The sequence below is a fragment of the Grus americana genome, chromosome 11 (assembly GCF_028858705.1).
Source record: "Grus americana isolate bGruAme1 chromosome 11, bGruAme1.mat, whole genome shotgun sequence".
NCBI classification, from domain to species: Eukaryota; Metazoa; Chordata; class Aves; order Gruiformes; family Gruidae; genus Grus; species Grus americana.
The window spans coordinates 8093917-8215812 of record NC_072862.1 but is presented as its reverse complement, the minus strand read 5'-3'; the positions used below and the strand labels follow the sequence as shown (position 1 = coordinate 8215812).

The following is a 121896-nucleotide window of genomic DNA, read 5'->3' as shown; positions in this document are numbered from 1 at the left end:
AGTGAAATGCTTCTGTACATTTAGGCTCTTGAAAGGCCATTAGGAATGATCGAATGGTAAAATGCCGTTAGTGAAACCTGAATACAAGTCATATCTGGAAAGCTTCACGTACCGCTTGCATGACATGGAGGAAAGCTGATGAAGAGGAGGATATTATCAGATTATCTTGGGCACCTGAGGAAGGCAGCCTCTCCCGGGGCGGGCGTGCAGCTCTCAGGGGTTGTGCCAGGTGAGCTACACACCAGCACAAGGCACACCTGCTGCCTCGTCCACGTAGAGCGGGATGAAGATGTAGATGTTAACAAGAGCTGTTGGAAGGACTTTAAGACGCCCCACTTTATGAAATTCAGTCAGCAGAATCTAGCAATATCTCTAAGAAACGTATCTGAAGGGCAGCATCTCTCCATTTGCCCCACCTGGATGGGGACAGCAGCTCAAGCGAGAGACAGCAGAGCTGTCTGCTGTAATGCCCTTGGCTGAGGTCTCCTTAGATCACCTGTGCCACTGATCCCTGTGGGTTGTCCCCTGAGACACCTGGACTTGAAGATACCTGGTACACTCAGGGATGCCCCGGGAAGCGAGCAGTGAAGGAGAGAGGAAGACAGCAAAGTCTTCCAGCAGCTGAGCCCCAGTGCAGACGGGAAGAAAGGCCACGGGCTTTGCTCTCACAAGGCAAGGCTTAGACTCACCGTGTTGTTCCCTGCCGCTGCCAGGAAGCAAACCTCTGTGGCAACTGCTGAACCACACCTCCTTCCAGCAGCTTGGCCTGCGCCGTATGCGGTTTATTATTTCAGAGCTCAGTTATTTGCCAGTTCAGCTAACGTGGGTACGTTTTATCTGTAGCTGCATTTTCTCAAGCAGGGCTAGATTGCCACCAGCGGGTACGTGTTTGTTCTAGCTAAGCTCCGAAAAGATGCCAGCCTCAGGGGCTGCGTGCTCCCAACACCACCCATCTGGCCCCTGCTCCGAAGGGCTGGTCAAACCCGAGACCTGCAGTTGAGACAAATTCATCAGGGGAGCCCAAGCCATGCACGAGGCCAGAGCTCCAGCCTCTGGCAGCATCTGGTACCTGCTTCCATCCTTTGCCGTGGGCGGCTTCGCTCTCGCCTGCCGGGGGGATTAGAGAGCCATGGGAGCAAATAAGCCCCCGCTCGTATTTGCCAGTCACTAAGACCTTCATTGCAGGTTTGCCTGCGCAGCAGCTAACTTGGACACGTTTGTTCTTGCCAGTTTGCAGGGAGCCATCCCTGCTTCCCTGCTACCGTGAGTGGGAGCAATTAAAGCATTTCACAGCAAATACTCCTTTCTGCGTGGGGGTGAGGGAAGGCAGGCAGTAAGCAGTGAATAGCTTCAAAGAGAAAGGTCAGCAAGCCAGCGAGGATGGATTAGTAAAGGACAATGCAGCAAAGACCTGATTAATTTAATTGTTCATCTGAAATGTAGTCACAGATTAAAGAAGGATGAAGAAATTATAAGCATATGAATGGAGCCAAGTAATGATTTTAAGGGAGAAAATACACAGGGTTCTGCCTCCCCTGCACCCTCTGCCCTGCATACAAGGGGTTTGTATTCAGGGATTACTCCAGACTTCTGGCTCTTCTCCTTACACTGTCTTCTCAGAGATGGAGACACTGACTACCAACAAATGTTGAAGTAGCTGCAGCTTGGTATCGCTGCTGGCAGCTCAGACTGAGCAGGAGCATTAAAGCTCGGCATGTGCCTGAGCCTGTGAGGAGGTGTAATGTGGAAACCATTTGGGCTCTTATGCTCCCAGCAGAACTGGGGTTTTCCTGGTGGAAACGGCCTCAGCCTCTGCACTCCATACCCAGCCACTGCCTTGATGGACCCAAATCAGCTTCACAAAGGAGAAATGTATTTCCCTTGGCTTAAAATGGTACCTACATCAGATCTCCCTGTAGTTACAGTCAGCAGATCATGTCTACAAAGAGTTCAGGAGTAATATTTATAACTAGAGAGAGGCAGAAGTAATTTAATAGAAAATTTCACAAGCTTGTTGTTGGTTTATTTTTTTTTTAATTGGAGCAAACAAACCAACACCCCCCACCCCCACCCCTCCCAGGAAATAAAGTATAAAAAGCATATGGGTTAGGTCAAAACACTACTCTCATTTTGGTTTTTCAAAAATGGTGCCTTATGTTTGGTAATACAAAATAGCTGAAAAATTAAGCCAGCTTTGAAGTGGAAACTCAGACTTTTCTGTGAAGGCCAAAAATAACTTCTTAGCATTCTTCATCTCGCTATTGCAAAGAGAGGTCAGAAACTTGTCAACTAAATCTGCTTCTGGAAGGCTACAATTCCAATTGCCTGGATTACTCCAGCGCAGGCAAAAATACTTGGAAAATACTGGAGACTGACAGGCACCGCTTTTGGCCATTGGGTCCTTCCTCCTGCACCATCCAAGCTGGAGAGCTGCCTCCAGGAATTTGTACCACAACGGGTCTCATCCCCTCCCAATAAAAGACCAACAGCTACTAATGTTAGCAGCTTCTGGATAAACTCGAATGTATTTCTTAAATACATTAAACTCTTGAAGAGTTCAAGCGATGGGAGAACTTACTACGTGGGCTGAGCTGCTTCAACTGTTAATGACTCCTGGGTTGGGCTGAATGTCTGCGCCTGTGCCTGGTAGACGGGAGAACTGTCTCACCTCAATGCTGTTTCCCAGGCAGAAATGCTTTCTCTAAGTCAGCCCTCAATCTCTGTTTGGGAAGAGGAGTCATGTTGGAAAGACCCACTAGATCAGGTCTGGAAGTGCCTCACTGGAAAATTGTCTTTCAAACCCAGACTGCCCTCCTTGGTCTTTTCTGCCCCTCCCCATTTTTCAAGATGATTTTCAAAGCATGGCTGTGCAGGAGAAACAGCATTCTAGCAAATGTCCTGATTTAAGACTAGCTCCTTGAGATGTACGTTTCCAACAGCTTTCAACAAAATGCATTTTATTTTTCTATAGAGGAAAAAATGCCCATTATTGGGGCAGAAGAGAAGGTTGAAGAGATGAAGCAGTCACCTCTGTCTCTGGAGCAATTAGTCATGATATGCTGTACAATGAGGCTGAAGAAGAGCACTGTAATTTTCATAGAATAACCTGACTTGAGTATCAAAAGTGTTAAAATGACTCACTCATTATTCAGGGGCTGTGCGCAGACCCCCTGTTAGCTTAATTCCACAGCAGCCCACATTTAAAGTCTTTGTAATCATTTGTTAAGGATAAATGATAGAAAAGAAAGACATCTTTAAGATATTGGTCATTTAAACTAAGAATTAAGCTTTTGAAATACTGCGTATTCTGTTTCTGCATCTGACAGTTTCAGACAGCATGCAAAAGGTATCCTCTCTCCTTTTGGATTCAACACATAGAAGCTGAAAAAGGCTGGAGCTGCCAGCATTTTCTGAGACAAAGCATGAGGAACATACAAGGGAGGACAGAAAGATGCAATTTCTTCACTCTTACCTGCAGCCTCTGCAGCAGGGGTGATGTAAAACTGACTGCAGTTTGTCACTGGTTTGCCCTCCTGGGAGCCGGTCCCCACGTTTGCTTCCTTTTAACTCAAATTCCTTCTACCTGAATTTTCTTGTATATTTGATACTATTTTTTTCAAACCTAGAAATTTTTAATTTTTTTTTTTTAGATTTCTTTAAATACCACTGCTAGTGATGTGGACCAAGTCCAGTATCCCAGCTCATCCTTCAAAAACATTCGCAAAATGAATTTTTTGGCTCCCTTATTGTCCCATGGCAACGGATGACCCTGGTGCATGGATGGCAGCACCAGCCACGTCTGAGTAGTGCTTGTGTATGTGTTGTACCTCGGGGCACTCATATCCTGGACAGAAATTGGGGACCATCAGTCTATCCGACTGGCAGGACACGAATGGATGGCCGTGACCATTCTCCAAGATGGTCACTGGTCCACAGACCAACATGGCCTTGGGGCAGGGCTCCCTATAAACACCATTAATACCCTCCCTCGTACGTTTTGCATAGGACAATCAAACAAGGAACCCAAAGCTTGGAAATAAACACAGCACAGAAAGGAATGTTTACCATTCAATGTATTATTCCCTTGTGTACAAAGTATTTTGCCTCTATAATAGCACACAGGTATTGAAATACGATGGCAAATGCAGAAAGACCATACAGACGTGTCTGACGGGTCTTTTCATTTCCTTTTGAGTATAAGCAGAAAGAAAAGAAAAACTGTACAGGAAAGTGCTTGCAAAAAACCCCCCAGTTTGTAGAAAAATAATGGCATTGATATACAAACCCCAGAGCTGTTTCCTGAACAAGAAATGTCTAATGTCTCTGGTCTTCAAAGTCTCTTCCTATTTAATGAAGCCCATTAATGAACCACAGGATCAGTGCTCTATCATTTTTTTCCCTTATAGTTTATTTAATATTTTTTTAGGTTTCTCTTGCTCTGTTAATAGCTGCTATGAAACTATATGGTAGAAATGAATGTGTACAGGTCAAAATAATATTTCTTTTTATAAATAGCCATTCACTTCATTAGAGAAAATATAAGCCTGTACTTTCTAAGCACCACTGTTTCTTTCTAAAGTTCATAGTGCAATTTTCCCTTTTCCCCTACAGAAGTTACACATAAGCAATTATCATTAAAAAAAAATCACTATTCCATTACCACTCCTTTCCCTTTTTCCTCTTTCTCTTTCCCTTTTCCCCTTTCCCTTTCCCTTTTTCCCTTTCCCTTTTTTTCCCTTCTCCCTTTTCTTTCACCTTTGAAATGGTATTTTTGGCATTTTTCTCAGAAAGGTAGAATTTATTATTGTTACGCATAGACATACAACATAGGTGAAAAATCTTTCTAAGATATGATCATATCTACTTATGCCCTATTAATCCAAAACCCCCAAATTACGGCCAAGAGTCTCATTCTTTCCTCTAAATCTGACTATTAATAAGAGCAGCAGAGGCACACACAGAGTAAGTGTAGAGCACCAGTTCGTTAGCTGCTGGAGTGTAACGCAGCCCTGCTCGCCTGCGAGATGTCTCCCAGCTTACACGAACGCGTCGATCCCCGACTGTCAGGCTGACAGGTTTCACTCCGAAGGCTGAACACCACCTGGGTTACGAATCCGGGGATGGGATCTTTTATCACTATTGATCCAACTGTTCTGCAACAGACTGATTACACATCCTTTGGGGAGCTCTGCTAAAGATTCGCACGAGATCCCGAGGTTGCATTTGTTAACTATTTGCATCCAAAACTGAAAGAGTTATCTGAAGTAGCAGATAAGCCTCTTTGGTTTTCCAAACTGCTGGCAATTTTGTGCTGAAAAGCTTCCTTTCCTTGTACTTTGTGGTCCTGGCTGCCCCGACATATAAGGTGAAGGGGCAGCATCTTCCTATCGCTAAGTAAAATTGTGGAGTAAGAGATAAGGGACATAGTCATAGACTACAAAAATAATCTGGTCACATCACCCCCGTTCAATGTGCTACAAAGCTCTGCGAAAACGTGGCGTGCCACAAGCGGTGGGCTATGTACATGCGGGAGCCATCGCACGGCCGCGTTTGGCGCCTATGGGAGATGTCTCCTCATTTTATATATATTAGAAAGAAAAAAAAAAGCCAACACTAAAGGTCTGGTTGTACATGGGATGGCGGATAGGCAAGGAGCGCAGATGCCTTACCAGGAAGATCCAAAGCAACACAGAAGTAGGCGTAAAGCAGCTTGTTTTTGAAGGGGGGGGCAGAGTTATCTGTAAGTACAGAGTGATCTTGTTGAAATCAGGCAGAGCCGGCGCTGAAGCCTCCCTCTGCAGATGGTCTGTGAGTGAGTAGGAAGCTGGGGAAAGGCTGCAGGTGCCTGCAATGGAGTCCCCCAGCCAAGAGGAAGGGGCGGCTTGGCTGGGCACGCTGACCCCCATCCCCTGCCGCAAGACCCTGCGGTCCTCACCGGCCCCGCGGGGAGATAACACGGGAGGGATGCTTTCGGCTTCACGTTAGGATTCTGTGACAATGTCCGTAAGAAACTGCAGCGCTTCTCAGCACACAGCCCAGGGAAGCATATGGCTTGATCAGCCCGTCTGGGATGAGTTAATACCCCGCTTCCAGATGGAGCCAGGAAGCACAGTGGCACATGCAATTAGGAGACAAATAGATGTTTTTTTAAACAGCGAGTTCACTTCGGAGCCCTAGAAAAAAGAGGCTCGAGCTGAAGATCCATCTGCAGGAATTTTCCTAAACCTGGGGTAGATCTCAATTTATTTGAATCGCCTGACAATTTTTTCTGTTTTCCTCCTTTTTTCACTGATAAAGGCACTGGATTAACGAAAACTACAGAGCATTAATAAATACCATGTTAGCACCAAACCAGTGCTTTTAGCACTGGCCACAGAGGTCATGTGAAATTCAAAACATACCTAAAAGATAAAGATTGCTAATGCAACTAGCACTGTATTCATTGTCATGTTTTCCTTGAGTGCTGTTGGCCTAATCCCTAAAAATAAAATTTAAGCACATCTTGTCTATTTTCCTTACATAAAGACAGATTGAAATGCCAAAAATACCCCTATGCAGATTGTGTAGCACCGTGGAGGGCCAAAGCAGCCCATAACTGAAGGAAAATTACTGATTGAAAGTAAACAACTGAATACAGTGACAATAAAGTATCACTTGTCATAATGCTACATATAATGTAGAGTACACAAAATGCAGTGGTTTGACTGCAGGATTTAACAATAAAAAATAAAAATAGTAAAAGCAGCCTTAATATAATGATTTTACGTACAAAAATATTAAATCAAAATAAATAATTCCAAACATAAATATTATACTGTACATCAAGAATATGCGATCTATATACACACATAAACAGATAAAAAAGTGGAAGGCAGAGGTATTGCATCGCTATCCTTCATCCGTCTCATCTCCGCTGGCTGCTCTCAGAGAACCTAGAAAATACAGACAAGGTGCACATTAGGGTCAGATCATCATCTTCACCTCTGAGACCCGTAACTGGAGACCAGCACAAGAGCGGAGCCAAAGCGGGTGCCAGCGAGGCGGGAAGCGCGTTTCCAGTTGACAGCGTTATACCTGTAAGGGTTACTGGGGGAAGCGAGGACCGGGAGCACGGGATCCCATCGCTCCCTGGATGCTGCGTGGGGTGGGTGGCTGGCACCGATGCACTCGATGCATGGGTGCTTTTGCAAGCATGGGTGGCCTGATCTGCTCCTTCGGGACGTTTTTGGGAAGATTTCCCATCGTGCAGAAGCAGCTGGGAACTCACCATCGCTATAACACCTGAACATCGAGGCCTGTTCCAGATGATGGAGTACACTTCCCGCAGTAACCGCCACATTTTCCTACTACTTTGGTACCATCCTGCAGGCAAAATCAAAAATAACATCTTGCGTAAGGGCTCAGGAACTCCACGCTGTGAAAGGGCCAGATCCGGGTTATTCTAGCCAGGGTTTTTAATAGGAAATGTCTTGGAGGGAAAACAAATTATGCCTAAATCAATCTATGAAATCACCCTTGTATTTAAATATATGCAAATATAATTCTCTTTAGTGCTACCAGGTCAGATGGTGAACACAAATAAGAAAGGGTAGTTTTGATTTATTACATTGAAGGATGCCCAAGGAGAAGGCCATTTGGAGGCATATCTCAAGGGTATCTGCTTTCTCCAATTTGCCCCATAGTGAATAACTGTAACGAGCGGAAAACTTGGCTCTCGCAAGAGCAAAACCACATCTAGACAATAACAGCTCCTCAGCCGTGCCTGAGCACGTGAAAGGCACAGGAAGGATATTCACAGGCAATACCAAGAAACATCCATGTGGAAGGGAAAGGCCTGGAGTGGCTCCAGAGACAAGAAGAGAGAGAGGGGAAGCGATGGGGTGAGGCTCTGCCGCTTGCTAAGGTGCCATCTCCCCTCAGCTCTGCATTTCCACAGCCAGAAGAGACAGGGAAAACGTGGAGTGGTCCTGGGGTTAGCCTGGTCTCCAGGAGAGCCTAGCAAGCATAGTGCAACTCTGGTCTTGAGTCAGGAGATTAATACCTCCATCTGGCCTTCCTTATCCCACCTCTGCAGAGTCTTTCTCCTCTTGGTCATTACAATAGATGGTTCTTGAGGGGAATTCAACCCTCAATTACCAGAAAATTGGACTTAAGTGCAGGACAAGCTTGCACAAAGCATTTATTTTTAAACGAGCTCCATCCTGCCCTTGACACTATTGATCTGTGATTGCAGCAGGCTGCTATCATCTCTTCCCACTATGCCTTTCTTTCTTCTGCTCCTGCAGGCAATTACACCCTTGGAACAGCGCTTGACAGATGCCACCGGGTGATGGAGGTGAGAGTTGTCTCTTAGACCCCCTGTCCCTTAAAGTTTGTTTTAATTCTGCCAGCCGTGATGGTGTCTGCTCTCCACAACCCCAAAGTCAGCTGCCCAGGCTTCTCCTTTCTGAAGGGGAGAATAGCAAAGCACTTGCCGGAACTAACATACGGGGTCTGTGCTGGTCCTCTTCTACCTCCGCTGGAGGATGCTTTCTGTAGCATGCTCAGACCGGTAACATTTAATTCTCCTTTAAGAGCACCAGCACTGACGAGGCTCATGGGCTCAAGGGGCTCCCCAGAGCCAGGGAGACTGAAAGCAGTACAGGTGAGGATATTTTGCAAATTGGTTTTTGTTAAATGATTATGGTGACCTCCTTTGGAGAGTTTTAACAGGGGCAATCGGGATGACTCACATGAAGTAACAGCCAAAAAAGCAATCCCGGATTTCTCCAATTTCAGAACATGACACAGAAGCAACAGTGTGAAGGCAGTGACAGAAGCGCTAGCGGGCAGGAAAATTAAGCTGTACCAGTTCAGATTTGGCTGTGGATTGATTTTGAAGGCCTGCCTGGCTTGCCTCAGGTCAGCAGAGCCACGGGCAGCCACGGGCGACCATGCCCCAGGATGCAGCACACTGTGGGGCAGCCCCAGCCCACCGCAGCTCGGGTGACATGGGTCCCTCCCAAGGACATCAACCCAGATCAGCCCATTGGGAAGGTCCACGTCCTATGTACTTTATTAGCCACGTTTTGGGAACAATTCCTACTCAGGGCACCCACCTGGCACCCACACCCTGTCTGGCAGGTCAAGCTCCGCTCTGCAGCCCTGACCCCACGCACCCTGGTCCTGCCTGCCGCGGGATGCACGCTCCATGCCGGACACCTCAGACAACTAATTAAGGATATGTCTGTCCCACAGCATGCAGCATTTTAAGCTTCATGGTTAAGCAGGCTCACTAATTAACTGCAAAAACTCAAATGGAGTTAAACCCGCTAGGGTCCCCCCTTCTCACATACGATTACGGGCAACACTTCATTTCTGATGTCAGATGTTAGGTTTTTGTTAGTTTCTACTCGGAAAACATTGCCATTAAAGACAACAATTAGAAACTTCCCATGAGTGGGTATAACCATAATTAAAATTACAACTTACTGGAGATTTTTGAATTTCTGACACCGCGTAATTCCCTTGCGAGAGCCACTTTGCCGTTCCCATTAAGGACAGGCCTGTCCCATAAAGGTCTATGCTGAAGCGACCCTAAAAAACAAGCAGATGAGCCAGGTTATCCCGAAACGCCATGCTTTTGCCACGGTGTCGCTTTTCTAACAGGATCTTGCCGGCAATGTTTTCAATTTTTTCCATTGCTCTGATAGTGATTAGCACATATTGTACAAATCACAGCATGCCTCGGGTTAGGAATTTCCTTCTCGTGGGTGGCTGCAGGGAAGGAGGGGCTTTATCTTGGTTTTTCACAGCTTTTTCTCGGTTTTGCACTGCTTTCTCGCGGTTTGCCGGCTGAGGGCATTCTTGGCTTTTCCATGGCAAACTGCGGAGCCTGACGTGCTCCAGCAGCTGATGGAAAAGGTACCCCAGGGATGCGCTGCAGCCACTCTCGCTGCTCCCTCCTCAACTGGAGAGGGCACACTTGCCCTTACTTTCCTTATTTTCCACTGGGCTTCCCCCCCCGCCCCCGACTTCAGTAAAATCAAAACTCTTTCATTTATTTCTTAAAAATGTCCTTTGCTTCATTCCACCCTGTCTCAAAATGCACAAAATGGATGGAAAATTAAGGGCTATGTCTGCATCCAATGCAGAACCCCCCAGCCCTGCCCGTTTCTGGACCCAAGGAGGGATCCTGTGGCCACATCCCCAGGCTGACCCACAGCCCAGCATGGCCACGCGGTACCAGATGGCTGTTAGCTTTGCTTCCTGCACTTGCTACCTTGGGAACGTTGATTTTCTGCAAGGAGCACACTGTCTGGGTGAGGTGGATGGATATTAAAATTCATGAGCCTTCCTGAGGTAAGAAGTCAATCCCTAAGCCACTGAGCTGTGCAGAAAAGTGTCAGGTCCAAAAGTAGGGAGCGAAGGAGATGGAGAGGTTTGCCCTCTGCCATCTGTTGCTACAACTCCCTACTTAATGCCCTTTGCAGATACGGTCTACCCTTGGACTATCCAAACACACCACTTAACATCCCCCAGCACCACAAAAACTAGGTGTGCTGGGGACACAGAGCAAGCCACAAGTACCACAGTGTTAATTAGTCTCCTAAAGACTTTCAAGAAAGCATATTTCTTCCAAGCAACTGGGCTAGATGTCCTACATCACCTCCTGAAGCTACTGAGGAGGCAACTTAGCCCATGCCCAGCTCTGTGCTTTTGCGGCTGGGCACCTCGTGGTGCTGGGACAAGCTGGATTTGCCCTGATGTGCAGGCATCACCTTCATTTTGTCAGTGTTTTCCCAGCCCCAAAGCAGAGTGAGTGATGGCCCCGCTGGGCTGCTGTGAAAATAAGCAGCAGGGTGTGGGGGTGGTGGGGCAGCAGCTGGCAGGTACCACTGTGACTGGCTCTGTCTGTCCAGCAGCCGCAACCTGCCCTGGTCCTGCCCTGCAAAGGCCATCCCCTCTCCTTCTTGGGCATCTGCCCCCTGAGCTGGCATGGCCGGAGTCCCACTGTCTGTCTGCTGCCTTCTCCATCCAGAGGGGTTCTCTCACCCATCTTCTTGCACCCCTGCAAACAGCGGTTTCAGCAGACACGAGACCGTGGAGGCAGAGGCAGGGCACCCTGGGCATCCCGATGGCCTCGTTCAGTACTGCTCTTCTTGCCCAGCTCTTCCACCAGGCCCTGCCACGGACTGATCCCCCCCTACCTTCATGCAAAGCCCAGTCCTTCTCCCACAGCTTATTTCTTCTTCCTTTTCTCCTTTTCTGTTGACTGTCTGAGGCCCTGGGGAATGTCCCTTAGCCAGTCCCAGTGCCGGTCTGATAATAACCTGACATTTTCCCCTATGGAAAATGGAAAGTGCTCTCTGCACGAACAAAGGGAAAAGTTTCCGACTGCTGAGATGAGAATGTGACACTCACTGGAGTTGGGCTGATGTGATCAGTAGTAATTAACAGAGGGCCTGAACATAACAAATGGCACCAATTCCTATGAATACTATTGTCAAATACCTGCGGGCATTTGGCTGCACTGTAGCAGTCCCCAGCAGTGGCATAAGGAACAGGTCGTCCATCATGTGTCCGTGCAAACTGTAAATCGGTCGCTGTGGAGAATAGTTGGTGAATAACATGGAAAGAAAGATGCAGGGAGAGAGACAAAATAAACGTAAACATGCTCTTTGCTAACATTTAAACTCACTAAAGCTGGTTTCACGCATTAATCTTGAGAGTCAAGACCTCATCTGCTGGATTTTTAATATTAAATCCCCAATTCATCTCACATGTGACCCAGTATGTAAGCAATGAAGTTACCAGGATGCTCAACATTTACAGCTCAGTTTCAGTACATTGGTGATTCAGGGTCTAGGTATAAACAACAACAAAACTCGAACCCATGACTTGGGTTTTATTTGTCAGAAAATTCCCCACTTTCAACAAGGCCATGGGATCTCCTAAATCTGCTTTTTAAACAAAGGCAAACAACCATCTCTGTGCTCTCCTGGCTGCCCCAGCCCAGGGGTCGGGCTTTCAAAGGGAATTGGGGTATTTTGCTCTGGAGGGATCTGAAGTAACCCAGACTCATTTAGATGGGGATGTAAGATAGCTCCTGCTTGACAGAGGTAGGTGCCCAGCTCCTTTTGAAATTCAAAGGGAGCTGGTATCAAATTCCCCGAGGGTGGTTCCTTTGAGATTTTTACCTAGGAGATTTTACAGACTATTAGTAGCTTTTTACAGATTTATAGACTGGGAGGTCTCATGGCTTGAAAATTAAGTGATTAAAAAAACCTTATCAGATAAAGATTCATTTTACAAGGAAGGATTTTGATTTGCTAAAAAATCTCCACTGTTTACTAAGTGAACACCCAACAATATGTTGAATTTTTAAAACATTTGCTGGAAACTGATAGCATCCCTGGAGTCAGGGGGACTGAAACCGTAAACCGATGGGATGCTGCGGGCTCTCCAGCGACGGGATGGCTCTCAGCTCCCATGAATGACAAGACAGACAGGGTATCACTTATATTGCACAGCTATAGTCCCCTCCTCCCCTGCAAATCCACGGCCCCAGCTCCATCACTCTCAACACAAGTTATTTCCCCATGGTCTGGCTCTGCCAAGAGCCTCCTCTGCCCTGGCCCGGAGAGAGCAGCATCCCTACCCCAAGCCGAGTCCCCTGCACTGGGATCTCCTGACACGTCTGTGTGTTAAATGGGGGGCCAGCTCCTCCCTGGGTAAGCTTTCTGCTTTTCCAGTCTGAAAATAGGAGACCAAATAAAATAAAATCCTAAAAAAACCCCACTGCCCTGCTGGAAGCACGCAAATAAATATTCATTCTGCATAGCAGATGCACCAGCGACTGTCTTAATATTTTCCCGTATTACAGAGAAATAGCATGAACATCTCTGATGTACTCGTGCAGTCTCTAAGTGTAAAGCAGAAAAAAGGTGACCAAGTTTAAAACCAGCTTTTAACAGGACACCTGAGGAATATTGCTCACTAGAGTACTGCTTGCTTGTAGTTACAACTATATTTGTGTAAAATAAACATTTTTGGTTTAATGGCAAGGCCCTGTTTTTACTCACTTATTATTTGCATAGTGTTGAGGTCCAGCCTTACTTTGCTGAAGGTGGAAAACCCAGCTGCTGTGTAATCTTTCCTACACTGGCAGTCTTCTCGTCTGCTCCCGTTATACGGACATTCAGTCGGGTTATGCAATCTAAATCAAAAGAAAACCCTTTCTACTCATGACCGGAAAATATTGCCATGGAAAACAAAAATATTGTGAAGCTCAGGATTAAGGGATGTCTTACCTGTATCCATACACTTCTGAAAAGTTCTCTGCATCCCCGTTTACAAGGGTCACGTACTCCTTTGGGCTGTCAGTCTGCATCCCAGAGCAATACACCTGAGAGAGAGAGAAGCCAGAATTTTGTCAGGTATCACGTGCAAAGGGATGGCCGAGAAAACTGAGGGTAGAAAGTCCGAGAGTGGAAGTGAAGAGCACACGCAGGGTCCTCTTCACCTTTGGGAAAAGCATGAACTATCAATCTGTTGCTGAAATGCACCTTTAACATCTTTCCTGTGACTTGAAGGAAATATTCGCCATCTTCAGTGACACCTTTGAGATTTTTAACGTCTTTGCAACTCCTTGGTAATTCACCTGAAACAAAACAGCAATACTTGTAGCCACCAAGCAACTGTACATCAAAATTACTTTTCTAACACTGTGAGGCATCCAAAGCATCAAAACACCTTGTTTATTTTTAAGAGGTCTCCCTGAAGTGCCTTAGTGCTAAGTTGGATGGCTCCCAATGCCTGCAAATACTGTGCATCTCTAGGAGTTTGACGGGAACAGATGCTCAAGCCACGAGAAAGGCAAAGGAAGGTGCATATCTGCAGACTTACAGTCGTGGACGTTGTGGCACATCCTCCTCTCTTCGGGTTTCAGATCTGCGTGGCACAAGCTGCTGACCTGGTCATCGTTCGTCAAACACTGCACTGAGCGGTGCATGACTCCAACCCCACAGGTGACGGAGCACTGCAGGGCAGAAGACAGAGATCTGTATTTTATCTCAAGGGTTTCTGGGCTCCCGAAGAACGGAGAGAGCCCGTTTCCCTTCTATCAAGAGACAGCAGCAAAGGCCTCAATCCTGCAAAGTGTTCAAACACAGGCTTAATTTTAATCAAACAAGTAATCCCTTTTATTATTAATCCCTTCATTATTACCATCGTTGCTAATTATTTCAAGAGGACTACTGAACTTCGCTTAGCACTTAAAACACTTTACAGGATGAGGCAGTATTGGTCAAGGTGAACCATGCGCTCACGTGAAATTGTTTATTTTTCACGCTAGGATGTTCGTACAAGACAGGAATGTTCACCAGAAGGCCTGAACGGTAGAAATCCTCTCCTGGAGGCTGGAGACATTACTTGGGACTGACAGGGGCCTCTGAACAAACATGACGTAGTTCGTTGTTTTCTATCCAAATTGCACCAAAAAATCCACAGCCTCCAAACTCTCTCCTCCCCTCGCCCTCTGGAAAAACAGCTAAATCTGCACAAAAACTGGGTCACCCTCAAACAGCCCAAATCAAGGGCAATCTTAAAGCTGAAATCACACAAATTACTGGAGCGACCAAGAAGCAGCAGCTTGTCCATGCTGGCTGTCGCCGAGCACGGGCGATGGGAGGTGGGAGCATCTTGCTCCCCCTCCGCAACTTGTTATTTCAGTACCTGAGAACGGAAAATGAGCTCTTTCTACAGGTATCAGGTTAGGCTGCCAGGACAATGATGCAGCTCATCTATTTAGAAGTTATTAGTCTAATGGAGCACACCATGAAGGAGACAGATTTTAACAGCTTGCGGTATTCACAACTTAGCATTTACTCTTTATCAGGTCCAAATCCATAAAACTTAACTAAGGAGCTGAGCAGGACTCTCTTTGTCCATCAAAGGTGATGGTATTCTACATTAAATCCCTTTGAAAATCAGAGATGAGAAGGGTCGTGGCACTTGGTACTGACTGGGACGTTAAGCAGCCCAAAGTGAGGAGAAAGGTCTTGCTCTCTGGAATGGGTACTCTTTGCAGTGAAGTTGTATTAATGAGTTGGACGTTTTGCACTGAAATTCTAAGGAAAAATACCAATTAATTGAGGCTGAGCTCTTTGCTGTAACTCCTCTGCCCTGACTCGCAGGGAGGATCTGAGGCTTCCTGTGGGGCAGGAGGAACTTAGGCTTCAAATGGCTCTGCCATTTACTGTGACAACTTCCACTACGTTTTGCTTGACTTGACCCTCATTGCCTTGTAAAGGTTTGACAAATTCCTAACAAATGCCTGAGCTGGGTTAGTAAATCAAATTTATGGGAGAAACACCACATTTCAAAGAATGTCAGAAGCCCAAAGAAGTGAAATGTTATCACCTTAACTAAAACTTGACCTTGTAGTTCAGGCCCCAGAAAAGGCTTGACACAAATAACCAGCAGAAAGGCAAAGGTCTTTCCCCTGCCCTGTCCCAGCATTTGTAAGAGGGGGGGGGGGGGAAGAAAAAAAAAAAAATCCTTTTAAGGCTCCAATTACCAGTGTTTTGGCCTACTGGTGGTTCCCAAGTCTTGCTCACACACATGGGCAAGTGGGATCAAGCCCAGCTGCCAGCTAATCCATCATACCTTCTACTCTAGCACAAGGCTTTCAAACCCTTGTTTCTGGCAATGACCTCACCTTCTGACTGAGCATTCAGCATGACCCTCAACGCTGCCACAAAGTTTGGCTACAACCGAATTTTCAGGGAGATCCCGACCCCACTCGTGGCTGCTGGGACTCCCCCTTACGATGGGGTTCAGTCTGGAGCGTGGACACACCGGGGGTGCCGCTGCACGAGGGTATTCACTGCATTAATTTATGCAGCTCTTAAACATTTCCCTGCCAAACCTTGGGACTGTCCCCCCTGTGTAAAGAAAAATCAGTTTGTTCCAATTTTTTTTTCAGTTAAAAACCCAGAAGTTTGCCAAACTCACGCTTCCCCAGTTGCCGACGCGCCAGGACGCTGAGACGGGGCACTCCCCGAGGTAGCAGGGCTGGATGTTGGGCGGCTGCGTGCCGGGACAGTTGACTGTGTTCTGGTACCCGTACTCGTAGTGGTCCTTCCCGGTGTAAATCTCGCTGCAGGACACCAGGCGCTGCCTGTATCCCTTCCCACATGTGACGGAGCACTGCGGGCAGAGGAAGCACCTATCAGCACTGCACGCTTTGGGAAGGCTGCCTGAAACGGGGAGAAAAATCCCACTTGCCAGCTTTGAACACGGCAAGCTGCTTTGAGGGATCACTAGTAACTATTTAAGGCAACCACAGGTACTGTGAGCTGCTACAAGCAAGCTGGTGCACGACCCTGTCTTTGAGCATCCAGTTCCTCTCTGCGCTGCCCCTACAGCTACTCCAGGACCCCCTACTCCAGGTTGGCTCCTGGACACATGGTATCTCTCCCCAAGGGCAAAGAAAGGAGCACAAGATCCTTGGGAAAGCAGAATGCGCTTTTTTTTTTCTTTTTTTTTCTTTTTCTTTTCCTTTTTTTTTTTTTTACCATGGGATGCATTGAGAAAGAAAATGATCGAGATTGACCCTGAATGGCAGGTATTTGGCAGCAACTGGAAGAAAGGGAAGGCTTTCCTTGCAATTACAGGACAAACAGTGCTTCTGCCCTCCTCACCCAAAGGCTGAGCAGGAGCTGGGGAGAGCTGAGCTCCAGCTCCATGAGCCCTTGCCCACCTCCTTGTCTTCATGGGTCTGAGTGCTCCTGGGGGGTCACAGGCGGTGGGGGTGGGCAGAAGGTGTCTGGCCAAGAGGCAGCCAGGGCTCCAGCTTCACAGGCACCCTAATACTTCTCTTACGAAACCATTCAGGAGACCAGGCTGCTCTGAGAAATTCTCATCTCTCCACAGTTCTCCCTCCTGTGCTATCTCGGGTGGCTTGTCTCTCCTCCCCCTCAGTCCCGGCATGTTTTCTTTTTTTCCCTTCACTTGTTCTTTCTTTTTAATCAGTGCTGTGTCAGCAGCTGCCTTGTCATTTCCCTCTGCTGTTCCTCCAAGTGGAAAGTAATCCTTCACTTGCTGCAGAAGGAAAGAGGCTGAGATTGGCCCAGGTCCTCCCGCATGCAGCGCCTGCCGCAAAGAAAACTCATCTATTTTCCTCGCTGAGCCCTTTCCCAGCCACGAGGGTGAACCTGCCACCTTCACTCATGTCGGGTCCTCGCTCCTGCCAAAGACAGCACCGAGGAGGGACGTGTCCCCACGGTCCCATCCAGGCTCGCCTCTCCCCCAGGATGCTCACCTGGACCTTTGCACAGCTCACAGGGCCCTGGAGCTCTCTGGGAGGGGAGGGGAATAAAACCAAATAAATGAAATAAAAAGGCACAAAACCAAAGAGGGTGCCTGCTGAACATGATGTGCTCTGGAAGAAAATTGCCTCTAGATATTAGCTAGGACTCTGAGCACGCTGGCGTTTCGTCTTTAATATCCTGGTCTTCTCCCATAGCCCTGCTCCTTTCACTCCGGCAGGGAAATCGCACACAGAAACAAACCAAAAAATAATAATTAAACCACGCTGCATTGCCCTGCCACTGTTGATTCGGGTTGCAATATCTCAGCGAGGCCAGCGGCGAGAGGAGGAGAGCGTGGCCCGGTGCCAAGCAGCGCGGTCCCTGTGCGGGGATGGGGACTCACCTCCGACCACTCGCCAGTGATCCAGACGTACTCGCAGGGCGGCAGCCCGCAGCTCTCGATTTCGGGGGGACGTTTGCTGGCATCGCAGTAGCCGCTGTTCTGCACCCGCTTGTTTTCATCCACGCAGACCACCTTGCGGTACCGAGACGCCTCCCCACACGTCTTCATGCACTGTTTGCAAGAAACAACGGCTCATGCAACCCACAAGGGACTTCAGCAAATTAATCCGCACCTGCAAAGCAAGCGAGCCCTCCTCCCAGCAGCCCAAGTGCGCAGATGGCTCTGTGCCCCATGTTGGCATCTCTCATTGGTATCACTGGGTGACAAATTTAAGACCAGGGCCCCGCTGTGCCAGGCGCTGCGGGAGCATCCGGTAACAAGCTGCTCCCATCCTCTGGAGATACCAAGCCAAATCACAGGTGTAAGGAGAGAGGAGGAACCAAGGCAGCAGGAACTGGGATGGGGCAGATGTGGGGTCCAGCTGTGATGGGACTAAGAGATGCAGGGGTGAGCATGCCAGGACAGGAGATGGGGCAAGGGGGAAAGAAAGGGGCCAATCCCCATCATTTCAGCCCCTGGTAAATACAGGCACTTGGAGAACAACAACTCAGCCATCCTCCTTCCAAAATACACACCGTCACATCCTCGGCTGGGGCTGGCACAGGGGTGCCCCTTCCCTGGTCCCCGCCAGCGGGCGAGCAGCAGCGCTCTGCCCTGGCACGGCACGGGGCACATCTCTGCAACCACCGCAGCAGAGGCGGCCCTATGGGCTTATTCTCTTTTAAACACTGCCCTGCCCAGTGTTAAGAGCAACCCATGCTAGCCAAGCACAACTGCTCCCCAGGGGCTTCTGGAGACTTTAAGAACTCGTTTCTTTCTCTGCTCCTCTTGGAAAAAGCAGCCCGGCTGAAGGCTGTGCTCCTGGGAGTGGGTCTGTGCTTGGAGCGCATCTTACAAAACACATAAAACAAAATAAATCAGCGTAAGAGCAGCTGTCTGGATAAAACCCTATTTTCTTCAAGTTATTGCCTGTAATAGACTTCTAACACTTTCAACTAACTGGATTAAAAAGGAGAAAAATGCATGAAAATAATAATTTTATACAACGTGCGGGAAATGTCTTCCCCTAAGGAAAAGGGTAAAACATTCAATCAGACCATCCCTATCTGTGCAGAAATACCGTTTGAAGTCACCTAGGCTCGCAAGACCATGCCAGCTTAATCTAGTTAGAGTCTCACCCTCCAACATCGTTTCCAGCCTCCCCAAAGCAGCTCCCGCTCTGCTGGCTGGCCCACAATTAGCAAGATCTTAGTGGGTTCAGCTAATTGTGAAACGCAGGCGCTGTCAGACCCCCGTTTCTGTAACCAGCTGTCAGAATCAAGACTGCAAATTATGTGATAACTTTGAAAAATCAGATCAATCTGCGGCAGCAGCAGCAAACCAGAAGAGCCGCAGCGAGTGCAACATCACGTTGGTCATAAATATTTAGTAACCGAGTGAAGTGGAGGGGGACGGGGAAGAAGAGGCAGTCCCACAAAGCAGCATTTATTCCGAAGGAATAACTTAGGAGCTCTTAGGCAACAGTCAACATTGCAAAATCTGCAGTCTGCCAAAAGACCCCAAGGGCTTCGTGTGCTTTCAACCTTATTTACTCTCTTGCTTTAAGTTCTTGGAGTGGAAGGTCCTCCTGGGTCTGTGTGAAACACAGCGATCCTACGGGGGCTGGAGGAATTCGCTGGAGTGTGATTTCCCCAGAGAGCAAACAAACTGCGCTGTATTTGCCCTTCTCCGATATCTCCCTATCATACAAGTAACATCTGAAAGGGGGTTATTGCGTGTGAATAAGACACAGCTTCCCTGAGCGGCACCTTTCTGGGGCAGCGTGAACCCCGACCTTCCTGCTCCCTCCTAACGAGGGACTCTCCAGCGCAGCGGGAGTGGGGCTACAGGATGCTCAAAGCTCCCCTTGTCTCTGGCTTGGCGTACGTCAGCCCAGCACGGGGTCACCAGAGCAGGGTGAACCGTTCCAGCCCTCCGCCGCCCCCGGCCAAGGAGGCACCTTGCAAGAAGCGGGAAGAAACAAGGCTGATTTCGTCTCCTCCCCTTAATGTTTATTTAAGCCTAAATTTGCAAAGTGCATTGGCTCACGCTTCATTTTAGGAGGGCGAACAATCTCTATGCCATCAACGCATCTTCTGACGTTGGCCGTGAAGAGCTATCATATCAAAAGCCCATCCTCATTTAAAATCATTAGTTGCTGATGAAAGATTGACACTCTCAAGCACACGCCAGCCCGCTTTGGGTTTCTCTGCAAAAAACAGTTGTATGCCCAAATAAACCTGAGCCAGCTCTGTGTGCTTTGTCATTTTCAGTAAATTAAAGTTTGAATATTTGTATTTTTAGGGACAACTGGCAATTAAAATAATGCCACTGAGATATTAAATACAGTTCAAAGACAGCGAGACCATCATAAAACAAATCAGAGAGAAACACTGCAGAGGTTCCAATCAGCCACCCCAAGGTTATAAAACATTATTCACGTAGAAAGTGGACAGTTCAGCTAGCATGAAAAGGCTATTTTTCCTTTTAATATGATGATAGATTTTGTATGAAATCTCATGTTCATGACTGATCTAAATCTCACATAAAACAGCGGGGCCAGGGTATAAGAGCTATTGATAGCAAGAGCTGAAAAACAGGTCAGGCATTTGACAATATTTGTCTCTTTTGCCTCATTTCCCAAATTCTGAACTATTTTCCTGGCAGTTCAAATTAAGGACCGTATCAAGCACTTCTGCAGCTGTTTTAGAAGAGTAATAATAATAATAATTAAAAAAAAACCCAGAGGCATTGCTTTGCAATAGCATTCATTGTTTTCTTTTTTCTTTTTTTTTTTTTTTTTTGACTCAAAATCCAACATAGAGATGAAACAAACCCCCATGCCACAAGCACTTCAAACATGCCTTGGGTAACTCTGCAATCCAAATCAGGCAAGGATGGCACAATTTTCCCCCAAACAGCAAACGTCAAAGAGTCAAGAATTGCATTGTAGCTTCCAGAGCAATGCATCATCCTTCCACAGAGGTTCATATTGAAAAACCCACCACTCCTCTCTCTCACAATTTTCCCTTTTCCTTTGTGACCCTGGTCTGAGTTTTACTTTGACATTAGCAAGGCCCTTTCTGTTGACTTTCTTCTCCCTGGTGTGCGCACTGAGAACAGCTAATTAATGGTGATACACCAACAGAGCAACAAACGGTTTCCAATAAGTTCCCCATTCCTTTTCATTGGCAAGACCAACTTTTTTCTAAACAACAACAACAAAAAAGAACAATAAAAAAACCCCTCTTGACAGATTCCCTTTAAAGATAAGAAATCAAGAACAAGACAGCGCTGGGATGTTATTTTATATCCCGCCTTTCATGGCAATTAGGGTTCATTGCTGTTCCCTGCTCAGAGAATACTAATGCAATCTGTGCCTCCTCACTATAAATAACGTGCAGCCAGTAGTTATGGCTGGGGAGAAGGTGCTATTACTGTTTTTCACCAGGTATATTAGAACAAAATAAGAATTGCTCAGAGGAAGAACTGCTTGGAGCCAGCCAAAGGGGTGAGCTCACATTGGGCATCTCCTGCATGGTTATTTATGGGTGAGGAAACTTCCAGCCCACCCCTGTAGCAAAGCTCCCCTGGGGAAAAAAAAAAAAATCTCTGTAACACATTAAAAATTTCCCCAGTGCAATGGGGAGCCCTGGAAAAAACATAGGAAAACATCAGCATCCACCTCCCACCAAGGGCTTGGTAGGGCGGGGGCAGGCTGGAGCCTCTCACCACTGGTTTGAAAAGTTGCAAAAACAAGGGAAAGAGGGTGAAAGGAAGGGGTAGGAGCCATGGCTTTTCAGGGCTAATTACACTGTTGGGTAAGGACTGCAACTGCATGCTGTTTGGTGACCTACTTTGCCGCCTGTAAATTTCTTAGCTGAAGAAACATAACGGGCTCTGCAAAAGCAAAAGTTCATTGCAAGGAATTTGCTGGAGCCCTCTCAGCCATTTCGACGTTTCTTTTCCAGGCTGGATGTTCCTGTCGGGTACCACTGCGTGGTCAGATCGGCTTTGCCTCCCGCTGCTTCCCCCCACACCTCCGCTCCCTGGCAGGTGGGAACGGGGAACGGTCCCCCCCCGGCCTCTTGCACTCGTGGCCGCGTCACACAGGATTATAAACCCAACTTGCCAGCGCTGCCGAGACCGAGGAAATGAAGCTAAACTTGTCTGTGCCGTCCCCGTCAGGCTGACGTACCATGGGCAGGGGGATATTAGATAATGTCACACACCTGGCTGCCTGCACTCTGGGGTGCTCTGTACAATAACGAACCAAGAACGAGCTCGTGGGGAAGGAAAGGTGAGAGGAAAGCAGTTGCTGCCTTAACCTTGAAGTTTTTCTTGCTGCAGCGGAAAAGTTGCACAGCCTCTGCATGCATGAGATGCTTTTCCTCTCATCAGTAAATTTGCTTTTCCTATCCTCCTCCCTTTTTTTTTTTCTTTTTTTTTTAGTGACACAACAAAGGCAGGCTCTGGAAGTGTCTGTGAACACCAAGGCTTTGAGCAGGAAGCCGGCAGTGCCTCTCTATCTTTTGTTACTGGAGCAGGAGGCCCCGTTTTGCATTTACGCCACGGCCTCTTTACACTGTCTCGGCAGTGGAAGGGACCTCGACCGATTTTGTTCCCCTCCAAGACCCCCCCGGGCCATGCAGGAGCAACGTAGAAGCAGCCTGACTGCCAATGACAGCTGGCCCCCCTTTGATGCACGTTTATCCTGCTCCCTGGAGCTGCACGCTGCTGGCGTCAGGGTGCCCAGGATCAGGCTCTGATCATGTACCTGCAAAGTCAGCGAGACCTTTGCTGTTCAAAGGGTGCAGGATCGAGCCCCGGCTGTGCCGCCACTGGGGCCAGCAGTGGGTTTGCAGGGAGGCTGATGCACTTGGTGTGGGGGGGTCTTCTGCCCCTCTCCATCCCCTGCATCCCCATGCAGGGCCCACGATGGGCAATCCCCTTCTCCCTGTGTGACGAAGACATCCTCTCCATAGGAGTGGTGGCCTCTTCTGCGGGCTGTGTGACAGGAGTCACCTCCCCAGAGCGGGCAGCTCCATCGCCTTTCCCACTGCCAAGGCCGGCAGTCCCTGCACCGCAGGGAAGAGCCGGGGACAGTGGGACAGGGATGGAGGACAACTGGGGCAGGACTCTCTCACCCAGGGATGGCTAAGAATGGAATGAAACCAGAATGAAAACAATCATTTTGGTGCCTGGTATGAACTCTCTCTGCCACAACCTGTTGTGCACTCGAAACCTGCCACGGCACCCTGCGGGCAGCCACACGGGATGGTTCCTCCGGGGCCCCTTCCCCCTGCCCAGAGTCCCCTTGTCCCCCTGCCACCGAGCAGCCTCAGGCCCATCCATCGCCCGCACTGCAGGTGAGACGAAGTCATGTTATGAACCACCGGAGCAGTAGCTTTATCCCTCACTCCAGCCTAAGGGGCTGATTTTGCTGGGGCTGATCCCAGTCAGTCAGGAAAGCACCATCTCCTGTGGGAGACCTAATCTCAGCGGTGCTCGTGGCTTCGCAAAAAGCACGGACCAGGGGCTCAGCGAAAGGAGAGAGCTGTCAGAAGGAGCCGGGGTAACAGGGCAGGGAAGTGGAAATTACCAATGTTCCCCAGTTCCTTCAAACCCGCTCACTGCTGGAGCAACGCAGCAGGGCTCAGCCTCCGAGAACAGACCCAAATTCACCCTACCCAAAACCTGCTCCGTATTTGCATAGGTCCCAGCCAAACACAGGGCAGCACAGAGCAATAATTTAACCCTGCGGAGGTATTTCTCAGCTCCCTCTTCCAGGTGGCACGCACGAGCATTTCTTCTGCCTTTATTTTTTTTTTTTTTTTGGCAACCCCAGGTTGCAACCCCACACCCCCGGCCCTCCAGCAGCGATCTCCGATCTCAGCAGCCCCCCGTCTCCAGCATCATCCCATGCTGCACGCTTGAGAGCACAAGTGACGTGACCCCGGGGGAGGGCGGAGGGGGGGAACCCCGCTTACCGCTTGCCATTCGCCGGCTGCCCAGCGGTGCGTGGGGCACTCGGGGAGGTGGCAGTCCCGCTGCGGAGGGGGACGGCTGGCCGGGTCACACTCTGCCTCCTCGGCTGCCTTCGGGGTGCTGCTGTGGCAGTGCACGGCGCGCCGCTGGACGCCCCGGCCGCAGGACACCGAGCACTGGAGGAAGGGACAAAAGGTGAGTGGTGGTCCCCGTCACAGCTGTCACGGTAAGTTCCCGAGGTTCACCCTCTGCCCTGGGCTCAACGGCAGCGATGGCAATGCTCTAACGCCGGCGTTTAAACTTCCAGGTGAGGCTTTTCATTGCACGAGGGAAAAATTTTGCAAAGTGCAGAGCAGACAGGCTGAAATCCCTGCTCCGCTGGAGCCAGCGGGAATTTTTGCCGTTGGCTTCAGCGGGGTCAGGATTCCTCGGACAGGATTTATATTGCAAGAACCTCTGGAGATAGCGGCATTGCTAAACCATCGCAACACGCCAGAGGCGGCAAGGCTCTGCATATTACTTCTCCGACACTCGGCTCAAAAAAGTAATAGTTCAAAATATATCAAACGCCATAAGCGTCACTGGAGTGGACTTTAATGAAAAGCAAACTTGAATTTTATAGAAGAAAGTCTGTAGCAGTAGAGAGGTAAAGGTATGATACAGCTGGGATTTCTTTCAGCATGCACCTAAACATGCACATGCACACAAGCCGGGGCATTCCGTTAGTTTGTGAAAAGAAATGGCTTTTCAAAATTAACTGCATTCCACATTTCCTTTATTTTACAGTGGGCACATTTCTCCCCACTCCTAGGCACAGCAAGAAAAGCCTGAATTTCTCTGTTTCTCAGACATCTTCAAATTATTATCTACATTACAATGCTTTTAACAGCTTGTTTTTTCTTTCACGCAACATTTCTTATTGTTGTGACTGCACACTGTGATATCTTTAGCAGTACTTAATGTCCCTTGGGTATGGATTCTTTCTTGCTAGATCTTAAAGTATATGATATAGATTTGGAATAAAAGGAATTTGCATTTATAGACGAAAGCGTGTAAAAATCAAAGGCATGCATTTAAAACCCAGCTATTATGAGTAGCCATTTGCTGAATTAACAATTAATATAAGCAACCTTATTAATACATCGGGAACTAAGAAAACAAGTTTGCAGCCCGTTATTGCAATACCCATAAAAGCGAGCCCTCTTAAAGTAGGGAATTAAGCAGTGCCTAACGGGGAAGCAATTCTCTCTTCTGCAGAGTATTCCTCCGTAATGCTCCGTTTGCTTTACTATCCAAACGTCCCATAAAGCCAAGAGGACCAAAGAAAAGCTGACTGTGAATATTTGCCTGGCTTCAGATATTTGTAAGAGGGTGGGAGGTTTTTTTGTGTAACTTTTGAAAGTAGCAGTGAGATTTCTGTCACTGGTGATGCAAATGCTTCCCATATGCTGTGCTGCCTCCCTGTGATTAACAGCGCTGTTTGTCCTACGCATTCCATAGGGGACAGTTAAACTGAATAATGGCCACAAACTTGGAGAAACATATACACCAGGATGCATACCATGCTCTAAAACGCCTTTTGGCTTGCATTTATTACCGACCTAAAAGGCACACGCCCCGGAATGTTATGATAAGGGTGAGCAAGCTATGGCACGGCTCTTTCACGGGGAACTGTGCTGCGTGTGACAGCCGGGCAGAGCGGGTTTGGGGAGGAGGAGGAGGAGGATGATGGTCCCCGGCCGTGCTGGGCAAGGCAGGGCACCGGACAAAGCCGTAGACTCATGTCACTGTGTGCCTGGGGTGAAACTTTGCCCCTGCTGAAGCCCACCAGGATAAACGCTGCACCCCGACGAAATCCGTGGGGAACACTCACAGTCGGGGAGTGAGCCCCCCCCAGCACCCCAGGCCAGGGCTGCTGCGTTCTGGACCATCTCTTGAAGAGATTTGAACCCCCTCCCATGAGCAAGCAAGTGAAGAGCTTTTCCATGGGTTAATTACAGGGGTGTATGTAGGGGAGGCTTTTCCTAGCTGAACGGGTTTCTTCCTAAGTGTACTTATTGAGTTTTAACACCATTTTCATCCCGGCTATTTTAATCCAGAATACTGGTCAGCCAACCTGTGTCTATCTTGGGGAAATACAGCCGGCTTACACTGATATTCAGTTTGGGGGCAGCCAACCTGTGCTGTACTTATATATTCCCCTAAGGGATGCCACGAGCCAGGCAGCCTATCTGTCCTTTCTACGGGGTCTATACGTTCTCCCAGGAGTGGTCCTTTCTCCACTGAGAAAGTCCATCACCGAACTGCCGAGTGCCAGCTCGGCTATGGAGCAGCTCTACCTCATGCTCTACCTGTGTTTTTAGACAGGCCTGGATTTCAGCTTGTAGCTGAAATATGTAAATACCAGACAGCAGAATAAATATTGGTATTTTTGCTAAGTGAAAGGTAAATGGCCATAATTGATACCACTTAGGAGATGCAAACACATTAAATCTGACATTTCAGTGCAGACACAAGCACATTTAAATCTTGGAGAAAAAAATTTTTATCTTCCCTTCTAATTATTACAGATATATTAAAAATGCTTTGCTGCAGGAAAGTGGATTCATAACAATCTTGAAAAGAATTACCCAGCCTCTGAATACAAAACATCTGGAGAGAAAAAAACCTGGGAGCGGAGCACCAGCTTAGCGAGTTGCCGACTGGGATTAATTTTTAACCATTCCTGTATTTTTTAATCTTGATTTTTTGAATCATTCCTTTTCCCAAAAGGAAAAGAAATAAACCCCCCCACCCTAAAGGGACATGCAACGGGTCCTGTGCATATATGGCGACAAGGAGGATGCACTTTTATGGGAAAACCTTGCCTTATTTCTCACGCAGACTTTTGCTGGTTTACCCAGGACAAAAGGCAGCCAGCTCACAGCAGCTCAGCTTTGGGATTATCTTTTGGAGGCAATTAGACCTTCAGAAAGCTTTTTCTGATAGTATCTAAGTGCAAACTGATCACAGCTCCTATGTGCAACAGTGTCACCGGTGATGGGGAAGGTGACATGGCGTTTCTGTGCCCATTTAGGTCCTGATCTACTGGGGATTCAGAGTGCCAGACCCCTGCCTGTCTCACAGTCTTAATAAGAAGTTCAGCACCTAAATCCACCTGAGCTCTACGGCATTAAATCTTTCGCAAAGCCACGCAAGCCCTGCACACCTCGCACAAGGACGGCCGCGGCCAGCGCTCCAAACATCTGACAGCCCCGCTTTTCATCTGTAGCGGGCAAAGAAACGCTGCCAGGACGAGTGAGGAGCAGGACGCAAGGAAACCATGTCAGAGCATTTCACGTGGCTTCCAAAAGCCCGGTTTGATATTGCAGAATGAGTGTCTCTACCCCTCTATTCTTTCCCCAAGCAAGATGCCGGCTGGCTGAGCACATACAGCATCAGGGACCTGGGCTGAGCAGCTACCCCTGGAAATGTGCTGCCTATTCTTAGCCTTATCATTAGCATACAAATATTCCTTAATTGCCTAGTCACAAGAGATTACCTCAGGCCATAAATCACCTCATCCTCCTATTAACTTGGGTTTCTTTCTGCACTTGCATAAAATTAACTCCAATCATGCAGTGGAATGTTGAGATTTTTAAAACACTTTTATCAATTAACATCAGTTTATTTTAACACAATCAACAGACCATTACATTATTATGTTTACAATTATTAGCTGTAAAAAATTGCTTTCAGGAGCAGTCACTTTAAATAAGGCGCAAATCAGATTTGATAAGACTATCTAAATGGCCACATGTGTCTTTTCAGTCTAGCTTCCTGTATAAAATTGAAATTTCAGTCCTGCAGGTAATAATATTGATTTAATTTCCAATATGAGAGCAGTACTGTGTATTTCACAGGGCTATGCAGAGCTACCTGGGTGCTCCCAGCCATACCTTAGGTAAAGGACCCTGACCTCAGTAACTGGTGAACGCACACTTAGCCCTTTACACAGGTAGTGGGAACCATTCCTATCCTATGAATTCAAAGGTAAGCATTAAAAAAAAAAAAAAAAAGTCTGAAAACAATCATGCAGCATCAGTGGGTTTATTGTCTTTTTTTAATAGTCGACATTAAACCAGAGTACGGTGTCCTAGCCCTAACATTTGCATGTGTGCCTGCAGCAATGTTAATAGTTTATCTTTCAGGAAACTTGCATACAGTGAGAACAGGTATTTTGTACCTTAATTTGGAAGACAGACCGCAAGAGAACATGATGTTTTACAAGTTAACAGTTCATTTAGTTTGGGATTTTCAATAATTCTGCTGATTAGCACACTAATGAGGTAGAGGGAAAAGCAAGGTTCAGAGATAAAAATGTGATGCAGCAGTTTCAAGGTGATGACAAAGACATTATTTTCAGGAAAACAAGGATTCAAGGTATGCTTTCAGCAAGCAAGATGCTTAACGACTGCAAGCACTTTCACATTTCCAGCAGCCTCAGCTCTATGCATCAGTGTCTGACTTATTAATGAAGCAAAATCAAGTGATGAGCTTGTTAAGAAACAAAAGGTAGTGAAAAGCATTTTTAATGAACAGCTCTGATTATTCTTTAGGCTTTCCCAGGAAGCTCATAATAAAATTAATTTCGGATTTCTCAAAACTAAGGAAGATTTTGCTTGGGATGTGACATATTTAAATAACAATGATATTAAAGACATGAATAAATAGTAGATTCTCTTTACTATTATATACTAATGCCTATTCTAGCAGAAACTCAAAATATACAACAAGGAATTTGCTTTCAGATAGACACTACAAGCAAGTTGCCATGTTTTCAGCCGGTACAAATCAGTGCTGCTCCACTGCTGTCCATGAAGCTACACTGTTTTACACCACCTGAGGATTTGGCCCAAAAATTCAAGAGGACAGAAATGATGGGAAAACCAATTTCTAACCAATTTGATGGAGAAAGAATATCAAAAGGTGCAAAAGGGTATACAACACATCTCACCTGTCCCCAATCTCCTGCTTTCCACTTCGGACATCTGCCCCCTCTGCATTTCTTTTGCATGTTGGGCTTAGCAAGGTGCTTGCAATAATCTTCTTCTACATGCCTCCCTTCCTTTGACAAACAGTACACATTGCGGTGCTTTTGGCCCCTTCCACAGGAGACAGAACACTGTAAATATAAAGTAACAACAGATCAGCTTTCATGTGGGGCCATCTACGTGGTTATACACGGGCCATGGCTACATGGCTATCCAAGGCATTTTCTTTTACCTGGACCAAAAAGCCCATCCCCAGGTGCCCGGCAGCCTACACAAAGCTTGAGGGGAATATGGAAGGGCAGAATTTAACTGCTGGAAATGCTCCCATTTGGACTTAATATTGCATGATATTCTTGGTCAAAGCACCCCAAAATGCCAATATCAAAATCGAGAAAGCAGCTGACATTCAGCAGGGATAACAGGCTGGATTCCTGGCATTGCTCCAGTGGTTTCAAAGGAGCAGAGTCATCTTGCAGGGATCAAGGCAGGAGCCCTCAGTATCTACTCAGAAGAACTTGAAAGGAACCATTTCCATTTACCTTGGTACAAAGGGAGGTCAAATGTTGGTAAATCAGGAGAGTAAAGAGCAATATATACCTTCACAGAGGGAAATAACTGCACAAAGGACAAGGCAGAAGAGAAAAATACAGTCTTTCCATGTCCTTGGTATTAAAGCTCATGTTTGTTTTATCAGTGTAGACTGATTTGCCTTTTTTTTTTTTTTTTACTCAACAGACTGAAACCAGGACATGCTCATCCTTAAGATTTATGCATTTTGAAAACAACGCAGAAGGTGACAAGAAGGCAGAGCCTGAAGAATCAAAGAAAAAGCAAATCAGCAGGTATGTTAGCTGTAAGCTTTGTAGTGAAGCAACTAATTTCAACCTCCCTCTGCAGGTTCACTGAACTTTTTCAAATGTGACCACTTCTGGCATGCAAACCCCAAGCAACTTCACTTTGATTTCAGATTAGTCTCCTCCAAAAGATTTAGGAATCAAAGGGGTCTGGAATCACGACAAGAATTTAATATGACAGTTTCGTGTAGAACAAGCCTCTTACTCAGCATGATGCATCCAGAGACTCAGCTTCAATTTCTTCATTACGTGTTATGCAAGTCATTACATGCTATGTCATAAGCATCCTGGTTTAATCCTTGAGCACAAACACACTGTTTCAACCATCTCTCGATATAAAATGTTTTGCTTTCTTTTCAGAATGGAGCAAACATGCAACGATGAAGCTTCTACCTTCCTTTTAGAGCCACTCCATCAGTGTATTTCCTAAGAAATAAATTACAGCCCAAGTTCTTCCCAGACTACGAAGATGTTTGAAACCTAAAAACCTACAATTTATATAGGTAGCAGCTCTGGAAGATTCATTAGAATAGAAATTGGCTTATACATTGACAGCTGTGATTATTTTAAATTACAGCCCTACTTCCAACTCAGCCCCTATTGTGTTAAAAGGTACACAAAGAGCAGCGAGAGAGTAGTAACTTGCTCTGAAATGGAAAAAATCAGACCAATGTGGAGAGAGATAGATGTAACTCTTAAGATCAGATGTTGCTGCTTAAAAGCTTGTATAAGCGATGTCCTGAAAAAGACTGTTTTCCTGCTGCAAGACTGTTACAGATCGACAAAAGGTAGCTGACCTCCCTTGCCATCAATAGGGTTTAGGGGCCATTAATGATGCTCCTCTGCAAGAGGCGGGGAAGCCAGACAGCAGGGACAGCCAACTCTGAGTTTTCCTGAGCCCAGCTCCAATTTCAAGATAGGCCAAAAACCCCAAAGAGCCACGTTCAACCTTACACTAAGAAACAGAGGAAATGCCATCCCTTGTTCTAAAAGACGACTTTCATGAGTTACCCAGACTCATAAACTTCACTTTTTTTCTTTAGTGTCAACAGAAAAAAAGATCGAGTTAATGTTATCCTATTTTCATAAGCCTTCAAATTTCATCAGAAGTTCATTTTTTCATTCTTTCTACGTCTCTCGCCAGGGAATGAATGTCAGCAGCAAGAAGGAAATGTCAAGTCCTACCAAACCCAGTTGTAAACTTCTAATACTTTCATCCATTCACTCTCATTGGACTAAAGACCAATACTGATACTTTAGCAAAAATTCAAGTGCTCCTCAGTAAGTGCTCTCCATGCAGGTTGATGCCACTTTACTGGGACAGCAAAAGCTAAAGAGTAAATTCACAGACTTAATCAGGTCTCTCTCTTGCCCTGCATCCCGAGCCGGTACAGCAAAGTGCATCTTTTTTCTAATTTAAAAAATAGATTGGATCCGCTACTTATTCTAAAGGAAGAATAACCACATCATGCAACAATGCGAGCACGTTTCTGGGGACCTGAAGTTGGTTGATAAGTATCTGATCTCACAATTAACGTGGTGCTAGTCTTTTCCAAAATTGTTATCCCCCTTCTACAAATCGCTTAACTTTGGCACAGAGCCCGATTCTGACATTTGTCTCGCCATCCCACCGTCAAACAAGACTGCATGCATACCTTGGTGCACCCAGAGGTTGAGGCGTAATTTGCCTGATTTTGTTAATACTTAAATCTAATTCCCAAGATGCTGGAATTAATCATTTCTATGTCTGTCTTTAATATAAATCAAAGTTAGGCAGCTGTGCATTTTTAGATCTGAACCATCCATTTGCTTTCATGCACATGTGAGTTATGATCTCATTTGCACTGCCAGAAAAGAGGGGTTGAATAATCTAATGTAACCAAGTATCAGAGACTGAAAATTCCTTTGCAAAGAGTCTACTTCATAACTGCCTCCTAATTCATCTCAGGTATTTCCAACTTTTATTTGGCATGTAGATTTTAAGCATATGTGAGCCACATGCAGAAAATAATTTAATAGTGGGCTTTATCTCAACGCCACGTGACCTAGGGAAGCAATACACCTAGCTACTGCCATCAGCCTCATCATTCATTTCAGACCCTGGAGAAACTTTGCATTTCACTCTGAGGGCTCTTCATCGCTGCAAATGCTGCCACCCACTTACGATATCTATCAATAACAGCGCCACAGCGAGGTAAGCTTTGACCTTGCCTCCTTTAAAACATTTGAATAGCACAGACAAAACCACTCCTTTCATATTTCTCTTTCTTTTGCTTGATTTCTTTCCTATCCCCCACTGCCTGTAGAAAATACTTCAAAGTACTGGGGATGGACGGGTGGCTCTCTGTGGAACAGCAGCCTCATCCAAGGCTCTTTGAAGTCAACAGAAAGACTTCTACTGGTTTTAATCACCTCTGGATCCAGCCCTGAAGGTGTAGCCAAGGTACTGTATTGACTTTTTTCACTAATCAGCTTCCTAGAGTCAAGGATGACATGCACTTGAGCATGCCCATGGTCAACCTGCCTCTGCTTCCACTCAAGTACTGGAAAACATTGCTCTGAAATGCTGTTTCCAGCCTGTGATTGAGGCATGATAGTAAATAGCACCCCTGGGTGAACCCGGGAGGACAGCCCCGCATAGAGGATGGCGCAAAACCAGCACATTGTGTTGTTTCTTAAAAAAAAAAAATCCAAGATGACTGTGGCATTTAAAATAGTAGAGAAGTACTATTTCAAAAATCAGCTACAGCCATTGCAGTAAAGACTCTAGTAAACCTTCCTCTTGTTATTATCTTTATTATCTCCTAAAACCACTGCAGTCACACCTGGTGCTTTACATGGAGAAATAAGAACAAAAGGACTTTCCTAAGAGCATTACGATCAAAGCATTTGAGCACAGATTTAAGGGTATTACACTTATTGCATGATTAGTTTTGTTAACATGCCAAGAACCGGGGATCGGCATGCTGCTGATTTTTTCAAATAAATATACTGCCTAGTTTAAATAAATGCAAGAAAAAAAGTTTAAATAAATATGACAAAAATATTTCCATATCAACTGTTTCCAGAAAGGTCAGAACATGATGCTAAATCTCTCCTGCAATGCATCGCTCTGTTCCAGCGCAGCAGCAAGTCTGTGTTTTTGTTTCCACAGAGATTTGTTTTCTGTTTCAGAGTTCAGGAGCGACGAAGATTATTCTATTTTACCGAGTACGTGCAAATTGCTTTAAACTAACCCTTGCTGCATTTCCTATCCTGATATTTTGGAAGATGAGGGTACATCTTGTTCGTTAAGACCTCTCTAACATAGGAAGGCTATTACCCGATTCACCGGGCTGGTAGCAGAAAAAAACCAGAGTATGTACCCCAAAAACTCTGAAAAATTTGTACAAAATTCCTAGCTGGGTGAGCCCAGGTTCCAACCTTCCTGTGGGAAACCACGACCTGCTCGTCTGCACTGGGAGCTCATGCTGCGGCCGTGCTGCTGCCGGGCTGAGGACTGGGAGCAAGGTCGGTCTGGCACCAAAAGGACTCAGCAACCCTGGGCACAGATGAGCAAATCTTGGTGAAAAGAGGCAGCACAGAGCAATCAAGAGATACGGAGTCGTTCTGCTTCTCCTTAATTTCCTGCACTGAATTGGCAAGCTCAACACAGGGCAGAAAAGCAAACCACCAGCGAGAACCTGGGGATGTGCTCCCCGAAAAGTGAAAAGTTTCAGAAAATGCTGTCCGACCGCTTTTCCAGGCCCCTGTGCATCAGCCGACGATTTGGGAGGTATTTGAGATAATGAATGCAAGCTGCGGTGATCGCCAAATGAATTCCCAAAGATAGGTATGCTCCGAGAGCTCACCAAGGGCAGGGCTGGGGGCTGGGAAGAATTAGACTAAAACCGGCTTTATCAGATTCTGCCAGGAGCAACTTTTTGGAGGGAATTAAAATCAATCCTTGTAGGTTTAGATTTCCATGCATTAAGGATTATATGGAAAGTAAGCGCTTGTAAGTAAGCCCTCCTTCATCCTTTCCAACAATCTGAGCTGAAACATGTGCTAGATGAAATAAAACAGAAAAATGACAGAGCCCTGCAACACTTTACACCCCCTTCCACGAGGGGCCGTGCTCCTGGGTGTCAGCAAACTTCTCCAGCAAGCAGAGCCCAACCATGTACCCTCACAGTTACATTTCAGCATCCTGTTAGTCTACATCAGCTCTTACTATAACTCACGCTGCTGCTATCAGATGCTGAAATCCCAGCCGTATATCTGCACCACTGAAGTCCTCGAGCGTGAAGGACGTCAGAAGACACACCACCAAGGAAAGCCCGGATCATTCCTCGTCAGCTGAACCTTTACTAGAAGTCTTAAAATGCCTGAGCCTTGGTGCATTATCCAGCAACAGGGGCTCTGTGGCACCCAAACTAACTTAATTAGCTTCACAACAGCAAGGTATTTTAGCAGGTAACTCCCTTAGATTCAGTGAGACAAGCAACAGGCTTAAAACAAGGGTGCAGCTCCCTGCTATAGTTTCTCCAGTGGCTGTAGCACTTCAGGAGATGCTTAGGAAATATTTCTTCCAAGCTGCTTTGAAACCTCATTTCTTCCACCTTTAGTGCGATCTCACGCCTGGCTGCATCAGCACAGTGAGGAGACCATGCCTGCGGGGCGGGAATGTGGTGCACGGGCAGGATTCACCCAGCTGGGCTTTCCTTTCCTGCAGAACTGTAATGGGGAGCTACACCTTAACACACAGCTGCCGGGAGCATGTGGTCGTGGTGATCTTAGCTGGTACGAGGCCAGAAAAGACATCTGATTTTTGTACCTTTAAAAGGGAAGTGTGGTCCCTACACTCAAGGGCAGGCAACTAGACCAGAAACCTGAGCAAAACAAACCAAAGCATTGCACTGCAGCGTGGAAGAGGCTTCAGAAATGCTTAATCCATGCTGACTCCCCAGAGAAATGGGAGGACTGAAAAAGAGATGTGAACATTAGGGATTTATGGAGCGTGTAGTTCCAGTATGTCCGTAAGCATTGTCCAGAACCCCTCTGGAAACGTCCCGAGGAGCCCAAGGGCAGCCCTTGGTGTGCATGAGAGCAGGCTGAGCCCCAGCGTCCCCGAGCAGCGCTCCTCACCCCAGGCACGGGAGAGAGGGAACATCCACGCTGGCTCGCCCTGGCTCTGCAGCACACGTAGGGTCACTGTCCTCTGGCTGCCCTGCTCTCAGCTCTGTAGCAGAGGCACGGAGTTTCCCAGGTGATTATTTGCAAAAGGGAGAAATAAAACAACCCACTAAACCTTCACCTTCCCGCTGCCATACCGAGCTGCAGATACTGGTGAGTGACCTCAGATGATGCCTCATAACAGGTTAAAAAAAAAAAAAAAAGTGAAATTTTTCAAAGAAAAGTGTCCAAATCGACGTGTTGCTGCAGCAGATGGAAGAAGCTGGTGTGTCTGGAGCCTGTTGCTCCAGCAGCACAGACTGCTCAGAGGAAAGGATGCTCTTGGGCTCTTTAACTCCTGCAAGACTCAAGGCCCTGAGCACTGAATCAATACAATAATTTCTCTGAGCTAGGAAACCTCACAGGATATACGGGAGAAAAGCAGGTAACTGCAGCAGCAGAAGCCATGCATCTCCTCTTCTGTGGCATCCACCTACTAAGCAGCACCTTCTTCCCCTCCTCCACCTGCCCTGTTGTTACACCCCGTACAAAGACTTCACCGGGTGCAGAAATCAGCAGGGCCATGAACACACAAAGCTGCCTTAAAAGCTTCATCCCTGCCCCGCTCCACGCTATTTAACTTGAACAACAAACAAGCAAAAGCCCCCAAATAGCCACTGCAGGTCTCTCCAGGGAAGAAGGCATTAGATGGCATTTCCCCAAATTAGGAGGAGATGTGTGAGCTTCCCAAGGATGCTGGTATAATGGGATGTGGAAGGCGCTGATGAAACCTATTTTCCATGCTGTGGCACTTTTAAGAAAGCAGCAATTGAAGCAGCAAGCAGCCTAGGCTAACTGACACTTCATATTTTTAGTGAACAGTCGTATTATAATGGCATTTAGAAGTCCCATTCAAGAATAGGATTTCTCTGTGTTGGACAGAATGAAACACAAAGTAAAGAGCTCTCCAAGGAACGTCAGCCCTATTGCTCAGGTGTGCATCACACCAGGGGTTTACAGGAGCACTGGGCTGCTTCTTGCTCCCCAGTTTTATAAAGAAAAATCTTGGCTTAATGCAGTAAGGATCAAATACTGTCAGCCCGCATATGGTCTTGGGCGTCAGACTGATTTTCATCCATGCTGCTGGCTCACTCGCCTTCCCTGCAAGCTAGTAAAAATTAAAACATGAATAGAGCATTAAGTGCCTTTGGAACAAGATTGACTACATCACTTTTCCTTAATGACTGCACAAATCAGTCACCAGGAAAGTTAGAAACACCGTAAATGTCTTTGTGCTTAGTGACCCTCATCATCACACATCCTTGTTTCTAAATGCTACAATCCCTAGGATCTGAGCAACAGCAATTATTGCAGTTTGGAGTACACACTGTGAATATGAAACGTGGGCAAAACCACACCCAGACTTCCCAACACCCAGCCTTCCCAACACCCAGCTCAGGGATCTGCTTGAAGATGCTGAACTTCACAGCTCATCCTTGAAAGCGTGTTCCTGCTCTAACGTGTCTCCTGCAGTCCAACGTGTCGTTCAATTACTGCACTCAAAGCCAGTGCTTTGGGAGACAAATGTTCCCAGCAATTGCCCTTTTATTTATTGCTTTATTTCTCCTGTGTGCATGAGTGCCTGCACATGTGTGTGTACAGGAGGTCTGCAGACTTTACGAAGTCAGCAGCCATGGACAGGCCAACCATGACATGAAGACTGAAGCCAGTCATCGCTGAACAGCAGTCCCACCACTTGTTCAAGTTCAGGCCAGCTGTGCGCAGCCTAGCAAATAACCATCTCACTGAGAAAATGTGTAAGAGGGGAGGTGTGAAAAGGCAACCACAGAGGCACACCAAATGCAGCCAAACAGCCACTGTACTTCTTTGGGAGGAGAAAGGCAAGTATTTTACAGTAAGTTAGGACAGAAGCATGGGTTGGACTATACATGGTGAGGAACATCAGCGAATACTAATGGGGTTACCTGCTCTGACTGGGAAAGCGCACTGAGGAACTCGGGAAAAGACGCAGCGTCTGGGGGCAGGGGAAAGAGGAAAGTTTCAAGATACAAGAAAATAACCTTCCTGAGTCCAACCACTGGTCCAGCTCACTTCTGTCCTGGCGGCAGCAGCAAGAGGAGAGGCTATCGAAGGGGAACAGACAAGACCGGCCACTTTCTGCCACTCATTACCCTGGCACTTCCCCAGCATTCAGGCACTGGATTAGAGAGGTTAGATGGGACGGTCCTTTCACTTCTCCATCAGACTAAAAGACACCAGATTTGACCACCAGATCAGATCAGATCACAAGAGGCGCAAAGACTAAGGGGTGCCCACAAGGGAGGAGCGTGGATTGCAGCAGCTGAGCATTAAGTTGCAGGAAATCAGTCCTGCGGCGGAGCTGACCCACAAAGCACCGAAGTGCAGGCTCAGTGTTCAGCACGCAGTGCCGCGGGGTGCTCCCTCACCTGCAGTGTGGCAAACAGGCTTCGACGGCTGTTTTCCTGCTCACGGAGCAGCAATGCTAGCAAATAGGAGACAGCAGAACCAATAGCAAAAGTATACCTATATAGTTCTCCTTGTTCAAGGAGAAACAGAAGTGGCAATGGAAGATGTCTGGTGATTATAGGCAAACAACAAAAATGGAAAGGAAAATAAAAATTAGATGTTCTTAGAGTAGCAAGAGAGGGATAAAAGTGATGTTCCTCTACCAGGCAGCTGGGTATCACCCACCTGTAACCGGCTTAGAGCCACCAGCTGTGGCCGAGCCTCGGCAGGGACAGTGGGCAGTGAGCTGAGGAAAGAGCTGCAGGAGCATCCCCCACCTCTTTGTCTGAAACTCTTCAAACAAAAACCCCAACTGCATTTACCCTCTGGGACGAGCTCTGAGGCACGAGGCAGCGAATAGGTGGATGGTAAGACGGCTGGCACAGCTCTGCCCATCCCAGCTATCACCCAGGGACATGCAGTTTTGGAGGGTGGCTGAAGCTGGGCACCGGCAGTGGGATGCTCTGGATGGGTGACACAGCAGGGAGTACAGGGAAGGGCTGAAATGGGTCTGGTTTGCTTTTTTAAACAAAAGCAGAGGTCAGCACCAGAAAAGGTCAAAGGCCTTTTTCTGACTGGGGAACCACAGCAGACAACTTCTTGCCTTTCATCAGCACATCGAACCGGCAGTCCCTGGAGTCAGTCGGTCTGACTGATCCTAGAGGGGAGGCAGCCAAGAACCCAAGAGAGACATCAGCCTCGGTGGGCCAGCCTAAGTGTCGAGTCAACAGCTCTGAGACAGAGACAGCTTCAGACAGATGGCTGGAGATATCCAGAGGCTACCAAGTTCTCATTTTGATCTGGATCCGCTTTATTAAATCTTCACTAAGGCATCTATTTCTATCTGTTTTTCTAAAGGCATGCAAGCCACCCAGTGCATCTCTCTGCCTGGGTTGTGGGTGCTGGGACCGCGCGTGCAGCCGTCCTCTGCTGCGGCAACGTTTGTCCTTCCCCCACGGGCTCTCGGGGTAGGATTGTTTTTATTAGTTTTCAGATAATACCTAGCACTACAGAGAAAGAGACACTCGCTGTCGCAGTCTCAGAGCCTGAACCAACAACATATGAATGAAGGACAGAAAAGGCAACGTGAATCACTGAGTGACTGCGGAGTTCAGCGTGCCTATCCCTTCCTTTTCAAGGACAGCTTTGTTATTGCAAAAACATGTGTAAAGAATCATACAGCAGCTCAGTAATGCTGCTGTCACAGCAAATTCATTTGCTGCAGAAGAGAGGAAGAGAACACCAGAGTTATACACACTTGCAACCAAATCTGCCCCTGGTTATCGCTTCTGCCTTAGCAAGAGCTGACATCCTGCCTGCTAAGAATATTATCAGAACAACAACACGGAGAATATTGCTGTTCAACAGCCTATTTTCAGCCAGCTTCATGGGGAGGGCATTTTATAAACAACGTGTTGGGGCTTTGACAGAATTAAATACAAATAACCTGAATTTCCACTGACACCAATTTTAAGATTAAAATTCCTGAGTGCCAGCTCCCCGACACGGATGTTGGCCAGGCAGTCCTCCCATTTCCCACTGAGTCCAAAGCCCCTTCGCCGCTACCTGCATCCCCGCGCACAGCCGAAGAGCCCTGCAAAGCCATCAATGCCAGCAGCTTCCAGCTCTGGCTACGGGGATGCAGCATCATCCTCCTAACCCAAACCTGAATTCATATTGATAATAACAGAGTTTGGAGCTTAGCCAGATAATATTCTAATTATTTTAGGCTACGCTTTCAATTCTTCATTGTTAGAACAAAAGGTCTTCAAAGACTAAGACAGCAGCATTTCTGCCCATTTGATGAAGAGCTGGGAAGCACACACCACTGTTTTGCAGGCACTAAGAGCTACACAGCCATTGCATTAGCAGCTAGAACTTTTGATACCCAAGAGCGAAAAAGCATTTGGCAAAGCAGATTACTTGTAAAACTGTAATACTTTTTAGGGGGAAAAAAACACAACAAAAAAACCCCCGCAAAACACACATCCAAAAACCCACCCACCCATTTTCCACAGGTCAAAGTCAAATGATTACTGTCCCAGGGCAGTGAAGCCCAAATGACTCACCCGACTGAACCAGGACATGGTGCTGTGAGATATAATTGTTTTACCTTATCTGTGCCCGTTTCCTAACTCGGAAAGAATGAGAAGCCCACGACAAGCAAATTCAGCATTATTCATAAATTGCATCAGGATACAGCTGGATATTATGGATATTACAGCACCAAAATTTCATGGAGATTTTTGTAAGGAGTGGATCTGCTCCAAGAGAAGTGGGTTCAGCCTCGGGTTCTAAGCGAAGCAATAGATAATACTCTCTGTGAGCATCTCCCTCGTTCTGGAGAACATGGTGAGATTTCCTCTTGGTATTCGAGAGCATGTATGGAGATCTGTGTTCATACCATGAGGCATTCAGAGGAGAAAAAACACTCTCTGTATCCTGGTGACAGTCTCTGCATGTTTTGTAGAGCGTTATTTTAATGAAAAGGTCAGGTCTATTATATGGCGTACAATTCTGCAGTGTTTAAATACATGTTCTTAAATAAGCAAGGAAATAAAAGTGTCACGTCCTCTTAGTCCTCTTTGAACAGACATTATAATGACAAGGCATCTCACCAGTCTCCTGTTATAAAATTATCATTTACTTACAGAATCTGTTTATTCATGTAATTATCTCTTTAAAACCTGGATTTAACCAGTCAGATAGTCACTTGTTTACTGTATAAAATCCCAGTGGAATTTCACCTGAGGACTAAGGGTTGAACTCTTCAGACTCTCTCTGCTTTAAATTGTATGTATTTTATAGTACTAATCCCACTGAAACTTGAGTGAAGCTAAGCCAATCAGATGCTTTGCAAGAAATTAGTTATCCAAACTTTGTAATTCATACACTTTTAACTGTGTTTAATGATCAAGAATGACAGTTTCTGTTGGAGAACAAAGTAAAATAAAAGCAAGTCAAAAGATGGAACATTGCAGTACCATTTCAGAAAATTTAGTGAAAGTTACCAAAACTAAGTATATGATCTTAGTTTAGCAAAAGACTCAAGAAATCATTATACAAATTCATTTATGATTACATTCTACTTGTCTTTAATTTTCACTGTTCAACATTAACATTAAACATCGTAAATGTATGCAATATTTATATAAAATTAAATAACAATATTGGAAAAATAAATACACTTTTACATAAATACATAAATCCATACTGCTGAAAAGTTTCAGCTAATACTATACTCTTGTTTCAAAAGTGACCAAAAATATGGTAGTGACACTCCATCCCAAGAGATGAAGTATGTACAGCTACAGAATGGTGTTTGCAACCGATGACAGAGCTAAAGCAAATCCAGGTGATACCACACTAAAGAAAAAAAAAATTCGGACGTTACTACCTACAGTAGTAGCACGAGGTAGACATATATGGGGAGTATTTTGCAGGAGGGACACGAAGCCCTGTTGACCCCATAGATACAATTCAGTCTTCAAACAGCTCTGGGGTCCCCTACGTCAGAGCGAAAGGACACCTCAGTCAAAAGACTGAAAAATCAAGATGCTTTGTGGCGATGACTGGGGCTCAGCTCTGCAGCCCCTTCACCCGCGGGAGGCCAGGGGGCTGCGAGCCCCGCGGGCAGCCGGGAGGAGATGCTGCAGGCAGGGTGGGATGCCCCTGCCCTCTGCCTGTTTGCCCAACATCCCACCCGCTCCCAGGAGACCGAGCAAGGGACAACCCACCAAGGTTAATGCGACTTAGTAGAGTCAAAGAAATTTTTCCTGGGTGGGAAAAAAAACCCCCAAAACACTCAAAACCAAAATACAGGACTGCAACCTGCATTTCCAACACAGGAGCAGAACGCAGCCCTGGAGCCTGCTCCTGAACAGCCGTGAAGAGGCTGAACGCTGAGTGACACCAAAATGCAACACAACTCTGTCCACACCTTTGGTTCTTGCAAATGGTCCGGCACAGGTAGCAAAGGTTGGCAGCAACTCCCAGCCGTAATTCTGCGGGGAAGCCACCGCATGGGTTGCTAGCTCTGCTTAGCTCACCTCCCTCATTTTTAGCACCAACTATATCAGCGTACAAGTGATACATTAGCACCTCAAATGAAATATTTCATATCACTGTCCCTTGTACTGGTGAAGCACCGTATAAACACCAGTTCAGCAGTTTTATGGCTATTGCATAACTCACTGAGGTATGGTAAAAATATCGAGGAGCATTACTGAAGGCATCCTTGTTACTGAAAGCACCCACAGAAACAAGAGTGCGGTTACGGTTTAGCAAGACAACTTTTCAAACCATGACAATTAAAGAAGTCCAATACATTACAAACAGGCCTTTTTTTTCCCCCATAAAGTGCTTTTGAATCAAATTAAATTTTTTTTAAATCTTCTTCAAACGCTTTTATAACAAAATACACAATAACGGTCGACATTTGTTTGAAGGCCACTCCAAAACTGGCAGGTCCGTGGTTTCCAGCGTGCCAGAAGCGCCCCAGGCGGCACACGCCTTGGCTCAGGGCTCAGCCCCGTGCCACACACCGGGGCTCCGCGCCAAGCAGAAGGTGCTGCTCTGGCCAGGGGGAATTTCAAAGCTGTGGGACCCAAAATAGCATCCCCGCACCCTCTGGTTCAGGGCTGCTCTGCCATCGCAAGAGCATCTCTGTAGCAGAGTCCTCCAGCGGCAGAGGAGCAGTGTAAGACACCTCTGCTCCAAATACTATTTTGTTATTAGAAAACTCCAAGGGTTTTAAGCCTTCCACCATCTTGCTGATCCCTTGCTGACTTAATGATATCTAGAGCAGCAGCTGGAGATCAGGCCAGACAATAACTCTCCGGAACCAGAGAGATGCAGGAGAATAGCTCACAGGTGCCTTTGCACAGTACATCACACTCATATATACACAGGAACAGAAATAGAGCACAGGTGTGAATGCACACGTGTTTCTATATAGCTGTGTGTGGGGGCAGGTAGGGACACGCACACACACATCTATACACACTTGTACATGTTTGGGAGTTGATGCAATTTAGCACACATTTTCCTCTGTCATCTTGCTTTTGGCAGAGAACATCTGACTGGTAAACCAGTAGGTGCGCAGTGCAGTATTACCATTAAATATCAGAACAATTTAACTTCAATGGAAATGTACTGCTTAAATGCCAGGTTTAAATCCACATGCAAAGAACTCGCTCACAACCAAGGCTCATAATGCACAGCGCTCGCAGACAGTAATAAAACGGACAAAAGGTGGCTACTTAGCAGAAAGTGCCTTTTAAATTAAAGGACTCTAGCTCCCCTAATTGTAAGCCCTTCCTGAACAGGTGTTATTCTGAATATATTGTCAATAATCCTCTTTAAGTGCAGTTTTAAGACATGAAGCATTAGCACCTTGGTTTGAAGCAAATTAAATCTGTTGTTACGGGATATCCACAAAACGGTTCACAAAGAGAAAGAGTTTATGGTCGTACCGAGCTCCAAGGACCAGCGCTCCAGGCAGCATCTCTAGGACAGTCCTGCACATTGCACTGCTCTCTGTCCGGTGGCTTATCAAGGATTTCACAGCTCAGATCCGTAAACCTTTCTCCATTAGGGCGCTGGCACACCACCAGCCGTGTTCTTGTCCCTGCCCCGCATGGCTTCGTGCACTGGAAGTCAGCAGAGGACAGGAATCATCGTTTGGGCAGCAAAAATACTGCCGACCGGTCACTCAAAGCACTAGCACCTCTTGAGACCCGATGGCTGTTTCTGTTCCCAACCAACCCGCTCCAGCCAGATCCCTCCCCGCCAAACGCTGTATGAGATGGGGCATCAGCTGCTTCAGTTCTCTCTTCCCAAAGCCGTTTGTGCTGCTCCACAATGATACTGCCAGACTCAACACGATACTGGAGGTTAACATCCCTTAATTGTTTGTTTCAGATGAATTTTCAGAATGGAGCAGTGTTTTTATTAAGAAAAAAGGCCTTCAGTTAAACTAGACTGCGCTTAAAAAGCAAAAATAACAAAACTCAATTTTTGTCTTTGCCTGGCAAGAAAATTTTCCCATGACAAATGGAAAGGAAAACACCACCAAGCAGTTGCTAGGGTTCACCCATTTATCAAAGGGTGCCTTCCATGCTCCGATCTTTCTAATAAACGTCACCACAATATCCCACTCTTCTCCCATTTTTCAACCACCTGCTAACGAAAGCCTTGCCCTGCGCAGGGAGCCCAGGACGAACGGCGCACTCACCTCTCCCCAGTTGCCATAAGCCCACTGAGGACAGGGGCCAGATTCACACGATCTCTGTTCCATGGGTTTGCTTTTCTCATCACAGTTATTTGCGGTGTATCCGTTTTCATCCTGGCACACCACGACCCGCCGCTGGAACCCCCCCGCACACGTGCTAGAGCACTGGAAGACACAATTGCCCACGGCTTCGTTGAGTCCAGGAATAATTTTGCATTCCCAGCTCCTTCCCAGTGCCTCGCACCGTGGGAATGCACAGCTAAGAAATTTAATACAGCTAACAGGCATTATCAACTTCAAAACCCAGCTATTACTAATAGCAGTGCAATGACTTAGGTGCTGACTAAGCAAAGAAAATAAACACGAGCCCAGTTTTAAGCAGGTGAGTAATCCCCACTGTCTTTAATGAAGTGTTTGACATCCCATTTGTGCTTAATTCCCTTTAGGGACTTCCATGATAAAACTGGTTGGGGTGAGAGGAGCTGGCATTAAGGCTGGCTTTGGCAACAGCTCTGCACAGCTGTAAATGTCCCAGGAGATGGCCAAGAAGCAGAGATTGGCCTTTCCCTCACGGAAAATGATACCATCAGCTGTCTGCCTGGAGACCCTCGGAGACAGGAGGTGTGAGAGGCTGAGAAGCGATGCTACACCCCACTGCAACACTTGCTGGTGTGAGCAGAGAGCAGGGAGAAGGGAACCCTCCTTTCCCTGCGTGGTGACGTTAAGAAAAGCTGGCATTAGCCCAGGAAAAAAAAAAAAAATAAACAGCAATAAGAAAATCAGGGCACTTACAGCACCCCAGGGGCCAATCCTCCACTGATTGCCTCCTGGTATATGCGCACGGTTTCGGTTCGGGCTGCCTCCGGGGTGCAGTTTCAGGCGATGATCCGGATAGAGGAAAGGGTGGATGGGCCTGCCGTAGTCATGGCTGTTTGGATGACAAGGAGACATGGAGCAGTCTTGCTCGGTGGCAGGGAGGTCGTCTGGATCGCACTCACTCCTATCCACCAGCTGGTCACTGTAATTGATGCAGATCACTTGTCGCGTTGCCTTACCTTGACCACAAGTCACCGAGCACTGCGTTACAGTGGGAAAAGGAGACACAGTCACATTTCCAGCTTTGAAAATCAGAGACAGCTATCGCTAATAATGAACAGCAGAAAACCTTAATCTCCCCACTTATAAAAGGGCAAGCATGACAGATTAACGGAACACATTTCCAGCAACGAGGTCTATAAGACTCTTCTGCAAGAGACAGGATGTGATGCTTACAGAGCTCCACTCCAAGGCCTTCCACTGCCCGCATGGCATCACGGTGCACATTTCCGTGGCTGACGGCTTCGGGAGGTGGAAACAAGCTGACTCGTCAGCCACCGAGCCCTGATCATCCCGACAGCTGACATATCTCATCTGGGTACCCTTCCCGCACGTCGCGGAGCACTAGGGAAGAGCACAAGCACTCCACTAGAAAGTTTCCCAATATATATTACAAGGGTTTTAGAATAAAAAGCTGGTCAAATACATTTAAAAATACCACATTGTCTACTGTACAATAATCCTCAAAGTATTACGACACACACTTACTGGTGTCCAGGATCCAAATCTCCACTGCGTCCTGTGAATGCCTGATATGGATCTCTTGGCTTCGGGACTATTTGGATGGGGAGGACATGCTGCTATTTCACAGTCCTGTACATGAAATACATGAGGGAAATGAGGGAAATAAAGAATTTGCGGATGTTTCAGTTAAACCACCTCCTCCTCAGTGTAATTATCAGCCATGCACATCATCTTGAAAAAATCCATGACCTGCATGCTTGTGTGTTGGCAGGCTTTCTCCTTGCGTCCTCTTGGTGAATCAGCAAAATTTGGTATCGATACCCCGAGGGCTTCATATGCAGAACCTCGGTGGCCTTTTGACTTCTTCAGAACTCTACAATACGGACCCCCATAACCACGTGCCATCTCCATGCATTAAAACCAGATGTTTTTGAGGCAAAAGATGAAAGTTCATTAAGAGAGTTCTGGTATGAACACACATCTGCAAAGCAGCAACTTTATCACCCTTCAAAGCTCCCTTCCTTCAGTGCAAGACCTGCAGCCCACTTAATAAAGGTTACGGTGCTGAGCTGATCGCAGCCCTTTGATTCCCTGCAGCCCACCTATATCCATGTGCCGATCTTCACCACACGCTAAGCGTGCAAGGTTTTGGGGACAGGCACGTCACTCTGCTCAGCCTTGGCATGGTGCCTAACAGGAGGGCTCGGGTCCTGTCTGGACCTCCTGGGAGGTCTGGCAACAGAAATGATGAACAGCCATGACTTTACTCCATGAGCCTACGAGTGGTCATTGCCAAAAAGGAAATTAATACTGATCGTCACTGCAAGGGAGAGAGCGGCTCTTGACAAACGGCATAAATGATTTCCACATTGCTGTGACTTTACTTAGACTGGAGACGTGCATGCCAAGCGATGGCTGATGACAAGCGGGTTTGTTACCCCTTGACTATAGTGCAATTGGTCTCCATACATGGGAAAACCAGCCCTTTCCTAAACGTTGTGGCCTTAGTTAAACTCTGTGAAGTCATGCAGGACTGAAGCTGGGCATCAGCACTACAGCTTCCCTAGATGACAGATAGATGGTAACGTTCTGCTTTATTCAGCTCCTTCAGACACCATGGACGCATCCCCTGCTTGAAATGGGACTTTTCCTTCGAAGTACCAGTGAACACAGCATGGTAAGCCTCCTCAGCAAATTTGCGAAGGGTGTGCAACTCTTCTCAATTTATCCGGCCAAGTCGGATACGTCTGGAATTGTAGCTGGCACATACACTATATTGTCCAGTGCAGCACACAAGAAATGATGGCCCCTGGTTGCTGTTAGCATCACACACCAATGGTCCTGCAGCCAAGCGAGCCCAGACTGCAGCCAGGCATCCCAGCCCCCGTGCAAGCCAAAGGAGGCAGACCCCTTCTACTCTCTGGCTGTCTTCCCATTTTCATCGACTGCTGCTTCTTCACCTCCTGAGCTCTTAGAGGACCAAGATACTGCTCTGCACAGGCTGACATTCAGGACAAGCCTTTGCTGTAGCAAGACATCCCCTGAAGCTGCAGGCTGGAGGCCTCCGTACGCACGCTGCCAAAAGACGGAGACGGGACAGGAGGATTTACCTGGGTATCTGTTGGCCTGGTTGCAGCATTACACTCGTTATCATCCACCACTGACATGTAGGTGCCCACGACACACTTCACCGCTCTCATCTGGTAGCCTTGGCCACAGGTCATCGTGCACTGGGAGAGGACAGATGGGAGAAAGAAGTGCTTGGTCTGAGTAGCTGCTTCGGTTAGAAAGTATTAATCAGCCCAGCCTGTGTTTAGGCACGCAGCATGAGCAGCAAAAATAAAACCCAGCTTCCCTTCTGGTTTCTCTCCACTTCATGCATTTCAGCTTTAAATTAGGTCAAAGTTTTAATTCACTGCACCCACCAGAGCCTCACACGCTTCACTTGCTTCCTCGGGAATGAAGGTGCAAGCATCTAAATGATTTACTTTGCTGCACACAGTAAATCATAGTCTGGTAGAAGCTGCATCATATCCTCCTTTAAAACTGGTTGTTCAGCCCCATGGTAGCACAAGCATCTAATGAATAATTTTGCTGATGGGAAATAAGTCTGACTGGGACAACTGGTCTGGGTTTGCTGCCTTTTTTTTTTTTTTTTTTTTTTTAAGGCAAGAGCTAACAGCTTTGTGGAAAAGGAGACGCCAGAACACTCCAGGAGAAATGAGCAACTTGTATTTTAACAGAAAAAAAATCCCTCACCAACCCAGAAACTGGAAAACATTAAAAGCAACAACAGCTATTCAATGGGAGCAGCTTTTCTGTGAAAATTAGGCCATGTATTTACATGTCTAAATATGGATTTAGCAGCATAACCTTGGAAAACCTTTTTTTTTTTTTAAATCATGGCCAATTTAGTGTGACACAGATTAAATTTAGCACAAAGGGCAGGTACTGTTATTGCTGCCCATCTGCTGAACCCAAGCAAACAGAGGGCTGCTTTGGTGTGCAAATCAATTAACACAGTTATGTGGCTGAATTTGGATGAAAGGGCAGCGCCCAGCCTCGGCCACCAGCACCCAGGTCCCACCGGCCAGGAGCCCCGCGGCTCTGCGGTACCTGGCCCCACGGCCCCACTTGCCACGAAGCGCACTCCTGCTGCTGGCACGTCTGCACCGACTCCGGCTTCGTTTCGGGATCGCAAAACCTGTCGTTTAACCGATCTTCTCCAAACTGGCACCAGGTCTGGCGGTGTTTGTGCCCTTTTCCACAGGTGACCAGGCACTGTGAGGAGTAAAACACAAGCTCAGGCGGTGCCGGGGTCACGCTGCCAGCTCAGCACCTACCCCAGCGCTGAATAATAAACCTGGAGACCTGCTGCAACCACCGCTTAAAAGCTGGTGCCGAGAGGTGGCTCTTTAGCTAATGACCACGTGCGCTGGAGAACACACGAGTATGCTGCGACGAGACAGGATTGCTCTCAGGAGCTGGTCCAGAGCAGAGGATGGAGCAATGGAGAGCAAAGCCAGGCTAGGACCCTTCAGCACGGGCAAAGCGAGCCCACGAAGGCTCTTGACTTCCAGCAGCTGCGAGACACCAGGTAAAGCCGCAGCGCTGCCCGACATGGCTTCAGCTGTGCACAGCGGGGTGCCAAAGGCTTGCAAAAAACTTGTTTGGCTCCAAGTGCATGCAATAAGGGTTTCGGCTTCCACGGGCTGCGAACTCCTCTTCCGCTGCCCCGGTATGGCTTGGGCTGCCAGCAGCTCAACCCAGAAGACAGATATTTTGCAGAGAACAATCCCTGTTCCCACTTAATTGCTTTCACAATTTCCTAAAAAATGTGATTCACAGAAATGAGGGCTATTTGGCCAGAAAGGTGATAAGTAGCCTTTGAAGACTGCTCTCCAGCATCCCCAGTCCTGCTGCAGGGAAAAGCCTATCAAGATACGATTTTGTTGAATTGCAAAGGACACCAGCAGCAGTGGAAGAGGTAATGGTAATAAACAGCAGGGACAGGGCTGAGCAAGATATTAGTAGGGTGAAATCCTGCCCTCCAGCGACAGCCAGAGCTGTCAGGGCTCGTGAGGACAATCTCAAGGGAAAATGAGGGCAGAAGGGTTTTTTCTTCCCAAAGGTGCAGAGGAACCGTGGAAAAACTGGGAAGAAATTACTGCAGAATTGGAGATGAATTAACCTCCGGTAGCTTTGCAGGGAGGGAAACGACCACTTGACCAGCGGTGACGAGGTCAGTGACTTTGCTGCCTGTCTCAAGCCTCCTCGCGCACAGGCTCGGGGACACCTTCTGCAGGAGGCACAGTGCCACCATGGCCGGGGGCACAAACAAAACACAAGGCATAAGCAGGGACAGAGATTTCTCTTTGCAGGCACCAGCCCCTCAGGGTGGAGGACCTGCAGCATGAACCCACCCTGGTGACCAGCACCTACCTCGGACCAGTCACCAGTTTTCCACTGGGGGCACGAGAAGTCACTGCATCGCTGCACCGTCAGCTTCTCCTGCTGACTGCACTTGCTGTCATCCAGGACGTCATTGTAGGTGTTCACGCACATGGCTCGTCGCCGCCGCGTGCCCCCGCCACAGCTCTTGGAGCACTGCGAAGGAGAGACACTGAGTAAATACTTTCTGCCACGCTATTACGGACCAAGAGCCCTTCTCCCTCTTTGCAGTCAGGACTGTGAAGAGACTGCAGAAAACCTACGGAAGAACAATTTGTGCTTTAAGTAATAGGCTGTTACTTTATATATTCCTTTAAAAAGCCAATCTTGGTAAGCTTAATAAAATCTCGCAGCAATGAGTTTCACAAATTCATGTCGGGTTATAACCCCGTTATTACTCTTACAAGTGCTGCCTTTCAGTTCTCCCAAACGGCTGTTGCTCGTTCACATTTTAGGAGAGATTAGTTTCCTCTAACCAGCCAGCCCCTCTTCATGGTGCCCTCCCTGGAAAGTCCCAGGCTTGTCATTCTCTCTGTGCCCAGCCTGCAGTCAGGAATTTTCTTGTTCATGGAAAAGCTAAAAAGTGTAAAGGAAACAAGTTTCAGAAGTCCTCTGCTGATGGTAATATGTCCTCCCCAACTCCTGGCAGCGGTGCTGGCTTTGATGGGAGAAGACAGCGAGCAGGGCTTAGCCTAATGAAGACAAAACTTGGGATGCTTAAAAGCATAAATTAATTGCAGTGGAAAATAAGGAGTACCAGGCTGATTTGGACTACAGTGTCCTCCAGAAAAAGCAATGGCAGCAGAATAACTGTGGCCAACTTTTATACACATCCTGTTTGCAAACTAAACAGCCTGACGTACCCCTGTGCAAGGAGGAGACTTCGCCGTACCACCGAGCATCCCTTACCTCGGTCCAGGCCGAGTACCGCCACCCTCCCACGTTACAGTCTCCAGTGCATTTCTCCCTCGTGCTTGGCTTGGGCTGGCTGTTGCAGAAGCGGTCGTCGACCTTCTCTATCTTCCCCTCCAGCCTGCTGTACTTGGAGCAGTAGATCTCCAGGGTGCGGTACCCCAGCCCGCACTGGGCCGTGCACTCGCTCTTCCTCGCGATGTGCCACCTGAGCAGAGGACAGCAAACGTCAGCCCTGGTGCGGCATGAACACACGACCCCACGCGAAGGCGCCTGCCTTGGAGAGGCTTGGAAGAGGTGAAGGAGCTGCGGGGCTCTGGAACTCCGCAGGTAACGTGCTCGGGGATGTCTGATGTAAATAAGGAATATATGGTTTTGAGCTGAAAGTTTTGGTTCTTTACAGTAGTTCCCAATGCTTTGTGGTTTCCAAAAACATGAAGCAGTTAACGCTGGCATTGCTCCTTGTGGGGAAGGAACTGTCACCAGGTCCCTTCCAGGCAGCAAAGCCACGCTGCGACCCTGCGGGACCACGCGAGGCTGCGGGGACAGTCCGTGGCCAAGCCAGGAGCAGCGCTTTGAAGGCTCTCCGCCCCACGTTCTGCTGCAGGAGTGGCACCTCGGCCTCTCAAAATGAAAAGCTGAAAAATACATTGTCAGAAAATGATCCACACAGGCTTGAGAGATGTGACGAGGCACTCCACAGGGCTGGACACCTCTAAAACAGTTTCAGCTCTCCAAAATGCGAGCAAATTATTTGCTTCAAGACACAGGATCCTCAGAGGTGTCAGTGGGGATTAGGGATGTTCTCTCCGGACAGACAGACTCCCATCCTGGTGCCTCCTTCCTGAGATGGGCAGCGAGGGCCCGTGCTGGTGGTCCTCAAGGACCCACCTCAAGACACCCCTGCTTCACATCAGCCCCAGCCCCAGCTCTGGCAAGAGGTGCTGGACACGAGGTCTCATCCAGGGAGATGCCGGAGACCCTGGAGTCAACAGGAGCCGGTTGCCCCCTGCACCTCGCTGGGGTGGCCCTGGGGAAGGGGGCAGTGATGTCCCCGGCAGGTCCTGGGGACGCCGGGGCTGTTAGAAGCGCCTGTGCCGGGACCGCAGAGCCCTGCTCCTAAGCCGAGAGAGCAAACTTCAGCACTGCTCGGAGAAGAATAAGATCAAGGGGATTTGGAGTCAATAGCTGCTGAATGGTGGGAGCCCTCGCATCCCTGCCTGCTTTTCAAAGTCCTGCATTTGCCCTTCTCAAGTTTCCAACCTGTTGCAATGGCAACAGCTGTTACCGCGACAACCCGACCTACAGCCCCTATACAGCCCCTATACGGCCCCGCCAGAGAAACCCCTCGGGAAACACGGCCATCTGAATTGCTTCACCGGCAGCCGTTTAATTCTACCATATTTAAGCTCCAGAAAGGAAAACAGATTGCTTTTTAAAGGAAAATGGGTTGTGATTATTTAGGCCATGCTCCATCAATTCCAGCGCGCCAGGAGTTGTCTGGGGACAGCCCCAAACCCGCTCTACTCTTAAGCCTATTCTTTGCTCTAAGCAAATGATGATAAATCCAAGTCTTAGTTACTCTTTTGCTTTGAGCATATGGATTTTTTCTCTCTTTGCAGACTGTTTTTGGGATGGTGCTGAGCATTTCTGATCCGGGTAGATATGAATTTCAGGCACTGTATTGCACAGGTAGATTTTTTCAACATTAGATGAATTTTTTTTGTAGTCAGCACTAATTTAATCCAATAAGAGAAATGCAAAAATATAGAAAAGTGCCTCTCAAAACACAGCTGGTAGATGTCAATCCCTCTCAGTTGACAAAGAGGCAACTGCTAATTCTTTTCTTTTTTAAAATCTAATACAGGCTGGTGAGAAAAGGAATTATGGTGAGAGGTGAAAGGAAAGAGGAGTAAACAATAAGTATACAATGTAATGTATATACACGGCTGAGTAGAGTGCACCTTAATTCACATTCCGTGCTACAAGGCTCAGTGATGGGGTCAGGCTGGGGAATCCGGTCACATCGCTGGTCCGACACTGTGAGCTGATCCGACTCTCTCGTACACACGGGTTTCCTCTTTCGTTCCCCTACGCAGAAGAAAACAACCAACCACACATCGTTTGAGTCACACAGGAAATCAATCAAATCAGTTATTTCTCTAACTCCTTTTGTAGTAGCACTTAAGAGACATTTAATTATGCTTTTAAGTCTTTTTCAGAAGTAGGGAGGGGGTTAAGACTCTCCAAGAGGAGCAGAGGGGGTTTGACGCAGAGGAGATGGACACAGGCAGAGAGCTCCTGCACGCCTGCAAGGACGGGCTCTGCGTGTTTCGCAGGTGGGAACGACCCGACGCCAGACCCAAAACCAGACACCGATACCTTTTGCAGCCTTAGGAAATGCCACGTAACCTTTTCTGTGCTTGAGCTTCCCCACCTGCAAACCAGGTTGCAGGGCTTACCTGGCTCAGAGGGGCTGTAAAGGTGCCCTGCTCTGAAACCGAGAAGCAGCGGAGCAGCGCTACACCTCGTACGATCTGATCCGTTACTACAGCCCAGGGAAACAATCACACCCATAACGTGAGAATCTCAAAGAAATCAAATGGAGAGGGACTTGACAGCACTGCCCAGATCCCAGACGGATCCGGGACAGAACTAAGCCTTCCCAAGCACCCACCTTGACAGAGCTTACTGCAGGGCTGCCACGGGCCATACGCATTCCAGTAAAACTGCTGAGGTTTGTCCTCAATGGGGATATTAAATGTGTAACGAACGTCGGGATTGTACAAATTGCCCACTGATAAAACCTGAGGGAAAAAAAGATGAAGCAGAGTAAACCAACAGACTTCGCTGCCCACCGTTTTCAGTCCAACAATGCTGGGCAGACTTTTCCACACGCACAACATATACTTCACCTGAAGCGTTATTTCTTGCTCAATCCGATCTGTAGAATTAATCCTTTCAATAGTATTATCCGATCCGCTGTATTCGATCACAGCATTCCCAACTTTGATTTCCCTTTTAAACATACTGACGACAAAGTCTCCATTTAATATAAAGTCTCCTTGACTGTTAGATAAGGCTGCATAGGTGCAAAAAACAAGAACTAAAGACGCAGAATTAACTCATACGTACATAATAACGTGGGTCATGCGCTCTCAGTGCTCCTTTTCATTGGGGTGGGAGGAAAAGCCCACCGGCACTCTCAACCAGAAAGGATGTGAAGAGAGCAGCAGAGCTCTCACAGACATTGTGCCTTCTCCTTTTCCCACCGGAGAGCCTCATTAAAACGAAGGCTGAACGCCTGAAGTTGTTGTTCAGTAGTTCACCCATAACCCAGGGCAGAGAGATCCCCAGAAGGCATGGCGGGCCGGCTGCTGTACGCACAACACGCCACCTGTATCCCCTCACGTACCGCAGAAATAACCCTGCCCAAATCTTTTCGTTAGCCGTGCAGATAGGGTGGCTTCCCTGTTGTTTCCAGGTGTGTTGTTAGGGTAAACGCATGCACCCTAATTGCCCAAATGTCGTTTTCTAGTGGATAATTACAGGGAGTTTGGTCAGTATCTCCCCCCTCTCTCTCCCTTCCCCTCCTCCCCCCCATACTTTTTATTATTCCAAATCTTAAGGTATGTGAAAGCACTGAAGGCTTAAAGCCTAAATGCTTTATAAAAGGAACAGTTTCCTGAAAACAGCAGTCTGCTGCACAACTTCACACTAATGCGATTATGTAGCTAATTTCCTAAGTTAGTTTCCCCACCATTTCACCCATCACAGCTACGTTACTACAAAGCCTCTGTACTGAAAATTCTAAACTTAACACCAAAACACCGAAGGGAAGGTTTTTACACCGAATGAGGAGAGATAATGAAGCAAAACACTGCTCGGTAGCAAACAAGAAATAGATGGAGAAAAACTCACAAAGCAGACGCTATACTCAACCAAATTCCACACTTTGGAGGTTTTAATGTCATTAGGCAGTAGTAAAACTCATTAAAGGATTCCTTCCCGTTTACTGTATCTCCTACAACAGTAGGTACACATCTTGGACTTGATGACAACATCAAATTCCTCCTAAATTGTTAAGCAACTACAAGGTTCACAGTACCGAGGGCCCAAGATTTCACACTCAGTGAGCTGCAAAATAAGTGGACACATGCACGCTTCTCATTTGCTTCTAGTCAGGCCTAATGTGAAGAGATGCTTTCCCAGCAATATTAAAGCAACATTAAAGAAGATTTGACTTCATTGCTTCCCAAGAAGATTAAAGGCCCTCCAAGAAGAGCTGAGAAGTTCTTTGGGGCTTCTTCTGGGGTGAACCAGTTTGAATAGGCACAACACAGGGAGGATTGTTTTTCTAGAAAAGATGAATAATGAAACGTACCTCCCTCCCCCAGGATGGAAAACTCAGTAAGGTTTTCTTGGTATTGATGTGCATTCATGGAATGATAGAACGGTTTGGGTTGGAAGGGACCTTAAAGCCCATCTAGTTCCAACCCCCTGCCATGGGCAGGGACACCCTTCCACTAGACCAGGTTGCCCAAAGCCCCATCCAACCTGGCCTGGAACACTTCCAGGGATGGGGCATCCACAGCTTCTCTGGGCAACCTGTGCCAGGGTCTCACCACCCTCACGGGGAAGAATTTCTTCCTAACATCTAATCTAAATCTTCCCTCCTTCAGCTTAAGGCCATTACCCCTTGTCCTATCACCACATGCCCTTTTAAACAGTCTCTCTCCAGCTTTCTTGTAGGACCCTTTAGGCAGGCCTTCATGCTGCACCATCTCCTTTCATTGCTGTGAACGTGCAGAAACGATGCAAGGTGGCTGTAAGTGAACAGCCGTGTGCGTGCCGGGACAGCCAGCCTTGCACGACCCCAGTCTGGGAATGAGGACGGGGCAGGACCCGCTCAGCTTTTTGCCGGAATGAAGGGTCCAGCCACATGGGTGGCATTTCAGAGCGACAGCCAAAGCTGTCAGCACCATTTTCCTTTGGTGCACGATAGTCTCCTCTACTTGTTTCTCAAGTGAGTTCCTTTACATTTGATAGTGTAAGAGCCACCAGCCTAGTCCCATTTTTAACGTACCCGGTTACAGCAAGCACTTAGGCTAAGCCCCATATTTTGCAAAAACAGTAACTCAGGGATTTTTGTGAGATGAAACAAGACGAAGTGCCGTGCTCAGGGATGTAAATACAGGAACCCACGCTCCGGAGCGCGGCTGGCAGTTGCAGGCATGGGGTGTGCAGAGAGAAGGAACAGAGCCGGGAGAGCAGACATCTCCCTGGGACTGCAAGGGGCCACAGACTGACTCCCTGCTCCGTCAGCGGCCTGAGCAGACTCCAAGGGACACAAAGAGGGCTTAATGGCAAAACCAGCCTTCGACTGGCAGGTGTAACATCAGTCGTAACGTGCCGTTGGTTATCGCTGCTATCGAACCCAAACAGAACTCTCTGTGGGGTGAATTACTGATCAGCACGGTGGAAGAGAGACGCGTGGCCATGCTAAAAGCATACGTGCGTGCAGCAGACCAGTCTAACGCAGCACCGCAAGCATTTTCATCTGGCTCTGGAGACATGCCCACAGATTAGAAAAAACAGCGACTATGAATGTCCAACAGCCAAAGGCCAAGTTTTTGTTAGGTTTAAATCAAACCAGCATCTTTGGCACAGGGTATTTCATTAGAGTTACGTATGATTGTCAGGCAGGGACAAGACGGGCTCAGCCTAAGTGAAATCAGAATTTTTATTCTCAGGGGAATAGAATATAATTTCTCTTTGGATTTCTTTGTACCCACGTCTTTCAGGGTATGGCATATTTACTCTCCAGCCAAGGCACAGTGACAGCAGAGACGTGTTAAGTTGCAATGAGAAGACTCCAGCAGAATTCAGAAGCTTGTTTGGTTCCCAGCTTAGTACCTTAGCTCCCACCCACAGCCCGGGCTCGATAGTCCTTCCCAGCCCACAGATACTCTAAGGGGACATTTCTTGTAATCTAAGAGCCTCCCAAACTTTGCATCAAGGATGGCGTGAACAAAAAGAAGGAGCAAGATAATGTTTGGTAGACATACGAGAGAAATTCTCGATAAGAAAACACCTCCTTTAAACAAATTCTTCAACGTCCCTAGCAGAGAGCAGCCGGTAGATATATCACCACAACCAGACAATAAAGCAGAGTTCTGGGCTGAAACAAGGACTGCAACTCACCCAGGTAGTTGTCATCCTCTGGCTTCCCTGAGTAACTGTGCTGACGCACATCAATATTAGTTGCACCAGCTGGGATGCGGACCACAACGTTATAGCCTAGAAAAGATTGAATAGAAAGTCAAGGCTATTACACAGACATTTCATTTGCTTTTTACGGGGGGATGGGAAATGAGCAAAATTACCTCACATTACACAAGCCAATACTTTTCATTTAGGGATAGCATAAATAGTTATAAAATGGAATATGCTATAGCTAGAAGGATTTTGCATTTTACATCAGTGTTTTTGTAGATTAAGTGTGGTAATGGCTTTTATAGACCCACATTTTTCACTATAAAGTTTTTAGCAACAGATTCTTACCATAATGCACCGTGTTAAATGTGCCCGCAACAGTTTTGCATGAAGAATTATCCCCACCACAAACACCACATTTATCTCTTCTTGCTTTTGAATTCAGCACATGATCACATCCAGCTTGCTTTAAGAGAGAAATTGAAAAAAACTAGATTGAGCAAATACAGACTAGAACAGCATTTACAAACCTCCCAATTAAGGCACACAAAAGCTTTGTATGCAAAAGGCTGCCGTGAGACAAATTGTTTTGCTTCCCCACATTTTTCTGCTGATTTACAGTGTGGCCATCCCACACCATTTTCAAATAAAAGGCTTTTTTACAAAGTGAGAATCAGAACTGCCATTTGCACCGGGCGATGCCCTCACTAGAAAAAACTTCTTGCGTTGGTTGTTCCCATAGAGAAAAGCGTGAAAAATAATTGTGAATGGAAAAAGTAAAGGGTCTGACCGGGAAGAACTGGGGCAGAGCACCAAAGGAAGCATCTTTTGGATTCAGGCTCAGTAACCTCGGGCAGATGGACAACCACCCTCCACGCACGGCTCTTCTGCAAACCTGGAGGCTTCAGCCGTGGCTCGTGGAGCCTGTGGATGCTGCTGGCAGCCCCCGAGAGAAGAGGGCACGCCAACAACCCGGCAGAGCAAGGTGCAGGAGTGCCAACCTGCCGTGCGAAACTGCAATCACCCTCGCTAAAGGGAAGGGAAAATACTTACCCGACAAAGGCCCTGCACGCAGATGTCATTTGTGTCAGGGCCACAGGGTGTCCCGTCGATGACGCGATCCCGCAGCTGGTAATACGCCGTATTTCCCGCCACCCGGCAGAACAACTTGCACCGATCCTTCATCAGGACTGGGGAGGGAGGAAAACCAGAAGCACGTTATCCGAACGCCACCAGCCCGACATGGTGATGCAGTAGGCAGGATCTGCATCCCCCCCGCCACTTACTGCCGCTGTATTTGGGAACCCAGCGCACGTTCGTGGGCAGCCCGTTGATGTTAAAGTGCTTCCCGTCGAAGTCGGCGCACTGCTCATCCCGGAAATCCTTCTTCAGCTTCGAGCACGGTTCAGTGTTGCAGGATTTAAACTTCATGCGACGACCCACGCAGTATTTCCCACCGTTTTTAGGCCTGTAGGAACAAGGTCAGGCTGGAAATGAGACGCAATTGCAATTCTGCAACCTGTTCAGCACAGTCAGGATTTGTGACATCATTTTGTGGGCACTGTCTGTGTGCATGTCTTTAATTGATATCCTAGGCTCACAGCAGGAAAGTTTATGCAAATGTCTAATAAAAAAGACCATACATGTGATGCTAAAAAGGGATGAAAAAGGGAATATTTGCTCTCTGATGAATGCAGTTGTAGTGAGAGAAGCCAGAGAGGAAAGAAAACACTTTCCTCCCTAACTGAGGATTGAACATCACACTGAGGGATTCCATACAGGACCATCCCTCCACGATCCCATCAATCCTATGGATTTGGTGGCTGAGAGTTTCCATCTGATCTACTGGGTTGCAAATAACTAAACGTCACGGCAGAAAGGAGAAAGAGCTTCCCTATGGAGGCTGAAAGGCCAGGCAGCACTTAGTTCTTTGGGATTTATAGCCCGAAATGGTAGAAATGGTAGCGCTAGACACTTTTAAAGAACTTTATCTCCACATGTTCCAGAAAGCACCAAATGGCCAATAAATACTTTACCCCCATTTTATAATAGGATGACTCTGGTATAAACTGGGGAGAGCGATATCATCCAAACCACATCAAAGCCAGTGGATAAGCCTAGGAGAAATTGTCATTTTGAATTTCCCAACTCCCAGATTCAGGACTGTAGTCATAAAAATATTTTTGTCCTCGTATGTAGACGAAGCCTTTGCCAGACAACAGTTCACTTTGGGAACCAAAAAAGCCTCTCCCACTCCAGCCACTGTCAGCAGCGGTGCAGGAGCGAGCTGCTCGTAGATAGCATCGGAGGAGCCCAGCAGAAGGCACTTTTCTGGTGAGGACTCATTTTCAGCTTTGGTAATGCTGCGAGGGATACAAGCTATCCTATTTACTGTCTGTTCAACAGACATTTCTCCTGGGAACTCAGGTAAGGTTTCATATGCCCATCTATGTGCAGCCTTCTATGTATATAACAAATTGTAATAATAAAATAAAAAAGGATGCACCATGCTTTAAACGTTCCAAAACCCCCCACACCGTTTCTGCTGCTCTCTCTTGAAACTTCAAATGAAATTGGGAGGGCATGGTGGAGGCTTCTACAAGCTACCACCATTAATATTCATAATAAACACTGCAGTACCACCCAAGCAGCTTTGCTTTTCTCTGATGTTACCGAAGGAAAGGTATTGCAATCTGGATGAAATGTTGGCAGGGTCAACTTTGGGAAATCTGTAATTAACCAAAAAGGAAAAATTATACCAGCTAAGACCTGGACTCAAGGGAGATGAATTTAACGTGCATCCCAGCCATCAGCACGGGAAAGCCTCCAGCGGCTGAGGTCAGCCCCAGCCTCTCCCTTTAACAGGCTGCTTCAGAGGAGTCAGCGGAGGGCGAGAGCACCCCGAGCACCTGGAGCTGCTGTGTCCTGACCATGTCATGCTGGGGCGCGTGTACAGAGTCAGAGAATGGCCCTTGAAGCTCAAGACAATGTCTGTGCCCAGCTTCTGCTGCAAAATAACCACGAAACCTACACCTCCTACCCAACTTCTGAACAGAACGCCTGCACTAGCAAGGAGCACAGCTCAGAGGAGCGACTCGCCAGGCGTTGAAGTCCTGCACTCACACCTCCTGCCTTTCAGTGCTTGTCCTCAGGATGGGTTCTGTCCTGCCCCGGGACAGACGGCGCCCCAGGGGTGCTGGCAGAGAGCACCTTCCTCAGGACGGAAGCTGGTTTGCACACTCAGAGACCTCCCGAAACATGAACCGAGTGATGAACGGGAACCACCCCTGCCCTTAGCATGGAGATGGCCACCGTACGCCCTTCACGTTGCATGCAGTCAGCATCTCCTAACATAACAGAGACAGAAAACCCCTGCACACGTTTGAGCATCTCTACACAGAGTCAATAAGTTCCTACAGCTGAACACAATTTTTTTGGCATCTCTTGAAGCACAGGCACACGCCTATGAAGCCCAGCAGTGCTTGTTCTCCCACACATAACAATTCTTCACTCTCGCATTTGAAAACTATTTGTGACTCAAGTAGCAGAGTTCCTGTGAGATCAATGGGGAGACAGAGGCACAGAGAGGGGCTTGCACTTGCCTAAAGACTACCTGCAAAGTAGGGAAGGGCAGGCAGACTTCCCAGCACCGCACCAGCACCACGCTAGGGATGCTCACAGGTTTGGCAGAAGGAGTCGTCTCCTCCAGCAGCCGCGGGTGAGATGCAGAGCACCACCAGCTACACACATGGGATTTTTCCTGCCAGCATCCTCTCCTCGAGACACGCACTGCCATGGGGCAGACCCCTCAAATTCTATCCTAAATTCCGAGGGGTAAGATTTGTCTTCAGGCACAGCCTGGAGCCATAGCTGGTAACATCAGCTCTACCTGCTCAGAGGGCGACTCTCACATGCCATCTGGAAACTAAACGTGTCATTTACAAAGGTTTCTGGTGTTTGCAATTAAGCAAGTAACAGTGATAAAAAGCCCAAGCATTTGCACAGCGCCTGGTGCAGATTTCAGTTTATGGATTTATTTCATGTCAGTTCCTAGTGGAGCAAATCTAAATCCAGTTTCCACCAATTTGCTCTATTCTCCACCTTGGTGTGACAAACGACTTGAATTAATTTAACTGATTACACTTGTGACCGTTCCAGAGCAAACCCAGCGCAGCAGCCCCTGTGGACACATCCTGGACTCCTCCTGCCTCGCAGGGACAACGGTGATTTCTGGGGGTTCCCACCACCGGAGCCCTTCCTGCAGACTATTCCCATGCGGGCACATTATCTACCTCCAGCTACAAAGGGACGTCTCGACCACCTCACTACACAGCACATGGGGAAACTTCTTCGCTGTGACAGCAGCACAGTCCAGACCTCGGTGAGCGCAAATCATTCACGGGGGAGTTAACAGGATTCATCATTTTCACTTTGAAAGCATTTATACTGCAGCAGGACTGTTGCAGTTTGACAAAGGCTCTAAATTATGCAAACCTCTAGCAAGGCATTTCTTTAAAAAAAAAAAAAGCAATTACAACAGTTTTATCCCATTGCTTCCAATATAAATCAATTTAATTAAAATGAGACTTTTAAATATTAAGTTAGTTAAGAACAACAGGCAGGAGCCTTTTTTGTTTTAAGGATACGCCTAACAAAATCCAAAGATCCCAAGCTACCGTATAGTTTCCTTTTCTCTAGACATGGCCCATGAGATTGAGAGAACATTGAACACATGGACACACCACAAACTCGAGGATCCTAAAACTTGCCGTCATGTTGCAAACGGTCAGCTTCGTAACTGTGACAGTAAATCTCTTCTCGGGGCTAAAGCACACTCACACATCTGACGTTTCAAAATAGCCCCAAACCACCCTGACAGTTTTAGGGTGTTTTTAAACCAGCAGTGCTTTTCACAGAGTCTGAGTAAACAGAAAGAGCTGACCCCGGGAAATAAGTCAGCCTCCTATAACGTCGATTTTCAGTGTCACAAAGAAATAGGGGATACTTCACACTACGTAATATTTTTATGGATAATCACCAATGACGTACCACAGAGACAGAAGGGAATGCAGTGAATGCACAGAAACCTCCTTGCTCTCTATTCCCCTTCTCTCTGAATCATCTGTTTGATCAACTAATGGCCGGCGTGGATCCACTTTCAATCTAGCATAACTCCCCACACAAGCTCCTGCGCACACCCTGGCTTCACTGCATTTCTCCCAGCACGTCAGAAACGCTCAGGACACAGCAGACACGCCTGGAGAACAGTGGGGTCTTACCCCCACTCCCATCCCAACAGGTCTCAAATATACAAAGCTTAATGCATCATCTGCAATTACTAACCTTGAACGTTATCGCTTGCAGACCTTAAGGCAGCGCCCAACCCTCAGCGGTCCAGGAGCACCAGGTACAGGCACCTCACTGAGAAGCGCTGTTCTGGGGGTGCTTTGCATGTGCTCAGCCCTGGGGACGCGCAGGCTGCCACAAGGAAAGGCCCCTGGAGAATTAACTACGGGGTACGTGTGTTCATCTGCACGTCTGCCTATGTGCCTCTGCTCATGCAAAATCTGTGAAGCTCTAGCGTGTGCAGATCAGTTTGAGATCTCCTTCGCAGCATCCCGGGAGGCCCTGGGAGCCGGAATCGGTACATGTGCTGCCAGTGGCCAGCACAGTTATCTCCAGATGTGTTTAGATGTCAAGCTCAGACAGCTTTCAGCACAGGTGGATACTTTTGTGATGGACTAAAACACAGACGTGATCAGACTTGCATCCAGAGATAACACTCCCCCATCCAGAAAGCCATTCCCGAAAACAGGGCTCCTGGTATTGACATCTTATGAAATATGCCTTTTCCCCACAATTCTGAAGCTATGCCTTGCTTTGAAAACCAGGGCTTGCACCACAGAACCTTTACGTGATGCGCTGCAGCCATGGGCTTTGTCTGTACCAGCCAGCCTCAAATTCCCAAGTGGGCAATCTTGGTGGGAAGGGTCTGGTCTGGTTAGCTAATACATTCCTTCAGCGTATGTCAAAACACAGCCTGCTGCCAGTGCAGAGGCTTACAGCTTCCTGCAGCCCTGCAGAATACTCATCCACGTAAGCGTCAGAGCACATTACAAACAGAGACAGGAGCTGCAGCGTTATATTCTGTACCGTGGCACGGGGGGGTCATTTTCAATGCCAGAATTAACACAATATTTTATTGGCGTGCGAGATACCACCCCAGATCTTCATGCACACAAAAAAAAAATCTTAAATAAGCTAAACCGTCTTTGAATATAAAAGACTTAATAAAAACTATTTCAGGTGTTACTCAAGGTATCTGGGTTGGTTTTGCTGCCTTCTACAACAGAGGAGAAACAGACGCTACACCTATTCTGTATAGTTTTGAAGTACTTTAAAAGCAGGAGAGGCAGGAGAGCACCCAGCAGCGTCTCATCCACCTGCATCGTCTTGCAGCCCCGTGATAACGGGGACGCAGATGGTGGGAGCCCATGCTACAATGTCAAATTATGGGGACAGAACAACAGAGTGGGTGTAAAGCTCTGTGGACGGTGCTAGGACAGACGACTCGCTGCGGAGACTTCACGAGGGGCTGGGGAAGAGGCCAGTGCCAGCTACACGGCCGTTGAAGGGGGGCCTGGAAAATAACCACTGTTAGTGATAAACGCAGGGGATTTCACAGGCAGCTTGGTGCCTAGCATATTTAGGTGCTTTTGCAAATCCCAGCCAAAACAATACGCCTCATGAAACATCAAGATACAAAACACAAGCTGTGAGAGAAGATGGAATTTAAAATCCCTCGACTAGCCTTTAGGGTAAAGGAGATTTTCTGTCACAAAAAGTTATCAGTCCAAACAGACACCTCTCCAGAAGATGGGAATACTTCTCACTGACAGCATCCCAAGGTTCAGCAGCATAGCTATTTTTGCATGCGGAAAAATATTTTATTTTTGTGTCTCCATGGCTACTGGAAGACCATATAGCATGTGCTGACTCAGCACAGTGAGACGAGAACTCTTTTGCACCTGTGTGCTTCTCAGCATCATTTTAATTAACATGCTGGTGTCCAACTCCCTTAGCCTCAACCCTTCTCTCCTCTATCGACACTTGCCCAGCCGCGCTGAGCCAGCCTCTCCGGTCCCTCCACCACCAGCGCCGCAGGTACAAGCTCTCCCTTCTCCCATTAGCAGTGATGAAACTGTCACTGGTGCATCGCTAATGGCAATTTCCTTGGCAATAAGCTGTCCAACACCAATGATGAGAAAGTGGAACGAGCCTGCTCAAACTTTTTAAGACCCCTTGGTCCAAGGAGCTCTGCAGACCCCTCTCCTCTCCATGTCTCAGTCCCAAATGAGAGCCTGGAAAGCATCCTGTCCGCCCCCTTCTTGCTCTCGTGGGCTGAAAGGAGACAGTTAAACAGAAACCAGCACAGTTTGCAATTTATGTAGATGGGCTGTTTTCATACCAGTTGCTCAACCTATTACTAATATTTTGCCGGCCACACATTCGTCTCATGGAAGCCCACAGCAAAATTCCCTGCCATTTCAAAGGGTGAAGAATTTTGCATTCCAGGCTGACGGCAAACATTTTTGAGTGCCACTTTTTAATGGGACACAGATTTCTGCTGAGGTTTGGCTAGTCTGCACCAGCTGACATGTAACTGTCTAAAGGATCAGCTGCAAAACCAGCCAGAAGCTGCAAAACCAGCCAAAGCAGGAGTAAAATGGTAGAAAACCATTTTTATGGTATAAAGAATCTGTAGGAACAGCTGCAAAAGCAGCCAAAGCAGGGGTAAAATGGCAGAAAATGGATAAAATCATGGCTTCTTCCCTTCTCTCCTTTCTGATGCACAGTTCTGAAGGAAGAAAAACACCTTTGAAAGTGGAACCCCAGCTGTGCCCCCCCCCACCAAAAAACAGGAGGCAATAAACCCAGGCAGATATTAGCTTTTTCCTTCTCTTTCTGTTGAACAGAACCCTTTTCAGCTCTCTTTACCCACAAACCAAACCTGCAATGAGCTCCTCCTGGGTTGCCACGCTGCCTCATGCATGCCTGGCAAAGCCACCGGTCCCCGGAGCGCACACAGGCTGGGGACAGCCGAAGGGGATTTTCAGCCCATTTGGGCAACCCAGCTGCTTTTCCCCATTTCACCCACCAGCGCTTCCCGTCCATCCACTTACTCGGGCCTGTTGCACTCTCGTATCGCCGTCTTTATGCCGCCGCCACAGGTTCTCGAGCAGGTCCCGAAAGGGCTCCACGTCCCCCACGCTCCGTCTATCACCGGCGCCTCTCGCTCTTTCGGCACGCACATCCCAAACCGGCAGTGCTGCGCGCGGAGGAGAGAGACGGGAAAGGTGGGTTTGCATTGCTTTTCCATCACGAGCTGACCGCCAGCGACCAGCCCGGGTGCCAAGACTTGTGCTTGTTTCTCAACCACTCACAAAATGCAGCAGAAATTTTGCAATTAAATAAAACTTTTCTTCTTTTCTTTCTGTCTGTCACCCCCATATTTTTTTCTCTCTGCACCATTAAATGAACAAGCAAAGGCAAGCTGCAGAGTCCACGGGAGTGATTTATGGGAAGAAGACTGAGGACAACAGCAACCACTGAATATTCCCTGTTTACTGGTGCCGAACCAGCACGGCAATTCTCGGGTGCTGGCTTTTCAAAAAGCTGCTTATCTGATTTCTTGGAGAGCAGCAGGAACCGCACCGTGTCAGGCGAGGAGACAGACAGAAGGGAAAAAACCCAGGGACAACTCAAACCTCCCCACAGCTGTACAAAGCCTCAGAACAGAAGAGGGAAAGGAAACTTCCAAAACCAAAGGGCAAATAAAATAGAAAAATGAATTCCTCAATCCAAAGTATTTTTTTTTTTCACCCAGCCATAACATGGGACTTGCCAAGGCCTGGCCTACACTTTTGTTTTCCAGCTGTAACTCTTGTTTTCTTTTGTTTAGAAAACTGATTTAAATTATCTTGGCAAGCCCCTGTCCTCCATTTTTATGGTATAAATCCTGTCCCTTTGGGGTATGTGTCCTAGTTTGACTACACAGACTTCTGGGGAGGTGAGGTTTAGGGTAGAGTCACCTTCTGGCCCCACCAGAGTGGATGGAAAAGTGCCCCAAGCCCCGTGAGAGCAGGGCTCCCCTCTCACTGAATGGTGCTTGCTAAAGCAGATTTAAACCCAGAGATACGCTCAATCCGCTGGCGGATGCCTAAATCTTTGCAATTATAGGAAGCCCAAACATTGCTGATTGCTCACAAATTAGAAGAGGTTACAGACTTAAAGAAGAAAACATGTAGTGCATCATTAAAATATTCCCTTACAGTATTTTTCTGCACCAGATGCTGTTCAGGCAGGGAAACACCTGACGATCTTTATGGCAACAGGGTTCAATTTACTGATGTGCTGCGTTTTCCCAGTGCTTTCACTAATAGCGGGACAAGGTTGTATCAAGACACACCATGAGCTCATTCCCCTTTTTAGACATCCTTATGAACCACCTTAGAGAAAGCTATCTAGGAAAACAGAGCAAAATCAAGCTATCCCGGGGGTTGTGCATCCAAGCTCGCAGGACACTGGCTCTGCAGCCCGTTTAACGCCTTTTGCCCATGATGGCCAGCTTGTCGCATTGCTTTGCTGATGGAGAAAGCAGATCTCAGGTGCATTTGGGCACGGTTTGACCTCATAGCTCGGGCCCTAAATGTTTGCTCAGAGATGTGCGTGGTCTCTAGGCTACAACGTGCCCTGGATTCACTTTCATCTGAAGATTTGATTCCCCAGAGAGAAACTGACTGAAAAATATCAGCTACAGCAAAGGGCAGGAATAAAATAAGCTGAAACACCTGTTTCTTTGCTGCAGGACAAAGGCTTATGATGTACAACGCCTCCTGGCATTTAGACAGTTGCAAAACTGCAGGATGGGGACCCCTCTGCCAGTCCTGTATGGGGACAAAGAGGTCCGACAGCTATCATCAACGTACAAAAATACATGACACCAATCCAACAGCACTGTCCCGGTGGAGAACTTCTCGCAGCAATGTTGATGCTCACAGCTAAATATATAACCACAGTCATGCTTGGCACCACTGACCCAGAGAAGACGATTGAATAGCTAACTAGTGAATGTACACAGCTAACAGACCGTGACATGACCTATGTGTCTCCCATCTGATGGTTGAGAATTAACCAGGAAATCACCTACATCCCTTGATTTTATTAAAAATTGAGGTTTGGAGTTGATGGTAAATCAAAGTGGGGAGAAAAAAAAAGAGCAGCTGTTTTAAATAAACAGCAAGATTATCTTATGGAAACGCAATGGTGTTTCTTGGAACCACACTGAATAGTCTGGCTGCGCAACCTTCGTGCCTTTTGTATTTTAAAAATAATTTCTATGTTGAGTTACAACAGAAAAACTAAAAAGCCTGCCAAGGTTCTCTTTCCTATGAGCTTACAGATCAGAGAGTGGAGAGAATAAAAGAGGTTTTGTCTGGAGCAAATTCAAAATAACTTAGACACACAGTTGAGCAGGAGAGCAATGGCAGGGACGGGAGACACTACAACAGACTTTCCTTTCCTTTGTCTTGCCACTGGAGTCCCAGATAATTCACCAAATCCAGCTCCCATCCTTGGGCTGACTTTGGCTGAATAGATTAGCAGGGGGCAGACAAGTGCTGTGAAGCTTCATGCATGCATAACATATACGCTACCTGCTGCCATACGGCAGGAGACAGAAACGATTACTTATTCGTCTACTCTTTTTTTACCATTCTTTAAACAACCCTGAAAACCACAAGAGATAGAGGCCCAAGTTTATGACCCTCTTTATTTTCTTTCGGTGATTTATTTCCACCCGACAATGCACTGGTGCTGTGAAACACTGTAAACCATCACGACTGGTGCTTACCCAGCAAAGGCCAAACTCTGGGCTGGGCTTGTTACTTGATTTAGCGATATTAAATTCAGTGTCCTCACATGCAAAATATGCATAAACTAATACCCCCATGTTGGTTTAGCCTCCTTGATTTAAGAATAAATTTAGAGCTCAGTTAAATCTACACCCCAGCAGTTTTAGCTAGATTTTCCTTAGGTGTTCAGGCTCCCTCGTTTCCAAAGGTATCTCCATAAAAAATGGCACGGTATTTTCTCCATCCGCCAGCCCATATATCACAGGCTTTAAACCTACAAACTTGAGGCAAGGCATTAGTCAGCAAGCGGCAGTTTTGATGGGGTTCCTGACCACAGTGGAGTACCAAAATAGCGATTTATTCCAATGAACAGCACTCCAAACTCGCACCTCAGCACTTCACAAGCCCAAGTAAACACTGAGGAGGAGAGAGTTTATGATGATCCAAACCTTAAGCTTGAATTAGACCAACACACCGATAGAAGAATTACGCCGTAAAGCATTTCTTTTAGAATACCCTCAAAATGCCTGAACACAAGCGGACTGCATTAGCTTTTCTTAAGTGCCCATCTGCTCTCAGCTGAGAAGTTCAGGCCACACTTGTCTAATTTTTCTAAACCTGTCAAATTGTCTAAATTTGCGGACTGAAATGTTTTTGCTCACATGGTCGTTATTAAGAGCCATGCAGCTGGAGGCCACCTCTCGGCTGACACAGGGTAACTTTGAGGAGGTGCTCACTTGCTGTTCTTTGTGCATCCCTCTGGTCGTATTCAAGGGTAACTACAGGTTTGTCAAAACAAAATTGCAGCCCAGATTTTTGGCATTTCAAGAAAATAGTTATTTCTGAGCTTCCAGTGGCGAGCAGACCTCACGCTCACCAACGGAGAAGTTGAAGACACAAGGTCTCAAGTCACAGGGAATCACAGATGCCTAAGCTTTATCCTGAGTCTGAAAAAAGGGGGGATTTTACATAAAAACATTAAATATTGGTGCACCACTGGCTCCAAGGAGTAGCACAGAAATAGGATTTCCAACCACATCTCTAATGCACATTCTCAACAATAAAAACAAACATCTTGACTGTGCTTTTCCCTAGGAAAGGAAGGCAAATTGACACATTATGCCCATTGTCTTGAAGGAAATCAGCCAAGTGTCGTTGAACAATTCACTTCTCAGACATATGCAACAGAAGATTAATTACCAAGGAGATCCACAGCCTGTATGGAAAATTATATCTAAAATAGCATCCAGATATTTTTATTAAAATACATTTGAAAGACTATGAATTAAAATGTTGACTCTTTCTAAAGAAAACTTTAACTGGTGATCATTAATAGCCAGAAAAGCAAACTTTTAAGCTATACCTTGTAGAGTAACATCACACTTTTTTTACTAGACCCAGATGGAGATTACTTTTGTTCGGACACAAATGATGAAAACTAGTTCGCATTTTTCTTCAAAAGCTTCAGTATCTCAATAAAAGAAATAATTCCTCTCAACTATTTTTCTCCATATCTGGACAACTAAAAACTAAATACTTACTCTAGAAACCACAACGCTAGCTGGAAACTAACATTGCATGTTAGAAAATTTCTATGAATTACTGCCAAAACTGTTCCACACAGAAAATGTCAACCAGTTCTATACTTTACACTGAAATTGTCAGGATGAGAAGCCAGTTGGCAAGTTTATGTTACACAAAATTACTAATTGCTTGCATCACAAAGGAAATTGCTAATAAAAGCCTAGGAAAGCTTTGCGAAAGTTTTGCTCAGGAGTTCACGTAAGGGCATTTTAATTTAAAAACATAAGCACTCCAGAAGGAATACCTGCTTTAAACAATGCTATACCAAGCAATTGATTTTAATCACACTATCTAGGGTAGAGTTGACCCATGCATACCAGGCTTGAAACACACAGAGCTGCTTTGGGCTTCCACCCTTGCAGTCAGCAGCTGTACCCCATACAACTGGCCATTGGGATAGGATAATTTTGACTGAAATGCTTAGCCTGAGCCCTGGGAAACACAGCTGTGAGGCATGAACTAGGTATTACAGACCTTTCCAGGTTCACATTCTGTCCCATCAGCCCAAGGCGTGTGTTGAGTACGACATCCCTTGTGCGCACCATCGATGTTAATACACCAAAGTCGCCGACACTGCATCTGCTTAAGTTATTGAAAAGACAAAAATATTAAATAAATACAGGCCACATGCCTTACCAGATAGATGATCCTTTATGAAATTATCCCCCCAGGTTTCAGCATTAACTCACAAGCTCGACAATAATTTCATGGCTTAAGAGCCTCCCGTTATGTTACCCAACCCCAGGAGGCCTTATTTTGCTCTGGCAACACCAGGAAAACCAAGGTGTGGAATTTCACTTACCATATACGGGCACACTTGGGATCCGGGGCCAAAAATTAACTCACATTGTTTGTTGACATCATAAATCAGCCCCGGGAGCTGCTGAGGCAACGTGTAAGTTCTTGATGAAGGTTCATCAAGCAAACACTCCCCATAACCAGTGCTACAACACAAAGCAGAAAAATGGTGTCAAACAGGAGGCGATGAGACTAGAACCCATTGGTGTTTACCCGAGCCAGCCTTAGGGCAGCCGTGCACCACATTTGCCGTATTTAACAAGCACAGGGGGGTAGGAGGCTGCATTACCCATGTGTCACCACCCTTGTGCTGTGCTAACAACTGTCAGCTGCCCTGGCAAAAGCATTTCTGAGCATGCACGACCTGCATTTAGTTGCTGAGCAAGCACTGGTATATATTTAGGAAAAAAAAAAAAAATCACTGATGATTAGAACCACCATTGTCTTAGTTTCAGCTGAGATAGAGTTAATTTTCTTTCTAATAGCTGGTATAGAGCTGTGGTTTGGATTTAGTATGAGAATAATGTTGACAACACACTGATGGTTTTAGTCGTTGCTAGGTAGTTGTAGTATCTATACAAAGGCAGTTGTAGTATCTATACAAATTCCAGGACTTTTCAGCTTCTCATGCCCTGCCAGGTGCAGAAGAAGCTGGGAGAGCACTGGGCATCAGGTTGTTTTTATCTGCACGTGGTGAGCAATTGCATTTGTGCATCACTTGGTTTATTGTTGTTATTCTCTTCCTTTGTTACCCTATTAAACTGTCTTTATCTCAACCCACAAGTTTGGTGTTTTCCACTCTCCTCCCCACCCCCAGGCGGGAGGAGAGGTGAGTGAGCGGCTGCACGGTGCTTAGTTACCGGCCAGGGTTAAACCACGACAACTGCCCAAGGGACCACGCTCCTGGATTTGCCAGGACACCTGTGGGTCTCGTTCTGCTCCCTGTCACGTGGGAAGGCATCATGGCAAAATGGGTGATCACTGTGCATCAAACTGACCCACAAGCTCCTGGAACAGTGTTCCCACCATGGACTAGTGCCAGGGCTTTATCTTGACCTGTGGAGCAGAAAGGCAGATTCAATCTGCCTCCTAAAATACAGCTCTGTATCTGGGCCAGAGGGCTTGGAAAACTCACTCTTCAGGTTCGAGGAGAACGCACATTCCTTAAAAGCAATATCCATGGGGGAAGACTTATTCTTTCCCATAGAGAGGCTGGTCCTTGCCAGCTTATCACGAGGCTGAACTGGCAGGGACCAGATGCCAGGGGTGCATTCCCACTCTATGTAAAGGATGCGTGCACACAAATATCCCTCCAATTTCCTCCTAACGCTGCACACTAAGATTTCAGATTAACTGATGAACCCCGTGGGACGCATGCACACATAAAACCAGCCGAACACATGCATATGCAAGGCCTTACTCCAGAAATTCAGTGATGTATTTCCTACTGCATTTTGACCACATCCAGGGATTGGTGTAGAAGTTCAGTGTTGGCGCCATGACATGCTGTTGATTTTTACCTCCATCTTCTTTACACTTATGATTGTCATCATGTGGCATGTTAAATCTAAGAGAAACACAGCAGCGAGAAGTGCAGTCAGTTAAGTGGCAAACATCAAGTACTTAGCACAGCAAGAGCAACAGGGTGAACTAAACGGAAGCAAACCCAAGAATTTTTCCTAGATATGCCATTGACAGATGTTACAGAATAAAAGCATTCATATGCACATATTCATAAGCATCAACAAGCATTGCTCAAATTGGGTTCCTCGAACTTGTCTGCAAAAAGCTACACAGCACACCCGTAAGCTCTCCCCACCGTGACTGTACATATTTAGCCAGACAAGTCCTCGAGGGAGCCTGGAGTAAGATGCAATTTCAGCTGACGGTTGCAATCCTGCAGGCAGGCTGGAGTTCGGCCCCACCTTCATAAAAATGGCAAGTTCTTGGGAACTGAGCCAAAGAGCCAAGTTTCTGAAGGAGATGAATGACTTGAGCCCACCGACCACCAGTGCCCGAAGTCCGTCATCTACGTTGGCAGCAAACCGTTTTCTAATGCAGTTGAATACCTTGGGCCATGCTGATGCCTCATGCTGTTGCCTAACTAGGGCTGCACCAGGGATAGACTTGGCTCCTATACTTTATGTGGCAGGTTTACAAAATGCCATCAAGCATCAATATCAGCAGAAACCCACGCGAAGTTTGCAGCACATGACACATTGAAGAATGCGGCAAATACGCTAACGGAGACAGAACAGCTTAAAGCGCTTTGCTGTTTGAAGTGGAGAAGGGGAAATGACCCGGTGTGATCCTGCGTTCGAAGGCTGGGGAGTTGATATCCCATTAAGATTACCTCCAATAAACCACCTTTTCACTCTGCTCCCTGTAAAAGAGCAAAGAGGCGTTTCCTGCTCAGGAGCACCGCTAACCCCTCCAGCAGCTCCGTGGCAGCATTAGCGAAGGAATTAGCCACAGGTTAGGTGTGGGGAACGCCAAACCTTCGGGGACTTTCTGTCAGGAAATCTCATTTAAACAAATATTGCTGTGGTTAAAAATAGACCATCTCAGCCAGCCTTCCATGCAGAAAAGGGGAGTTTAAAACAATGAGAGATCTGTTCCCAAGTATTAACATCATCCCACACCTACAGACTTCCACTGCAAACCAGGCGTGAGATGGTTTGGGACTGAACAAGCTGCCTAAGAGCTGTAGCTGGCAGATAAAGGACCATGTGACCCAAGACAATTTTTCTCATTACTACTCTCAAAAAGAGTCAAAATCAGTTAAAAGAATTTTCCATTGGAGAAGGTGCATCTTGAGTAACAGCATCTCTTCTGGGGATGTCCAATAGCATGAGATTTTCCTTCATGAAACGGTTCAGCAGGGGGGTCAGGCTCACTTACACATCCTGATCACCTCCCAGACGCCCTGGGTCAATTCCTCCCTTTACACACAGCTGCTGCGGTGCCTTCGGTACCACCACGCATGGTGGTGGGACGAGCCATGGCAGGCTGAGGAGGTGACTTCAGTCCCAAAGGCCAGGTGAGACGTGCCCATGCCCCTCGCCCTGGTCCTCCCTCTGAGGCATCCAGCACCTCCGAGCTCTGGCCAAAATCCTGGCTAGTCCCAGCAGCTTGGCCAGGACCTCATGCCTGCTGGGGCAGATCCTGCTGACATCTGCACGTAGATGTGAGACGATGCAGTAATAAGGGATGTTTTGTTAGCTCTCCTCCCTTGCTTAGTGCTGCTTGGGGTACCCTCTCACTCACCCTCACCAAAATGTGCATCTGCTGTTTCTGCTGCTCTCAGCTAGGCTCCTGAGCACCCCACCACCTCCCAGAGTCACACCACAGCTTAATCTTCCTCAGTGGTGCATCTTCTACCCAAGCACATTTATCTCTTCTCAAATAATAAGGCTCAGCAGGTACCAAGTCTTAGCCTGGCTGGCAAGCCCTAGCTAGCATAAATCTTGGGCTATTTAAATGTAAATGTATTTACATAAAACATACACATGGCCAAGTTCATGTGCTATTGTGAAAGCAGTGCTCAGACCGTTATCTTCACTAATTGAACAGCTCCTGTATGGGTCACAGACTGTGCCCAGCTCCGCCAGACCTAGGAGAGAACAAAGAGATTTATAATAGAAAAAGAAGCGTTGCCCATGGTTCAGCAGAGACAACTAACATTGTCACTACAAAAAAGTTATTAAAAGACAAAGAAAAGGTTTTCCTTACCCAGAGTATCACATTTGTCGTGCGCTCTACAAATATCCTGTCTGAAAGCAGAACAGACCCGACACATTAATATTTTCAATGCAGCAGTGAATAAGGTACAAGCACAGTAATAACAACATCCAAAAGCAATTCTTGGTCCTCCACCAGACCTTCTCATGCTGGTTTGCTACATCATCCAGTGAGAGTCTGCACCACCTCCCTACCACAGTCAGAGTTTTTCATCACATGTTGAACCCATGAGCAGACCTCAGACAGTCCTGAGCCTCTCAAAGTCCTCTAGTGCTATGGCGGACACATTATCCCAATTCTGCTGACAGCTCCATTGTTCCCACAATTGCACATGTCATTACACCCACATCAAAACCCAAATATTTCCCACAGCTGGATATATTACATGCTCACAGTCTCCGGCACATGACAGGCCACAGTTTTCATGAAAATATTCACCGTACCTGGTAACGAGCACGGCTGTATCGTGTTGAAGGTGACTTCCTTCAGGGTGGTTCTGGGATTGCTGCCATTGGCAGAAGTTTTTTAACGTTGTCTGGGCATTGTAAGATATTGCAGGGCCATCCTAATAAGCAACACACACAAAGCAGGTATTTTAATTATTCATCGCAATGCTCACTACAAATGCCACTGTCAAACAGAAGGAGAAGAAAAATCCCTTTCGTTACCTGTTCGTTATGTATCACGACCAATTTCACGATAACGATATTAATTAAATTTCCAATGCTTGGATCTTTGTAGATAGAAGCCACCTGTTTCATAAAGAAGTATTCAGAATTATTGCTAACATTCAAGGAAACAAACAATTAAGACAACACATGCATGTTTTCCATATTGCAACTGGTTTTCTCCTGAGCTGCTCTTCACAGCCCCACTCAGTGCTCTGATGCTCCTTGGAGAGACCTCCTGCCAGAAGCACGATTTTAGAATGAAACAAAGCTGCTGGTATCGCAGAAACCCAACATTTCCTTTTGCTTTAGCACACATTTCACCAAATTATAGGACGATTTTGCTCTGAGATACAATGACCACTGACCGAGATTGTCAAAAAGCAACTTACTCTCTCAAGGGCCTCATTGTGACACGGACAGTTTTAGACCACGTATTCACTGCACTTCTACCCTCGAACAGGATGAAACTCCCTGCAGTGACACAGCTATGCTGGATACTGACTTCCAGTCACTGTGCATCTACAGAGCTGCCTTTTTAGGGACTCTGCTACTGCATCCTAGTACCAGCAGCTACTAAAATGTTTGTTCTCAGCCTGGAAAGCCAACCCTAGCACTATGCTATGGTTCAAGGTGACCACAAGCTCCTTCTCCTTGTAAGAAGAAGGGAAGTCAGGCAACTGCATAACCTACTATCATCGGTCCCTTGGAAGGCACGCAGTCCCTGAAGTACCTTTTTAATTCAGCTGCTATTTTACATAGGCTTAAATAAAAAGAAGCGTACAGCGTGTGGACTACAGGGCCAGTGATATTTCTCGTGCTGCTTGGGGTTCAGGAGGCTGGAAGGGAGAGGTGTGGGAAGGGCTAGGAAACGTGATGGCTCTGGGAAGGAAGACGACTCCAACCAGTGCTCCCCAGCTAAGTTTTACCAAGCTTTACTCTAATCCCAGCGTTATATCCATGCCTGGCCGAGGAAAACTGATGGTATTGCATGTGAACGCAGCAGAAAGGGTACTCAGCGACCAGTAGAAAATGAATCTACTCCATGTAGTTGAATACTCACAATTGACATTAACGTTAAGACATAGTGCTGTAGATTAGCTCCGTGGTAGGCGACCATCCTGCTGTCAGCCACCACCATCACTTCCACAAACCGAGGGTAGGACAGAAACCGCTTTGTTCGTTTGTGGCTCTTCTTTTCACTGATGTTCCCAGTCTTGTTGCTATCCGCAGAAAGTGAGTTCACTTCCACGCTGTGTTTCAACATCTCCACGTCAGATAATAGGCTGCCTTCTGCCCACTGCCTTCTCCAGTGTTTCCGCTTGTTCTTTTTGTGACTGTGTTCATGATCTATGATTAAAAAGCAGACAAAAACATAAAGTACATTCTGGAGTGAACAAAGTTAATACCACATGCACGTTACGGCCATATACCTATTCACTTCAATGAAGAGTTAGCAGGCTTGTTCCAAACAGCTAACTAAAACAGAAGCACTATGTGGAAGCCCACCATGTAATCCAACGTCTAAGGCTTTTCTTAATTTTTAAAGTACTGTTACGGAAGCCGATGGCACTTGAAGGCAGACATTCACGTAAAGGCTTTCCTGCAGCAGAGCCGTCTCCTTGCCCACGCAGGAGGGATGGAGCCTGGGCTGCGGTTCAGTTTACCGTGATGCGAGCCCGGTGATGGTAATTAGCCACCGCAGCAGCAGCGTGAGGATTCTGGGCACGTCCAAGGTGGCCAGGAAACCACAGGAAACAAAGGTCCAAATCCTGTATTTCTAACTCAGGCATGAAGGACGGCAGGATTTGGCCTTCATAGCGAAGCAATTATATATGATTTATTTCTGTCTCTAACAATAACATGGCTGGGCTTCAACTCCCCCCCTCCCTTTACTCCCCCTGTGCTATGGGAATGGTAAAGGTCATCTAATAGCACAGCTGCCACTGGCTAAAGAATAGAATTCAGGAAGTTTCACATATACTGCTTTTGATATTCAATTAGGCCAAACATAAAAGCAGCCTGAAAATATACTCCATGCTGATACAAAGACGACAAAGTGAAGAGGGAGAACAGGCAAATAAAACATATGGAACATGTACAATTAAGATTTACCATCTGATTAGTATGTAATTATAGCATTATTTAAATGTAAGAGCAAAATCAGTCTTATTTGATGCCACTTAATTTTTAATCAGTTCATCATAGGAAGTAGCTAATTGAATGTGATTCATCCATGAGAGACTGTTCGCTTCGGCATTTAATATAAAGCCAGATCTGAACTACTCATCTAAGACTCCAGGCTACAACCCTCACGCTCTTTGTAGCTTAAGTTTAATTTCGTCATGGTGGTGAAAAATACCACATTTCCTTATCTGACCCACTGAGTAGGTTAGAGGAAGCATAATATTAGGGAACAAAGGAATATTCAATGCTCAAACAAGATTGAAATGATAGGAAACCTCTCAGCTGTTTTTCCTGTGTAGTTTCCTTTTAGGATATTTTGTAATCATTTCCAAAAAAAGAAATATAAAATACATTCTCTAATATCAAGGAAAGCAAAGGGGGTTTGTACCCAACTGAAAAATACTCTTTTGCCCTATTTCTAAACTGGCAAGAGAGTATTTAAGAATTGAATTCTGTTTACTCTGCACTGCCCAAGTCCTACACGAATTCCCCTTTCTTGATATAGTCCAGACCACCTTAATACAGCAGAGAGTCCGCAGTTATTTGAGTAAGAATTCGAGAACGCCAATGGCATTTGTGGTTATAATTGGATTGCCCTAGTTCCTCTGCACTAATCAATGCCCTTGTGTTGGCAAGGTTGTGCTCTCATGCTGGCACGGCTTCGTGGGCAACCGTGACATTATCCCGACTCGCTCAGTGCCAATCAGCGTGGGAAGCCAACTACGCATACAAATAACTTAAAGGTGAGAAGACGACCAGACCGAGGCGAAAGCACTAACCTCAGCCCTTCAGCCAGTTCCCCTCCTCTCTGCACCCTCAGCCAGTCACTTGATTTCCCTTTTAAATAACTAAACTTCCAAAAGAAGCAGATGCCCAAGGGAAAACACGTTAAGGATGGGGAGATGCTCCACGGGGCTCGAGCGAGGCTGAAGGCATGGCTGCAGTGTGAAGGCAGAGCTCCGCACCGCCCTGGCTCCGCAGAGCCCCACACAGCACCACGGGGCTCAGGCGTCTTCTCCTCTGGCCAGCCTCACAGAGGGAGGGTAGATGGCAAAAGAAGAAGGAAATGCAAAGGATTCTTTGAAGAGACACGTGTTATACAGGAGGTGTTTAAAAGAAATTAATTGACATTCACCAGGCTTGCACTGAAATCCTGCAGCTAGTGTTGTCACACACTCAAAAAAAACCCAAACCAACAACTCACAAACACCCAAAAACCAGAGAGGCCCACATGAAATGCCAGATCTGGTTCGGAGAGCCCCGACCTGACCCACCACACAGGAGAACCAGTCCCCAACACAGCCAGGTATGCCCAGCGCAGAGGAAAAACTGACTTTCCTTCTGTTGCAGAGATCTGGCACAGTGTCATAGAATCATTTAGGTTGGAAAAGACCTTTAAGATCTTCGAGTCCAGTCGTTAACCTAACACTGCCATGTGTCAGTACAGTATAAGTGTTCTTCCCCTGTCCAACGCACAAATCAAGTCATCCACATCATCCCTTCAAAAACCAACATATTTTTTTCCAGGTATGAAGTCACTCCAAAACTTACAGCACGGTATTTGCATAAGTCATGTATAGTATGTTTGCCAGTCTAGTTACTGTGAAACCAAGCACAAGCGAGCGGGGATGCATTGCATGTAAAGCCACTGTTGGACTTCGATAGTAGCGAACTGTTATCGTCACCCATCTTTCTTGCATATAACTACACTCAGAGATGGTGCACATTCACCTGTAAAAAATTAAACACTAATGGCAGTGCACTGCTCTCAACCCACCCATAAACCCCCCGCCAGCACTAATGGGAGATGCAAACAGGGACTGCCAGTACTCCTTGTGCCTGATGCTGTTGATATCTCACTTGCTCCGTTACGACGGACACAACAGAAATGGTCCTATTGAACAGTGCAGCGTACTGCCGTTTCATCAAGCAGAAGTGGAAATCTCTCACGTTACGCAAGAAAACTGCAATTTTACAGCGACAGCTTCCTACTGCCACACACAACACCAAAAAAGGGTGTGATATTTTTCCACCTGGTTTTGCTTCCCCCCCCCCCCCGCCATTGTGTTAATATATTAACAGAAATCAGGAAGGAAAATGGTTTGCTTGGCAAGCTCTCAATCTTTGCAAATGACCTGAAAAACATCTACCTACACATGGCAGTAATTGGATGGGTTTAAGTAACAAAGCAGTTTCTTTAATTTGCAGAAAAAACCCCAAACTCCAACGAGGACACAAACACTTTAAACCCATGCAAACTACAGATCAATAATTCAAGTAATAGGCGACGCTACGCACTGATTCAACAGTTAATATTAATTTAAGAGGTGGCTAAAAGGCTGCTGGAATAACGTCCATTTTAGTGCTTGCTCTACTGAGACAGTCTATGGTGTTTGCACTGTCTTTAGACAGACCTGGAGGCATATGTTCATTTTTTCCCCGCTTGGCTGCTTCTTTGTTATGTGGGACTTAAAAAAAGACACCCAGTCCCGTTACAGGGATATTCCTTCCTGATGGCATCTTCCCACCCGTGCCATTTATTTTTGCTTGCACAAGAAGCCTCAGCCCAGAGCCCATTGAGCTGATTTATGGATGATTCCTGCTGATTAATGGACTTTGGATCTATCCTAAGGGAGAGCGCAGGGGAGATTCAGGCCCTACGCAAGTACTTTGCCTGCATGAAAGGATGACAGGGCAGAGCCAGGGACTGCTTTTGAAATAGTAGCTATTGTTATGCTAAAACCAAAAATTAAAAGAAAGAGCGATCGCGTATCCCAACAGTTCTAATCCTTTCCATTTCTACATTAACTTGTCCTTGGAATAGAAAGCAATTTGCACAATTAAATAAGACATGTGACAATGCCAGCAGTTCCAGTTCAGCTCCAAGTTCATGAGAGCTGCACATAGCAGGGGGAAAAAAAAAATAGTAAAAAAGAGAGAGCAAGAGAGGGGAAAAAATAATCTATTTCTCAAGCTAATAACATTAACAACATCTCCCTGCTACAAAAGGGGCATGGTCCTTTCAAATCAACTTACTATCATACATTTTCTGAATGTGACACCTAGGATTTTTAACACAAAGTTTGCTGCTCAGCGGTGGGTCCGTAACACTCCTAGACCCGCTCTGATCCAGCTGCGCAGATGATAAAACTATCGTTTGGAAGTTAATTATTTATTGCACACCTCCATAAAGCAGATCAAAATGCAGCTGAGCTCCCTCCAGGCAGTCAGTCGGTGTGTGACCTGGCTCCCTTGACTCGAGCAGCAAACCCTGCCCAAACCGTTCGGTACAAGCTCTGGCTACAGTCGGCTGGCCTGAATTTGCTGCCTGTAGCTGGTACAACAGTGGCCACTGAAGTGACTGTCATCACTTGGAAAAGAGAGGCAAGAGGCAAAATGGACTTTCTTCACGCAGAGGAGCAACTAGCTGAAATCAAAGCATATTTTTAGGCTCTTCTTGCCAGGATATGGGATGGAAACTGCCTCCTCTTTAGGAACTAAACACATCCTAAGCTGGACCAAAGGATTTTTTCTAGCCCTGGGTCTGTTTTAATTCTATATCAATATGTTTTATATCTCTATCCATCTTCCAATAATATATCTACAGATAAATCTCAGATGAATTTGCATGAGGCCAAATTCCCACCTCTGTTACTGTGAGTGTGCTGTTGTAGCCAGCACAACCCAAAGCTGAACACCCCTTCACTACCAGCAGCTTCTCACCCTGCTCAGACAACAGCCAGGGAAAGTAATGTAACGAGGGGAGCAGCAACTGCTTTGCTCTGTACCCCACTGAGACAACCAGTCCTACAAGCAGGACTAATCCTGCCGTCCCTCCGGATAGCTCCTTCACTGTGCAGTCAGAGATGCTGCTGCAGCTAGAAAGGGAAAATCCTCTTTATTAATAGAGGCAAGATCAACAACTTACATCAGAAGGGAAATGGAGGATCTGGGCCAGCTAGGATCCAAAAAGAAAGGTATTCTGCGCTAAGGGTGAAAATGAAAGTTTGCTCGATTCATCTAATCTCCAAACTGGAAAGTGTTCAAATGCAAATCAGTCTGAACCCACTTAACAAGGAGATCAGCTGGAGTTCCAAGCTTTGTCAGCAAGAGCCACTTGACTAAGTGGCTTCCTAGGTGTCCAACCGGAGCAACGTCTGGATGCTCAGAAATGTCCCTGTCCAGGAGCACCTCCTGCTGAAGTCAGATGAAGCCCAGAGCCCAGGGGTTGTGTTTGTAATATGTGCAAGCAATGCTATAGAGCCATGAGCAGTTCAGAACGGCATGAAGCATCACTTGATAGCAAAATAAGCAGTCCCACCTTCATTCGCCTGCTGTAGCCTGTGCACCAGCACGGTGGTGGCTTTGGCTATGGAGACTCCATCGCTGGAGGTGCCAAAGCTCAAGGTGATTCTTTTGGAGTGATCCTGCCTTTTTTCCTGCTGCTTGAACCAGAATGCTTGAGAACCACGGACTTCTAGTTAGCACCAAACAACTTCCCTTAGTAAGAAATATTCTCTGGTTTTGTACCACGCAAACACCAAAGACCACACATACTCTAGATGTTTCCTTTCCTGATGATCTATATGAGAATGCATTCCAGCTTTGAAGAATTTTTTTCTGCCTAAGGTAAAAAGTTGTACATGAAAGCTATCAATTTTGCACAGTAGAGAGAAACTAGATAATGAACAAAACAATAAATTGTCTCTCTAAGAAAGCAGATAGTAACGTGAGCTGAGCACGTGGCAGAAAATGATTCAAGATCATCTTACAGACAAAATAACTAAATAACTGCACCTCACAGCCGCAAGGCACAAAAGCACCATTGAACTGGTACAAAATTGGTTTAAGGTATGGCTGACAGAAAGTTACAGTGCTGAAAATCACTGATATCACTTCCATAATCCACTGGTTCAGGAAGAAAGATAAACTAGCCCTGTAGAATGACAAAAAAAACCCAACCCATGGCAGAACACCCCTGACAACCACTCTGATACTGCAAGGGGCTGGGAAGTTTGCTAAAGTACATCCCTGAGTTCCACCTATGAGTAGACACTTATCTGAGCCAGGTTGTGGGTCAAACCGGCACGAATACACCACAGGCACACTGACATACACGGGTGGCATTTCAGCACGTCAGGAAAACAGCCAGAGCTGCTGCCTTCTGCGCTGCCTGGGCTAATTGAACCTATTTTCCTGCAGAGCTCTAGAGGCTGCACTTGCTGAATGAACCTGGCTTCTGCCTTGCAAACCACCTGAGCACCCACCGTTCATTTGCTTGCTCTTAATGCAGCTTTCAATGCATAACAGTCACAAGTACGCCAACACGTTATCCGCACTTGTGTCTAGTGATACCTATGAGGTGCCATGCCAACAAGAACAATACTGAGATCACCACAACTTTGAACCGACACTCAGTAAAAGATGAGAAAAAAACATCCCGTTAGAAAGAAAGATCCTTTGCCGAGCAATTGGCCACAGGGATTTTGCTAATGACAATACAGGCACATGGGAAGAGAAGTCACAGTATAGTCAGTCTGTTTATTTTCAGTAGTATATCCCACAGGGTGCAGACGGAAAGTACCAAAGTGATACCTCCCTGCTTCTCCCACCTGCCCTTCCTCAGCAGATGTTCACACAGGTGATGTAAAAGTAGATGAAAAATTGCAAGTACATCCATTTTGATTCCAGGAGAATAATTAAACTTTGTTCACTTACCACGTCTAAGTTGCAAAACAATAACCAGTCAATAATAATTTGTTTAGTCACAATCTTGGTCTTCCACCAGTACGGTACCAGATGGATGCTCGATACATTTTCAATACTAAGAGTAACAACAACAAAATGTGTGCACCTTGCTTATAACTCACATTGAGAAATTTTCAAGCAAAACAACAGTTATGGGATCTGTATCACTGGCTGCGATCAGATTTTTTAAATGAAGTCAGTCTAATACCTTATCTCACTTGCCAACACCACAAGATAGCACAAACGTTACAGCCTGATCCCTTTCCCAACTCAGTATGGGAAAGGCTTATGTTTGACATCCCAGGCCCATTTGACCAAGTACTGGTTGGCTGTTACTGCGCTATTACCTCAATAGGAAGCCAGAAATAGAATTAATTACATTAGCATATGGGACTTGTGACGTAACTCTCTCGTTTGCTGTTTTTGGGAGGGAAGGAAACCTGAAATAATTACTATCTGACTATAAATTACAATTCACCTCCTTAAGATGAGAAACATTTCTGAGGGAAAGAACGAAGTCAATGTTTTACCCTGAGGCCAAAAGCAAAGCTGACAGCTTAAACAGACTTTTGAATGAGCTCGAGGATTGCTCAACCTGGAAGCAAAGGCTTAGGAAAACCTCCCTGCAGATCTTCTGCAACCTCAGAGTTACGTGAGACCCAGCAGTACAGAATTTGCCTGAAGACCTGCCTGGAAACCAGACACCTAGAACGTGAAATTCTGCTGGATGAAGGAGTCGAAAACTAAAATAAGGTCACAGTTGGAAGCAAGACAAACAGTCCAAAAGAAATAGCAAAAATACAAAAGGGCTCTAGACCAATAGCTTGACTGCAAAGGATCTGAGATTTCACCATGGACCACTCACACGAGTACAAACATCAAGTCCCATGGAAAAGTCATTCAAAGTTTCTGCTATAAAATAAGAATGTAACACACATAAATGGTCTCCAGAACGAGCATGAAATTTTCCTCCTCTGGCCTGTTTGGCCCCGTTCCCCACCATCGCCAATTGTAACACTGGGTATACACCTCGAACTACAGCTCAGGCAGGAGCAAGAGCTCATCACCTACCTGCGCCAACGCAAAACCACATTACATGGAAAGAGACAAAGTCAGGGTTTAGCCACGGTGCCAGAGCCCCAACCCATCCTTCCCCCGGTCACGACACTGATAACACACCCTAGCAACCTCAACCTGACCACCCCTTCCCAGCAAAGTGGCAGGACCATCTCCTGCTTGTGCCGTGGGTTCACCAATGAACTCCTGTGCAGCTGGCTGGCATCAGGAGAGAGATGACAACCATCTCTAAGGGCTGGTGCTAATTATCACACAGAAACAAGATCACAATCATCAAGCTGGCAGCACCAGGCATTTCCTTCTCAAGACACAGGGCAGCACTCCTCTGCTCTGGTGGCTCCCCAGTGTCATGTTCAGTGGGAAGGGTTGTTAAAGTTACTAGGAAAGGGTAATCTATTACAAATTACTCATTAATGCAACTGAAGAATCAGTGACATATTACCGATTACGCCTGTGTCACGCTAGCTCAGTGGCAAGACTTGGTTCATGCTGCAGATTTGTCTTGTGCTTTTCATAGCAACCTTCTCAACACACACACACACAGAGCTTCTTTTCTCCTCCTCACCTGGATGACTATGTGGGTCCTTCATTTTTGGAGCTGCTGTGCCTGGCTGCACATGTGCTGCCTCCTGAGTAGTCAAACTGCTTTAACACCTCGCAACTAAATACCCGGTTGCAAATTTGAGACCCTTTGTGTCCGTTTCTAGCAGGTACTGGGACGTGCTAAGCCTCCAGGCTATGCCCAGCAGCCATCCGCGCTGGTAATGCTTGGCAGTTTTTGGAAAGCAAGCTCAGCAGCTGAGTCACCGGGCTTTCCCACCTCTGCCGGCAGCGGGTCGGGGCACAGCCAGCTCTGCGCAGGTAAGATCTGCTCTGTCCTACACTCATCTGAGCCAACTTCCAAAAATCTCACCACCTCAGTGCGAACTGCTGGAAGGCTTCTTTGCTGGCTACAGCCCCTTGGCTCTCCTCCAGAGATAGAAAAAGCTCTAATCATCTTCCTACTAGTTTGGCACCATCAGAGTGTTGCTGCTGCTTCTGCATGAGAAGTTTTGCCCACAGTAGATATTTCCACTTGAAGTGCTCTTGTTAAGGAGCCAGGACTTCGTGCAAGATCTTCACACGCAGCTCCAGAGCCCACGTCTAACATCAGTCTCAGGATGGGCATGGCTGACCAGCAACAAGTCATGAGAACAGCAAGCGCTTGCTATATATTCAGTTCTTGATCTATTCATCTCAGCCATAGATAGGTCTTGAGCATAAAAGAATTATGAAGAATGAGGCAAGAACAGAGAGGTATTTAACTAACGAAGCTGGGAAGGAAACAGAAAGCATAGATCAGGAGAGCAAAGTGAATGCAGTGGGAACAAAGAAGGAGCTGCCCAAAAGTATTCATTCGGGATTCCTGCACCAGGGTCAGAGTAAGAGCTGCAAGGAATTTGCAGAGTTTGGAGCAATAAATAGCTGAACGTGCTTGATGCCACCAGGCAGGTGGGGGCCACATCCTTCTCAGAACAAGGGGTGGCCAACAGGCAGAATGGTTGGGAGAGATTCAGTAAAAGGCTAAAGCTATCACAAAACCCAACAAAACTGGAAGAGGCGAGGCTCCAGAGAAGCCAACAACCAAAATATATGTCTAAACATATCAATGACAAAAAACATTGGAAATGTGAGAAAAAGGAGGGGCAGCTGAAAGGGACACAAGAGCAGAGCAAGAAGTGGCCTGAAGTGATTTATTCTGGTGATGACCAGGGGCAGTGTCCTGTTGGCATCTGGAGCTGGACATCTCCGCAAGACCAAACCTTCAGGGTTTCACATGGAAACCAAAGGGTAGGGCTTACTGGTCTGGTCCTGGCAGGAGGTCAGATTGGATGGGGCTTGGAGAGCTGCTGCCGGCCTCCTGAAGCCAGCCGGCACAGTGGACGCAGCTCCCCGTGGCACCGCAGGATGCAGCTACACGCCTTTTATCATCGGAGTCAGATTGTTCCTCTGCGGGGCGCAGGAAAGCTCCGCTCTCCAGCTTCGCAATGAGCCACTTCCTTTTTTACTTTTTTTAGGATCAGAATTTCTTTTCTCTTCCTCCTCCACCTCAAATAAGCGGATATTTAATAATTTGGATCGGAAGAGCTTGCTATCGTGAAGCGATGGGTGGTAACGGCGCTGCACCTAGTGACATCACGTCGTCAGCCTAGCCAAGTCTTCATCCCGCCAGGGCTATTCAGTAAAACACAACTAATTATTCTTCCAGATCCTTGACCAGATGACAAATTGATTCATGGTACTGACTAAAAGAAGGGAAGGAGGAGAAATTGCACCATTTCCTATGACTGAAACTACATTAACACATTACCCCAAGGAAAACTTTGTCAAAAGTTTTTATTGCAGCGGTTGAGCTATATGCCAGACGGCTGAAGCACATTGCCAGGAGACCCCGGTGTTGTGCTATGAAAGTTCATGTGCAGAGCACGGTTTGCATTCAATATCCATCAGCATTCAGAGGAGAAAGATCTTTTTTCAGAACATCTGCAGAGTATCTCGCATGTCAGAGGACCTAAACCTGTTATCAGAAACTGCTAATTAAAACTTCACAAAATCAAATACCTGTTTTTCTAAGCTGACCTGAGGATGGTGAAAACTAAAAGTAACGCTAGGGAGACCGCTGGAAATGAAAGCTTTTACTCAATCTGTCAGTCAACTCACAAGGGAAACTTTTCCTGGATACTGCAAGAAGTCTATAATTACATCATCATGGCAAGGGCACACCAATATGCTGCTTATTAATCATTTCCAGGAAAAAGACTATCAGAAAGCCATTAATAGCACCACTACCTGGCAACGCGGGCTCCCTTGCTCACTGCAGGGTGGGTACTTAAGATTTCCCTTGCATGAATTTCCTCTTTGACCAAATATCAATCCCTGCCAGAAGCCTGCAATGCAAACGCACCTTTTCACACGTCCTTCTGACCAAAGACTAGATTCACACAATACCCTACAGCTATAACAAACTCCCAAACTCTCATGAAACCCTCCTTCTCTGGTAGGAGTGACAGATGACCCTGTCCAAAACAGTGAGTGCTGCTAGATTTTGCATTTTCCCCTCTGATCCAAAGACATGCAAGATATCTTCCCTCCACCAGACGTAACCCCACAAGGAACACCAAGGTTCAACAGTGCCCGAGCTGCCCTGCACTTGCTCCTTAAAGGAAGTGACCAAGACTTGTTCACCACACACGTATGACCAAAGCATCGTTCTCTTTCAAACACTTGGACAACGGTAAAAGGGAGAGATAGAGGGAAAGAGGACAGGAGGATAAATAAGACCGTCACACCTATCTGGAACCCTTAAGGCTGCATTTGAGAAGCAAGACCTCCTCCCTCCACTACACAAAGTAACTGAGAAATGCAAAGAAACAAAGACAAGCAAGAAGCAAAGCATGTTAGAAAAGAGGAGACTGAGATATACACCACGTAGATAACATCATGGATGGAGTATTATTCTTGTGAATCACGATCTAGAAGAATAATACCCTAAATGGAAGATACGATATAGCGGGGTGAAATACAACAGACTGTTATAATGGCACAGAGTAAAGTCCACAAGCGAAAGTCAGAGCCCTCCCAGCTACCTTCGATTCAATGAGTCCTGTGATCTGCTGCTCCGTTCCTCCAAGGGCTACTGATGCAATGTGCCAGATTCCGTGTTTCTTTCCAACTGTTCTGAGTCTCCTGCATCTGATCTCAAAGAAGGGAGCAGAAACAGCTGGAAGAGAGAAACCAGAATGGCATAGTCCAGCAGCAACCCTTGGAAGAACAAACAATGACAGCCTTGTGAGAGGTACCATTGTCCCCCAGCACATATGCTTGCATACGGACATGTACCCACATATCTTCTAGAGAAAATACATGTTGCTAGTGCATCAGCTCTGGCTGGTCACAGAGCACCAGAGCATCTTCCGACTTAGCGTGATCAGTGCAAGCTGAACAGAACGACAGCTCAACAGCACGGCTGCAATCCACAGTCATGGGTGCCAAACGAGTCACGCATGCTAAATGCGGTCTAAGTTTGGCACCACGCTTCTCCTCCAGCAGTGCCTTTGCTCCCCGAGCAGCTCCACCTACTTTGCAGCACATGAGCGGCTTGCAGCCCATGCAAGGGAAGCCAGTCAAGGTCTACTCTGTTTAGGCTTTAAAGCTCCTGTAGATCTAGCTGCAGGCCAATGGAGTAGGGCAAAACAGCAGGTGAAACAGGAGACCAAAGGAATAAGCTTTTTCAGAGAGAACTTAGGTATTTGCTGCCAAAGGAGAGGATTAGTTGTGAAAATCAGGAAGTCAACGAAGCAGAGAGCAGCAGGAAGCCACTGCGGATAATAGGGACAGTAGGAGCAAGGCTATTGCTCACCAAGGCACGTGAAGGGGAGATAAAAAAGCTTGTGCTCCTTCATATGTGCAAAGACTAGAAAGAGGGAGCAAAGAGGTCAGGGAGACGGTGCTGGTGGAGGAAGGGCCATGAGGGAAAAAAAAGTCTTTAAAAATGAACCATAGAAAAGTGATGAATAAGGGAAGGGGTTGGTGTTAGGACCTTCTCATTTTCACTAGAAAGAAATTAGACGTTGCAACTCACGACCAGATTTGAGGAGGGAAGATCAGGAGTGCAGCAAGACCAAGACAGAAATCAAATTTCAGACAGAGAGCAAATCAGATTAGGATGGTCAGGAATTACACACAGGAGAGGAGAGAAAGCAAGTTTAAAGGCTCATAAGGTATTTAAGGCAAGAGAGCCCAAAGGATCTCTTGCCAGCCTTACAGCAGGGATGAAACGGAAACCGTAAGATTTTTCCTGACCACAACTTCCTTATGACTAGAAAGCACAGGCGCACATCTCTTCAGGACAGCAGTACCACTGTGAGCCCGGTCCTAGCGCACATGGTACCATTTCTAGAGGGGTCGCTCAACTCCACATCCCTTCTGCCCCGCACAAACCTACTGGCTTTTTACTGCAAATTAGTTCCCTTTCATAAGTGCCAAGCCATCAAGGGCAGTAACAAAATGAGTACCTGGAGTATCGCAAATCTGCCTGTCCCCTGAAGAGTTGGTTGGAGGCGTCCGGTGTCGGTAGACCAGATGTGGTTTATTGTGCTCTTCTTCGTACTCCTGTTCTTCAAGTGATAGCAACGGCTCTACGAAATAGTCACCATCATCAGTCTTGAATGTGCCTAGCTGAGAGGGACCAGAGAGGAACAGGCGGTCAGCTTCGGGTGATGACAAACCATGGAGCAGGACTACCCAACAAAATGAGAGGTTAACAAGGGAGGTGCGTGACTGCCTGGTTCTGCAGCAACCCCTGCGAAGGCACAGGCTGGAGCTCCAGCTCCCATCACACCACTCGCACCCGCACCAGGCTGCACTGCTCCCTGCAGCCATCCCACTGGAACTCATAGAAAGCAAATTACTAATCTGTATGCAGGGAGCATGAGGGGCATGTCCGCCAGACGCCATCCCTATGCCAGTGACATTTACCAAGCCACCCCTGCCCAGGGGAAGATGGTGCTGCAGCGCGCTGGAGGCCTCAGTGCAACCCCATCATGTTGTGCTGGTTTTCATACAGCAGCTCTCCCTGAGACGAGCTTTAAATTCACGTGTAAGGACCAGGGGGAAGTGTCCAACCAGTGAAATCCCTGCTTATGAGAAGACACTGATGCTTCTAGCTGCACGTGACTATCAGTTGGGGATTTGGCAGGTAAATAAAAGATACGCAAGACAAAAAGCATCCTGCAGCCATCCTAGACAGTGAAGCCTGACCAGTAACTGGAGGAAGGCCTGCCAGCCACCCACATGTGCACTAGCCTGGGTGAACACACTCACCCCAGGAGAGCTCCTGGACCAGACAGAGGCCAGCAGAGACCTCCCAGGGGAGCACCAGGGACAGGCACCCCGGGGTGCAGGAAGGCACCGGGGCAGCTGGAAGAGTCAGCCCTGCTGGGAGCCTTTGCTCATCCCTTTGCCAATATCCGCCCCGCACAGAAGGGCGCCAGGATGGCAGGAGGGGCTGCCAGGAAGCCTGCCTTCATCTCTCCTCGGGCCATGCCCCCGTCCCGGGGCGCAGGGGCGGCTCTGTGGTCAGCGCTGCTGGGGAGCCCCCAGTCATCCCTTTGCAGCCCTCGTCGGCACCGCGGGGGCAGGAGGGTGTCGGTGCCCCGGGTCTGCGCCCGCTGACCTCCCCCCCACCCCGGGGTGCCGCTGGGTGGCAGTTTTTCCCCCAAAACCAGCGGAGCAGGAGGGGTTCACCCCGGTGCCGGGACCCGACGGAATAATAAAAGCGGGGTGGGAGAAAGCCCCGATCAGGACGCGCCGGAGCCGCAGCCCCATCCCGCAGCCGGGGGGCGGGGGGAAGGGGCCGGCCCCATCTCTCTGCCCACCCTCCCTCGCCCTGCTCCTCCTCCGCGCTTCCGCCCCGGCGCGCCGCCGTTGGGCGCCCGGCGGGGCCGGGGCCGTAGCCGGGAGCGGGACGCGGGTCTCACCATCCCGGAGCAGAGGCTGATGACGGCGGTGTGCCGCGGGCGGGCGTTGACGTGCCCCCGGTAGAAGCAATGCTTCACGTCGGCGTCCGCCGCCTCGGCGTAGAGGCGCCGCTGGTCGGCGGCGGGCTCTCCCAGGAGGCTGACGGTGAAGAGCGGGGCGATGAAGGCCGAGCTGGCCGTCAGGTTGAAGAGGAACTGCTGCCCGAAGGCGGAGAGCCTGTAGTGCGCCTTGGGGGAGGCGGCGGCTGCTGCCGTCCAGGCGTCGGGGGCAGCGCTGGTGCTCCGCCGCCGCCGCCTGAAGTGGACATCGGTGGGGAAGGGCTGGCCAAACTCATTCACCCGGGTAGGAGTCACGATCTCGTACTCGTTGAGCTTCTCCAGCAGCTTGGCTGCAAGGCAAGAGAAGCACATGTCCCTGAGCGGGGAGGCCGAGCCCCCTACCCCCGGGGGGCGGCAGCCCAGCACCCCCGCGGCTCCCTCTCCCCCTCCCCGAGCACCCCCTTACCTTGCCTGGGGTGCAGCTTCTGCCTTCTCGCTCCTATCCTCAAGCCGTCGATGAAGAGCGTGGTGAGTGCCAGCGCCAGCGGCGCCAGCTGCATGGTGCTGCGCGCTGTCCTGGGAGGAGAGCAGCCTTCCCCCGCTTTCCTCGGGCTCTTCTTTTCCTCCTCCTTTTTCCTCCCTTCCCCCCCCCCCCTTTTTTTTTGTTGGCTTTTTTGTGCGGGTTTTTTGTTTTGGGTTTTTTTTTTTCCGCCCCTTTTTTTCCCCCCTCCCCGCCCCCCGGTGCGCTGCCGGGGAAAGGCGCTGGAGCCGGGCGGCGTTAGGGGCGGGCGGGCCGGCGGGGCGCGGGGCGCCGGGGGCCGCGCATGGTGCGCGGGGGCGGACGGGCCGGGACCGACGGGCCGGGACAGGGGAGCCGGCCGCCCGCCCGCCTGCCTGCTCTCCCTCGCTTTCCGCCTCTCCCCCCGTCGGGCTGGTGGACGGGGCGCTCCCGGGAGCCAATTTAAGGGGGCGGGCTCCATAGATCAAGCAGGAGAAAAGATCCCGCCCTGCAGGCCCAGGGACAGCCCTTCCTCCTCTCCACCCCCCCACCCCCCCCCCTCCCTTCCCAACATGTCACTTTCTTTCATTCCCGAGGAACGCCGGAATCGCAGGTTTTCGCCAAGAAAAGCCCTCGCTGCGGCTGGACGGGGCGGGCGGGGGGAGCCCCAGCCGCGGCCCCGCACCCCCGGCCCGGGCGGCCGCAGCCGCTCCCCGCTGGCGCCTTGCAAGTGGCTTTAAAAACGCAAAGTGGCCCGGGCAGAGCAGCACCGGCTGCTGCCTGATCTGCCAGGTCCCAGGGGGAACCCGCTTTGTCACTCACCGGGAGGAGAGCCGAGTTTTCTTACATAATTGATGGTTTTCCTTCTTCTTTTTTAAAGACAGCTCGAAGAAGCGTACCAACAATCGAAGAATCCCCTGTGTGACACTTTTTATAGCAGTTTTCTTCTGCGTTTCTCAGATATGAGGTGCTTAAAGCAACTTTTGTTTAGGGTTATTTTTATGTCTTGCAGTTTTCAGGCACCCTGAGGTAAAAGAAAGATTATTTCCTTATCTGAGTTTATTTTGTTTTACAATTAAAAGTTTTCTATAAAAATTTAAGACATCCTTTAGAGCTAAATGTAATTAAGCATTGTCTTCTACCCTTCCTCAAACCAAAGCCCAAAACCCTGGTTTTGTTTTTGGTGTTTTGTTTTTGTGGGTTTTTTGTTTGTTTGGGGTTTGTTTTTTTTTTTCCAAAATGGGGAAAGATGCAATGAAATGTAAAGCCTGTAGGCAAGGCAAAAGAAAACTGATAGTTGGAAGTTCGGATTTGCACTTCCATAGAAAATTCCAAAGTTCTGTACTTTCTTCACTCAACTTTGGGACAAAGAACAGAAATATCAGCATTTGCTGCAGAGAGGGAAGGCTTTTAAAAATCAATTTAGAATCCACTTCTGGGCAAAATAGCACCTCCTGGCTCTTCTAAACTAACTGGTGAAGCCTTACAAACCTCAACCATTGCAATAAATTATTAATTTCATACAATGAATATGAAAATCAAAGTCAGCAAAGCATCACCTGCAAAGCCGTGCGTCCAGCTCTGCGCTGGCAGGGCTGCTAGGCACAGCAGACCACAGTGCAGGAATCTCCACACTGATGGAGACCCAAGTCAGCACACCTTTAGGGCAAGGCGTGATGGCACGTAACCTCTCAGCGTGGCATTGCGCCCATGCTTATAAACCATGTTTAATTTAAGTCTGAGATGATTACAATAAGATAACTCACCCATACTGGCTTCGGGGGCTTGGTAAAGCTGGGATGCTTCCAGACTTCAGTTGCTTCGCGCGCAGTCAACTCTGACAACAGCGGTGGGTCTTCTCACTGGGTCCAGCCTTGGGGCTGGCATGAGCACAGCCACGGCTGCCTGATGGTCCCCTGGTTCTGGGGAGCAGAGGTGTCTTCCTGCTTCCACTATGGGTGTGTAGGAGCAGTGACATGCCCATTCTGGTAGGTGTCATCTACTGCCAGGAGCAGCTCTTCCCAACAACCAAACGTGGTTGTATGTCCATGCACTCACCTGTTTATAAGCAAACCTGGACCAGATTTGCTTTTAATGCTGCAAAGGGTCCGCACAGTAACATCTTCCTATCCTCACAGGTAATTGCTTGCTCGTGCACATACATTAAGAAATCAATCCTCAGAAGAGGAGCAAGACCAGACTATTGTAGAACAGCTTTAATCTGCAACTCCTGCTGGGGCTGCCACGCAGACCCCTGGCTTGCATGGCCTTTCCTGGCTCAGCATGAAAGAGCGTGGCACCCCCACCCGTGCCACACTGAATTGTGTCCTGATTGAGTTGGAAAAGCCAACAAGGTCCTTGGGCTGCTGGATGAACAAAAAGGAGAATCTCAGCCCAGGCTTCCCTCCAGGCATGTTTTCTCACTCCAATTCTTTTCTAAAGGCTTTCTCAGTCTCCTCATCAAATAAACGTCCTACTCAATAGCAGGAGTAGTATCTGCTCCCTGAGCTACAGTGCTGCTCCACTGGGCTAGCAGGAGCACCCTGTACGTTACTGAACCCCTGACAGTCTTCCAGCACCTTCCCACCACTTCCATGTGCCCCGAAACTTTCAGACTTCAGGGGCAGAGGGATACAGGGTGCTTGAGCTTGGGATACAGCCCCAGACGTCGTGGCAGGGGAGGGGGAGGCCGTATCCCGCATTCAGGTGGGTGCAGACACGTATTCCGGGAGTGCTGGGGCGAGCCGGCACTGCCAGTTGGGTGTGTTGAGCGATATCAAGCTGCTGGTCAGCAAAGGGGGAGTGAGGAAAAGTGAACTGAGTTGCCTGAGGAAGGAGAGAGTGAAAAGCTGAGCATAGCATTAGAGCTGAGTCAGAGGGGAGGAGGCTTACGTGGAGCTAGTCCTGCCGGTGTCCTGGGGGAGAGGGGTGCAGCCTTCGCTCATCTCCTTGTCCTCAGATCAGGATGGTGTTGGGAAACAGGTCTGCTGTTTTATCTGGGTTGCAGAGTGCCCCAGGGCAGCTGGTGTCCCCATTTCACAAGAGCCCCGCATCCCACTGCTCCCAGCCTCAGCATCCCCTTGTGCCGGGTCCAGTGCTGGCGGGAGCTGCCTTACTCCTGTTCAGCTCGCTGACACGGGGAAACCTATCAAAGCTTTGCTTTTTTTGCTTAGTTTTCTACAAGATAACCAATTAATTTGGCTCTGAGGTGGGGTTCAAAGATGCTCAGGAGCCAGCATGGGGTGAAAAGTGGCAGCACATACCTGTGACTTGGGTGGGTTGGATCCTTTTCTTTTCGGCACTGAGCTGGAGTGAGGCTGCCTTGTAGAGAAGCATCCTCATGGGCTCGCTCACTGAGCTGAAACCTTGGCATGGACATATATCAGGGTAGGCAAGAAACAAAACCTCTGCATCTTGCAGAAGAGGGGAGCTGACCCATGGAGGGACTAATTAGGTCTCAGTTATGGGGCAGAGTTGGGAGTGGACTGAAGCGCTCATGGGACCAAATCCTGGAACTAAATACATTCTAGGAGCATACCATTACCTACCTACAATGCCATTTCCATTGATACACAGCAAAGTGGTAAGTTGCGTGGCATTTTGAATCTTTACAGCTGGAGATGAGGAAGTGCAGAAGGAAAGCTCTAGTGTAAGTAAATAGATTATGTGGAGTTTAGAGAAACTAAGCTACAATCTTAAATTCAAATAACTTTCCTATTAGGAAGGATCTATTAATACTTACGGTATGGTGATTGTGCAGACTCCAAGTCCTCACCCAGGCAAAGTAACCCCTAAGAGCCCATACTTACCCATGGAAAAATCCCCTTAAAACTGGGAATTTTGCCTACGTAAATACTGCAAAAGTTGAGCTGCAAATGCCTCTTCTATAAACTACAGAATGAGAACTCGATCACAACAGCAAAACTTCAGTGGGAAATTTAAGGCAGTGCACGCTGCTGCGAGAATACACTCAAGGAACCCACATTTCCTGCGGTTTTTGCACTGCTTTTCACTCTCATTACCATTTCCTTTTCCCCATAGGTGAAGGCAATCCCCAGTCACTAATCTTTGTTCTTTGCCGCTCGGCCTCTCCAGGTCAGCGTCATCTTCCTTTATCTACTGCATCCACTCGCTTGCCCAACAATTATCCCAGAAGGCAGACTGTTTCCCTTTGATGGTTGCTCTTCAATGCCACAAGATAACCGAAGACGGCAAACATTTTCTCCTCGTGTCTAATCTGTGTGGTCAGAAAGTGAAAGATTTCGTTCCCTTCAAACAGCCGGCTGCTTGCTGGCTGCATTTCAGCCTCTCTTGCTCATCTGCCAGTGCTGGTAACAGGGATACTGCTCTCTGCTGCCTTTCAGTTTAGGAAGCTCTTCTGCTCACATAAAAGCTTCTCTTTAAAGGAACTTTTTCAGCAATTGTGTCAAGGCTGGATTTTTAAGTTGTTTTAAGCCTTTTGCATTTGATTGGAGGGGCTGAGACTTGCAGGCTCTTGGCGTATACTTAATTTTCAAACTCGTTATCTGTGCCAAGCCAACTCTTTTTGATCCTGGTTAAAAGGATTTAAGCATACAGTTTAACTCACCTACAGTAGCCATTTAAGCTCCTTCTTCCTTCGTGGGGCTCTCCGTTCTTACCCCAAGCCATGCGCCGCATAGCGTGCTGCTGCCGTTGAGGTCCAAATCGCTTGGTTATTTGCTCCTCCAACCCACAGAGGCTGGGACGTGGTACCTGCCATTCACAGCCATACCAGCACAGCACTCCTGACGCTGCTGTCACAGCTTGCCTTCTGCAGGCCCATATCCTGGTCCCTGTTTTAGGGCCGGTGGCAGAGGGAGACATGAAATGATGTGCCAGGATGCTGCAGAGCAGAATGAAACTCTCCGTCCCATCCTGGTCCCCTGAATACAGAGATGTGCACGTTGAAGTGACTAATCCAAGGTCACCCAAGCAAGTAAGACTCAAATGTCCTTCAGCTTAGTCCTGGGTGAAGCTGTGCAACTCAAATGCCTTCCCACCCAGAGCATTGTAGCAGGAGCTGTACCCTGTGGGAGCCATTCCTCTGCACAGAGGAGCAAGCTGGGTGCAGTGGAAACGTAAGTATAACCCTGTCCTTGCAGACATCATCCCGGCTCCTTGCCTGGGCAGGGAACCACCGTTTGGGAACAGAAGGTGAAAGAGGAAAAGCAAACAAGTCTCTCATATTGCTCCGTTCACATGCAAGGGAACTGGCTCTCAGTTTGCCTTAGAAACAACTTTGACCCTGGAAAACAGATACATGAGTAGGAACTAGGGACTGGGTGGGAGGAACAGCAAAGCCCACGTAGACGCTGCAAATGTGTGGGATTTTCGGCTTCAGGTCAGCACGGATAGACATAATGATCCCTTGAGGCTTTCCACTTAAAACTGCTGGTTCCAGCTGACCCCTCCCCTGCTCCCAGCATTGCCTCAGACCATTCGCACACCGCTCCTTTTGCTTACACCTCTTATCTGCGTTAGGGAAAATGCATGCTCAGAGTAACCCAGCTTCTGGGTCTCACTGGAACCTGGCAGTTCCTTTGGCCTGACAAGCATTCATAGATCCCATACTACCCTTTTTACTACAGGTAGCAATCTAGGGCAGGTCCTAAAGTAGCCGAGAAACACTTAATTCTGGATCTTCCCATTTTTGTGCAAATTACGCCATCAAGCTAAACATTATACTGGTTTATCTTTTGTGTTTGACATGCTATAAATCAAACAGGACCTGAATACACTCCTTTTGAATTTTGATATTATGTACATGTGCATCTATGCTGTGTTCCAGGTGCCTTTGCCAAAACATTAACAGTAATACTAGGAGGAATAAACAAAGCAGATGTTCTGTAATCCCACACCAAAAGGCAACCTGGGAATGTTGGAAGTTCTGCAGGTACAAAAAGTTTTACCCCTTGAGCCATGTACTTTTATTCATACAAACTAATTATCATAACAGCTCTGCGAGGTATCACCTTATGAAGAGGAGACTGAGATGGTTGATTTGGCAGAGGCCACGGAGTCGTGGAGCTCTGCCCCTGTGATCAGTTCTACCCTCCCACTCAAGCTTGCATGCAGTGTAAGTGTACAATGTAATATTTCAGTGCAGGGATCATTAAACTGTAAAACTCTATTTTAGGAGGGCTGTTTTCATTCTTTCCCCAAATAGTAGATTGTCTCTAGAGATAATAAAATACAAATATCCATTAGAGCAGGAAAAAAGCTAAGCAGCTTTACAGATACCAAGTTCTTTTTCCCTAAACTGTTTGATTTCCCTAGGGGTGTCACAAGGTAGCCAGCTAAAAGCAAAGATGTGTCCCTGGGGAAAGTCTTTGCAATGTTGTTGTATAGTGGTAGGAAGTGTACACCAGTTATAAAACCATTAAAAAAATTGTCAACAGCTAAAAAAATGGGAATGTTTTAGGCCTAATCCATCTCCTGTCAAAATTAATCAACAAAACTTCCACTGACTTGGAGAAGTGCAGAATCGGGGCCTCTGTCATTTCCAGGAGCTATTTTTTACAGCATCACATCATGCTCATTAATATCCACCTGACAAGCATATATACCACCCAGTATTTCATTACCAGGATGCAACAGCCTAGAAGAAACACTTCTCTCTAATTTTGAAAAACAGCTCTGCTCCCTAAGGTGCCCCACCAAAAACCAGAGCATATTAACATGCTGCCCAGGTAGCTGAGGGTTGCTGGCACAGATTGTCACAGGGAGCAAGAAGATAATCTAATGGTAGCTCCATCACTTGGTACGACTGCTGCCATTGTATCATTACTGCAGCCAGAAGGTGCACCAGACCACAGCAGCAATGTGGAATTGCTCCCCCAATGCTAAAGGAGTAAGAGACGCTGCTTAAATGTGATGCTGCGGATGCAACTTCCAGCAAGTCTCCAACTTGCTGAGTGCAGGATGTGCTGAGGAAGGAGCTCTCCTCCTACACGTGCTCCTATACGCTTGCACCCAGTTTCCTCTGAAACCAGCGTTGATAAGGAACAGACTAGGGATGCTTAGGCAGTAGAGAGTCAGCATATAAACATGTGACAAAAATCTAAAAACGGATTTGGTCTCTCCCCAACTATGTTGTGTTTGCCCTGGATAAGCGAGCGGTGAGCAAGTTCTATTTTCAGCCGTACACTCTGCAACAACCTGCCTGTTTCTCACGATGGCTATCACCTCGCCTGAGCAGCTGGGCACGGCTAACGCAGGATCCCTCACACCGGTTTGTGCCTGGATCGTTGCTTTGCTGTCAGGTGCCTGCAGCCTTGGCTTCGTTTCTTGACTTCATTGTCAAGCTCTGTTTTTGCAACCAAAGCAGGGCACTTAACAGTAAGAATTCAGTGTTTCTTAAACAATGGAGTTTAGGTGAGACGTTAAGGAGCAGGCTCAGAAGCAGTGGGATGCAAAGGAGGGAGAGCAAACTCTGAATGACCTGCAAAGCTGAAAGAGTTGTCCTCTCCTTCCCAGATGTTTCCACCAGCCATCTCTGCTCCATGCCTTCCTGCCTCCTCGCTCACCAGATACCTTCTTTTGATGGCAAAGGCAGTGCAGGAGCAAACCTGGAATCCGTACGTTCCCCTCGCAGGTGCAGGGAGAGCTACACGAATAATGGAAACTGGCTGCAGCCTTCGTAACCACATTCATGTCATGCCACTCAGGCTGGGCCGCCGTAGAGAGAATTAATGGAGTGTAAATCCCTGTTTGGAAGTACACAGCGTTTCCAGCTTCTCCCTGTAACTCCTTCACTCCCTTCGCAAACCACACGAGGAAGGCATCTCCCCAAAGAACCACAGCTGGACTTTTTGGGTCGTGATAGAAAGAAGTGGGGTATTCACACAGCCAGAGCTGCCTGGCTGACGGGCTCAGAGCTAGCTGCCAGACTTCCAAGGGAACCTGGAGTCCCGAGACTCAAGCCTGCTAGCAGCAATCTTCTTTTAAAGTTATTGTATGGCTTGGCTACAAAGATAAGGTACCAGATGGCTTGGGAAGAATTTTTAGGAGACAGTTGTGCTGGTATGCCTGGAAGGATCTTGAGAGTTTACGTTTACAATAGACTATTTCTTTGGAGGCGAAGAATGTTTGTCAGGATCATCAGTTTTAATTACTCAAAATGTAGGCTGTTTCTAAACACAGGCAGTGTTAAGAGGAAGATTTTTTTTCTGTCTTCGTTTCTTTTCCTGAAGAGAGGACAGCTAGCAGGAATCCCTTCTTTAACTTTATAGGCAGCAGATTGACTCATGGAGACTAACATTAAGCAGTTTTCATCCCAAATAGTATCCTGCAGCACTTACTTTCACTGATGAATCATTCATCGCACAAGCAGGTATTTCTTTTTATCTGTTTTCAGTCAATGAAGTAAGCAGCTAATTTTGTCAACTATGAGCACACAAAACCACGGATCAGTCCTCGACATTCCCAAGATGTTTAAAACAAGCCTTACTTTGTCTTCTGGTTGCAAGGAAGGATGGGATAGGATTGCTCTCCATAAGGATGCCAGGAGGGATAAGCAGGATAGCTGAAAGTATTAGCTAGCAACCTGCCAGTAATATAAATATTGCTTTCAGACACCCAACTTACTTCTAAAACAAAGTGTGACTGGGTTGTTGTACAGATTATAGCACGATTACCTACAATAGCAGGGGCTGAATTTGGTAACACCAGGAACAGAGCTCCCATATACCCAGCTTGAGGGCACAATATTTTTTCCAGGCCAGAAGTGTTATATAGACATAGTTAGAGGATTTGGGTCATTTGAACCTTCCTGATAACCACAACCCCACTGGAGCTCCTCGTTGCCTGCAGGTGCACGTGCAGCGGACAGCACGTCTTGTATGCCTGCAGGTGTGGCAGCTCTGCTAAGGGGGTAATTTCCTACCCTATGATACAAGTATATCGGGATAGAAATATTGTATTTTTCAGGCCCCTCTACTTTCTTTATACACTAGAAGATAAATAATGCGACTGAATGTTGGTGATGGGAATCAGGCTCACGTTTGTGAGCCAGCTGTTCCCACATTTTTCTCCCCATGTTTTATCAGCTTAATTCTTAAATATCCCTAACATTTCCATCCAGAATTTTTAAAGGGAGGAAGCATGACTTGGAAATGACTGTAACATGAATGGATTTGTTGACTTAACTGACATTGTTTTGACATGACAGGGCCCACTGAGGGACCAAGACCCCTTTGTGCTAACTGCAGAACAAACACAGGACTGAAAACGGAGCTGGTATCACAGTTCCCCTGCCTTATCACACTCAGTTAATGCATTACTCCATGCTAGCTGGCCAGCTAAGAGTGGCACGTGTTACAGGGAGAGGGACAATGTACATAGCAGCAGTATAATTATACTGTTTTCATAGCAGGTTCCTGCCCACAGCTCCTTTGTAACTTAAAGTCCATATTCAAAACAGAGAATTATCCAAGTCTGAGCCATTTTATCTACCAACAAGGTGGACATTTGTGTTCATGCAACACCAGGACAGGGAGATGCTGGCCCATTGCTGACTGCCCTAGACCCGTCATAGCTTGTGAGCCATGCTGGCATCTCCCAGCACCCACAGGTCAACCAAACACCCCAAGAGCTGAAAAGACCCACCACCACCTCCACCGCCCGCCCGCCCCCCCCCAAACAGATGTGTAGTACTGGGCTCATCAAAACAAAGGCATACTGATGCTGCTTGTTTCTGTGAATTGATTAACCCCTCTGAACAGTGAGAATGTAATTTTATAGCCCTGGTTATGTAGATATAAACCCACCTTGTTTAGAGCAGCAGTTTCTGATGCGCTGTGTGAATTTTTTTGAACACCACTATAAAAAGGTGAAGAAAAGAAAAAAGGTCTCTGGGCCAGGAGTCAGCAGTTTTCAAAATCTGACATGCTTGTACCTAGAGCACCAGGAGGGATCCAGAGTCACCATCTCTCTGCTGCTTTTACAGCCTTGTAACAGCTCTGACCAAGAACCATCCCCACAGCCTGTTTCCCTTGCAGCCATCCCCAAGCCACTCTCCTGCAACCAGCTGCACAGCACGAGGAACAAAAGAGGAGCTTGCACTGCTTAAACATAGAAGACTGCTGCCCTGTTAGGAGCCATTTCATGTCATCTCCAGGGCATGCCAATGGTGACCTTTCAACGGTGACAGGGTAAGAACAACATAAACTTACAGCAGTGCTGTACCTGAGCACCAGTCCGTCATCCAGGGATCTGCTGTTGGGTGACCCATGCCAGAGGTGATGTCCTTGTACCCCTCTGCTGAGCTGCTCCAGGAGAAAAGGGACATCTGCTGGGGCAGATACAAGTATCATGGTAACTCTCGCCCTTTTGCAAATGCAGTGTTGATGTTGAAAAGCTCGACCTTGCACTGCCCTACGGTCTGACATTGATACCAAGCGTGATAGCTTCCACTGAGCACCCAGAACAGACATGGCTGTGGAAATCCCAGATTAACAAATTCTGATTTAAAAACCCCACCATAGTCTCTATGGCATTCACATGCAGCCGGACTAGGATTGCCAATGGCTGTGAGGTCTTTCAGTGCATGGACCTATCATTAGAGCTGTCAAGGACAGAAGTCCCTTTCGCTTTTCTGCCCCATTCCCTAAGACTTTTCCCATGCACCAGCCCTCTCCTCGTGTCCTTCCTTCAAGCCACGTGTCATCTGTCCAGGTCACCACAGAGTTGGGTTCCCGTGCCTAGAAACCAGCTCTTGTCTTATCGGCTGATCTTTTTCGTTCTTTCCATTGAAATCTACAAAAATAAGACAATGCACGAGTAGCTTTTTAATCTAATTATTCTTCTGTTTACTTGGCAGAATGTTAGATATTTTGCAACCAATTTATTTGACCCAGCAAAGACTTTCCAGGAGAAGACATGAGCATGTGATACAGTGACACGGATGTCTGCTGTCAGTGAGTTTGAAATGTGGTACAAGCGTGCACTTCTCTATCCAAGCCCTTTGGCAAAAGTGCACGTAGCTCATTTCTTGATTTCAGGAAATACGTGCAAATGCAACCAGCCTCAGCCTGCAGTTGGAGGTGTCTGGAGTACCCTGCAAGCGTGGATACAGCAGTGTCTGACCCTCATGCCACAGCCACGAGCCCCCAGGCAGCGTATGAATAGCACGGCTGCTGGAAAAATTCACACAGAAGATTTTGCAAGCGCGTTTGCTGGTTGTAACTTTGTCCTAGAGGCTGGAGTCTCCTGCAACTGTGAGAAAGGAGACTCCTCGTCGTTTATAGCTGAGGTCAGTGGAGGGCCAGAGCGAGGAAGTTTGTATTGCAGCAATTTGTACCTTATCTTGTTTATAGATGTAAACAGAAGGTTTACACTTCCGTTACTGAACTCTCCTACACCAAAAACGTTCAATGCACAGAGGAGGGGAGGGACAGGCAATGTGTGCGCACGCTTATTTTTTGAGCATATTTTGAGAAGTACAGTTAAAGAGTCCGGTGTTTCTGAAGCGTCTGGAACTTAGGACTCCCTTGCCCTGATTAAATACCCAATCTCTCTACAGACTGCAGGGGTCATTCCAGGATCTCCATAGGGTCTGGATGTAACTCTTAAGTCTCATGGACTTGGGTCAACACCACTGAAGCCAAGAGTCCTTTCATGAGCTTTAGGTCACTCCCAATTGCTTCTGAAGTCATTGCCCAGGCTTTTCTCATTTTAGTCACAGTACCAGAGTTTTGTATCATTTGAAAAGCTCCAAGGCAAGGGACATATGGAGCCTACAAAAGCATAGTTATTGTGCTAGCTAGCTCCAGTCCCATGCCAAGGAAATTATTCATGCACGCTCTGTGGATAGGAGGCACAAGCTTTCATGTGGTTATATGGATAAAGGGAGGAGAATTTGGGCCACTGACTCAGCCTGTCAGCAATGTTTCCCCCTAAATACAGCCATGGAGCTGCAAAGCAGATTTCTCACAGCACTGACGGTGGGGCAGCACTCTCTTTGGAAAACGTGACCCCTTATTTACATGCCGCTTGGAAAGTGGTATCATACGAGGGAGCCAAACCCTTCCAAAAGTCTGGCCTTTTGATTATAACCTTTCATGAAAGTAAACAATTGAATAAAAGCAGCTTAGAGATAGCATTTCAAACAAGAATCAGACGGCTTGCCTGGAGCAGGAGCAATAGCAAACTGCCCAGCCCGTTAGAGACATGACCATGCTATACGATGCTGCGCTCTGGCATCCAAAAGGAAACCTGACATTCAACAGGTGTTCTGCTTTTTGGATAGTGTCATGGAAGGAGAAAGAGTTTGAGGAGACACACTACAAAAAGGTCCTTTAAAGGCACCAACTTTTCCATTTCAGCTCCATGACCAAAGGGCTTTTTTTTTTTTTTTTTTTTCCTTCTCTCAGCAGCTTTTATTCAATCACAACTGCAGTGGCTACTGCAGAGTGCGGGGTACATTCCTGCCTCAGTCGTCTTTGTGTCCACTTGGCAGCAATCCCGAACACCCAGAAAAGCAGACAGTTGCTGTTTTCCTCCATTTTTACTTTCCCCTTAGAAATATTTATTTGGCCTTGCCACACTGAAAAAAAATAAATTCTTATGATCCTTTCATAAAAGAATTAAATTTACTCTATTATTTTAGTTAGTGAAAATAGAAAAGCCAATCATCTGACTGTAATTGTACAATAAAGCCAAAAGTAGTTCATTTCAATCCTTGTTCCATAATACTTATATAATTCAGACCTGGAGACAAAAGCACTAAGGTCATGGATTAACAGTGGCTTAAAGTTGAAAATAGCCTGAGGAAGTAAGGATGACAAAGTAATTACCAGTGGGCAAATCATATGTTAATGGGTATGGGAATTATTTAGTGTATGACATTTAATCAATGTAAATGGAAAAAATATAAAAGCAAATTCAACTTTTAAGGTCTCCATGAGTATATATATGTGTCTAGTCTCTATAATTGAAATAGATCTACAAAAAATTAGTTTTTGAAATGACAATATATTAAAATAAGTTATTTTGTAATAATTAAAAGAGTTGTTATAAAGCATTAACAGTGCTTTATAAGTTTGGGGTTTTTTTTTTCCAGTGATGTATAAAATTAAAATCTGTGCCATTCAACTGAGGCACCAAGCAATTGAAAACCAGAACAGAAACTCATCCCTAACACCTGCCATAAACTGCACTTTTGTAGATAAAAGATCACAGTTCAGAGGTAAATAATTTTGGCAGTTTGCTTTGCTATAGCACGGGAGGTAAATCACATCAAAGCCTTCACACGCATACCCAAACGAATTAGCAAAAGTCCATAATAAAAATTCTGGTGGGGTCCATACTTACCAGTGCTGGCATTTCACAAGACACCTAGCAATGTTTCATTAGGATCACCTATTGCAAGAATTACAGCTGGTACAATAATAATTGCTGTGCCAAAGATAATTGCAGAGATTGCGAGAGTGAAAAGCACAGGAAAATTAGAAAAGGAATTCTGTGACAAGAATGCTATGCAATTTTTCCCACAACAAATAAGGGAAGAAAATTAGATTTCTAAGCAGAGAGTGAACACTTATTTGCCAGGGTAACAGCTACTGCCTGCACCAAAACCATTCCTCAGAGCCCGTGGGATGTTCAGAACAAGGAGCAGCTGAACACATCCAAGGAGAACAGCGGCAATTAATTTTTTAGTGCTTCTGTGCTAAAAGAAATGACATCTGCACATTATCATTGGGTAAAACCCCCCATATATCTGTAAAAATGCATATGAACTAGCTCTCATATTGATCAAACCACCTCTAGCCTTATTGCCCAGGACACTTTGAAGGTTGAGTGCCTTGGCTCTGTGATTGGGACTTAGTGGGATAAGTTCATCTTGGCCTTAATTCATAGCTCAGAGCAGAGAGTTTACAGAGACTTTTTGGGTCTTTGTAACACTGTGTTCCTAATAGCAGAAATAAAACCACTGTCTTGGGATAATGCACCTTCTTTTATACAAACATTTCATCTAAGTGTCTTAAATAGGGAATAAAACAATATTTAGTCTTATAAGTCTTCTTTGTTTAAGTTCATAATGTACCAACCTACCACATGCATTCCTCACATTCAGATCACCTAGAAACCTTAGTAACCCACCCCAAAGTAAAGGTACTATTTGAGTCAAAGATAATCTATTCTGAAGAAGGCTGCCAGGCAGGTCTTGTGGCTACAGGAGGGTAAGGTGCTCTTGATAAAATAAAATTTAAAAAAAAGCATTTTCCATTTCAGAAGTGAATTTTTGCACACTCTTACTCAAAGCCATGTTTTCTTCATTCAGACACAGGTTGGGACCTCAAGAAAATATCCACTTACTCCCAAGCCTTGGGATGACACCATCAGGAAGATGATGAGGCATGGCATCCTGTGCCCATGCACACACCACAGTATCTCAGGCTGTTTCACAGGGTTTTACCTGTCCTTCAACTGCCTCGTGCAGAAGCGAAGCGATTGTTACATATATGTAGTACAACTTAAAGGCTGCTTAACAGGCTGGTTCTGATTCTCTGTGTCTTATGAGCCACGTAATTCTGTTTAGTGCTGTAGCTGTTTCGTACGTGAATTGGTGGCTCTGTGCTGTTCCTTGTCCAGTGATGGTAGGTAATAACGCCTTTGGCATGCAGCGCTCAGCTAAGGCAAGCATTGAAAGCGTTAACTCAAAGGCAGGATAATGTCCTATTTGGCTGAAGTAAAAAGTAAATAAATACAGGATTTACTGCAATTTAAGGCTTAAGATGAGATCAGATGCCTGTCATCTCCAAACACCTCTCAATCAGCAAAAAATAATCCTTCACAAAATAGATTGTTGGGTTTTGGTGCAAGTTTTTCTGGTGCAAATGGAGCCATATATTATTCCTCTGTAGGGTGGACGGAGGTAAAGTATAAACTCAGCTGAAAATTTATCCAGGGCTTCTGGCAAGCACGGGCCAGAAGTGTGTGATTTGTGCTGCTTAGCAGATCTCTGCATTTCATGAATCCCAGATGATGTGCAGGGGGATCTCTTGAAAAGGAGGTAGGAAGTTAGAACTGTCATCAGCTAATGAAGAGGGAGGGAAATGAAAACGGAGCAAAAGGGAGAGCAGGCTCAGAGCTCTGCCCCCACAGTGCACGAGGGAGGACTCACTCATGTTTGTGGGAATTCCTGCTGCAGAGCCACCTGCCTACAGGGTTAACTTTCTTCCCCTCTTTATTTCAAATGAGGGGAGTCAACCCGACCTTTACTTTCAGATCTGAGAGAAGCCTTGAAAATGAGAACAGTGAAGCCGTCCAAATGCAAATACTGGCTACAGTAGACCTATTTATAAATAGTTTAGAAGAACATCATGAACTGCAGAAGGAGGGGAATTTGCCCCCCCCCCCCCCCCTCAAGTTTGCTGCCTTGGTGAACACAGTGGCGTGCTTGAATTTGCTTTCTTACATACCAGGAGGCTTGTAGCAGAAAATGAAGTTAAATTCATAAATGCAGAACCCAATTTAGTCAAGTGGCACCAGCTCTGGCTTTGCTGCAGTGTGTGAAGGAGCTTGTTCTGCAAAGCAAGTCCCTGCCCCCAACACTGTCCTCCAGGCTTTTGTCACTCATCCTGCCTCACGGGAACAGCCCCTGGACAGGGCTGCCGAGGGGAAAAATCCCAAACCAGATCAAGCAGCAGAGAAGACAGAGGGGCTGGGGACAGCTGCCGAGGATGCCTCCATCCTTCTATTCCAGCTCTCTCCAACCTAGAAAGGTTTTCTTATATAGGGTTCATAAAGAATAAACAAACACAACCACTCAACTGGACCAATTGCGATAGTAACAAACACTAAAAATTCAGAAAGTGAGAAAATAATCCAAAATAGCCAACACAAAGCCCTCACGGATTCTCCTAACAGTCCAGATTTATCATCGCATCCCACTTGCAATACAACTCTCGATCATGTCTGCTATTAGCACACTTCCACTGGGCTGTTATTTTCAGTTTTGAACCTTAGCCCTACAAGGACTTGTCTGACCAGATGGTTAACCTTTGTTTTAAAGGATGTCATAAGTAAAAAACAAACTCTGGCCTTGCAAAGCTTCCCTGTTTGTATTTTTTCCCCCAATTACATGGAAAAGTAACCCAGTAGATTAAATTTGCCTTTCCGAGAAGTGTTACCTAATGGCAAACCAGTGCTGATGTCACCGTGCAGATGATACAGTCACTAAAGTGTAGCTACTTGGTCAGCTGAGATGGATCAGATGCTTGACAAAACATTGCAGAATGTGCGTTTCATCACTTTTCCGCCTGCCCTGCACACACAAACACTGTGGGAATCAAGGCAGCTTTCTGGTGCCTGACAAAGTTAGAGCAGATCTGAGAGACAGTCAGCTGGTTATATTCTGTATTATTTCAGAATAATACCTGGCTACCTGTAATTATTGACATATCTTGGTTTCTCCTATCTGCAGATATCACAGACCGTCTCTTGCCCCTGTTTGAATCATGTCACAGATGCCACTGGAGCATACGAGGACTGGCAATAGAAGTCAATTAAAGGTGAGATGCAGAGAAGACAAACACACATCTTCAGCACATCACTATAAACAAAGGTTAACCCACTTTCCCCTCTTTTGCAGGTCATTCTGAAAGTGAGGTGAATTTTACCAACCCAGATATTTCCAGCTACCTTTATCTTCTGTTTCCCATCTCATTTCTCCTGAAGCCTCTCTAACAAATTTCATGGGTGATTTCTGGAGTCAGGGTGGTGTATTTGTATTTCATAGCTCCCCGTAGAATTGTTTTCCATGAACTCATTTGGTTACTCCTGAACTCAGGAGGTTCACAGAGAGCCAGCTGTAGAGAGGACTGAAAATGATTTTTTTGCCATGGGTTATAGTCACAGACAGGCTCCTCTCTCCAACCGGCTGCCTGGAACATCCCATTTCATAGGAAATGATCTCATATATTGGTTAGCTTGAAGGGTCGTTGAGCAAGTTGCTGGCTACATCAATGTCAGACTTGCTCTTCTAGGATAACTGCAGCTAAGTTACTTGAATTTCTCACAGGTCTGCTTTTGAATTAAAGAAGAAGAAGAAAAAAGTAAAGAGGAGAGGTGGGCTCGCTGTGTTGGCCAGGCACGGCAGCCTCCACCTGGGACAACCTGCTGGGGAAGAGGCAAAGTCCCCAGAAGTTCAAGCACGTCTCAGGGCCTCTGCAAATCAGCTCCAACAGGACCCGGTAACACCCGGGGTGACGAGGGAAGGGGCCCTGAATGTGCTTGTGCCTGCACCAAAATCCGTGACATTACTGGCAAAGCACCCATTGAATTTATTGGCTTTGGGTTAGGCTCATTAGGGAAACAGCTGGAAAGGTGAGTGGCTTTAATTAAATGGACAATAATTTATGAATTACATTGGATGCCTCACCGTAAAAAATAAACTGTTTATTAATAATGGTTTTAAGGCTCAGTTCCTGTTTTAAGCAAAATAAATTTAAGTAAGCAGTCCCAGCTGAGCTTCTGGTGGGAGGGAGTTTACTGGAAAAATTAAACAAGCTAAAAAAAAAAAAGAATAGTTACTCAGAATTTACTAGTGTTCATTTACCATCTTTAAGTTTTAGGAGGAACATAGTGCAACCTACCGCTTGCACTTCAGATGTTTTCATGAGCCACTAGCAACAGGCATAATTCTCCTCTGGAGAAGAATTGGGAATCTCAGAAGGTCTCTCATTTCTTATTTTCTTGATACTGCAAATATATTTTGCATAGGTACATATGAATACACAATGTATATATATTTTTAATATATATATATACACACACACACATTCCTGATGCAAAGCAGTTTGGGAGTTTCCCTCAACAAAGAATGTGGCAGCTGAAACGTGCCCAATTCAAGCTGGCAAACCCTCTAGAATGCACCACACGAGATGGAAAGGGCAGCAATTAAACACCATTTTTGTTGCTGAAGAAGGATCAGTTCCCTGTAATACTTCAAATTCCTTCTGTAACCATGGGTAGATGATTTAGTGCCAAACATTCAGAGGGATTTAGGTTTGCAAAGATGCAGATAGAAAACTTATAGGAATTTCTTTAATGCCTGGTGCCAAGGGGAGCTGGACATCTGGGGAGAATTTTGAGAATTGCTCTGTGTGCCTCTTTCTCTCCTAATTTGCTTCAACAGACACAGTTTTCTCTGCCTTGGCTCTTCCTATTTAGAAAGTGTCAAAACCAGTGATTTCCTCCCTCATCAGGAAGGATCAGGAGAATGAGGCACTCCAACAAACAACTCAGCTGAAAAAAGGAGATAGAGGAAGGAATATGAAGAGTCTAATGTATTGTTTCTCACCTTTCCAGACATGAATGACCTATGAAATATTTATCATCAGAACCATTGTCCTCACATTAGGCAATGCTACCTAGAGCCTATATGGCATCCTTGCTTCCTATACATTGCTTTCCTTCTTTTACACCTAGCAACAAATGCTTGTGCAGACTTGGAGGAGAGCTTCACACCTGAAAGTGGGGTTCAGCCCCAACACCTTTTCCAAGCAATGATAGGCTGTGCCATTGGTCATGAGGGTCTACCAAAACCATAGAGCTGAAAAACAGCCCCCATCTGTTCCCCACCATACAACAGGCCTGAAGTCTGGCAAAAACTCACTGTTTTATCAGCATTCATCGGAAGGCCAGTATTGTCCAAACGTCAATGTCCCAGGCGGAGTTGTAGGATCATGGAGACATCGCACCACATCATATGAATCTGGTATGTTTACATTTTCATCTTTTACAAGCCACTGTCCAACACCAGAGATGTTCTCAGGCTGTCATCTAATGCAAGAAAGCTTGTTGTGCCCTCTGCCCTCAGGTTCCTTTTCCCTTCTGTACTCAAGAATTATTAGTAAAGAAAGTACTGGAAATGTACCTCCCAGGACAGTTGCATAATATTTAATGAAAAAAAATTTTGTATATTTAAAAAAAAAAAAAACCCAAAGCTGACACACATCTCTGATGGTGAAGTTAGGAAAGCATTTAACAAGAAGCCAATCTGCAAAAGCAACAGAAGCTGCAAAGCCTTGTTTCCTTTGGCTCCCTAGCTCAGGGTTGGGCCAGTCTCTAGGTAGCAGCACACAAAATCAAATCAGAACATCTCCTGTAGCAGGAATACTTTTCCTATGAGTAGTTTGTGGGGCCTGGAGAATTTCTTGAGATTACAGGGCAACTTTTGTTCCTGATTGGGGTGTGTGAATTTAATTTCTCCTTTTCTCAGTTGTTTATCTTGATATTGCTGACACATCTAGCTCTCTGTCAAATTTGGCTGAAACTTAGCAACCTATTCAGATGTAGAGTCTGACTTACAGTGTGATGGTGGAAATCTTCTCTTTAGGAAACCAGGCTTAAGAAAATCCCAGCAAAACTATGCAATTGTAGTTTGACTTGTCTACTTCAGCTGTGTCAACTCTACTGATGACTCACGGGAAGTTACTGAAGCAAGTTCATGAACCATCACTGATGCACAACATGGGAACCCTGCTGATTGTAATTACTAGGACAATTGGTTGGAGCATTAAATGACAGCCATTTAGTAGACTAAAACACAGAGCTTAGCATTCCTGTAGGAAACGCCAGCAACTTTTGATGCAAGACAATTGACCATGGAAGATCTTTCCTTGTGGATGTGGTACACGCAAAGAAACAGCTGTATTTGTTCCATCAGAATCACAACATCTGAGTAACATGTCGAGGTGAAAGACCTCCAAGAAATCCAGACATAGTCCATTTTCTCCCCAGGATGCATCCTGCTGGGTTCTCTTACAGGCCATTAATATGTTATCTGCTGAGCCATATGACAACAAGCAAAGCCAAAGAAATGCAGTCTAGTGGAATATGACATGAGCAGAGGATGCATCAGTTTGCTACTTAAATAAATAAATGTTTAAATATTTAAACAAAAATTTTGCTTTAAAAGGAAGAGCTCCATGCAAGGGAGAGGACAGATGAAAGCTGACATTTTCTGGACTGACAACAGATATAACTACTGATCCAAAAAAACCTGCATACAGAAAGCACTGCCAGGTTCCATTTGGATGGATAATGAATGGCTGGAGTAGTTAAGTGAAAAGAGATGTTATGCAACGATAATACGTAAAGCTCCCAAAGGATGTAATTTGACTGCTTTGATCAAATGAAGAAAGAAGAAAATTCCCACCTTGGCTCTCCACAGCAGACGTGGTTGTCTTGGCAAAGCTGAGGAGGAGAAATGGTTAGGCTTGCTCTGAATTAGTGTCAGCAGTCTCCTGATGGCTCTCCACCTGACCTTGCTGTACAGGAAAGCCACGAGACAGAGAAGAGCAGTAGCCTGAGCAGAAATAATTTGGTGAAGTCGTCCAGGCAGCATTATTCCCCTGCGCTCCTGGGGACAAGCTTCCGTGGTTTACTCTGAATGCAATGGCGAGGGGAGCCCCTAGTCACCACGCACTGTGGGAGTCTTTGTCCAACAAACAGTCCAGGTACCCCCTCTGAAGGTGAGTGTCAAACAGGACTGTTCTGCTTTCTGGACTTCTGTAAGAAAGCTTCATCTGCTGGCAAAAAACCCTTACAACTGGGATATCACTGTGCTTTGAATGTTAGCAACCAAATGACCAAAATATGTGTTATTTCACAATCCTCTCACAGGGAGGGTGATGCCCGGAGCTCCATGAACTCAGTGTCTTTCCTTCCTCCTTATACTCACCAGGAGAGCATCTTACCTACCTCAGTTTTACAGTGTTTTTACCTCCCACACTCTTTTCACTCCAGCTGTTTACCAAACTCCAGCCTCTTTATTAGGCAGAGTTAGAAGAATAAGAGGTTGGGAGAATATCTTGAGGGATTGTAATCAGCGACTGCAAATACCAAAAAAAAGTTATTCAGCTATTGTTCATTCAGCACCAAGCTCAAGAGAAAATGAAGTTCTGACCTTCAGCTATTTCATAACGTAAAAAATACTGCTAATATTAAGACAAACATTTTGTTGCATACTTGTGGAAGACATCTGCTGAAGTCAAAGGAAAGATTCCCACTACTTTAGAGTTTAGGGCTTGAGAGCAACCAAAGTCTTCAGAAGACCTTGCAGGTGTCCGGTGCCTCACCATTAAAAGGTGCACTCCCATTTCATGGAGTTGCACGTTCAGTGCTTTCCAAAAATCAGGCATTTTGGCTTGAGCAGAAGGTACGCGTGCTCAGTGGAGCCGGCACAATGTGACGTGAGCATTCTCCCGCCCTTTGGAGAGGTCTGTACACACAAGTTTTCTTTCTGGTATTGATTCAGCACCATTACCAGCAAGAGCCCTGGCCCACATCCCTAGCTTCACATCGAACAGCTTAGTGCCTGACTACAGACCTGAGTTTGCAAAAGTATTTGCAGCCATGTCCTGTCTTCACAAATCCAAACATCAAATTCTTCAAGTTTATAAGACATCTTCGAACTGAGCAGATTTTACAGTCTGCAGTTTCAGAATATCTCACTGCTCGCACATCCATAGGGTAGGCTAGAATATTAACTCTGTAACTGTACCACACAAATTCTGAAAGCCATTTAAACCTTGCTATCTTCTAAAACCAAGCGCTTCTCAGAAGGTTCTTATTCCCTTGCAACAATATGCGCTTCCTTAAATAGTGTAGTGCTCAAAATCCCCACATATTTTACAATTATATAAAATGTTTCATGTGTCAAATTAGAAGCTAGACAGAAAACTTCATATGGACCATCTGTGTTTGACCACTCAGTTAATATTCATTTCTGGAGTTCTGGGTCACAAAATTCTATTTATTTCAAAAGCTGGCTAAAAGATCACTTGGATTTTATCCTGTTGGCTTGAATCTTGTATATCTTGTACAACTTCCTGGCTGTGTAGATAACACGTTGCAGCAGTAAGCACAGAACACTTAGAGGAATAAAACTGAACAGTCTTTGGACACTGGGACAGTTTTCAAAGGCCATTGCAAATACACTCAATCCATCATTTGTTTTGCATTACTCTAAATCACATATAGTCCCTGGGAAATGTAAGTAAATTTTGGTGGGGGATGGAATGGAAGAGGGCGGGGGGGGGGGAAAGCAAGCAAATGTAAATACTTGAAGGGGAAATTAATATTGAAGAAATAGTTATTTGTGCTAAACAACTATTCCCAGGCTGAATATTAAACATTTTCTATTTAAATATAAACCAAACTATCGGTGTAACGTAAGCATAGTTGAGAAATGGGAGTTTATTTCAAGTAAATATATATTTTTTTCAATTAAAATAATCACTCAAGCTAGTGAAATACCCCAACCAGTTTAAAACGATTTAACCAAGGCTCTGCAGGACTGCTGGGATTTTGTGTAGAAGCCAAGCCTTTGGTACACATTGGAGCATCAGAGAATAGAAACTGTCCTAGTGCCCAAGGCTGCTCCTAGAAACACTCTTGAGCCAGTCTCTGACATCCTGCACGTGCTTTCTCCTCCAGCATCCCCTTCTTGCAAAATAGAAATAAATATGATTAACAGAGCTTTGCTGCCTTAAGCCTGTCTTCATGATGTAAACTGCAACGCATGCTGCCTGTGACTCCTTGCCCAACATCAATGGGATTGAAACGGGAGCATTCAGTTCACCTCTCTGCTCCTCCTCTCTTGGCCTGGAAGAGCTCCACACTTCCTTTTCTCCTCCCCTTCCTCAATTCATGTACCCTATAGTTTAATTAATACAGTTGTCATCTTTCTTCAGTTCTATCTCTATTGGGAAAACTTGTAAAGTTTGGTCTAGCCCTAAAATGAAATTGAGTAGAAAGAGTAGGCAGTACCCAGTTTAGGGAAAGAACCTAGACAGAAGGACAAGCGTGGCCTCTTCCTCCCCACTTCTAGAAATCTTCATCCCAAGGTTGTGTCTAAGACATCATTCAAAAGCCATTTGTGAGCAGTTTCCCACAGATTTGTGTAATTCCTTTTGATCCTGTTTGTGCTTTGGCCTTCTCAACTTCCAGTGTCAAGGAGCTCCACAACCGAATCGTGCTTTTCTGGACAACAGTGCAATAAACCAAACAATGCCAGGGACAGATGGCATTTTGGCTTTCCTCCCTGCTCCTCTCAGTCCACCCACAGCTGCAGACATTCAAGCAAGAGCCACAAATCTGATCCGTGCAAGAACAGACACCCTGAGCAGAACACGTGCACAGAGTACACCTCAAGACCCTTGATCCAACCAGCCACTTTACGTTAGTTCTGTTCACAGCTCCCCCCTCTTTTACTGCAAACATAAATCTCAGAAAATTGAGCTGGAAGGTTGTCCAGTTCATGCCCTTGGTCTGTGGTGGAGCACATTACCAGAGATCTTCCCAGCAGATGTTTTACCTGCTCTCAGATACTGCCAGTGACGGAGACTCATGCCCTCCAGAGGCAAACCATTTCCATTCGCAAATACCATTGCGGTTACAAAGCTTACCCCAATGCCAACTCAGAGTCTCTCTATCTTCAAGAAGCGGGTTTCAGAGTTCCTTTGATCAAATGAGTTTCGAAGGTGATTACAGTCCCACAAGTGTTTCTCTAAGCAGTATCCTGTGGGATGGGGAAGGCCAGAATTCAGGCAGAAGCTTTCTCCTGTACAAAAGCCTTGCCACCGACATTGTCAAGGGATCTGTTGCACTCCATTGTGTCCATAATCTTCAAATTAAAGCTCCCTAAATCCACAATAGTCTAATAAACCACAAGCCTGTAACAGCCCCTTCAATTTTCCACGTTAATAATCCATGGATTAAGAGTCCCTCTGCTGCTACAATAGACAGAACTGATCTTCTCTACTGTGTCAATGACCCATGAATTATAGGGCTGTGTCTCAGATGGTTAGACAATACTTCACTCAAGTCCCCGCGATAGATTTTTCTAACAGGGCAAATTCAGGACTCAATTTTGGAGTAAAAGCACATTGTGGCATTCTCATTTTTGGGATTGCTCTTCCTATTTCTCTTGGCAGTATCCCCACACAAAAGCACAACCCCCTTTTTATCACATCAATCTGTTTGTTTTGCAATAAATGGCCTAGTCGCCTTTCATTTACAACTGTACATTTAATGTATCATATGAAAGTTTAATAAGAGGCACAGTTTCATAACTGGTTAATCAACTGATGCAAAATCCTTCAATTTTCTTGTAATAGGATCTTATAATAACCTGGAATATTTTATACTGATTTATGGATAGCACTTCTTAACATACTTGTATCACTTAATAACCCTTTATTATATCATTTACTATGAAGTACATACAGCACCTACAGCAGTCAAATCAGAGGGCAAAGGGAAGCAGAGTAGAGTCACTTCAGAAGAACTGCCCAAACCTATCATCCATAAAATGCTCATCTACTTTTCTGATCAGAGCAAGCAAGCTTCTGCACCAGCCGCATGATTTCACCTTTGCAAATACCACTGCAGTCGGCAACCTGGATTTTTGCGTACGGATGGAAGTGGCCTGCCAGCCACTGGCATGGAAAGAAATGTGATGGGTAGGAGCAGACAGATTGTCTCCATGGCATTTTCACTGGGGAGCACGGTCCCAATGGCACGTTGTCAGCCAGAACAGAATGCCAACGCAATTTTTTTCCCCTCTACTTTTTAAAGCGCAATTTTTTTCCCCTCTACTTTTTAAAGCACAAACCTTCCTATTGAACTCAAAGCCACAGAAATTGCACATTGCAGCAGGGCTGTTAAAGCCAAGGGATGCCTGTTAGCTTAGCCAGCCATGTCTCCATCAAAGCCTAGCTGTTCCATACCGTACCTTTTACTGTGCTTGGTTCAGACTCCTATTACTTGGGACATTTAAAACTGCACTGTCAGCTCAGCTAGGCATGGGAAGAGGCTCCGCACTGCAAGTAATCAGCTACTTCCATCTCTGCTGCCGCATCTTAAAGTGTATTGAACAAGAAGTTTAGTTTTATTTTGCCCCTTGCAGGGCAATAAAACATCTGGTTAGAAGTTAGAGTAGTAATGCTTTGGGGCAGGTAAAGCTCTGGCCAGGGTGATTCCCAATAAAGAAGGATCTATTACTTGCTGAAGAAATGTATTTGCTGTTTCTCTGGCTTTCCAGACTCTGTGAAGGTCAGTTTTGCAAATCACCCCCGGTAGCTATGAGAGTCTATTAAATAAAATAGTCCCAAATAAAGACTTGTTAACATTGATTCTGGAGCTTAACACTACTTTGAAATCTTTCAGTGTCAGAAATAAGATCAGTGCAGTATCTATAGGCAATTAAAGTTATAGTCAAAGTAATAGTGGCAGCAACCACTGCAGTGGCTGATAGAAGCTGAAGATAAATATCATCCGATGCAACGAAAAGAGCGTGGAACAGTAATAGATGATGCATTTTCATTGTTTGTATAGCAATTGTGAAAACAAGTGTCAAACCAAAGTGAAGTAAGTTTTGTGCTGCTGGCTACCATGTGTGACACATTCCTGCAGCAAAAACCTGCAATGCCACAAATAATCGGATTCACCTTAGCTGGCTGCCTGGTTTACAACTATCAGAATCTCACCTCTTATTTCACCCTGGTAGAGATTTTCATGACTGACTTTATCGTCCTTTAGAAGATGATAAAACAAGGCTCTGAATTGCCTATATATATCTTGGGCCGCAGCTGAGATTTGTGAGACCAGATGTACTGCACTAAATGGCAAAGAAAAAAAGAAAAGAAACCTGACCCATTTGCCTCATGGAGAGGCACTAAAATTCTGTCATCAGTTCATTTCCCTTTGCAAACAGGTGTAAGAACAATAACTGTATTGTCATTAGCCAGCACATAGAATAAATACAAGGAACAAGCCCATGCTAGCTGACTCACGTGTGACAGAAAGTGCTGCTTTATCTCCCGCGACTGCTGGGACCTGCGCAATGAGTCTCCCCTGATTTTGACACAAAGTCATCATTGTCTTCTGAACCCATCTCAGCCTTTAAGTTGACCTTGCAGTATTTTTCCTGGTTGTCATGCTGAGCGCAATGTTTATCTTGTTATACTATTTTTACAGAGCAGACTATTTTTCCATAAGGGAAACATCAAGTGTTAAGCATCCCAAAGTCCAGAGGGCTGTATAACTTGGTCCAGGCTCCCTGCTCCAGAGACGGGGCAACCCTGCTATACCCCCGTGGGAACACCACGGCAGTGCTGAGCTCCCGGTGCCCAGCACAACGGTCCTTGGACCTTCCCGTGATACAAACATTAGCAGCATCCAATGCATCCACTCCTTCAGCTAGAAAGGTAATTGCTACTGTGAGACCTACAGTAGCTTTTCTGGTAGGGTAATGATTTTATTCCCATTTAACAATAAAACAGTAAGCCCAGAGAAGTAAGGACAGTGCAACACAGGCAGCTGCCACACAAATAGTGGAGCCTGTCACTCCTCTCATGCAGAAACAGTCCAGTTCCCAGGGTGGATGGGACCAGGAGAAGCACCACCAGCATGCTCCCCAGCCAGGTGTGGGTCCATTGGAGACGAGGGCAGGAGGGACAGCTAAAGGACAGCGCAGGATAACCCCATTGCACTGAAAGGCACTGCACACGCTTTGGGTTATGTGAGCTTACACACCCCTCCATCCATCCCCCCCCAGCCTCCAACATATCCCTACGTGCTCTCAATATACACACAGCTTGTTAGCAGCTCCGCAGGGTTCCCAGGAGCAGTGAATGGACAGAAACCAGGATTGTATGATCATAACAACCAGCTCAGTTTCTTCTGCCTTCTAAGCTCCCCTCCCTAAGCGCAGGAGGAGCGGCTCCTGAGGAAAGGCCATGAATTTTTTATTTCCCTGACCAGAGGGTGATTTTGCCCGGTCAAAGCTATATACATTGTTCCTCGTTACTAAGGCAACAGGTACCTTACAAATGCTGATAATACATAAACTAATACAACTCTGCAGTTTGCTCTTTCTTTCCAGTGCAGCTTAATAACCCGTGTGGATGCTGCTAGCCGCCTCTCTCCCGCTGGGCTAAATGAGCACTTCAGGAAGTATTATGTCCCTTCCAGAGCGGACTCCGTGGTGCCCGCACAAAGACGAGGCACTGAACTGGGGAGCTGGGCCACTATCAAAAGGCAGAGGGGTTTCAGAAACCTCCAGGGAGGAGTGGGAATGGCCGTGGGAGCACCACACAACTCTGCTGCTGTCCTAAAAGCAGCGACGGATCCTTAATTCTCGCAGTCTGGAGGGAACGTGTTGCTTCTACAGTCCCGTAAAGGAAATCCTGGAGCACAAACTCTTCAGTTCCAAGTTGTGCCCCCGTCCTCAGCAGCGAGAGGTAACTGGATTAAGGGTTGTTTGTTAAACTCCACCTCGCTGCGCCTCTCATGTACACATGCTCCCCCTCTTTGATACACACGCCTGGTTATTAAGTGAACACGCCAGGTCCCCACTGCTCTTGTGGTGAGAGCAGGGTTAAAATGCTTCACTAGTCTCCTTAATCCCTCTCACATGATTTAGTCAACACCAGTGGGGGAGAAGAACCCACAGGTTTTGCCTCCATGGCTCCCCCCTCTTCAGAAGTCAGGGAGAAGAGGTGAATTCAGGATTGCTCTCGGGCTGGATGCTGTGGGAGCTGTTAAAGTCACAGAAACTATGAACACCGAGTGCACCCAACAGGTACCGGGGGCTGCATCTGCAGAGCTCACAGGCTTGAGAGCTGCTCCTGCCCTAGCCTTGATTTTCTCACTACTCAGCATCATTTAAATCTTGAAACAGAAAAGGCAAATAGAGATTTAAAAATACAGATTCCTGCTCCTGTCCAGAGCTGTTGCAGCATTAGTTCAGTGATGGGGAGATGATCACTGTGCAGTAGCAGAAGGAAAAGCCACCAGGAAAGAGGAGAAATTGCACACTACTGTGCTGGATGCAGTCTTCCTCAGTGGACCTGACATATCAGTGATCTATCCACAGAATTTCATTTTCAAGAGCAACTGTTCTGTTAGAGAAACCAAATAAGTGGCCTTATTTCTGGACATTGTGGATCGCCTGAGATGTAATAGGCTAATAGGAGCTCAGAAGAAAAAAAAAAAGACAACCCAGAAACCAAAGCAGCTCAAACCCTAACGACTGATCTTCACTTTTTTCTTTCTTTTCCTGTTTCAGGGGTTTGGTTTTTTGGGGTTTTTTTTCTTTCTTTTTTATTTTTTTAAAGAATCATAGGGGCATATATTTCAACTATTTTATGCTTGCTACCAGTCAGCCCCTTTGTCTCAATGATCTAACAATAACACAAATAACTTAAATAATGTATGTTTAACTTCCTTCCAAAAGCAAAACACAGGATGGGTAGTGCGCTCTTTCTCAAAGAGCTTTACAAGCACAAAACGAAGACAGTTTTACAGACCCCATTCTTGTGCTGGATGACTTGCTGCTGCTGCTGCAAGACAAGGGTCTTTTATTGAAATCCCAGCAGAAAAGTAAACATTTGAAATAAAGCTAAACAAGAGTTTAGTTGTTGAGGAAAAGACAGTCATCTGTCAGCATTTGGCAAACAAGCTCCTCTTAAGAGTGGCCTTCCGCAGCGCTGGACTGGACTCCAGCACTTGGATTTAACCACTGTAGTCTGAATCCCTTCCACCTAATGAGAGGGCTCCCTGTTGTATCAGGTTTGCAGCACTGTTGGCTGCTGGAAGCATTATTCATTTGCCAAGTAGGTCTTAGGAAAACAAACCTGGGTTCCAAGTCTCAGGAACACCGAAATATGCTACTGGAGGACATTTCCCCTGGAGAACGCTGTGAGCTCACCACCTCCCATGGAGAGCCATTGGCAAATGGTACCTGTCCTTTACTTGTGAATTTACTACCTTCCCATTTTATCTCCCCAGACCTTGCCCACACTATCCTCTAATCCAAGCCAACCTTTCAGGGGACACATGGACATGCGTGGAACAAATGGGTGGGCTGCCAGGCTCAGGGTAGTGATCAGTGACTTGACACTCAACAAGTGGCTGATCATCAGTGGAGCTACTCACAGTTTGATACTGGGGCTCACTGTGTTTAGCCACATTAACCTAGCCAACAGGATGGAGTGCACCTTCAGCATGTTCACATAAGTTACTAAAGTGGTGGGAATGGCTGATTTGCCAGAGGGCAGGGCTCTGTTCAGCTATACCTTGACTGGCAGGTGAAGTCAACTGACAGAAACCTCATGAAATTCAGAGTCCAATACAAAACTCCTGCACTTGAGGCAATAATCCCCATCCATGTTGCAGATTAACTAAATACAAAGCATCTTTGCAGAGAAGGAGGTGGGGACTAGGTGGCCAGGAATCGAGTGTGAGCCAGCAGTGCTCCAAAGAAGGTCAACCACCTATGGCACTGAACTCGCAAGAGTTTAGCCAGCAGGTCAGGGGACACAATTATTACCATATATTCTCACAGGAAGGACTGCAGTACTCTGAAGTACTGCAGTCAAGACAGACATGAACACACTGTGGCCAGGACAGACAAGGGCTGGAGCACAGGACAGACTGAGAACGGCACTTGTTCAGCCTGGAAAAAAACAGAGACGGTGATAGGTGCATATAATTTATCAGGGAGTAGTTATAGGAAAAGGGGTAATGGGTTTAAGCTGAAGGAGGGTCGATTTAGATTAGATGTTAGAAAGAAATTCTTTACTGTTAGAGTGGTGAAACACTGGAACAGGTTGCCCAGAGAGGTTGTGGATGCCCCATCCCTGGAAGTGTTTAAGACCAGGTTGGATGAGGCTTTGGGCAACATGGTCTAGCGGAGGGTGTCCCTGTCTGCAGCAGGGGGGTTGGAACTAGATGATCTTTAAGGTCCCTTCCAACCCAAACCATTCTATGATTCTATAATTGCTTTCTCCAGCTACCTTATGGGTGGCTACAATGAAGACAAAGGCAGCTGGTCCTGCTTTGTGCAGGGATTGGTCTAGATGACCTGCAATTTTTCTTTCCAACCTCAATTGTTCCATGAATCTGTGAAACTATTCCAGCGAGGGTCGTTTGCAGAACTTGACATTTGAAGTAATTGACTCCTGGAGAATATGTAAAGCTCGGTTTCACCATAAACTCAAAGAATAAAAAGAAAAGTCACAGTGCTGCTTCTCATCTACCAAATCCTTCCCTTGCCTCTGGGTGACTTGCCAACCCAAACACCTGTTTCATATGGGTAGAATGCAACAAATAGATGGCCCATATCTGTAATCAATCTTGAGGGCGTTTTGATATTTCAGAGGATTAATGCACCCAACGTCCTTAATAAAAAGTAAAAAGTCAAAACAATCCAACCCTTCTTGAAATCAAGCAAAACCTAAAGCAGATGGGTAGACAACAGTTGCAAAACAAACAAATATTCCATGGTTCAGCTCAACTTCAAGTAAGTTCAGCACTGAAAACCTGAGTAAGCAAAGATAGTGTGTTACCTTTGGCAATCTGCATGGCTTCAGCTTTGCAGTATCATTTCTGATCTATGCAGTCTGCTAATCGAAAATGACTATTCAGATTCTAATCAAAATAAACCTTCAAATTACTTCAGATGTAAACCATGATTGAGACTGAAACATCAAGTATTTGAAAGAGTTCTTTGTCTGTATACCCTCATTCAGTCAACCTTGTGCCAACAGATTATGCTTCAGTCTTTGGTTACATGAAAACTAATAGGAGAGGAGAGAAGTGGCCTACCAGCCCCATTTCCCACTCTGCTTTATCAGAATGACACCATTTGACCTCAGCAAGAGCAAGGCACAATCCAATGTGCCCGTGAAATAGCAAGACCAGGACATTCTTATATTCATGTTTTTTCTTCACAAAGCATTTTTCATAAACAACAGAAAACAGTCTCAGAGCAGCTGAAATCTGCAATAGACAGTGCCTTACTATCTCTCAGCGTGAACCTCTCTTCCTCAAGAAATACTTTCAACTCACTTGTTCTAAATTTCTTACTTTAGAAATCATTTATCAAGAAATAATTCTTTTCTTCCCCTTCAGATTTTCAGGTGTTACCCAGTTTCTTTGGCAGACAAACGAGAGTGACAGCATATCTTATTAATGGGACAGAACTGCTCTGGGAAATCCATTGCTGGAATATACGTAAGAGGAGGGGGAGGCACGGGAAGTAAGACACCACGAGCATTTTATACCCTGGATGAGACTGGGATCATTGTACAGAGCCTTTACACCACAATTCCTGGAGGTGTTGACAGGCACGTGTGATTTTGCCTGGAACGGACGATGTGGGAGGGAAGGATTAGTTACGGCCCATGTTAGTGCAACTGACCTGCTTCGGATTGAAAAACCTCTTCTGAGGTCGCTGTTGGGGTGGGTCTGGGGGAAATCCCTGTTGCCAGATGTTCAGTTTATTCATTTTCTCATGCTTTGCAATATCTACCAGCAACATGATGTCTGGCCCATGCTGATGTATGAGAAAGCAAGTTTCTCTTCACTGTGCCCCAGCCAATGTGAGGCCATCTATAGCATCTCTCAAACGTGCATCTTGTTGCAATTTTTTTTTGGTGTTTCGGTACCAGCCTCGGGCAGACACAACTTAAGTTTCAGCATATTAATCAAACTCCTCCACACCCTATCAACACTTATTTTGGCATGCAGCTGCTTTTTTCTCAGGAACTCCTTGAGCTCTGTACCCTGAGTCTACAAAAATTCCCTTTGACCCCCAAACCAGACAAGGTTATGGTCCTGGTGAGGGGTGCTGAGAGTACGTCCTCTGAGGAACAGCGGGTGCTGAGAGCTCTTAATTGTTAGCATTACTACACCAGTAAGTACATTACTACAAAGCCTAAACCATGAGACACGAACACCACTGAAAAAAATGTAAGGATAAGAGATGTCTTAGCTGAGTAAGACTGTGTTTTTTCCTGGTTCTTGGCCATGTCTGCAATGGAAAATCAGAAGCAAGGGGAGAAA

General features: G+C 46.5%; 1 protein-coding gene across 9 annotated transcripts; it reads right to left on the bottom strand.

Annotated features, from left to right (window-relative positions):
• Positions 1-4062: 4062 nt before the first annotated feature.
• Positions 4063-92688, bottom strand: ADAMTS9 (ADAM metallopeptidase with thrombospondin type 1 motif 9). 9 transcript variants are annotated; one of them, XM_054837952.1, is made up of 41 exons: positions 91782-92688; positions 89983-91039; positions 89478-89866; positions 88014-88176; positions 75011-75297; positions 73948-74031; positions 73723-73844; positions 73271-73311; positions 73046-73151; positions 70959-71105; positions 69543-69684; positions 69215-69319; positions 64427-64572; positions 57530-57711; positions 57297-57433; positions 56592-56709; positions 56232-56327; positions 52943-53109; positions 52705-52834; positions 51992-52118; positions 50025-50235; positions 49107-49271; positions 47781-47945; positions 46775-46894; positions 45189-45293; positions 44877-45044; positions 44397-44681; positions 43608-43769; positions 42847-43023; positions 28781-28948; positions 23787-23960; positions 17698-17868; positions 15997-16191; positions 13888-14020; positions 13548-13642; positions 13293-13387; positions 13065-13198; positions 11494-11585; positions 9472-9576; positions 7268-7362; positions 4063-6932 (listed from the first exon to the last, which is right to left on the bottom strand). In XM_054837952.1, exons 2-40 carry the CDS (start codon positions 90494-90496, stop codon positions 7273-7275), a joined length of 6213 nt encoding a protein of 2070 aa, XP_054693927.1. In that variant the 5' UTR covers positions 90497-91039; positions 91782-92688; the 3' UTR covers positions 4063-6932; positions 7268-7272. The 9 variants fall into 9 exon arrangements, 8 of the variants coding, with proteins under 8 accessions (XP_054693927.1, XP_054693925.1, XP_054693929.1 ...); XM_054837950.1 differs by having other exon boundaries at positions 69215-69322; positions 91782-92682; XM_054837954.1 differs by lacking the exon at positions 23787-23960 and having other exon boundaries at positions 69215-69322.
• Positions 92689-121896: the final 29208 nt, after the last annotated feature.

Excerpts from the sequence above, each read along its gene's own strand:
- ADAMTS9 (XM_054837950.1), bottom strand. The coding sequence starts at position 90,496 with ATGGAGCCCGCCCCCTTAAATTGGCTCCCGGGAGCGCCCCGTCCACCA. Across the intron at positions 57,434-57,529 it reads GGTTCCCAAATACAGCGGCA|TCCTGATGAAGGATCGGTGC; the intron begins GTAAGTGGCGGG and ends CTCCCTCCCCAG. Across the intron at positions 44,682-44,876 it reads AGGCCTTGGAGTGGAGCTCT|TGCTCGGTGACTTGTGGTCA; the intron begins GTAAGCATCACA and ends ACTGTAACGCAG.